This window comes from Mauremys reevesii, linkage group 6 (genome assembly GCF_016161935.1).
Source record: "Mauremys reevesii isolate NIE-2019 linkage group 6, ASM1616193v1, whole genome shotgun sequence".
In the NCBI taxonomy this organism is placed as follows: domain Eukaryota; kingdom Metazoa; phylum Chordata; order Testudines; family Geoemydidae; genus Mauremys; species Mauremys reevesii.
The window spans coordinates 66,627,329-66,771,507 of record NC_052628.1 but is presented as its reverse complement, the minus strand read 5'-3'; the positions used below and the strand labels follow the sequence as shown (position 1 = coordinate 66,771,507).

At 41.5% G+C, this 144,179-nt stretch overlaps 3 long non-coding RNA genes across 3 annotated transcripts; 2 read left to right on the top strand and 1 right to left on the bottom strand.

Moving 5' to 3' along the window:
• The first annotated feature begins 66,775 nt into the window (after positions 1-66,775).
• On the top strand, positions 66,776-68,603 carry LOC120408619. Its single transcript, XR_005600824.1, has 3 exons — positions 66,776-66,982; positions 67,090-67,130; positions 68,541-68,603. It is a non-coding gene; the product is annotated as an uncharacterized LOC120408619 (long non-coding RNA).
• Positions 68,604-77,803: 9,200 nt separating this feature from the next.
• On the bottom strand, positions 77,804-133,252 carry LOC120408621. Its single transcript, XR_005600826.1, has 3 exons — positions 133,204-133,252; positions 129,111-129,213; positions 77,804-79,864 (listed from the first exon to the last, which is right to left on the bottom strand). It is a non-coding gene; the product is annotated as an uncharacterized LOC120408621 (long non-coding RNA).
• On the top strand, positions 91,103-101,369 carry LOC120408620. The gene is made up of 3 exons (XR_005600825.1): positions 91,103-91,189; positions 94,147-94,224; positions 101,308-101,369. It is a non-coding gene; the product is annotated as an uncharacterized LOC120408620 (long non-coding RNA).
• Positions 133,253-144,179: the final 10,927 nt, after the last annotated feature.

The following is a 144,179-nucleotide window of genomic DNA, read 5'->3' as shown; positions in this document are numbered from 1 at the left end:
ATCAAAACCTGAAATTTTTGAAGTTGGAAGCAAGGTGGTGTGTATGTAGCCTGGTGGTTAAGCAGTAGGATGGAAAATAGGTAACCCAGGTTTAAGTCCCTATTCTGCTGGTTGCCTCCCAGCTCAGGGACAGTAGAGTCTTGAATCTGTCTTCCACATCCCAGGCAAGTGCTGTGATTAGCAGGCTGTGGAGTATGGCAGATTCTCTCTCTCACAAAACTACTAAGTCTCTGTCAAACATTTCAGCATTACACCATACTTAATACAATTTTGTCAAAAATGTTCCGACCACTTGTAGTCAGGGTCACTAAGTGTGACTCTGTCCTGTTGTTATTGTGGCCTGTGTTTCCTTTTTATTGGTTCAAAGCTCCTCAGATCACAGGTTAAAGATGAGGTGCAACTTTAGCTGTATTTCTGATTCCTCAAGCTTGTCAGTGAGCATCTTTGCTAGAGATAAATAAATTACATGCTCTGCCTCCCTTTTGTCATTCTTCTATGCACCTGAACTTTAATAGCGTTGCTTCAGATTTGTAAAATATGCCTCTAAAATGCCACCTCTTGGGTCTGCTATTTTGGAGACTCTTGCAGCTGAGTTGCAGAGCATTCTATGGTGTGTCACCAGTGGGAACTGGCTGCAGTATGTCAGATAGAGCCCCATCTTGCTCCCAGTGATGTCAAAGGCAAAATTTCATTGATTTCAATGGAAGACAGGTCAGGCACACATATCAATCTGAATCTACATAAGACTATTTCCTGAGTGAGCAGCAGCATCCTGACAGGAGTGGATCAATTGACTCAAGGATATTATTATTTGCGGGTATCTTTTGTATCTTTAAGTCTCTTTATTATTTTGCAGATATCTTTTGTATCTTTCAGTATCTTTTGGGAGCTAGCAGTAATTTGTTAGCAGAAAGGAAAGGAGGTATAGAAAAGGCAGCAGACAAGAACCATGGCAGATGAGGAGAGGGGACTCAGAGAGAGAAAGAGTGGAGAGTTTCAAAGACATAAATTGACTAGGGACTTGGGAGCAAGGATATGGGGAACAGTTAACTATTTTAGGTAACAAAAGCAATATGAGAAGAAAATAACAAAGGAAACTGAAAGGAGGGCTATGTGGGGCGGAAATCATGCTTTTCTGTTAGAAGTTGTAATTATTTAGATTACAAATACAAATTTAGACCTTCAAATATAGAGAATGCCAAATCTAAGGCTTTCCTGTCAAATGTTTTCCAATGAAAATGCTCTCAAAACCCTATTTTATACAGAATATTTTCCAAGCTAAGAGCCTTTCTTGCATCACCATGCAATACAAGTTGCAGTTCTTTTTCTTTTCTTTTGATACAGCCTGGACAGTGACAATAAAGCTTCCCCTCAATGTTTCTCACTTCAGTTTTGGAAGGATCACTGATAGGGAAGAAAGGGTTACTTACCAATCATTGCTGTTCTTTGAGGTACACTGCCTCTGTATATCCTCTCTTGTGGGATGCCTGTGCATTTATGCTGAGCTTGGAAACACCCAGAGGATCAGTGCCCTCCATTAGAGCCATACAAACATCCTTTTGTGCATCTGAATGTTCAGACCCAAAGGCTACTCAGCACCAACAATCCTTGGTTCTTTACACCATGTACTTGGGGATACACACCTTTTACAGCTTTGGGTGTGAATATGAGGATACCAGGAGGTGCTCTCATAACTCAATGGCGTTGATCTTCTATAGAGCTCATTGTGGGCATCCACATCTCAAAGGTCAGAATATGCAGAGGCAGACCTCCTCGGACAATTCATTTCCCTTGCCAGTTCAGTTCTTGGTCTGTTTTTTGAGATTGACAGGCAGTGCTGACTGTGATCTGGACATATGTCACTGGGAACTAGACTGAGATCACCAACTTCTTTCATGTTGGCAGCCAAACAGTGAGCAGGTGTTAACAACTTTCCATCACTACCAAGCTGGGCCAGATTTAAGCCTTGAGAAAAATGGATCACTGGTGATCCCCTGAGCCATCTTGTCCCTCTGTAAGGGTCACATTTTCAGTAGAACACAGAGGAATTACCACTCATTTCTGATAATGTTAAAGGAGTTGTGTTTTATTGATAGCTTTCAAGGGCAGAGGAGATCATTATGATCACCTAGTCTGACCTCCTGTCTAACACAGGCCACAGAACTTCCCCAAAATAATTCCTAGAACACATCATTTAGAAAAACATCCCATTTTGATTTAAAAATTGATTCCTAGTGCATCAGACTGAAAATTGTACTTCTAAGTAGTTTTAAAGTTTATGTTACAGAAGTCACTGACTTCTTTTCAAGTGCCAGTACTTCCAAAATTCCCATGAGATGGCTGCAAATGTGACAGTTTATCTGACCAAACTAACAGCACAATGGCAAACTCTTTCTTGGTGAAATTCCAGAGATTTCAGTAGAGTTATATCAGAGATGGATGATCTATGTCCTTTTAGAAACAGGAGAAAACCATCAAGTCCAATGTCCTTGTTGTTTTTGTTTATGAGCCTTTTAGTTTACCTTTGCCCACTTTTCTGCTATTTCCACTATTGCCCTGTTCAAATGGGGGAATGTATTGACTAAACAGAGTACCTTGGATGTTAAAATGAACTCTTTCATTTATTTTTAATGGATCACCACAAAATAATGATCCTTAGCAATTCTATAGATCTTTACATCTTCAAATTGCAGAGAACACTTTAATTTTGTTAATCGTCAAAACACCCATGTGAAGTTGGTAGTACTTCCTAACTCCTGTGGGACTTGCACTATTGAAACTTTAAAATGCTCATCATAATCACTTTTGAATGTTTGAAAAGAAAAGAAAAGAAAAGAAAGATTACTTGCTCTTGGCCAGGATTGGATGATAAGATTTAACCCAGAGCAAATTTTGGTTTGGCTAATGATGACTCGGAAACAGGAGTTAAAATAGAAGTGCTGATAGATCATGAACTATAATGGCATGACTGAAACTTCTGTAATTGTATGTGTTTTTCCTGTGCATTGGGACTCTTCTTCTCCTCTTTTCTCACTAACACAAAATGACAGGCCTCCTATGCCTACATATAGTAAGTGCCTTAATGGATTTGGACAGCTGGTCACTGGTTTCTAAGATGCGGTCATTAGGTTTTTCTAGGAAGCAGGTGCTATTTCTGGGTTGAGCTCTGCTCTTCCCTCTCCCCCTTCTAACCTTTTGATCTCTGCTAATGATTAACAATGCTGGGTTTTGTATAGTAGCTGCACTTACTCTTACTGCTGGCCTGATTTAAAAAAAAAAACCAACTTGTTGGTCCTTCATGGTTTTATAAAGAGTTTAGATCTGTATTTTAGACAATATTGATATAGGAATTGAGCAAATGTTTATTCTGCCTCAATTTGCCACCATTCCCAATTACAGGATGCCACAGGATAACACAAATGCCATCTGTTTCTCCTTGTGTTTCAACATCACTCCTCTGCCTCATGCTGGTAGGAAAGGACTGGCCATGCAGACTATGGCCGAAGCAGGAGGGTGTCTAGACTAGCACCATCTCTAGTGAGGTATTGTATTGCTTTTGGAGCTCTGCTTATGAAACTTTGAAATGCCCAAAAAGAGCTGTTGTAGAATGACATAAGCCTAGTGCGGGAGCTGAGTGTGCCACATCTGCAGGTGCCCAGCCCGTCCTCACTTACAGACAGCCCCCCAACCTGATGCAAATAGTCACCAGCAACACACACCACACAACAAAAACACTAACCCAGGAACCTATCCTTGCAACAAAGCCTATTGCCAAACTCTGTCCACATATCTATTCAAGTGACACCATCATAGGACCTAATCACATCAGACATGCCATCAGGGGCTCATTCACCTACACATCTACCAATGTAATATATGCCATCATGTGCCAACAATGCCCCTCTGCCATGTACCTTGGCCAAACTAGACAGTTTCTATGCAAAAGAATAAATGGACACAAATCAGACGTCAAGAATTATAACATTCAAAAACCAGTCGGAGAATACTTCAGCCTCCCTGGACACTCAATTACAGACCTAAAAGTCGAAATTCTTCAACAAAAAAACCTTCAAAAACAGACTCCGATGAGAAACTGCAGAACTGGAATTAATTTGCAAACTGAACACCATTAAATTAGGCTTGAATAAAGATTGGGAGTGGATGGGTCATTACACAAACTAGAAACTATTTCCCCATTCTAATTTCCCCCCCTCTGTTACTCACACCTTCTTGTCAACTGTTTGAAATGGGCCATCCTGATTATCACTACAAAAGTTTTTTTTTCTCCTGCTAATAACAGACCACCTTAATTGATTTGTCTCTTTAGCGTTGGTATGGCAGCCCCATCTTTTCATGTTCTCTGTATCTATCTATCTATCTATCTATCTATCTATCTATCTATCTATCTATCTATCTATCTTCCTACTGTATTTTCCACTCCATGCATCTGATGAAGTGGGTTTTAGCCCACAAAAGCTTATGCCCAAATAAATTTGTTAGTCTGTAAGGTGCCACAAGTACTCCTCATTCTTTTTGCTGATACAGACTAACACCACTACCACTCTGAAACCTTATAGTACTGTATCTCTTCAAGGCATTTGCAGCATCCCTCCCTTCCTAGTGGTCAAGAAAGGAGAAAAGGTATCATTTGACCCAAAGAATTAGGATAATAGTTGTGTACTCCTGAAGGCCTTAAAGTTTTGTGACTAATGATATTGATTATTTTAAAGTCTATTCTGAGCAGTTTCCAGCAGAAGCAGCTAAATCAGGAATTAATTGTGCCTAGGTTCTTCCTGACTCAGTGTTGCTCAGTTCTTCAGATTGACTAATATTAATGTTTTCTGTTGGAAGAACACTTTGTCACCATCACTGCTCGTTAAAGGCAGCAACAAATTAATTCCCACACATTAACCCTCTCTGATATTTACAATGGCTACACTAATTAAATGAAGACAATTTAGCATTAGCTCTTCTGAAATTAAAGTAGAAGTAAAGGGTCTGAGCCCTATTTATAAAGAGCCTATAGAAAATATGTCACTTGTATTGTAACATAGCTATGTGATAAATTATCAAGGTGGTGAATAGAGAATTAGAGGCACCCCCCCTGAGTAATTAGGACAGATTGGAATAATCAGTACATATTTGACATTAGGGGAATAATAGAATTCAAGATAATGACACCTTCTTACTCAACATATCTGCTCCATCTGGGGGTATGTCTACACTACGGGATTATTCTGATTTTACAAAACCGGTTTTGTAAAACAGATTGTATAAAATTGAGTGCATGCGGCTACACTAAGCACATTAATTCGGCGGTGTGCGTCCATGTACCGAGGCTAGCATCGATTTCCGGAGCGTTGCACTGTGGGTAGCTATCCCATAGCTATCCCATAGTTCCCGCAATCTCCCCTGCCCATTGGAATTCTGGGTTGAGATCCCAATGCAAAAACAGTGTCGCGGGTGATTCTGGGTAAATGTTGGCACTCAATCCTTCCTCCGTGAAAGCAACGGCAGACAATCATTTTGCGCCCTTTTTCCCTGGATTGCCCTGGCAGACGCCATAGCATGGCAATCGTGGAGCCCGTTTTGCCTTTTGTCACTGTCACTGTATGTGTACTAGACGCTGCTGACAGACGCAGTACTGCAGTGCTACACAGCAGCATTCATTTGCCTTTGCAAGGTAGCAGAGACGGTTACCATCCCTATTGTACCGTCTGCCATGCCATTGTAAATTGGCGATGAGATGACAGTTATCAGTCATTCTGTACCGTCTGCTGCTATCATGGGTGCTCCTGGCTGGCCTTGCTGAGGTCGGCCTGGGGCGCATAGACAAAAATGGGAATGACTCCCCGGGTCATTCCCTTCTTATGTTTTGTCTAAAAATAGAGTCAGTCCTGCCTAGAATATGGGGCAAGTGTACTAGAGAACCAGAGAGCACAGCTGCTCCATGTCAGAGCCCCAGAGATCCCGCAGAAATGATGAGCTGCATGCCATTCTGTGCCCCTGCAACAACCCCACCTGTTGCTTTCCTCCTCCCCCAACCCTCCTGGGCTACCATGGCAGTGTGATGAAGTAATAAAGAACGCAGGAATAAGAAACATTGACTTTTTAGTGAGATAAAATGAGGGGGAGGAAGCCTCCAGCTGCTATGATAGTCCAGGCAGGACATTAAAGGGTGGTGGGGAGAGGAGCCCAGCCTCCCTCTGCTATGATAGTCCAGGCAGTACAGAATCTTTTCTTTAGACATGAAAGGGGGGGGGCTGATGGAGCTCAGCCCCCAGTTGCTATGATGAGGATGGTTACCAGCCGTTCTGTACCATCTGCTGGGAATGACCAGGAGTCATTCCTATTTTTACCCAGGCGCCCCCGGCCGACCTCACCGAGGCCAGCCAAGAGCACTCACAGGATGATGATGGCTATCAGTCATTTTGTACCGTACCGTCTGCCGGAGGCGAGGGGAGGGGAGGGGAGAGGATGCTGCTGTTTAGCACTGCAGCACCCCGTCTACCAGCAGCATGCAGTAGAAATAGGGTGACATTGAAAAAAGGCGAGAAATGATTTTTTTCCCTTTTCTTTGGGGGGGGGGAGGGTGTAAATTGACGACATACACCCTGAAACACCTGGGAAAATGTTTTTGACCCTCCAGGCATTTGGAGCCCAGCCAAGAATGCAAATGCTTTCCAGTGACTGCGGGGACTGTGGGATAGCTGGAGTCCTCAGTACCCTCTCCCTCCCTCCATGAACGTCCATTTGATTCTCTGGCTTTCTGTTACGCTTCTCATGCAGCACTGTGCTGAGTCCCTGCTGTGGCCTCTGTCTATCATAGCCTGGAGATTTTTTTCAAATGCGTTGTCATTTCGTCTTCTGTAACGGAGCTCTGATAGAACAGATTTGTCTCCCCATACAGTATCTCCCGTACGGTCCATGCTGGAGCTCTTTTTGGATTTGGGACTGCATCACCACCTGTGCTGATCAGAGCTCCACGCTGGGCAAACAGGAAATGAAATTCAAAAGTTCGCGGGACTTTTCCTGTCTACCTGGCCAGTGCAGCTGAGTTCAGATTGCTTTCCAGAGTGGTCACAATGGTGCACTGTGGGATACTGCCCGGAGGCCAATACCGTCGATTTGCGGCCACGCTAACCCTAATCTGACATGGCAATACCGATTTCAGTGCTACTCCTCTCGTCGAGGAGGAGTACAGAAATTGGTTTAAAGAGCCCTTTATATCAATATAAAGGGCCTCATTGTGTGGACGGGTGCAGGGTTAAATCGGTTTAACGCTGCTAAATTCGTTTTAAACGCGTAGTGTAGATCAGGCCTGCATCTTCACGTCATATTTGCTTAATTAATAACACTTTGCTCTTCTGTAGCACCTTTCATCTGAGGACAATAAAGCAAATGACAAACATCAGGTAATTGTACTTAAGTTTCCCAACACCAGTGGTCAAGTAGGTAAGTGTCATAATCAGTTTACAGAATTTGGAGGGTTCTGCCATCAAGCCACTCCACCTCACTCTTTATGATGTTTGTACATCAAAAGGAAATATATATGAGAGCTCACAATAATTATTGAACTAGTTTTATAGAGTTTAGGGCCATAGTGCCATTAAGATCATCTCATCTGACCTCTTCTTTATCACACACTATTACATTTCACCCAGATATCTCTATATAAAGCCCAATAACTCCAGTTAGACTAAAGCAGTGGTTCTCAACCAGGGCTATGTGTAAAAGCAAAGAACAGGAGAGACTGAGGTGCCACCAATGCCAGTGTCTCCTGCAATGGCAGGGAATTGATTAGATGAGATGTGCCCAGATGATCCTGGCAGGCGCCTATTAGGCAATAACCACCAAGGTTCCTGCCAGTATGACATGGAGGAAAATTCCTTCCCACCCCCAAATCCAATGATCAGTGTGACCTGGACCAGCAATCACGCCTCCAAGAAGAGGATTCTCTGTATTACCTCAGCCCTCTAGAATACCCCCATCTTCAGCTGTGGTCAGTCCCTGATGCTTCAGAAGAAGATGAAAAATACCTGCCAGAATACCTCTGGCAAATGTGCATTGGGGGAAAAAATTCCTTCCTGGCACCTGTAGGCAACTAATTGAAGCCCAGAAGCATGAGATTTGATTATAATCATTCTCATAATGCAGAGCTGCATGGGTTCTGATCATGTTGAGGACGTAGAAGGCAGTCCTGTTCTCCCCATGCCCCATGAAGGAAGAGAATGAACAGGAGCCATATATTCACAAACTCCAACGCCAGAAGGGACCACCATGACCATCCAGTCAGAGCCACTGCACACATAGGCCGCAGAATTTCTCCCAGTAGCTGAATTAAAACATATCATTTAGAAAGATATCTAATCTTGTTTTAAAGACTCTGAGGAATAGTGAGTCCACCACTTTGCTAGTAAACTGTTCCAATGCATAATTACTCTCACAGTTCAAGGTTTAATTTGTTTAATTTCAACTTCCAATCATTGTACCTTGCTATGCTTTTGTCAGCAAGATTGAAGAGTCCCCTTCCCCACTGTCATATCTTTTCTATGTGTAAGTATTTATATACAAATGGATCAAGTCACTTCTCAACCTTCTCTTCAATAAGCTCCTTAAGCCTCATATCATAAAGCTTGTATTCCATCCCCTGGATCACTTTTGTGGCCCTCCTTTGAACTCGCTCCAGTATTTCCACATTCTTCTTGAAGTGTGGGCACCAGAACCAGACACAGTGTTCTAGCAGTGGTCTTACCAGTGCTATATACAGATCACTACCCTACTTCTACTTGATACTCCTCTTTTTATACATCCAATGATCTCATTAGCCCGTTTTGCCACAGCATTGCACTCAGAGCTCATACTGAGGTTGTTATCTATGATGATTCATAAGTTCTGCTCCAAGTCACTGCTTTCCAAGACAGAATCTCCTACCCTGTGTGTAGCCTGCGTCCTTGGTTCTTGGGTGTATCATCTTGCATTTGGCTGTATTCAAACACATTTTGTTGGATTGTGACCATTTAACCAGGTGCTCCTGATCCCTCTATAACAGTAACCTGTATTCCTCATTATTTATGAGCCCACCAATCTTTGTGTCATCTGCACACTATACCAGCAAGGATTTTCTCTCATCATTAGTTTGTTAATAAAAATATTAAATAGCATTGGACCAAGAACCAGTCCCTGGGGATGCCACTAAAAATGATCCTGTTCGTTGATATCCCACACTTATAACAAACATTTTAAGATCTGTCAGTAATTCAGTTTTTAATTCATCTAATGCTTGCCCTATTAGCGCATGTCACATGGTGCTTAGTCAAATGCCTTGGAGAAATCCAAGTTTGTGATATTAAAGTGGTTGCTTTTCTCAACCAGATCTGTAATCCTGTCAAACAAACAAACAAACAAACAAAGATAACAGGCTAGTTTGACAAGACCCATCTTCCAAGACTGGCATTAATTATATTTTTAGCCTCTAATTCTTTGTGGATAGAGTCCCAAATTAAGTGTTCCACTATGCTACCTGGGATCAATGTCAGGCCTATTGGTCACAGGATCATCCCTTATACACTTTTAAAATACTGGAACTATACTGGCAGTCATCCAAACGCATTGGAATTTTCCCAATTTTCCAGGATTTGTTAAAAAATTACCATTAGTGGCTCAGAGAGCTCTTCAGCTAATTCCTTTATGACTCTTGGGTGAAATTATCCAGGCCTGTTGATTTGAAATGTTAGGTTAGGTTCCTGTAAAATTTCTGAATATGTAGCCAAGAATAGTTAGTAAGGGGGGTTTCTTATAAGAAATAGTAAAGATCGAGCCTGGGCACTTGTAACATGACCCAGGAATGGGGTGCATGCCAAAGAGTTGGATCACACAATGAATGAAAGGCCACATGATCATGTCCTTTTCTCCCATGAGCGAAGCTGATACAGCCATTCTCATTGCTATTGTATTAGCACTAATGATATTAACAGTGATAGTCGAGTTACTGGAGGCTAGTCCAGCCAATCATTTCCCTTCGCTGCCTAACATTAAGTGAATTAACACAAGTACCATTGCTAATGCTACGGGTGTAATACAAATACCACTATAATGGTGGCCAAGGAGGGGAAACGATTGGCTGAAATATACATTGTTCCCTTCATCTAAGGCACAGCAATTTGTGTAGTGGGGATGGTTGATAGAGATTTTGGGTGCAGAGGGGACACAAAAGTTAGAGCTCATAGCATAACGTCCTCCAAAGTAAGTGATTTAACAACTTTTTCCCCTAAGCAAGGGACATAAAACTAATTGATTTTGCTAAAATAAAACACACACGACCCCAGGACTAGGGAGGGAGAATTCATTCACACAGTTAAAAATAAAGTCAGGCTCGGGGACAGGGAATTAATTCATTTTGTTCAACCCCCACCCCCAGGCTTGTGAACAAAGAATATGAAAAATAAAATCCCTCAAGCTTGTGCTGCTACAATGAAACTGAAGGCGTGGCACATTAAAAAAGATTCTTAATTTGCTCAGGGAAAAGGGTTACCAAAATCCCCCAGGAACAAGGTATTAAAAAAGACATGCTTATTTCCAGCTTTAAAAGGAGGGTAGTTTCCATCATATAAAATCTGTGCAAATTGTCTGCTTAGAAAAAAGTCTACTAGTATCCCACAGCCTTTCTGTATGCTGTACATTGTTCTCCATTCTGTGGGCTCTTGTTACGGAGCAGCCAGTAATAATTCAGTAACATGGCATCTCTCCTTACAGAAGTCCTTCTTGACTAAAGCAAAATAAGAAAACTTGTCCTTCTGTAGCCTAACCAGGGTTTACTGCTGTAGACTAGAAGAGGGGACAGGGTTGAAGCACCAGCTCAGGTTCTTATTACTAACTGTAGTATAGGTGTTGAGGATTGTTATTCATTTGTATTACCATAGCGCCTAGGAGGTCAAATCAAGAACCAAGTCTAGGCTCCATGGGGTGCACGTGCCAGGGCTCAGGGCTTCAGCAGGAGCAGGGCTGAAGCTCCAAGACACTGCTCCCCGCAGGGCTGAACCTGCGAACCCAGGCAGGCACCTCCCATGGGGCTGAAGCCCTGAGGCCCGGCAGGCACTCTCCAGGTCTTGAACTTCTGAAGATTGTCGTATGCAGTTCAGAGAGTCACTAAGTCTGGCTACCCCTGATCTACACTATAAGGGAGGAGAGTAAAAGGAAATAATGAGGCAATATTGGTCAGCATGTTAGCCAATGATCTCACACACCAGCAGTCTAGCTGTGGCCAAGGTTTTTGTAGGCATCGTGGCAGAGAAGAGTTATAAGGAGGATTTTGAAGCAGAATAATTCATTAGTTTTGCAGATGACTGTGTGGAGCTCCTCCCAAGTGTGAAGGACAGGATGGGAGAGCACAAAGGAACTTGTCTGAAATATTAACAAGTGGGCACTGGAAGCTGGCATAATGGGCCAATCAGAGGCGTCAACAATTCGCTAGTGTATAAGAGATGACAGGAAGGGTTGGGATAGGCCTTGAAAGGCCTTGAAAGTGAAGACAAGGTGCTTATGTCTGATACAATAGAGAAGGGGGAGTCAAGACTGCATTTGTCAAGGCCAGAGACAGGGATGTTGCAGTAAATCAAGACATGAGATCATGCCAGCCTGGACGAGAGATTTAGCTGAGTGGATGGAGAGGAAAGGCCACATTTTAGAGATATTATGCAAAAAGAATCAGCAAGATTTAGACATAGAATGGATGTGAGGACCTAGAGAGAGAGGGCTGAGTCAAAGATGACCCCCTCCCCAGGTTATGGGCCTGATTGACAGGCAGGAAGGTAGTGAAGTCCAGTGATCAAGAAAGGAGGTGAGGAAAAGGACTTGGGGGGGAAGATATTTTTGCTAAAACAAGGAAATGTCAGAGAGACAAGCCAAGATTTTAGCTTGGACAGAAGGAGACAGGTCTGCAGGAGTGAGGTATATCTGGAAGTCTTCAGTGCATAGAGATAGTAGTTGAATTTGTGTTTATGGAAGAGATTAGCCAAATGTAAGCTGTAAAGGGAGAAGAGAAGGGACTGAGAATAGCGCCTTGTAGAACTCCCTGTGACATATAGGTGCCAATGGGCAAAGAGTTCACTGTTATTTACAAGCAACTCCTGTCTCAGACCCGATAAACTCACTACACCTATATACCACTTTCATAGTATTTATTCATAAAAGGTAGCATGTGAAGTTTCTACTGAAAGCTTGTAACTGACTGATACTCAATTGTGTATACCGGTAATATTTAAGGAATAAGGTAACTATATTGAAAATGCCCTTATGGTCTTGGACTGAAAGTGAAAGGAAATAATAGGTCTCAATGACGGCCCACTCAAGCAGGAAAGAGTTGTCACCCCTCCCTGGGTAGCCAATTATATAATGTGTTGCTCACTTGTTCACCTTTGCACCAATCCAGAAAAGTCAATGGAAAACCATCAAAGACAAATTATAAACATCAAAACCACTTAGAAGTGAAAAAGAACTTCTGTCTGGGAACAGAGATAAAAGACTGATTCTGGAGCCATTCACTCAGGAGGCACCTTGATACGCATGAAAGACCGGCTCCTAACTCCTTGGAGCTGGCAAGCGCTGCAAAAGACTGAACTGAGAATCTACTTTATTAGATAGGAAAGGCAACTATTAATAAGTGTAGGCCCTAATTCATGTGTTATGGTTTTGATTTGTATGTTACCATTTGTTTCCATCACTTACACTTGTTTCTGTTTGAATCTTTATTCGTTCTTAAATAAATTGCCTTTTGTTGTATTCTAATTGAATTCAAGTGCTGTTGAGACAGGAGCAGTGGGCTAAGGTACATCTGGTAAAATGGGATACATTGTTCCTTTGGGAATGGAGGCTCTGGGTCTTCTGTGGGAATCCAGTGATCAGAGGCTGGATACCTCAAGGGGGTACTTTGACGGGACTCAGAAACTGGGGTGTGCCTATTGTCAACCAGCAGAGCATAGGCAGAGCTGGTATAACTGAGGGGAGAGTGCTTGAGGGGCTGACAAGCTGGTTGTTATGGAACTAACACCCTGCTAGCACAGGCATGACTCCCTCACACTGGAAGCAGGTGGCAAAAAAAGTGACTAGTAGCCCTGGGTGCCCTAAGAAGCATCATGCCCCCACAGAAAGTTGGAGGTAGGATGAGGAGGATCCTGTGAAGGACACACTGAAGGAACAATTAGAGAGGAAGGAGGAGAACCAGGAGAGGACAGAGTCGCAGAAGTCAAGGGAGGACAAGACATCAAGAGGAGGAGTGTGGTTGATGGTGCTGAAGTTGGCTGACAGGTAAGGGAGATGAGAAAGGAGTACTGGTTCTGAGTTTTGGCTAGGAAGAAGTCCTTAGAGACTGTGGTGAGACTGTTTTCAGTGGAGTGCAAGGGATGAAAGCCACACTGGAGAGGGTCTTGGAAGGAATTGGAAGAGAGGAACTTCAGATATCAATTGTAGACATGCTTGTTGTATCACCCTTGACTCCCCCACTTTAGTGCCAGAAATTCCCATTCTGAAACCAGCTTTCAAGAGAACATTGCAAGCTCATTGGCTTCATGACTATTCTTGGCTGCTGTCAGTGCAGATGACGATAACATGACATGTACTATGTGCAAAATCCCTGGGAAGAAGAGAAGAATATGTGAACTGGGGGCATACACAAATATAGAATTAGTCTTCTGCAAAGGCATGAAGACAATGTAGATCACAAACCAGATGGTATTTCTAAGGATGAAAAATGATTTTTCCAAAAATAGAAAAAGGGTCATTAAAAAGAAGATGTCATAATTATGGAGCTTAAAACTTTTCATTGACTGTGGCTGAACCCACCTGTGGCAGAAAGTCTTTCCATGCATGTGTAGGAGAACTTAGTAGAGATGCTTTCTAAAGTAAAATCCCCATTTATTGACCAATTGCTATTTTTACCCAAACACTCATTATGTGGCTAATATTCAAATAACCTCTGGGACTGGCTAAGCAATAGCTTCAGCTTTTCAGGACTTGCTGGTCATTAAAATAATTAATATGCCCAAACTTATGGCCTTTGGGAGAAAGTACTAAAGTGATGACTGATATGGTGGATGGTATTACTGGATATCTGTTGAAGTCAATAAGTCCCGCACTAATAAAATACAACTATTTTAGCTACAGAAAAGCTTGTGGGTGCAATTAGTTGCTGATGCAGTTCCTTATTTGAAAGAAAATTAGGCAACTCTGGCAGGTCTGTATGTTGTTTTAAATCTTCTCCCAAACATAAGATTAAGGAATTAGTAAATGAGCCATCACTGAAAGTAAAGGGAATTCATGGAACTGGACCCTCAGCATGCAGGACTTCGGTCCTTTCCAGCCTGCCCGTGGAACATACCCCTACTTGGCCATTTTCTTTCCTGACATAACCTTTATGCTGAGGGAGAGGAGAGGAGAGCAGAGAATGGGGGCATGAACATACATGTGTGTGTCTATGGACATATATAAAAACAAGGGACTTGATTTTCAAAAATGCCAAGCTCTCAATAGCTCATAAATTTCAGTGGGGACTTTTGGGTGCTCAACTCATTTGAAAATCATGCCACTTATTTAGGTGGCTAAATATGGATTTATGCTCTAACTTTAGACACCTATTGTTAAAACTCTGTCATTCTCATCTACTAGTAAAAGGCAGTCAGCTATATACCTCTGAAGGAGAATGCTGAGGCTATTTTTTCAGAAACAGCACATAGCGGCACTACTATTACCACCAGCTGCACGAGATCAGTGCAACAATTATGCAGATTTCTTCAAGTGCATGAAAAATTTAAATAGATCAAATGAGCTTAATTCTACCCTGACTGGGTTCAATTGCCAGTGAGGTGATTCTGTTCAGGTTTTTATACTATGCCCATTACCATGATATTTGAGCATCTTGGTGGTATCTGAGCCTGAAGGTAGAATTGGATTCCATGCAATTAACTAAATTGGAATCTGACCAAGACACCTCTTACTAGGATAAAATGATGATTGAGCTCTTACAAAGCCGTTTAAAAGTAAGTCCAACCAATGTAAATAGTCTTTCTTTAATCACTTGGTTCTCTTGGCTCTCACTTGTCTTCTTGGAGTGCATTAGGTTAATCTCAGCCAACTTTTATAATGTTGTCTGGCTCTGCCCTGAGCAAATGATGGCATTAGACATAACAATAACATACTGTGGTGAGTCTCCAACAGAGGGAAAACATAGTCTGCGTAACTCTTTTGTAAGTGATAATAATGGGAATTTACAGCACCAGCAAAATCCATGTCAGGACACTCTCAAGGCCTTCTAATGCTTCAGTGCAATACAATGCAACTTGTTTTGTATGCAATGTCCTTAATGCATTGATAAAGAATGATAATAACTTTGGGCCTGATTCTGGTACTATTCAACATGAGTAGTGGGATCTTACTCCAGGAATAGACCCATTGAATATGGCATACTCATTGTGAGGAAATCTATCATAATCAGGACTTTGGGTTGTTTTTTTTCATAATGTAGCCTATACATGATAGTAACATGTATAAACAGTTTCAAGTGTTAAAAGCAAGCACGTTTTAAATGACTTATTGTATTTATTTACATCATTTTACAATGATATACATGCCACGCACAAAGTGCACAATAATGGCATACAAATCATAGGTATACCAATACAGACATCAATTTGACCAGTTCATACTCCTTTTGAGTCTTCCACTTCAGGTTTTATGGAGTTTACAAACTCCTCTAGAGAACTAATCAATTTAAAACAAAATCAGCACAATCCATTCTTTTCAAGGGTCATAGAAGCTCTGCAGGCAAACTGGTACAATTTGTAACCTCTAGAAGTATTTCTACACAGTGAGTGAACAGCAGCCCATGGCAGTCAGTCTCAGAGCCTGGGTTGACAGACTCAGACTCACAAGGTCCATGCAGCAGTGTTGCAAATAGCTACGTAGACACTGCGACTCAGTCTGGAGTTTGAGCTCTGAAGCGTAGAGAGTGGAGATGGACTTGAGATCCCAAGCTCTAGCCCAAGCTGCAACACCTACACAGCTATTTTTACTGCCATAGCATCAGCCCAAATCTGTTAACCCCAGGCTGTGGGACTCACTGTTGTGTAGATGTATCCATGAGTTTCTTTTATCAGGTTCACACATCTTGCGAGTGCCAACAAAAAGCTAGCAGCAGTATGATGGCAGTCAGTCCTTCATTGCAGGGATCACAGGGTTAATCACAGAAAACCTGATCCAGTCCTTATTTGGGCAAGTTCCATGCTCTCAGTAGGAGTTTGTCTGGGTAAAGATTTCAGGATTTGACATACAGCGTTTACAGGTTCTATAGGCAAACTAGTGGAGATAGTAACTTCACGAGTCATTCCTTTCAGGACTAATAAATTTTATTGGAACAGTTGACTGATTTTATAATACCTTCAAGTCCTTCCTTTGAGGTATACAGACTATGCAAATTCTGCAAATAAACTGATGGAAGCTTCTTGCAAGTTACAATCTCTACCTGGTGCCTTACTGAGATTATAACCACTCCTAGAGATTTCATACAAGTTACAACAGGCACTAGGCGAGCCAGCTGCTGCTTAAGGCATAGAACATCTGCTTACTGTTGGTCTCAGATGAAGAGCCACTCCCAAAGCTTCTCCCCAGAGAACAGCAAACATTGTCTATAGAGGAAGAATGACTCCTTCATGCTAAACAAAATGTTGACTCTCCTCAATGGGTATATCGTCATTGCACAGCTAGTGTAGGTAACTAACACCCAGGTCTGAGCACGCAGCTAGTGTAGGTAACTAGCACCAGGTTAGCCTAGCCTGGTCCCCACTGCAAAGCCCCTTCTGCATTATTGTCTCCTCACTGTTTCTTTACTCGCCTATGTGTGTCTGGGGGCATATCTCAGTGTTCTTTGGGCTGAGATGTTCCAGGGTTCTTTCTCAGTCAATTGTGTCAATTCCAAGAGAATCTGTCTGTCTGTCCTTTGGGGGAAATATAGGAAGAGCACCAGAGGACTATTAGCACCCAAGTGACTTTACCAATATCCTCGCTGCAAAGTGGGCAGGTTCCAGCCTGAGTTAAAGCGGACCCCAAGGTGTAACCCACACCCTCAGCCAGGTAAACTAGTTCAGGCTTTAACACACCTCCAAACCCAGGTCAGAGAGTTTTCTGTGTGGCTAGTTGGGAGGATTTGAATTAAAGCCTGAATTTAACATGCAGTGACCAGCCCTACCTCATCCTAGCCCTGACCAAGTGCCATAAAAAGTGAGCGAACTGGGGGACAGTGTGCAGTTGAATCTATTGGGGAGGAGTTAGTTGTGAAAGTGTGTGGCCCATGTTGGAAATGCACACTAGGAACAGTAGGGTGGGTTTCTGTTACATAGGCTGATGGTGTCTGGAGAAAGAAGAAGCAAGTTAATGTTTCTAAAATGTAATTCCATATGTTCTCTCATTCACTTTTTATAAATATAGGCATCTGAAAATGTTGTTTTAGTTTAATTATGTGTAACTTTTACTCCATCTTGAGAAAGTTTTCTTCCCTCACAGAAAACTGTAGTATAAGGGCTTGCCTAGACCAAAAGCTAGTGCATGTCAAGATGGGGTGTGAATCTACCTTGCATTAGCCTGCTGTGCACAAACTGTCCATCTGGAGCCTGCTGACTTGTACTAAAAAAAATCAAAGTGCACTAGTGCATGGCCACAGTTAGTGCATGGCTAGTGTAAGGCAGATTGACACCCCAACTTGCCAGGTACTAATCATTACTCTAGACAACACCTAAGATTCCAAGGCCCAATCCTGCAAAGTGCTGAGTGCCCTCTACTCCTTTGTAGCCAATGAGAAAAGAGGATTCCTCAGCAGCACCTTCCAGGACCAAGCCTGACTAGTTTGTAGAGGTCACTACATTCACACATAAACAGTTTCTTATCAACAGTTTGTATAATAATATACAGTAGGGAATTGAGCCAAAAACTGAGATACGCTCTATAATTAAGCCACTCCACATTTGGAATGAGGAAATGGTGCCAACGACCTAGAAGTGAGTGTTTACTGTACTTCATTCTATGCTGTTCTATTTTTGAGTTTCAAAGCTTACATTTTTGTAGGATAAAATGTCCATTTTTACTTGGAACAACGTACAGTGGGAGCAGCAACAAGCACATACAGTAAAAGATGCATTGCCATGTATGTGCGCAGGGGGCAGAGCTAAGGCTGTGCATGGAACCTTGACGTTGGCAGTTCCTGGCTTTGGTGTGATGAACAGTGCAAAATGTAGATTCTCTAAACATATCTTTCTGATGTGGTTTATTTAATGTGTTGCAACAAAGAAAAAGCCATGAGCAATCCAAGCGTTAAATTAATTGGATGCCCTTTTACAGTGAACTTTGGAAACCTCCCATGGTAAACCCACAGGAAGCGGAAATGGCCTAGGAGACTCTATGGTTATGTCTACACTGCAGCTAGGAGCATGCCTCTCCACTCAGGTTGACATACACCTGCTAGTTCTGCTTGTGCTAGAGTGTTAAAAATAGCCTGGGGGGAGTAGTATGGGCAGCAGCTCGGGCTAGCCACCCGAGTAATACCTATGGGTCTGGTGGGTTAGGGCTGAGGCAGCTACCCCAAGCTGCCTCCCTTGCTACCCGCAGCTACCCTGCTGTTTTTAGCACACTAGCTCGAGCAGAGTTAACATATGTCTGTCTTCCTGTGCTGGGAAGCTGAGGTTCATACTGTGGTGTTCTTAATAAATGCTACTCTAAGGGACTAGCAATGGGGGAGGCAGAGTTCATGGTCTCCAAACACTGTGGAGCCCAGGGAAAACACATGGCATGGATGCTCTAAACTAGTAGAGGTGCAGTTGCCTTTCTATGGTGCTCTTCTAAGGCATCTTCTCCTATCTAGCAGCATAGCTCCCGGAGAAGCAGCATTATCATGGGCCAAGGTAACCCTCCTGTAATGTACTCCCCATCAACAGAGAGGGGATATACCTAGAGCAGGAGTTAATGCTACTTTTAGCTACAATAACTCCAGCTGGTTTTGCTCACAGTACTTCTGCCAGCCTCTGAGAGGAGCATGGCATTTAAACCAGCTGTTCCCCAGTGCTACCCCTTCCATGTCGAATAACCCAGAACCTGGAGAGCTAATTGAGCAGCATTGGCTTCTGGAAGGGCGGGGAGTTCCATAGATTCCTGGGATGGAGAAGCCTGCCAGACTTGCTCCATTCCCTCACTTCTGCTGCTTTTGCAGCGTTCCCACTCCCTGTTACTTTCTCTGCACCTCACAGAAGGAGGAACTACAGGGGCCTTAATCTCTGCCATAACTACATTAGTGTCCTCCTAACATAGCTCTTTGTAAAAGTATGAATTTATGGTTCATTTTACATATTTAATATGACCCCTTCATAAATGTCTAACTCTCATTTGACCTAATTTGAACCATTAGCTTTTACTAAAATGTTGGCTTTGTCTAACAACTTCCTATCTCTTTAATCGTCTCAGGAGAATCTCCACAGTACGTTCAGTAATAATAGGAAAGATCATGCCATATAGTAATGTGATAATGCACAGGGTAATCTCAGAGATGAAAGCATAGAAATGATACGTCTGTACTTACACTCTGTATATCTGCTTTTTTTCCTGCTAAACAGCTGCTCTGACTCAGATGCTAATGTTGTCTTACATAATTGCCTTTGATTTACTGGACTTACAGTATACACAGAAAGTGCTTTTCCTTTGTATGCTTCCTACTTGCAGTTTCTTTGTATGTTTCCCAACTCTGGGTCCCTGAATTTATGCATAGCAAATCTGATTAAAGCAAAAAGTCATATATTGGTGTTGGTGTGGAAATGAACTTTGATTCGTTCTTCCCAGCTGCATTGGGCATCTGCATTTGGGCAGGACTCAATTAATGACTTTCTAATAGCAAAGCAAGTTCCCTGAACTGAATCGTCCACATCATAAAGCAGAATGAAAAGTGCTTTTTTCATATTCTGATTTTGAAATTTAATCTACGTTCGTCCAGCTGGAGTCTCAGATTCCCTGTGGACAAGTGTCCACATTGCAGTTGCAAATAGTTGACTGTCTTGTTGATAATGTCACAGAAGAGGCAAAGGACTGAAGAGGCATTAAGACTGACCTGTCCTCCCATACATGGGAATGGTCACTCCAAGTCAGAGTTGAGGCAGGCTGAAGGGGAAGTTGCTGACAATATTTCTGCCATTGGGTATGAGCACCATATAAAATCCTTCTGAGGTCTTAAATAGAGGACTTTGGTTTGCAAGTCTGTTACTCCAGCAACATTTACTATCACTAAATTCACATTTCTTAAAATAGCATAGTTAGGCCCCAGTTCTGCAGTCTGATCCACTGGGACCCAGACTGGGACCATCAAAGTCCATTTACTTACCTCTCCTGAGTAGTTATCAGATGGTAACAACTTTTGGTCACTACAGACCTGGGCTGAATTTGAACTACTAACCCAATGTGAGAAGTTGTCTATCCCATTAAGACATGCAGTCCCCCTTCCCAATGCATTCTTCATGATATTAAAAAGGCGTGAAACCATTGTCTGCCATTGCTTTCATGGAGGGATGGAGGGAGGGAGAGGGGGGCCTGACGACATTTACCCAGAACCACCCGCTACACTGTTTTTGCCCCATCAGGCATTGGGATCTGAACCCAGAATCCCAACGGGCAGCGGAGACTGCGGGAACTGTGGGATAGCTACTCACAGCGCAACACTCCGGAAGTAGCCTCGGTACTGTGGATGCAGTCTGCCGACTTAATGCACTTAGAGCATTTTTTGTGGGGACACACACAGTCGACTGTATAGAAACGATTTTTTAAAAACCGAAATCTATAAATTTGACCTAATTTCGTAGTGTAGACATACCCTCAGACATAAGTTAGGGGTTTGTTACAGGAGTGGGTGGGTGAGATTCTGTGGCCTGTGTTGAGCAGGAGGTCAGACTAGATGATCATAATGGTCCCTTCTGACCTTAAAGTCTATGAGTCTATATAATTAGATAAGCTGCTGAAATAGGACTAATGAAGGTAGTGAACTGAAAGCACTCTTATTCCAACAGGTATTGCTTCTGATCAGTCTGGCTTTCTGAGCTGGCCTGAGTTGGATAGGACTGTTATTTATTTTGTGAAATCTAGTGGTGAGTTTTCCTATCTTCACCACAACTAGTGAGACTCCTAAAGATAAAGAATTTCTTAAGATCGGAATGAAAAAAGGTTCTCATGTGGGCACGGAAGCACAAGCTGATGTTGTGAACAGCTGCCCTGTGAAAGATAAATGCACTCTGCTACAATCCATCCTGGATTTTTCTGGGGCTGCAATTTAGTCGAGACAGAATGAAAGTAGTATCAATGCTTTAAATAAGAATGTGGATGCATCAGTTACTGTGTGTGTCAGCATGTGATGGAAGGCTGGCAAAAATACACTCCAGATGGAACCTCCTTGCCTTAGCTATATTTCCAATAATAATAAAAGGACTCAGATCTCATTGCCAGCTTCCTTTATGCAGAGTTATAAAATTAGCTCCCAGGGAGAGAATGGTAAGAGACTTTTCTATGGAAGGTAAATTGTGTGGAGTTGATCATAATTTTTTTATTGAAATCTGTTATCCTAGAAGTGAGATATACAAATATATAAGGAAATGACGGATTGAATCTCCCTGCCGGTGAGTCAGAGTTGGCAGCTCTGCAGTGCTTCATAAATTTAGAGCCAAACAAGGCACCCTCCAGTAAAAATTTGTTATAGCAATGCTGGATTCAAGGTCCTGTTGACTTAGCTGACACCCTGTTCTGGCATTAGATGCATAGCAATATAAAACCTTTTCCAGAGAAATTGCTTTCCACTAAATACTGGATCAGGCAGTACCATGTTAGTATTGCAGATAAGAGCACAAATTGGCAATACATTTTACAGACCATTTCCCCCCCTGTATTTAGTTACCTTTTATGATCTGTAAAAAACACTTGCTGGAGTATCTCAACAAAACAATTACCTGTGCATTCCCTGGGCCAGACCTACATGGTACTATGTACGGTAAGCTGCATAAATGGGCATTTGGAAACAGATTCAGTCTCGGTCTCTGAAAGCTACATGCCCTATTGTGGAGCATCACCATTTCAGGGGAGGCATGTACAATAATGGAAGTAGAGCCTGGAGGCAAAGCCAGCAGCTGATACCTTTCAGCACCTCCTCAAGTCTGTTGTTTGCTACAACTCTTGGTCAAACACCAAAAAACAAATGTTCAGCACAATTCCTTGGTAACAAAATAGTAAATGTTAAACTTTCAGAAGGCAATTTTAGTTGTGCAAATTTGCTTGTCTCTCATTGAAAAGGATCTTTGGCCTAGTAATGAAGAAGATTCTAGCTGGCTGTAGTGACTAAGGTCTTAATCCTGCTATTCAATTGCTTAAAGTTCAGCACATGCATAAATGTCTAGAGTCTGAGCCTAGCCAATTATGACAGTGTCAGAAGCTCTCCAATAAAAGGCTCCGCTCCAAATTAGTTTATGTAATAGCTATCCATTTTCAGGTTGTATACTGTTGTATCTGAGTACTTTCAATGTAAAATCCAACAGCAAAGTCCCTGTGGGTCTTCAGAGTCTCTGGAGCTTCTTCCTTTTTGGGGTATCGCCAGAGCCTCTGTGAATCCAGTTGGGAGTGGGCAATGGAGGCATACATTTATAATCTATTTCATTTTTTGTTTCGAGTGATGGTTTAATTGTTTATTTAGATTATTTTCTGAGGTCACCAAGCATGTCAGTAAGCCTGCTGCAAAGATCAGATCCCTGTCCAGTTTTAGTTTGGGTCCATCTCTAGCCTCCACATCCTAGGAAGTACAATACTGTCACTAGCTGTAGGACCACCCTCTCTGGCCCTTCATGTAATTAGTATGGAGCTTAATTTTAGTTCAGAAGTTAATTAAAATACTCTGGAAAGGAAAACAAACTGCACATAGTTTTCTTAGGACAAAGATTGTGCAAGGGAAAACCTTCCATTAGAGAAAGAACAGAACAGAACTATTGATTAATGATCTGGAATACAGCAAGCAAGTAATAAAGAATTTCAAATATGAACAGAGAGTATTGGTAACTCAGTGTGATACTGACTAAGAGGCAGCTTATGAAGAAGACTTTCTGCTCCTGAGAACAGGAGACCTCTTAATCATCTCATATCTGCCATCCTGCTTCCTTTCTACTGCAGCTCTCTCATCCACAATAATAAGGAGAAGCTGGGCAGGTATAGGGATATGTTCAATATAATACAAGACGCTTAAGGCCCTGATTAAGCAAAGCATTCGAGTTGTTGAACGCATGAGTAGTCCCACTCACACGCTTACAGTTAAATGCTTTGCTGAGCTGGAGCTTTGATCCTTTGGATGAAAGTGAATTTGGATTGTTGTAACACACACACACGGTGAAAAGGGAACAGGTTAGTGGAGCTCTAGCTACTCCTGAGAACTCAGTAATGACATTGATCGCTATACTGGTGCGCTCAACTGTGGCTTCAGAAATTTATATGCACATTCTATCACTAAATACAACTGTGTAAATATTGCCAGTTTTATGGTGTGAGCAGCTAAACTGAGAAGGCCAACATAGCAGGCCTACATTACTATAGTGCCTCCAATTTCAAATGAGGCCAAAAGACTGCCAGACTCCTTTTCAAATGAAAGCAGTCCTATGGTGGACTGCACTGAAATTATAACTAGCAACAACTACTTACAGATTAGGTGCTGGTATTCATACGAGCTGCCTGACTGGGGAGTGTTCTCCATTTCTACAGCAGAAGTGAAGTAAGAGTAGCCAAACAAGCACTAGAAACTATTATTTACTAAGTAAAAACATAAACCAGTACATTAAACTCCCAACAGGAAAGAGAAAAGGTAGAGACAAAGGATGGATACATATAGTACAAGGTGGAGTGTGAGAATATGCTGAGAACTAGGGGAAATCATAACAGGAGTTGAGCCCACTTACCACCTCCAAGCTAGAGAAATGCATCAAACATCAGCCAGTTGCAAAATAGCCACTTTAATTCTAACACTGCTGGTCTCTGAAAAATTAAAAGGGCCAGCCCCAGAAAGACATGCTGGGAAACTGGGGAGGGTCATAGGGACCTGGTAGTCTCTAGAGAAGAGGCTGCATCAGTGCTTTGCATGCCACCACTATATTACAAAGAATTCTGGTTTTTGCAATAATCCTTTCATGTGCATGGCCCAAATCCATAACCCTGCCCTACTCTTTTTGCACCACTCACACAGCAGATGAGGAGTGGAAACGTACCATTACTCCCAAGTAAGGATGGGAATACCTCTGTCATGGGAGCATGGTGCGGAACTAGCAGAGCCAGTTCCTATGCCTCCATCCCTGTAACCCCTAATGCAAGAGACAGGGATGGGGAGTAGCCAGAGTGAGATGTGCTCTGGGAAACACCAACTAGCATATTGTCCCTAGGGCCTAAGCAGCTCCTGGGTCCAGGGCTGGAGAGAGAATCTGGGAGCCATTATGTGACAGCCATCCCTCCCTGCCAAGCCCTGTGGAAGCTGGGTGCTGTGGAGAATCTGACCCTGTATTTACTAGACATCCAAGGCTAGATTTCTGATGAACGAGTTAGTGCACAACTAGGACTTCAGGGGAGCAACATTGCTCTTGCAAAAACTTAGAATAATTTTCACTTGAATGGGGAACTGCAGTTGCACTTCTTAAAATAGGTGTAAGGATTTTTGCGCACAAATGTACATGGTTAAGATCCCAATTTAGCATGTGCAAATTTATCAATTAAGTTTAGGAACAAATTATCACCCTATTTTGACAATAGGGTCGCTTGCTTAACATGTTGGTCTCCCTCTCAGATCCTTCCACTTGTCTTTGCTCTCACTTTGGCATTAACTTTTATATGTCAGTGTTATTGGTTAAAAATGTAAATGAACTGTTTGCAAAAGTACCTGTGTGTAAAACAGTATAAAACAGTGCTGTGTTCTTTGTTCAGTCACTGCTGCTGCACACCATCGATCAGTAAGATTTGGTATGTGCCCTTTCTGAAGGTTTACTGTATATCAGAAGATAAATCTTCTGTATGTCAACAAGAAGTGAGGCACGCTACCAGTGGCAGATTAAAGAAGGTTTGAATGGCTAGTTGATCCAGGTGCAGCATTCCAATGGAGACCCAAATTTTACAGCAGAGACACTGAGTTTTTCCATCTTCCTCTGTAGCATGGAACATGGATCACTTGCAAGTTTAAACTAGTGTAAATGGTGAATTCTATGTTAACTTGAAATTTTTAAATCATGATTTGAAGAGTTCAGTAACTCAGCCAGAGGTTAGGGGTCTAATAACAGGAGCAGATGCATGAGGTTCTGTGGCCTGTCACGTGCAGGAGGTCAGACTAGATAAACGTGATGGTCCCTTCTGGCCTTAAAGTCTATGAGTCTATGAACTCCTCCCTTATCCCCAGTAAGCAGGTTTGGGGCACACATATTTGTTTGCTCTCAAGCACATTTAACCTTAATTCATACAAACAACTCTCATTAACAAAGATACAGGCAGTGCAATGGCAAATATGTTCTGGTTTCACAGCCACTATGCCTCTTCTCATGGGCAGAGACAATTTTGCAAGCATGGCTGACTTCCCCAACCCTATTAAATAGATCATGTATAAAGGGGATTGTTTTGACTCTGAGTGGACTTCCACTTATTTCATTTACAGAGGGCAAAGTGACCAGGCTGCATGTGGCTATCCCTCATGCGGGTTAAGGAAGACGAAATCCACTCCCAAGCCTGGGGCTACAGTACTCTGCAGCTGCCATTACTCCAGAGTAAGGGGTGAGTAGTGGCCACTGCTCCTTCATACCTTTTACATAGGGGTCCCTGGCACCTGGATCCAAATCTGGTTCTTCCCCTAGTCACCCCCACTCAGGAATGCCACGGGGATTCCAAGAATCAGGGGTCTTTGTGTGAGCCCTCCTCCCATGGATAAATTCGTAAAAAAGGAAGCAAAGTTTAATTTAATTCCTAGCAGTCTCTATGTCAAGCCAGAGTATATGGTTCTTTTCTCACAATTTCTAACATAAATCTGAACCTGGTTCCTGAAATAGGTGTTAAATCCCATCTAGAACACTGAGATCCTGTAGGTTGAGTCTATGGACGGTTCTGCTGGTGGAGCAAAGACAAGATACAATTTCCTGTACCAGCTATGTTAAGGAGGGCTAGACAAAATGACTCTAACCAAGATATCAAAATCTTCCCCCTCACCAATGACAAAGAGTGAAGATCAAAAAATATTTCTATATTAAAGACAAAACCAATTTCATGTTAGTTGCTGCTCTGTATAACTCTATGGACTATCCCATACTCCTCATATATGTACTTTCATCACCCTTGCTTATTTTTAATATTCATTATAAAAGATTTTAATATCATTTTCACACCTATTTCTTCAGGGGCTGCTTTTGCTGTTTAAAACTAAGGTCTCAGTCCAACAAGTCTCATGAAAGGTGATGAGCACCTTTCAATTCGCACTGAAGACTCATCCTGACTGAGCCCTGAGGAGAATAAGGAAAACTGGGAAGGCTTAAGGTTCCATTTCTAAAAAGCTTTATCTATATAGAGCCAAATTCTGAGGTCTTTATTCAGGGTATGTCTACATTTAAAATGCTACAGTGGCATGGCTGTAGTTGCATTGCTGTATTGCTTCAGTGTAGACGCTACCTATGCTGATGGGAGGTGTTCTCCCATCAGGGTAGGTAATCCACCTCCCTGAGATGCAGTAGCTAGATTGACAGAAGAATTCTTCCACCGACCTAGCGCTATTTACACCAGGAATTAAGTCAGTATAGCTACGGCTTTTAGAGGTGTGGATTTTTCATACCCAAGAGATGTAGCTATCCAGATGTAAGTTTCTAATATATATCAGGCCTTGGTTTCCACTCCATCCATACTCAGACTTCAATGTTTGTTCCATTTAGCATTTTTCATTCTTTTGAAGACAAGGTGCTGAAGAACTAGACTCGCCCTGAAACTGCATGGGCAAACCTGAACAATTATATAGTGCTTGAAATACAGTGTGATAGAGCTGTAGTATAAAGAATACATTGATTTTTCTGTACTTACGCCAGTAAGTAACAAACAACTGTCTACATTATAACTATAGCCCTAATGCCTCTATGTCAGAGTGAAATAAGTGACCAGACCCTGCACTGCAGTATAATTTTGTTAAGGAATAATGTACACCAAACTACATTGTATAAAAAGCTGCCGTTGAACTGAGAGGCATGCTTGCATGGCTGGTTAATATTGCTACTGAAGCAAAAATGGAATTGTAAACCAGATTCAACTCCGTGAGTATGATCTGCCATCACAGGCAGTATGTCAGAAGTGACATTCAGTCCAAGGATTCTGCGGTGAGAGCAAAATTTAAAATCTGTCATCTTCTCAATAGGATTCTGCAGTGGAAGCTGCCTGGTTAAGACAGCGAATGAACATAGCCAACTTAGCCCTGCATACTTTGGGGGTTGTACTGGCAATGGGTACCCCAGCACATAAGAAACTGCAGGTGGCTTGTGCTGCAGTGGGCTGACAGGCAGATTTACTTCTATTTGGGAGTTTTTGCAATTTTATGTATTTTATTCTATATAATTAGGCTGGGAAAAGGTTTTAACAAAAGATACAAACTAAACATGAACATTTTTCATTCAGTTCAAGAGAGTAAAACCCACAGTATTCATGGCAATCCAGGTCACACTATGACAATAGAAAGGTGGCTGATTTTCCACGTCACTAAAAGGCGTCCATGTTCTCATACAATCTGCCTAAGATCAGGCTCACAATACAAACACAACTAACTAGCAGTAGCAGTAACTAGCTAAAACTTTTTCTGCCTTCATTTACACTTGCAGAATACCCACTGTCTTCAACGAAAGTTACCTGTGTGTAACTGGAATCAGAACTTGACCCTAATTTAGGACACTGTGGGAGATTTGCAGCTTTGTTCTTTACATTGAAGTTACCCTTGCGTCAACATGCTGAGTTAGTAATTATTTATATTCTGGTAGCACCTAGAGGCCCCAATTAGTGTTTTACTCCTTCAGCAGGCACATGTGTAACATTTGCTGATTCACAGTTCACACGCTAACACTTCCAATGGAGAACTGCATTTTCAGGTTTAGTCACAGTGGAGGTGTGAAAGTACATACGCAGAAAGTAGGCATTAACGTAATGCATCTTGGTTCCTGAAAATTGGGCGATACATCTGCATGTATACTCACCTGGCCAACTGGGGTAATACTGAAGGCCACTCAGCAGTCTCCCCCTGGTGGCCTACATTAGTAGGTATAAAAACACTTACATATATTTCTTATACAGCGAAAGAAAGAATTGACCAAAACCTTACTCAATTTGTTACTTATCGTTTTACAGAGGGAAAACTGCCACTAGTTTCAATGAGATTTGCACAAGTAAATGCTTCAGGATTTGGTCCTGTGTTGCATTTCCTCTTTTCTTTATTCACAGAACAATTACTGCACAGGTAGCAGCAGCAGAAGTGCAAGGTTTTGTACAATGCCCTGATACTATGCCTCAATCATGGAACCACTTCTCGCCTCGGTGAGAATACAGTGTGATAGTGGATTTGGATGTGAGCACTATCCAATAGGAATAGAATTCATTTTACTAAAGCCACTAAGCAGTCATCAGTTGGTAATGATTTTTGGTCACTACTAACCTGAGCTAATCTTAACCATACAAACATACAACTAACTAGCAGTGATAGCAGTAGCTGAGTAACTAGCTAAAACTTTTTCTGCCTTCTTTTACATTTGCAGAATACCCATAGTCTTCAACAAAAGTTACTACTACTACTAACCTGAGCCAATCTTAACCAGTGATCTAGACGCAAAAGTTCCTATAATCCAGCACCAATCCCTTGAGCCAACTATTCTCCATAAACAATTTTATGCTGAAATTTTATATAGGGCTGTCAGAGGGTGGCTGGCCCTTGTAAGTGAAGTAGGTCTAGTTCCCCTGTATCAGAAAAGGTGCGGCCAATTGGACTAATTAAGGCGATTGGGCTGCAGTTTGGGTGCCTGGGAACTGATGGAGCTGAAGTATGAGGAAGCCTACTTTCTACCCTCCCAAGTTGGTGCATGGCAGAATGACTGCAACTGCAGGAGTTTCTGCTCCAGTTTCTGCAGGCAGTCAGACAACAGAAGCAGCAGGAGGTACAACTGGATCTATGGAAGCTGTTACCATGCTTGAGGAACAGCTGCAGTACTTCCTAGGGAGCCTGCAGAGGGAAAGGATCAGTGGGCACAGGTCTAAAGCAGGAAAGAAGGTTCAAGGACCAGAAGGCATGAGGCCCAGTGGAGGGAATTGGGGCACATAGGAAGCATATGCCCCATGTGAAGTGTGCTTTTAAGACTGGCTTGGTTGCGCTGAGCACAGAAGAAATGGGGGAGACTCTGGGTGAGACCCTGCAAATCACTACATCTCAAGAAGGAGCAAAGACAGGGGAGTTCTCAGGGCTTGTATGCTTTTGTTGTGGGGGGATGGGGCAGATTGAAAGGTATTACTCCTGTAAGAACACAGGCTGTGGGAAACCTGGAAGCCTGAGATTTGCATCCGAGCTGACAATGTGATTACTAGGAGGTTCAGACCCAGAGGGGCAGGAGATGGCCTGAATGTTTCAAGTGTGGGAAAATGGGATACGTCAGGCAGTACTTCCACTTGAAGAGGGAACTAGTGAAAAATGGTGTCTGTTGGAGGGTGTGAGCCCTGCAGAGCAAGGGAAATAATTCCGCAGATGGAGGTCCCAAGGGAAAAAGGGGTAAAAGGAGTGGAAGCTTATGACAGAGGTGAAACACTGCATAATGGGGACTCAGACAGGGTTTGGTCAGGCTAGTCAGTGTGAAGCTGGGATCCAGATAGGACCTCAGAGGAACAGCGTGTGAGAACAGCACAAGTATGGAGGTTGCAGAAAAATTGGATGCTGCAGTTATGGCAGCAACATTTATAGCTCCTAACTCCACAAATACAGTAGTGAGAGGAGAGGATGTAAGAGGCCTCCTTTCCTTGGCAGAAACACACTGGATGGAATGTGCTGCACTGGAAGAAGGCAGGCAGGTAGCAAGCACTGAAAGAAAAGGTAGAGTTGTTAGAAGAAAAGCAAGAGCTGAAGATCCTCCAGGAGCTCAAACTGGAAGACAAAGTGGGATCTGAAACACAGATCCAGGGCATGCAAAAGGAGCTCCAAGGGGGAGATGAGATGCTTTTTGAAATTCTCCAGCTGAAAAGAAGAGCTGGAGCAATGACAGACTGAAAACTAGACTGGTAAAGGTTGAAGAAGGAGATGTGGATGGTGGATGTGGAAGGAGACGTGGATGGTGCCCTGGTAAAGGCATGGATTGGAAAGCTGGCTTTAAGGACTGTGGGGAATTTGGGGAATAAGGATGTGTATGAGTTTATATGGAGTTTTTTGTGTTTTGTTTAGGGGTGAGAGCAGTCCAGATGGGGCCTCATAGGTCAGGAAAAAACCTGCTCATGAAATGTCAGAGGGGGCTTGCTCTATAGGTCCAGCTCTCTGTTGGGCAAACTAAGGGGGCTGCACCTGGTGCTATAAAGGGTCAGAGAGAGAACCAAGGATAAAAAACTGGCTGAGAGCGAGTGAGCTAGGAAGCAGGAGCCAAAATCCCCTGGGAAGGGAGGCAGGGAGAGCCTGAGATGTGAAGGGTGAGCTAAGGAACTGTCTGTTTACTTGTTTAAGTTTGGACAATAAAACTGCCTGGAGGAGACTGGCCATGGCAGGGAGTTCTTAGCAAGCTGGGGAGAAGCCCTGCCTTGTGATACAGTTCTCTGGCTGAATGCTGCACTTCATTTCCTGTTTCTCAGTATGAATATCAGTGAGCTTAAATAAAAAACACCACTGAGATAGTTACAAAACCTGCTGCTATTGAAGTCGACTCCCATTACCCTCAGTGGAATCAGGATCGGGCCTTATGACAGCTAAATAAATATTTACCACATAAGACTATATATGTCACAAAGGGAATTCAGTACAAGGTTTAGCATACTTGTCCCTGTAACAACATTGCCCCTGAGTGAATGAGGTTGTTCTCCTCTGTGTGGCTGTCACTTTAATTATATTTCCAGGAGGATAAAAGCAGTAGTAAGTGTACTACAGACAAAAAAGTAGTACATATACAACATGACAGAAGAACAGCTGACAGGCAACAAGGAGCTGCCCTCTTGACAATTTGATGTTGCTTACATCTGCAAAACCTTACTCACACTCCTAGTCCCACTGAAGACAGCAAACTATTCTCTTGCGTAAAGACTGTTGATATGAGTATGAGTTTGAAGTGCTGTACACTGCACATCACCTTTTTATAGGGAAACTGTGGACTTTAAGGTAGTTCAAAGTTGTCAGGTAAATTCTACAGTTTGAAAAAGTTGGTTAATTTGACAGTTTTAACTGATATCAGAGAAGCAAAGTTAAAAAACTACAATTCTGAAACATTCCAGTTTTCAAGGTTTTAATAAGAAGGAAAATCTTTTCAGTCCTAGAGTATGTCTACACTGCCGGGGCGTGGCTGCAGTTTGTGTAGACAAGCCCAAGCTAGCTTTATCTAGCTAGCTTCAGTACCAAGCCAGTGAAGCTGCAGCAGTCCCTGTTTCAGTGTGGGCCTGTACAACCTCCCAGGAGTCCTGGGTAATTACTTCCTGGGCTCTAGCCCACACAGAAGCCAGTGGTGCTAATTCCAGTACCCGATTAAAGCTAGCTCATGTATGTCTACACAAGCAGCAATCACACCCTATGATTGTGGTGTACCATACCATACTTAATGTAATCAAACTATCAAGATGTTCTTTTCTGGTTCTTGTTGATTATTCCTTTTCAGTATATTTAAAACACTTGATATTTAAATAATGTGGTATTATAACATCTTCTACGTTATACTGGAGAGAACATAGTGGCCCATAGTGATAGATAATTACAGATATTTACAAACACCATTCCTTTCAATTTATAGCAAATAGGGAAGTCATTAATCCATTAAAATTAAAAACATACACTCATCTTTTTCACAGATCCAGCTCAGTATTACGTGTTATTAACATTCTTTAGATAATTTTAATCTGAATGGGGTAATTCATGTTTATTTTCTTAATGAATGAAAAAATATATTGATCATCCTGTCTCAAGAATTGCTGGAGGTGTTGGGTATTAAGCATAGGACCTCATTCATATAAATATTACAAACACTGAGTTATATCCTCTGATAACAAAAACTGCAATATGTGAAAGGACAATACTAACACTTAGAGGAAAGCAGCACTTAGACAAATCCGGGTCTAGAAACCCCAAGGGGAGAACAGAGCTCTGAACACTAAAGAATAACCAGTTGAATCAACTGGTTATATACAATGTTATTGTGTATACAAATATGCCAAGTAAAGTATTTTATGAAAACTTGTAATGTTCTGAACTTAATGGTCACTATATGTATACAAACTGTGGTTATAAATTTATGTATTTATGATACATAAGATACATAAGAATGGCTGTACCGGGTCAGACCAAAGGTCCATCTAGCCCAGTATCTGCCTACCGACAGTGGCCAATGCCAGGTGCCCCTGAGGGAGTGAACCTAACAGGCAATGATCAAGTGATCTCTCTCCTGCCATCCATCTCCATCCTCTGACGAACAGAGGCTAGGGACACCATTCTTACCCATCCTAGCTAATAGCCATTTATGGACTTAGCCACCATGAATTTATCCAGTCCCCTTTTAAACATTGTTATAGTCCTAGCCTTCACAACCTCCTCAGGTAAGGAGTTCCACAAGTTGACTGTGCGCTGCGTAAAGAAGAACTTCCTTTTATTTGTTTTAAACCTGCTGCCTATTAATTTCATTTGGTGACCCCTAGTTCTTGTATTATGGGAATAAGTAAATAACTTTTCCTTATCCACTTTCTCGACATCACTCATGATTTTATATACCTCTATCATATCCCCCCTTAGTCTTCTCTTTTCCAAGCTGAAGAGTCCTAGCCTCTTTAATCTTTCCTCGTATGGGACCCTCTCCAAACCCTTAATCATTTTAGTTGCCCTTTTCTGAACCTTTTCTAGTGCTAGAATATCTTTTTTGAGGTGAGGAGACCACATCTGTACACAGTATTCGAGATGTGGGCGTACCATGGATTTATATAAGGGCAATAATATATTCTCAGTCTTATTTTCTATCCCCTTTTTAATTATTCCTAACATCCTGTTTGCTTTTTTGACCGCTTCTGCACACTGCGTGGACATCTTCAGAGAACTATCCACGATGACTCCAAGATCTTTTTCCTGACTCGTTGTAGCTAAATTAGCCCCCATCATGTTGTATGTATAGTTGGGGTTATTTTTTCCAATGTGCATTACTTTACATTTATCCACATTAAATTTCATTTGCCATTTTGTTGCCCAATCGCTTAGTTTTGTGAGATCTTTTTGAAGTTCTTCACAATCTTCTTTGGTCTTAACTATCTTGAGCAGTTTAGTATCATCTGCAAACTTTGCCACCTCACTGTTTACCCCTTTCTCCAGATCATTTATGAATAAATTGAATAGGATTGGTCCTAGGACTGACCCCTGGGGAACACCACTAGTTACCCCTCTCCATTCTGAGAATTTACCATTAATTCCTACCCTTTGTTCCCTGTCCTTTAACCAGTTCTCAATCCATGAAAGGACCTTCCCTTTTATCCCATGACAGCTTAATTTACGTAAGAGCCTTTGGTGAGGGACCTTGTCAAAGGCTTTCTGGAAATCTAAGTACACTATGTCCACCGGATCCCCCTTGTCCACATGTTTGTTGCCCCCTTCAAAGAACTCTAATAGATTAGTAAGACACGATTTCCCTTTACAGAAACCATGTTGACTATTGCTCAACAGTTTATGTTTTTCTACGTGTCTGACAATTTTATTCTTAATTATTGTTTCAACTAATTTGCCCAGTACCGACGTTAGACTTACCGGTCTGTAATTGCCGGGATCACCCCTAGAGCCCTTTTAAAATATTGGCGTTACATTAGCTAACTTCCAGTCATTGGGTACCGAAGCCGATTTAAAGGACAGGTTACAAACCTTAGTTAATAGTTCCGCAACTTCACATTTGAGTTCTTTCAGAACTCTTGGGTGAATGCCATCTGGTCCCGGTGACTTGTTAATGTTGAGTTTATCAATTAATTCCAAAACCTCCTCTAGTGACACTTCAATCTGTGACAGTTCCTCAGATTTGTCACCTACAAAAGCCAGCTCAGGTTTGGGAATCTCCCTAACATCCTCAGCCGTGAAGACTGAAGCAAAGAATCCATTTAGTTTCTCCACAATGACTTTATCGTCTTTAAGCGCTCCTTTTGTATTTTGATCGTCAAGGGGCCCCACTGGTTGTTTAGCAGGCTTCCTGCTTCTGATGTACTTCAAAAACATTTTGTTATTACCTTTAGAGTTTTTGGCTAGTCATTCTTCAAACTCCTCTTTGGCTTTTCTTATTACACTCTTGCACTTAAGTTGGCAGTGTTTGTGCTCCTTTCTATTTGCCTCATTAGGATTTGACTTCCACCTTTTAAAGGAAGTCTTTTTATCTCTCACTGCTTCTTTTACATGGTTGTTAAGCCACAGTGGCTCTTTTTTAGTTCTTTTACTGTTTTTCTTAATTTGGGGTATACATTGAAGTTGGGCCTCTATTATGGTGTCTTTAAAAAGGGCCCATGCAACTTGCAGGGATTTCACTTTAGTCACTGTACCTTTTAACTTTTGCCTAACTAACCCCCTCATTTTTGTATAGTTCCCCCTTTTGAAATTAAATGCCACAGTGTTGGGCAGTTGAGGTGTTCTTCCCACCACAGGGATGTTGAATGTTATTGTATTATGGTCACTATTTCCAAGCGGTCCTGCTATAGTTACCTCTTGGACCAGCTCCTGCACTCCACTCAGGATTAAATCTAGAGTTGCCTCTCCCCTTGTGGGTTCCTGTACCAGCTGCTCCATGAAGCAGTCATTTAAAGTATCGAGAAATTTTATCTCTGCATTTCATCCTGAAGTGAAATGCTCCCAGTCAATATGGGGATAATTGAAATCCCCCACTATTATTGAAATCCCCCACTATGTATATAGAACAGTATACCAGTACTACAATTTCAGGTACACCTTACAAGCCGGTCGTTTACATGAATCTAATTTCAAGTACTATCCATTGTCCAGCCAAGAAAAGACTATAGTGGACCATTAGAGTTAATGGGAAAACACTGAAACAACTTAAAACTGAAAAGAAAACCACAGTCTTGGAAAACTCAGTGAGGAAGAAATTTCCCACATCATGAATCACCATAGTCTGACAGAGAAAGAAAAAAACATGCAACTCCTTAAAAGAGAAGAGGTTTGAAGTAAAGAACATCTAGAAACTAAGGGCCAGCATGTAGACAAGGTCTCCTGTCTGTTAAACACTGGATCTCCTCTATGACAGAGGGCTCACTGGGAAACTGTTCAGAGGCTACAGGTAACTTATATTAGAAAAGGGAATTTGTCTGCTATATAAGTGTGAAGCCTGAAGTTGTGTCTTTATGTTTATTTTCTGCTTAACTTGTATGTATTTGCTTTTCCTCACTATTTCATCTCTGAATCTGATTTTTCCCCATTAAATAAACATTTTGTTTATTTTACTCCAAGCAAGTCTCTGCTGTGCAAACTGTGTGAAGTGAATGTGCCAAAGTGAACTGATAACTGGGGGCAGGTTTCATGCCTTCGGGGGTGATGAACGAGAGGGGAAAAGTCCAAGTATCTGGTAGTGAAGAACTCAGGGTAGATGGATTTGGGGAGACTCAGGATCGGAAGGGCTGTTGAGGGTCACCCTGCAAGTAGGTTGGTGGAAGCCTAGGTGAGACTTTCATGCTTGTAGGCTGGCTACTGTTGCCAGGGCTCTGAGCCACAGCAGCATAGTATTAAGGCAAAATTACAGGACATGCAGTGACAGAACCCCTTACTAGTCTGAGTGATCCTCTAAATGTCACACTCACCCATATAAAATTCCTTGTACACTACATCAACTACTGGCATGATTGGCAGTCTGGTTTCTTGACACAGAATAATAAACTGTTACACATAACGCTACAGCTTTAGGCACTTGTCTCCTCACAAAACTATTTTGTTCTCCCAAGAGTGTTTAAACAAAGGCAACTAAAAAAATTTACACACAAGATTTTGTGCCAATTATCTGTGGGAACTGCTGGAATTGTGTTGATAGGACACACTGTACATGGATGCTTAGCAACACGCATGCAATATGCTACTGCTCTCATTAGGCCCGTCACTGATTTAATTACATCTTCAAAGTACAGTAATATCAACTGCTTATATATTAGGGTTCAGAAAAATTCAGTCATTTCCAGACACCTATGAGTGGTTGTAATGGCTGAGCCAGAATGATTTGTATCCGTAAACCTTCTTATTCTTTTAAGCCTCTGACATCTATTAGGTGACATTCTACTAAAATTCATCCAAATATACTAGATGTATTAATACTGTATGACAAACCAGTGACAGATTCATGGTTAATGCCTAAGCTAGTCTGATGCATAGGCTGACAAGCACAGTGCTTCTGTGCTGCTACCAGGCAGGAACAATGGTGCAGGAGACATCCTGCCCACAAGAACTTGTGGCCAAGAAAAACTGATACAGTGCAGGAGTAATTATCTGCATCAGCGTTAATCATGGCAAGATTTATTACTCTACAGTAAAATATAGCCATAAAATAGAACCATAAAATGTTTACAGTAAATACATTCTCACTTATTTTTCAAAATAGTGGATCTAGCAAAATATAACGTAGGGTAATATTTTTGAATAAAACAATACTATATCCTCAAATACAATCCTCAAAAACAATACTATATCCTCAAATACAATGGTACAATGAAGTACTTTACAATAAATCCATTGGTATGAAACAATCAGACAGTTAAATGTGAACTATGCTGACTTATAAATGCAAAAGGGCAGATCCTCAGCTGCTGTCCATTGGCATAGCTCCACAGAAGTCAAGTTGGGGGATTTAGCATATCCCATATAGAGAACACATGCTGGTGTATTAAGGAATACATATTTTATTAGCATGAGTTTGGGATGGCTGCATTACTCACAAGTGGCTGTTACAAGTGAGCCATGCAGGCCACACTGAAAGAGTAACTGGATACACAATCATGAGGGTGCATTTTTATGTGGACTTAAGCCTCTACTTTCTGAGAAGTTGGCCCTTTCAGTCTGATCTGTATTCCTACAGGGGCAGTGAGACAAACTGCATCTGCAAAGATTCACTCCTTGGGGAGGGCAGCTGGTGTTTCCATTGGAGGGGTATAATTTCAGTAGGCTCAACGGGAGGCCCTAGGCCATGTGCTAAACAAGTGCATCCACTGTCCACCTTAGCTTTACTTCCCTTCTCAACCAGTCACTCTTGCTTTTTGGAATGTTCTGGTAACCTTTGGGCCCCACAACAGAGCAGCAGTGTGGGCAAGTGACATGGGCTTGGTCTCCCACAGCATCCTCTTGGGGCGTGACAGGGCCCTGTACTCACCTGATTGTCAGTCCCCCTTGCCCAGGTAGCAGGGGCGGCTCTAGGCACCAGCAAAACAAGCTGGTGCCTAGGGCGGCAAAATCTAGGGGGCGGCAAAAGGCTGGGGCCCCAGCTCATCCTGCCGCTGCGAGCCGAGGAGCGGCCCGTCCCCTGCAGCCGGGGGGGGCGGCAGGCTGGGCCGGCGGAGCCCCAGGACGACTGGACCTGCCGCAGGCATGACTGCGGAGGGGGCGTTCGTCCCGCGGCTCGGCTGGACCTCCCGCAGGCATGACTGCGGCAGCTCAAGCGGAGCCGCCGGACCCGCGAACCGTCCGCAGCCGCGGGAGGTCCAGCCGAGCCACGCGGGACCAGCGGTCCCTCTGCAGTCATGCCCGCGGGAGGTCCGCTGCTCCCGCGGCTCCGGGGCGCCTCCCGCGCATGACTGCTTGGGGCGGCCAAAAAGGTAGAGCCGCCCCTGCCAGGTAGTCATCAGTACAGGGCCAGAGGTGGGAGGCTCATCCCTCCGTCTGAGTCCCAAGGGAGTCTACTTCATCCAGATCTAGCAATATTCTCAGCTGAGAAAAGTAAAGACAAACACAAAATAATCATCAGAAGCCATAGACAGGTCCCCCTTCCTTCAAGGGGCCAAGACAGGCTCTGGATGCATCTTGCAGGCATCTAGCTCTTGTGGGCTATTGGAGGTCCTAATGGAGAAAAAGGCAAAGAAAAACAAACCAATCAATAGGAGACAGCATGTCACGGGGTCACTCACCACACTGGTGCCTCTTGCTGACCATTTCGGGAATTAGCTCTGGTCAGCAGGTGTACCTTCCAGTGGTGGTAGCTCTCCCATGCTTGTCTCTGCCTGCAGACCCACCGCAGTTCCAGTTTCACTGCCTCTGCTTCGTGGCACAGCCCTCCGGCCATGTCACTCTCCGAGTTCTCCCCTTTTGGGGGACTCCTCTGCGACAGTCTAGCCGTTCCTCGCAGGGGCTTGGCAGTCCATAGCCTGGCTGCTTCTTCAGCAGCAAGTGGCAGAGGGAAGGGAACCCCAGACCTGCCCACTACTCTGGGTCCCAGCCCAGGGACTCTGTAAACAACAGCTTCCCACTGCCCCTCCTTTCTTTCTCCACCCATCTGTCTCGATTCCCTGGGCCACTTCCCTGCAGCCCCAGCACCTTCAGCTCCTGCCTCTGGCTCCTTCACTCTCTTCCCAGGGCCTCAGGCCTGCACGTTCTGGCATCCTTGTTCACAGTGCTAGTTTCTGTAGCTCTCTAGGAAGCCAGTCCTCTCCCTTGGGCTTCCTGCAGTAGACTGACTTGCTCTGTTCTGCCGCTTCCTTTTATATGGGCCGACTGGGCCCTGATTGGCGGGTCCAGCCACTACCCTAATTGGCTGCAGCCACCACCCTAATTGGCTGTTTCCTTGCAGCCCTCCAGGCTGGGTTTTAAGCCTATCAGGGCTAGTGCGGGGCAGATACCCCATCACACAGCAGCAGGCCTCTTCTTCAAAGGGGCACCAGCAAGCTGTAGTCTAATTCAGTGGTTCCCAAACTTGTTCCGCTGCTTGTGCAGGGAAAGCCCCTGGCGGGCCCGGCCAGTTTGTGTACCTGCCGCGTCCGCAGGCTCAGCTGATCGTGGTGCCCAGTGGCTGCAGTTCGCTGCTCCAGGCCAATGGGAGCTGCTGGAAGCGGCGCAGGCCGAGGGATGTACTGGCCACCGCTTCCAGCAGCTCCCATTGGCCTGGAGCAGCGAACCGCAGACACTGGGACCTGCAATCGGCCAAACATGCGGATGCGGCAGGTACACAAACCGGCCCAGCCCACCAGGGGCTTTTCCTGCACAAGTGGCGGAACAAGTCTGGGAACCGCTGATCTAATTCAATGCTTTCTGGTACTGTGATGCAAGAACTCCTTAATGCCAACTGGCCAGGGGGTTACAGCAATGTCCTGATTCTGGTATGTACATTCTCGTTCACCAAAAAATTTCATGTGAGGTCTTAAATGAAAGATGGGGTCACACTGGTCATTAATACCATTGTGAAATGTAAGTACAGATACTGTGTAAGGAGTTATGTATATATACTGAAAATATATATTTAAGGTCTGTATCAAGACATTAGTCAGTAGCAGAGGTGAAGAACAGGTTTTCCTCCAGACAGGCGGTAGGAAGTGTATATTTCTCTGTAAGGATGAAATTAAGCTTTCTAAGCTAACACAATGGATGCCCATTTTCATATGAAGTCAGATGTTAACACAGAGATGTGAAGTCAATGGGGAAGCAGCACACAGGAAAATCAAGCCATGGATGGTTATTCTGTCTCTGAGGACTAGGGTGACCAGATAGCAACTGAAAAAACGGGACGGGGTGGGGGATAATAGGCGCCTATATATGAAAAGGTCCCCAAAAATGGGACTCTCCCTATAAAAACGGGACATCTGGTTCACCCTACTGAGGACATTCAGTGAACTTTGTCGGCATATGTCGGAGGTAAAGAAGACACCCTCTCATTTTACACCTAGGAAGTAAATGGGCAGTGCGTTTCTATTAATAAAAACAGGATTTCAACTAAGGTTGGTTGAAAAGCGGAAAGAAACTTAGTGAGATAAATTTTTTAGACAGGAGGTTTATCTGTTAGCTAAATTTAGTCTCTAGAAAGCATGTTATGATTTTGTTTTATATGTAATTTTTTGTTTTTAATATCCTTACTTACTATCTCTAGAATCTTTCATAATAAACTTCTTCTAACTATAAATCTTTCTAAGTTCTGTGTTGTTAAGCAAAGTGCTGGTCCTGCATTGTCTTGCAAACTGGTTGTATCTTATTCCTTTGGAGACAGGAGTCCTGGTATTTCTGTGAGTAGCCAGTGACAGGGGTTGGATATCACAGGGGAATGCTTCAAAGGGACTCAGGGACTGGGGTGCACCTGTTCTTAACCTGAAAGGCAAAATAAAGGTTGGCATAGCCCAGAGGAGCGTGCTTGAATGGCTCACAGGCTGGTGGGTATTAGGGAGCTGACACCCAGATAAACACAAGCAAGACTGCTGGAGGCAGGGAGTAGCAAGGTGATTCACAGTTCTGGGTACTCTGAAAACCATCAGAGGTGCATCCGTCATAAACACTAAAGCAGCCATTCAGGATCTGGTCCACCTTCCTTTAAAGAAACTCTGCCAGATTACGGCCATGTGAGCTGGTGGTGAGCCAGGGCTGCTGCAGATTGAACTCCTCTCTTTTCAGGCCCTTATTCCAGGCCTCACATGCCTTGCAGGGCTGCTTGAGCCCACAGCAGCTCCTTAACCCCTTCCTGCCTAGTGTGGGGTTTTGTACACCCCATCACAGCAAGATAGACTGCTGCAATTCCTATCCCCATATTTTCCATTGCTGGTTGGAACTGTATGTAGCCTCCCTAAACTGTATGTAATCCCAATTTATATATAGAAACTTTGTGGTCTCCATTATAAAGTCAACATTTGCCAGTGCATACCGTGCAGTTACCACAGTTATTTCCTATTTTGAGTAAAAGGAAAAGCTGAGGTATCAGAGATAGCATTGTGTGGCATTTGCTCCAAATACTGACTCGTGAATGGAGGTTACTATTCACGCTCTGTGCAATAGACCAATATATAAATATGTTGTGTTCTGCTGACTGACTTTTAATTGGGATACAATTAGGGGCAGCCATTTTAAAACTCACAACCTTGTCTGATTAAAAACTGAGGGCTTGATCTTATAAACACTTCATCCTGGACATAGTGCCTAATCTGCTGTGAGTACTCCCACTTGTGGTAATTAGTATAATGTCCAGTTATGATTGTACTATTGAGCCCAAATCCATGTACTTCTCATGGTTGGTGTGTGCATTATGAAAGGGGATGCATAGTACTTATTTACTGCGTGTTAAGGACATGAATCTCTCTCATGCATGCAGAGGACTGAGTCCCCCTTACTCATCTGCACAGACTATGGCTTCACTGGTCACAGTGCGCAGGAAAGAACAAGCACTTTAGGACTGCAACTTTTGCTCCTGCTCCCCATGAAGAAGGGTAGGGTGTATGTGGGCAGGGGTGGGAAATGGGTTGAGCCTTCACTACACCCTCGCAGTGTGCTGGCCATTAGTCCTGAACCAGAACAGAGCGGGATGTAATTGTGGTATTGGGGACTATGTCTTTAAGGACTAAGCTGCCCAAACAGAGAGGCTGGGCAGGCACTGTGAAACTCTTGTTGTTCTGCACAACTAGCTGGAACCAGACACAGAATAAAACAGATATTTTCCAAACCCCTTAAGTATCAGAGCATCATAGTAATCTGCTGCTGGCCTTATAGTTGGTCCTGCTTGGCATCAGATTGCTGTCACCCTAACACCTCCAAGCAAGAGGAATTGTGTTTCTGAAAGTCACACTTTGTTCCCTGCTCTGCCCCTGGGACAGTACCACTGTGTTGTGCCTCTTACACGAGCCAGGTCATAAAGTTACAAATTAGTAAGAAATTCTTTCATATCTCTTAGATACTGCAGGTCCTGTATGGTAAACAAATTTGTAAAACTGCAAATCAACAAGAAGGCTTTTGATTTAGATACCCTTTGGGGTAAACCAGGAAGAACTTGTAAATGCTCTTTCACGTACATTATCCTCCTGTCCTGGGAGCGTTTCCCTCCCTCCACCCCAGTTTACGCACACCTGTCTGTTAAAACCAGTAATACATAAAAGTAAGTGCAGATACATTTGTTTCTGTCTAGACAAGTACCCTTTTAAGCAGGGCCGGGGCAGCAGTTGCCATGGTGATGAACAAATAAAGTCTTGCAGCTGAAAGCCAAATATTGGGATATTCGTACTTTCTTTGTAATACAGTTTTGCAGTGTTAGAGATGTCAGAGTGAATTTACAATAAGAGAAATGGCAACTTTTCCCCAGTCCAGTGTTGACCATTACCAGTAGAACCAGTAATACAAAACAGTACAGACAGTAAAAGAACAGACTTTAATATTTCATAGTGAAACTGTCTGCATTTTCTGCATTGTAAGATTACAGCCCCAAAACTCTGTTCTAAAAATTGCCATTTAGTGTAAAAAGCGATCAACAGATTTGAAAGAGTGCTGTTTTTACCTTTATGGTATAAAAGAATGACTAACTTTATATTATTCTATGCTGCTTTGACTTCTATCTTTGAACATTGTAGTGCTTTAATTTCACAGTTTATTAGAGCTGGCCAGGAAGCAATTTTCCAATCACGTGAATCTTTGAGGTTTAAAAAAAAATGTGGGAAAAGCTTTAATGGTTGGCTATTGTTGAGGTATACACATTATTATAGACCACTCCTTCCCCTCTGGCTATCCATGTTAACTTTTGTGCCAGAGCAAAAGTAAGTTAGCCCTTGCCTACACTTAAAAGGATTTGCTGGTAGAGCTATCCCAGCAACCCCCCAAGTGGAGATGCAGCTTATACTGGCAAAAGACTTGTTCTTTTGCCAGCATAGCTTAAACCAGTTCCCTGAACAGAATAAGCTATATTGGCAAAAGGGCTTTTTTGCAAGTATAACTGCAACTACAGTAGGGATTTTACTGGCATAGTTAGATTGGTCAGGGGTATGATTTTTCATAACTAATCATCACAGCTATGCCGGTAAAACTTCCTAGTGTGGATCAGGTCTTAGTGGCAGTCAGATATTTACAGATAGGTCTGAACATAAACAGTATCACCTAGATATATTGGGGTAATATTTTAACTCTTTTCACTCAAATTAAATCAAGGTATACTCCCCTTGGTATATTACTATTTAATTTATTAAATAAATGGTTGGAATAAGCTCTTCTGGATTCTAAATATCCTGGTGTATATAATAAATCCACAATATATGGAGTTGTTGTATACGCTAGGACATTGTTATATATTTGCTCCTACTGCGCAAGCTCAAGCATGTATCTTCTCAGCCAGCAAATTAACTCACTTAATACTGGAAAATTTGCAAAGTGCTATTGTCAATATTTCAATTAATTGCCCCAATAACATGGGTACCTAAATTAGCACCAAGAATAATCAGGATAGGGTTTCTGAGCAATGTATTTTCACTACTTACTTCGCTTGCAAGGCCCCATATGTCTCTGAATGATTTCTGGAGATATTTGTAAGTCTAGATAGTCCAAAATATTTTCCTTTCAAAGCAAAATCAATTATACAGACTCAATCTATAACCTATTTTAAGAATTCCCCAGACTTTCATTACTTGCTAGTATCTTATGCATTTCCCCTCTTCCCTGCCTGTTAATAAATTCAAAAGCATTTTGATAAAGTAGTGTTTGAAGTACATCTGGGTTGTTAAAAATGTATTTGACTTGTCTTTTGTACCATTTGTAAACTCATTTAAGTCTTCCTGCTTTCACTTCAGAGTATTCAGATGTTGCATCATTACTGTCTGATCTTTCAATATTGCATTGAGTGTCCTGTTGACAGAGACATTACAGCTTAAATATTGGTTGCTCTTGCCTAACAAGACTGTAGAGGTTTCTGCATAGTCAAGTCTTGGTACAGCTGCTTTCTTTTATGGTTACTATGGAAAACAGCAGTAATTTGCTCATGGTGAAGAAAAAAATCATCTTTCTTTCAAAGATCACTTGTAAGTGAATCTCTCCCTGGTCTAAGCCATATTCATGTAGCTTTTGCACTAATATGAACTTCACATTTTGTGAAACTATATTTTGAAGGCTCCACTGATGTAGAAAGCTTATTTATCTTTCACACATAAACAGAAAATAATCATTCTCTTGAATATTCTGAATCAAAATGGTTACTTACAGGCTTGTTCAAAGCCCACTGAAGTCAATGGGAGTCTTTCCATTGACTTCAAAAGATTTGGATTATGCCCTTGCTGAGAGATCAAATGATTCACTAACTAACTGAACAGCCTCACAGGTTTGCAGAGAGCCTGTATTACTCTGAAAAGAAACACTCACACACATACAGATTAGATGCAAATTTGGGGGGCAGGGCCCATGTGTTCCTGTGCATTTGTACAGTAATACCTAACCCTGTATCCCAGTACAAATAACAGAAGCAGCAACATGATGAAGTCTGAAGACTATGGTGCGGTGTGCAGTTACTGGTGAGAATATGCTTCAGGTTCCACCACGATTTCAACAGCTTCCACCCCACCATCAACCTCAGCCTGGACCAATCTACATGGGAGGTCCACTTCCTAGACACTACGGTGCAAATAATTGATGGTCACATTAACACCACCCTATACCGAAAACCTACCGACCGCTATGCCTACCTTCATGCCTCCAGCTTCCATCCCGGGCACACCACAAGATCCACTGTCTACAGCCAAGCACTGAGGTACAACCGCATCTGCTCTAACCCCACAGACAGAGACCAACATCTACAAAATCTCCAACAAGCATTCTCAAAACTACTGTACCCGCACGAGGAAATAAGGAGACAGATCTACAGAGCCAGACGTGTACCCAGAAGCCTCCTACTGCAAGACAAACCCAAGAAAGAAACCAACAGGACTCCACTGGCCATCACATACAGTCCCCAGCTAAAACCCCTCCAGCGCATCATCAGGGATCTACAACCCATCCTGGAGAATGATCCCACACTTTCAAGGGCCTTGGGTGGCAGGCCAGTCCTCGCCCACAGACAACCTGCCAACCTGAAGCATATTCTCACCAGTAACTGCACACCGCACCATAGTAACTCCAGCTCAGGAACCAACCCATGCAACAAACCTCGATGCCAACTCTGCCCACATATCTACACCAGCAACACCATCACAGGACCTAACCAGATCAGCCACACCATCACCGGTTCATTCACCTGCACGTCCACCAATGTAATATATGCCATCATATGCCAGCAATGCCCCTCTGCTATGTACATCGGCCAAACTGGACAGTCTCTAAGGAAAAGGATAAATGAACACAAATCAGATATTAGGAATGGCAATATACAAAAACCTGTAGGAGAACACTTCAACCTCCCTGGCCACACAATAGCAGATCTTAAGGTGGCCATCCTGCAGCAAAAAAACTTCAGGACCAGACTTCAAAGAGAAACTGCTGAGCTCCAGTTCATCTGCAAATTTGACACCATCAGCTCAGGATTAAACAAAGACTGTGAATGGCTTGCCAATTACAGAACCAGTTTCTCCTCCCTTGGTTTTCACACCCCAACTGCTAGAACAGGGCCTCATCCTCCCTGATTGAACTAACCTCGTTATCTCTAGCTTGCTTCTTGCTTGCATATATAAACCTGCCCCTGGATATTTCCACCACTTGCATCCGAAGAAGTGGGTATTCACCCACGAAAGCTCATGCTGCAAAACATCTGTTAGTCTATAAGGTGCCACAGGATTCTTTGTTGCTTTTACAGATCCAGACTAACACGGCTACCCCTCTGATACAGGATCTTCATAGTCAGGCATCCTGTGATCAACTGCCTAATGTCTCCTATGGGTAGGATTGTATGATTCCATAACACCTTGTTCTTATACAGGTTGGCCAAAGGACTGAGTACTTTATATGTTCTTGCATGAGCAGTCTCACATCTTGAGCAGGCAGCCCACTATTTGCAACTGCTGATTTTCTCCTGTTTTGATCCTTTAGTTTTGATGTGCCACTCTTGTGCAGTGTTAGCAGTCATTTTTTAAAATCTGTCCTCATTAAACCAAATTTCAGTAAACTTTATTTATAGAAAAGCAATCAATGCTGTTATTTTAGCTAGGGTTTCACCTTCCCACGTAGCCTATGGGCTAGAGTCAAGCTCCAGCATGAAAGGCCACAAGCAATAAAATGGGGAAAGAAAGGGAGGGGTGGGGGAGTGCGCGCGCAAAGCCTCCTTTTATGGATAGGTCTAGTAGGCTGCTTCAGGTAGCACTGTTTGGTTTCCACAGAAAGGGAAATGAAACAGCAAATTACCTTAGGAAATCACAAAGTCAGAAGGGATGGACACTCATGAAAGTGTGTTGTAGCTTTATGTCATCTAATAATTCTGGTGGTGGCTACTTTGTATGCCTCCTAACAACTCAGGATAATTCATTTGCAACAAAGTCCCTTACCTGCTTTTACATTTTTGTTTACAGTGTTGTTGTAGCCATGTTGGTCAAAGGATACGAGAGAGACAAGGTGGATGAGGTAATATATTTTATTATTATCTGAAAAAAGGGCTCTGTGGAGCTTGAAACCTGGTCTCTCTCATCAACAGACATTGGTCCAATGAAAGATATTACTTCACCCACCCGTCTCTCTGCTTTTACACTGACATTGTGCAAAAGAAATGCTTGTGATGATATTCAATATATTGTCTTCCACTCTACTCCAGAGAAGATTTGGGATTGCCTCTCCTCCTTTAGTTCACCACTGCCTGCCTCTTGCTTTCACAAGTCCATTCTGCTTTTCGCCACATTTTTGCTTATTGCTATATTGTATGACCCAAAGAGAGAGGTAGAGAGAAAAAGAGAGATCCACTGCAAAAGCAACTTTTTTTATTTTGGAATTAAGCCAGCATACATAATAATGGATGCCTCAGAAATAAGAGTGTCTCTTTCTCTCCCTCTCAATTTTTATAGGATCTACATTTCCTCCACTCTCTTCTATCTTTCAGCCTGACCATTTAATTATCTCTACTCAATAGTGGGCAGCCAGGAGAGGAAGTACAGAAATAATCATTTCTTTTATTAAGGATGTCTTGATAAACATCAAATACTGAAAACAAGGAATAAACAGATAAACAGGGTGAAGAGGAAACAAGAGAATTTCTTATTTTTCTTGGAATGTTTCTAGCTACCTCTTCCCCAACCAGCATTTTGCCTTTCCATAAATTATAGATCTCACAGGCAGGCAAGCTCTGGGTGTCTGTTCACACTGGAACCAAAATGCCAGCATGTTGCCCCACACCCCATTAGGCTGTAGCAGAGTCTCTCTCTGCTGCGCCTTGCTCTCAATTCCACATTCAAACTGCAGGTGAGGCATCCCATTAGAAATTACTCATTTCAGTCACACCAACGGGCTTTGCTCAGTGCCTCACTGATCCATAGATCTGCTGCTCTGGATATGTTCTGCCTTCTCCTCTTCCTCCTCTCTGTCCATTTGGGGATGGCTAGTGCTAGCTGCTCTAGTCAGAAGCAGTCCTTGCATTCTGAGGAGTGCATGGAGTGTGATTATGAGCCTACATAAGAGGAAGGGGGAGGACTCCGAAAAGTACTTGCTTCCTCTTATCTCCAGAATCTAACCTCTATTTAGCCCACAGATCTCAAACTCAAATCACCACGAGGGCCACATGAGGACTAGTACATTGGCCTGAGGACCGCATCACTGACACCTTTTCATACAAAGATACAAAAGCCTCCCGCTCTGCCTCCAGCCCTGCCCCCACTCCACCCCTTCCATGAGGCCCCACTCCTGCCCCACCTCTTCCCACCCCTTCCTCACCCCCATTCCAACCCCTTCCCCAAAGTCCCTGCCCCAACTCTGCCCCCTCCATGCCCCTATTCCAACCCCTTCCCCAAATCCCCGCCCTGGCCCCGCCTCTTCTCCGCCTCCTCCCCTGAGCGTGCTGCATCCCTGCACCTCCCCTCTCCCTCCTGGAAAGTCCTAAGCGCCGCCAAACAGCTGTTTGGTGGCGGGAAATGCTGGGAGGTAGGCGGAGGAGCAGGGATGTGGTGCGCTTGGGGAGGGTGGAGGAAGGGGGGCTGGAGATTGAGGGGAGCTATGGTGGGCCGCAGGAAATAACTCCACGGGCCAAGCATTTAAGACCCTTGATTTAGCCAACATTTACTCTGAATTTTTTGTTAAACTCTGAGCTGTTGCAACAGTATAGATATTTGAACATACTTAAGTTGAGCCAATAAAATAATAAACCTTTAAATACTTCAGAAGCATAAAATTCACACATTCTTCAATTGTCACAATATGATGAAGCTCTGAATTGTAAAATGAATGAAATGCTGTAATACTGCTTGTCAAAATATCCTTTTTGTTTACCAGGTGACAGCAGTGAAAGAATCCCTCCCACCACTGCAATGGTGTTATGACTTTGATATTATTTATATCATCTATCCATACTAAATTTTTTCCAATGCTCTGAGCCCTTCCAGCTTAATAAAATCAAGCCAATAAATAAACTACCCAAGTGGGTAGCCAAAATGAGCCAATTTCAGTGCTATGAATTAAGTTCATGTTATAGCTACCAGCAAACAGACATCTTATCCCTGCCAGGTCAACCAAATGCTTAATTAAGTCGATATGCCTCAGACCATGTTCCGAAGGACACCAAGCCAGGGTGCTGGCCCGCTGTCAGAGGATGTGAGTTCCAATGGTGTGGACCTTCTACTGTGAACAAATTTCCACTGTTACTGGATAGTTCTGTCCTGGAGACTGACAGCAAACACAACTCACCTGACATCAGCTATCATAATAGCACAAGGGTGAGAAGTAATTTCTCAGGTATTCAGATCCCAGATCTGGACACACCCACCCTGCCTAGGTGCTCAGCATGATGGGATTGCTTGCCCAAATGATCACTTGTGGCTGGTGTTGGATCCCCAGTCTCCTTGTTATTGGGGCAGGAGTAATAAAGGGTTGTTATCTTTGTTGTGTGAACCGAGGGCAGCAGAACTGTACCTGGCATACCCTGATGGAGGGGCTCACCCTCAGCTGAATGGCATTCAGTAGGCAGGGGACATGAGTTCCAAACTGCAATGAGTTGAGAGGGTGGGGACAGGTGGTGGTGTGGGTGCTGTTTAAGGGTCATAGACACCATTTGACCACTCCTTTGCATAGTATAATAAAGGAGCTATTTTAAACTCAATTGAGAATCTTATTACACACTGCAGAGCTGAAATCACTGATACCTAGATGTAAGTATTAGACCTACTTTGAGACAGTGTCTCTGTTGCAAGAGGCTGCCCCACTAACAGCTGAAATCACTGAGACCTGAAATCACTGAGAGCTGTGTTAAGTAGGGGGCACTGAAGACACCTTGGTGAGTGGCCAGCCGGGCGGCTGGTGGAGACAGCCAGAGCAGGGCCCCACAGAGAGACATGGCAATTGGCTGTTGGGGCGATGAGCAAGTGCCCAAGCAGTGGAGCATGTAAGGTGCCAGGGTGGGAGGTGAACTCTGCGGATGAACCTCTGAACTCTGGGGCTGCACTGGCCAAGGACAGCAACTGTGAGTAGGGTGCAGAAAAGGGATGGGCATGTTAAAGGGACTCTTGGGTTGCTGGACTTTAGCACCTGAGAGGAAAAGGACACTGCCCAACTTACTTGGGGATGAGTCTTTTGCCCATGGTTTATGCTTATGAACCCTAGTTGTGGTGTTTTCCCAAATGAATACTGAGTTACTTCCCTCCTTTTATTAAAAGTTTTTGCTACACTCAGACTCTGCTTGCGAGAGGGGAGTATTGCCTCTTAGAGGTGCCCAGGGGGTGGTGTGTAATTGTCCCAGGTCATCGGGTGGGGGTTTGAGCTGGTTTTGTGTTGCATTGTTGAAAAGGAACCCCTAGATACTGAATCCAGCCCTTGTTGCTGCTGGCTCCACCTGGCAGAAGGATTGCAGAGGTCACTGAGGATAATAATCAACACCTTGAATTGGGCAAATTAGGTAGTGCAGAGCACTGAGTACTGGAGGGGTCCACGCCATGCAGAAGATGAGCAGCTGCATTATGTACTTAGCTGAAACTTTCAAATATTTTTAAAGGACAATTCTAAAGGTATCTAAAGGTCATCCAGGTGTTGCAGTCCTCCATCCTGAACGTAACAAAAGCCTAGTTAGCTGTAGCAATGTCTCCATGCTGGAGGAAAGGCCTCAGCCTCTCGATCAATCATAAATGCAGTAAGGCACTTTAAGACACCATAGCTAGCTGAGAATTAAAGGAATAGTGACAATTCAAGTAAAATCCTGGGATTATGAACCGCTTTGACAAAAGGGTGACAATTCCTTCGTTATTGAAAGCAGACACAACTCTTGCCATTCCTCCAGATGCTTCCCCGTACACGTTAGAAAGACTTCTATTGACTTCAGTGGGGTATGGATCAGGCCAAATGAAACTCAAGCAGAGATGAAGGTGCATTTACTATCTCCTGCTCTAAAACTGCACTGAATTAACCACATCATTTTGGATCTAATCAATCTGATCAGTGACATACATTGGATGTACACCACTCAATTCTGTGACTGAGAAAAGGCAGCTGAGATTTACAAACTGAAAAGAGGTAAAACAGATGGAAAAATGCAACATGGTTCTGTTTATTAAAAAACATATATTTTTAAATACTGCTGGTTATTTCTTCTTTCCTGACTGAAAAGTCCTTCAAAGGGGCAGAACATTACAAAATTTGTTTCAGAAGAAATATCAATTAAACTTCATCCTGGAACCAAATTAGTAATATTGGCTGTTTCAAGGTACTCAGAAAAAGTAATTAAAATGAGACAACAACCAAAAAAGAAAAAGATTAATACTGAATGGGGTTGAAAGTGACCATTAAAACTATCATTATAATTTTACATAATAACTACCAAGGGACAAGGTTACCCTTATAAAAAGGCGTCCACAGCTTCACATTTAATGTCTGTAATGACTCTCTTAGGGGTATTATATTTTTTCACTACATAACATGTCAAAATGGATACGTTTTTCAAACAAGCTGTCAGTTTCACCAACTGACCTTTTTAACCTTTTGCCACAATCCCTGGGGTGGGGAAGAGAATCTGAATCTCAAAAGCTTGATTACACTGTTACTACTTTCTAATTAATCTCATACAATCCATAGACTATAATTCATTGTATATTCTTAAAACGAGTTGCTAAAATAACCAAATTATCACTTTTATATTGCAATGGATTTGGAGACTAAATATGCTTTTTTAATCTGTGACTTAAAACGCAATATTGTGCTAGTTCATTCCAAAAAAGCTTAAAGAAAAGACATGGGCATTAAACACACAAAATGAGATGTTAATTCTGCCCAAACCACAATCTTCTATCTTTTCCACCATTTTTTAATCATTGGTGTGTGGAACTGTAAAGTGTGAAGTTTGACATTAGTCATTTCCAGGACAACAGACTGTGACGCTGTAAATTCAGGCTTATGACTTCAAGATTAAGCAAAGAAAGTTGGGTGGTGATGGACAATACTCTCATTCAAATACAAATGGCTGCAATAATATCAACAAAAACCAAACAATGATTTGTATGCATTTTCTGTTTGTTAGCCAGGTCTCTGGGTGACGTGCCTTTGTTATGAGGATATAGTGTTCATGAAAAATAATAGCTTGACAAAAGAGGAAAATGACATACTCTATTTACCCAGCACAAAGGACAGGTAGAGTTTGAGGAGCATAGCTGCAAGTTTCTTCTCACAACTCTACCAGTGTGTCTCAGCCCTGTTCTGAAGGAGCCAAGTTGTGAGATGTCTCCATCTCCACCTACTCCACCACCTTTCTGCCAAGACAGCTAATGAGAATGCCAGTTATTGCCAATTATACTTGTAGTGCTTTTGTGATGCAGACATCTATCCACTATGAACTGGCCTGGGGCCACCCAAACTTTCACACACAGGCTACTAAACAGAAGCTACCTTGGCTAGATTAAACAAGTGACTTAGTAGTGAAGTGTTCTGTATCCCATGACCAAACCCTGGCCCAATTATCTCTCTTTACCTTCTACCCCCTCCATCCAATTTCTCTTTTTTTCCCTACTGTTAAAACTCCTTTTTAAATTGTAGCACTTTGGACTAGAACACGAACATTACAGATTAGGCAAACAATATACATTTCTTACTGTTCAAATAAATAGCAGTCTTGCACATTCTTACTGATTGATTTGCAGTTGTAATGGAGCTGTGCTCCATCAGAGGTGCCAGCTACTGTTCTAAATCAGGCAGTCAGTATCTGCAGTTTTCAGAGGAATTAGAGGATGCCCAATTAAATTCACATCAAATACTTTTTAGTGCATAAAATGATTCACCCTACCACTATGGCAGCTCTTCAGAATAGCCTTTGCATCCTACACTGATGGAATATGAGATCTGAACATGCTCCTTCAAATATTGGCCTTGCCTATTCACTTCAGCAGTCACTATCCTCAACTTCATTACTTTACCATATTAAAGATACTGGGCCAAATTCATCCCTGATGAAATTCCATTGATGTCAATGGTTTATTCCCAAGACAAATTTGGGCAATTGTCTTTTCACTGTATATTAATAGCAAGTTCAGTTACCACATGGTTTGTTTGAAGAAAATACAAAACAGTCTAATTAAAGAGTTAGACAGTACAACACATCATACCCTGAGAGACTGATTCCGTCACTCTTCCATCTCAAGTAATCCCAATCATTTCAGTGGGACTTCTTATGGAGTAAGGTACTACGCTTAGGAGTTAGGTGTCGTGGGTGCCCACTAAGCAGTTTGGGGATAGGAGTTATCTATTGAACATGCGTAAGAGTGGCAAAACTAGGCCCTTAATTAGCACTGGTCACATAGCTTAACAAAATTAATTACAGTAAGAAATAAAGGTGACCATATCATTACTTACATGACAAAATGAACAAATAAACAAAGCCAGACCTCAAGAAGAGCTCTGTATAGCTCAAAAGCTTGTCTCTCTCATCAACAAAAGTTGGTCCAATAAAAGATATTACCTCATCCACCTTGTCTCTCTCACATCCAGGGACCAAGACAGCACTGCACACAACAATGGAGAATACTACCTCAGGGAGAAACTATGGCACAAGGACCCACCACATGGACACCACACGACACCCAACATCATCAATTTATCAAGAGTGAATTTAACCAGAGCTCAATTATCTGTACTTCCCACAAGACTGAACTTCTTCCCCACCACAGAACATGATACCATACTAACCTGTGGAGAACTAGAACAATTCTGCCGACTCAGCCTCAAAGAATTCTTTGACAATAGTGATGACACCATCCACAATTACCATATCCTCACCGACAGTCTGAAGAAAAAAGAATCATCTGACCACCCCACAGCAGACAAAACCACACTCTTGCCCATTACATTGATTGCTTCAGGAAAAAAAATCAACTGTGAAATCCTTAACAAACATCACATCCACCACAATCTCTTCCCCACAGAGAGGACAACTGTATAGTCCCTGAAATCACCAGACCTAAAGAAGAGTGCTGTGTAGCTTAAAAGCTTCTCTCTCTAACCAACAGAAGTTGGGCCAATACAAAATATTACCTCACCCACCTAATCTCTCTAGGATGAACAAATAGCTTTTCAATTTGACAGGCAAATTCCAGGATGCCCAATATTTCCAATCTTATCTGCATTTCAGTGGTAGTGAAGAGCACAGCAGATTAAAGACCTCTTTTTTTTCTTTTCTTTTTTTTTTGATGGCCTGATGTCAAAATTTTAAACAGGAAGGAAATTAAAATCAACAAATATTTTAAAAAAGATTGATAAGGGTCATAACAAGCAGCTAACTCAGCATTAACATATAAAATGGACCATGCAAAATTATACAGGTCAAAAAAAGAACCTGAAAATCAATACAGAATTGAACATTGAGTCAGTGGGGAACCTTAAGGACAGGAATAATGTGACAGATTGATTTAAAATAGATTTGTAGATTTTAAATCCAGAAGGGACCATTATGATCATCTAGTCGGACCTGCATGACGCAGACTATAGGACTTAACTGAATTTATTCCTGTTTCAAATCCAAGAGCTGTGGTTGAACTAGAGTATATATTCAGAAACGCATCCAATCTTAATTTCCAGTGATGGAGAATCTACCATGACCCCTGGTAATTTATATCACAGTCCAGAGCTAGCTGTACCATTCACCCCCTCAGGTTATAGGACCTAAACCTTCACCTCTCTCAGGGTAGAATCCTACAGTTCTCCCCCTCCAGACTGAGTGCCCAGACTACAGTACCCCCTGTACCAACCATGATTACTCCGCAGCCCAACTGGATTTGGCTACCATTAGTTCTTAGTCAAAAATAATGCACAGAACTACTTTTAAATAAAATTAATTATGAAGGGGTTTGCTGTGGATCTTTTGTTGGGATTCTGTTTGAACTTTTGGGAGCACCAGGAAATTTTAGCAGATAATGTAAATGTTGTGGTTGATCTTATGGGTTTATCAGGTCCACAGAATGGTTATTGTTTCTGATATGTGTGAATGATAAAAGGAAAAAAAGGGAGGCATTTAAAGACAGTTTGTGGAACCATTACATCTGAATTTCATGACTTAAAAATATTTTTTCCCAGCACTCTAATGAGGTTCCTTTGTATTTCCATCCGTAGCTCTCACAAAGTATTTTGTTTTGGGATGGAAACTTCATTCACCTTTTAACATTCCTGCAGGGACAAATAATGAGGCTGAAGTGTTCATCAAAGGTTAAAACTGTGTCTAGAATATCCCTTTAAAATTCTTAAATTCACTTGCTGAGTGGAGAGAGAACGCCAAGAGGCATAATGATGAACAAGGCTTCTTTCAAGAAATGCCAAGTACAGACCAGCAAAACCTACACTGTATACCCTTAGAATTTAATTTCGAGCATTTTTGAAATTTCCAGCACTTAACTTATTAAAAATAGCAAGAACCTGTACAATCTGCAGAGACAGCACTTTAGGCAGTGATATATATATTTACACAGACCAATGTCCTACATATAGGTTAAATCCTTAAATTACAGTGTTCAACTTCAAAAGTAGTGAATACTTCATGATCCAATTCAACAGGAACTAAGCAGCAATATCCATGAGAAATAAGATTACAAACAACTCAACCAAAGTCATAAAATTGCAAGATTAGTATATATTTTGTTATTATATTATTATTATTACTACTACTATTACTTTTAATGCATATATTGCAGTAGCACCTAGAGTCCCCGAGGAGGATTAGGGGCCTCATTGTGCTGAGCTATCTAAAAACACATACAAAATCACAGACCCTGTTACCAAGATCTTACAATCTAAGGAGTATATGCAATGGCATTTGCAATCAGTTATATTAAATTTAAATGATATAGTTAAAAATAACATTCAAGAAAAATATTTGACATATGCCAGATAGGGTCATTATAGATCAAGGACTAGAATCTAATCTCCATTACACCAGTGTAAAACTGGAGTAACTGAAGGGCCAGATTCTGAACCGTATCTGAGTAATCTATGAAGTGGTTTAGTGAGGAATTTATTTTGCTTAAAAATATATTTTCTCTTTTTTTATAAAGAATTGTGACTGCCAAATTCCAGGCTTTACTAAAGTGACATAAAAAAACTTGAGTGTAGTTGTAGGTGTGTTGGTCCCAGGATATTAGAGAAACAAGGTGAGTGAGATAATATCTTGTATTGGACTAACTTCTGTTCGTGAGAGAGACAAGCTTTCAAGCCATGAATGCTTGTCTCTCTCACCAACAAAGTTGATCCAATAAAAGATATTACCTCACCCATCTTGTCTCTCTAATAAAAAAATGAGTGATTCCTGGGAGTGCAGAGAAGGACTCGTCAAAGAATCAGCATTGTCTGCTATTTAAAAACAGACATTCACCTGCTGATCCTATAGACATCTCAATACATATGCAAAATAGAGTGAATCATTAGATGAATGATATTAGACTTCATCCTGCTCCTTGTGAATTGAACGTGAGTTTTGGCATTGGCTTCAATAGGAACAGAATCAGGGTTCTTCCTTGTCCATAGAATCATAGAAATGTAGGGTTAGAAGTTACCTTGAGAGGTCATCAAGTCCACTGCCCACGACCAAGACCCACGACCAAGTGAACCTAAATCATTCCTGACAGATGTTTGTCCAGCTTGTTCTTAAAAACCTCCAATGATGCAGATTCCAGTACTTTTGTTGGAAGCCTATTTCAGAGTTTAACTTTCTGGGAGTTAGACAGTTTTTCCTAATATCTAACCTAAATCTCCCTTGTTGCAGATTAAGCCATTACTTCTTGTCCTATCTTCAGTGGACATGCAGAATAATTGATCCCCCTTCTCTTTATAACTCCCTTTAACATATCTGAAGACTGTTACCATGTCCCCCCCAGCCTTCTTTTCTCAAGACTAAACATTTCCAGCTTTTTTAACCTTTCCTCTTAGGTCATGTTTTCTAAACCTTTACATTTTTGATACTCTTCTCTGGACTTTCTCCTATTTATCCCCATCTTTCCTAAAGTATGGTGCCCAGAACTGGACACAATATTCCAGTTAAGGCTTCATCAATGCCAAGTAGAGCAGAACAGTTATCTCCTGTGTCTTACAGATGACACTCCTGTTGATTCACTCCAGAATTATATTAGCCTCTTTTGCAACTGCTTCACATCATTGACTCATATGCAATTTGTGATCCACTATTACCTCCAGATCCTTTTCAGCAGTACTGTCAAATAGGCAGTTATTCCCCATTTTGTAGTTGTGCATAAAACTACAGCTCATTTAGGCTCAGAACTGCTCTCACGACACTTGAAACACTAAAAATTGTACAACCATCAAGCTCTTGATGGAAAAGCAGATTGGTGCAACGTAAAAGACAGAGGAGGAGCAGAATCATCGGGCACCTGAAGTGTGATCATCTATTTTCTAAATGAGGAAATCACAACTTTCACTATAGCTAAATGGAAACATTAATTTTGTTTTAGGCCAACCAATTTAGCCAAATATGAATTAACTTTATATCTATACATTGCTTTCACAACAACAGATTTATTTTACACTAAGGCTAAAAACACTTGTCGGGGGAGAGATACTGGAGGTGGGAGGGGTCACTGCCCATAATGATAGCTGCAGCACTAGCTCCAGGCTGTGGAAACCTCACTTTATTGATTTACTAGACGCCTGTATTTTGGCTGATATTTTCCATATGTATATTCCCAAGACATCATGCACATTTCTAACATAAACTGCACATCCATGCACCACTACATGTTTTCAGACTCTGCTTTCCACAAATGGTGACCGAAATGTAGGGGACATTTTAATTGTTTTCTAATGTAATGCAATGCTGTTGTCACAATGTAGTACGTGCAGATCAGAGAAACTGTCAACATGATGGGCAATGGTGAGTTTGAGTGCTTTTGTATTTAATCTGGAATGAAATTTCCTAAACTGAATGTATTTGCTTCCACTGTAGCAAGAAAAATTCAAAATGTAGGCATTTGAAAACAAACTGACAGAACTGATTCAGATCAAACTAGTGTCTCCTAATCTTGCTTGTCCAGAAGTGGTGAACTGGCAACGATTCATCCTCTGTTCTTGCATAGCCAAAGTCCACTCAAGCTGAAATCAGCTTAAGTTCAGCTTTATAGCTAAAACTTGCTTGGGTCTGCCTTGGTTAAGTGCTAACAAAACTAATTCAGCAGGTTTTAACAGACAAAATTGTTAAAAACACACACTTGCATAGGAAAACTGTAGCTTGCAATTGTGATTAAATGAAACCTCATGTATTTAAAAGAAGAACATTAAGTGCATTGAATTGACTTGACTAGAAAGGTCCAGATCTAGAACCATGACTTTGAGCAGTCCTTTAGGAGTGCTAGTGTGAGTAAATGCTACTCAGCATGAATAAATGTTGTAGAATTGGACCCTAATCCATTTGCCTTGATAAAGGATAAAACTACAATAACCTTTAAATTTACCAATACATATGCTAATGCCATGTTCACAAAATGTCGCTGTAAGTAGATTAAGATCCCACTGTTCCCTAAATAGACACACATCATATATTGCCATGGGGTTTCACTTCATTGGTAACTTAATAACAAAAACCCCATAAACCTCATCTTACATTTTCTACCCCCAAGTTTGGCTATTTTTAGGATTTCCCCTGCGAGCTCTCCTTTCTCCCAACCCCAAGTTCCCTCTGCCCCAAAGGGATATTCCCAGTCCTTTTTACCCTGGTTGGTGCTATCAAGATCCACCTGCCAGCACTAAATCTGAGTCAGCACTAAGTATTTGGCATCTTTGTGAAAGATTCTAGCACATGAGTCTAGGATGAGTCAAGAAAGAAGTCCTGAATTCCTATGCAAGTTCCTTGAACCTACCACCCTTGAAAGAAATATTTGGAATCATGATACTGAGGGAAATGTAACTATTGAATTAAATGAAATACCTTGAAGTCTATTGGTGATGTACTCTATATATCCTCAGGTGAGGTGCCTCTGCAACATACCATGTGCTAAAAAGCATTGCTTCTTTCCTTCAGTGACAGATCAATCCAGGTGATTTTGAGTGAGCACACACAAGCTTGTTCTGTTGGACTGAACTGATTCCATTTCCTCAGCACACAGATAATTCCTGGAATGTTCTGGCAAACTAATTGTACAACTAACACACTTATCAATTTTATAGGGCTGCACAAGTTCAAAGCTAAGCCAAGTTCTCAGTATTTAGCTATGCAACTCTTGATAACTATGCAAAAACCAGGCTTATTCAAAACAGAGTTCGTTGGTAAGAAGCATATGTTTTGATCTATGTTTAAATCCCTGATACAAATATTTGTTGTGTGTGGAAGTAACAACAAATGACCAAAGAATGCCAGAAATAAAATGTGTATGCTATCAAATGTATCTTTTAAAACAGATGAGTTATGCAGTTTAAGGCCTGCTCATACTCTGACTGAAGTCAATAGCAGGATAAGTTCTGAGCTTTCTTATCCTCATGAATGGTTCTGGCCCCTTTTCTTGGGAATGCCCCCTGTACTGGGGGCCAGGAGAAAGGAGTGGCATAGAACTGCTTCTCTGACTCTTCAGCACTTGAACATTCCTTTTACACAAAGGGAAACCCCAGGTAGACATTTAAGCTGGCTTTCCTGTTGCTTTGGCCCATCGAGGTGGTTGTCAAGACTGTTTCCAAAATCTCAGAATGTTGTTGGCACCACAGCCATGGGTGTCACTGATGCCTGGCTGCATTTACTGCAAACATAGGCATGCCATCAAATAAACTTATTAAGGCCAAAACCAGGCTCCTCATCTTGCCTTCCAAACTCTCCTCTCTTCACAGTTTTCAGCTCCAATAGCCACCCAGTCACTCAAGCCTGAAACCCAGATACCATTTTCAGTGTTTCCCTCTCTGCAGGCCTGCCACTACTTCTTCCATACCAACCTTTTTGGTTGGTCTACACAGCTAAAATCTTTGTCCTGGCCCTTATCACCTTCTTTTTGAACTACTGAAACCTTTGGCTTTCTTCATACCCACATTGATCCTCTCAGATCTATTCAAACTGCTGCAGCTAAAAAATCATCTTTCTGGTCTGTCACTCTGACCATGGCACTCCACTGTCTGAGTGCCCCTCATCCACTGCATCAAGAACAAGTTTCTGTCCTTATCTTTAAGGCAGGCCCTACATAACTTTGCCTCGCCCTATCTATCTGGGTTACTACGATCTAATCTTACTAAATTGTCACCTGTCCACTCTGCTCCACCAATGGTGTGAGCTTTCCTCACCCATTTGCCTGCTTCTCCCACCTTCATGGTTTCTTCCATATCATCCCTTATGCATAGAACACCTTCCCTGAAGTAGTTCATAAAACCACTCCCTTACCCTATCTTCAAATCCCTCTTCAAGGCTCTTTTGGGTGCAATGCCTATAGTAAAATACCAATGGATAACAGCTAGGCAGATGGCTAATAGGGACTTCTGATATATTTATCTCATTCGTGTGTTATTTATATATACTGAGAGAGAGAGAGGGAGAGAGAGAGAGAGAGAGAGAGAGAGAGAGAGGTTGTTATAATAATAAAATAATAAGGGTAGAAATTAATCTTTCTAGTCTACTGTGTTCTCTTCTGGTCCCAAATATTAAAAAAGGAGATTTCAGAATTAGAAAAGGTTCACAGATGGGTGACAATAATAATTATGAAGGGAGATTGAAAAGATTAAGATTTACTGTACATAGGAGACAAATAAGAGGGGACATGACAAAAATATACAAAATAGTGAATGATAGAGAGGTCAATCAGGAACTTCTGTTCACCATGTCTCATAATAAAAGCACAAGAGGATACTCAATGAAACTGAAAAGTGGCAAATTAAAAATGGATAAAAGGAAATACTTTTTCCACACAATGTATAATTAACCTATGGAACTCATTGCCACAAAATATCATTGCAGCAACGAAATTAACAGGATTCAAAAAGGGATTTTAAATCTATATTGATTACCAGAAACTCTAGTTATAATAATAAATATTTAAAAAACAAACAAGCAAGAGTTTAGGAAACTTATAAATGCTTCAAAGCTTAAGCCAACTTCCAATTACTGGGGCAGTTAGGAATAAAACTTTCCTTGGGACAAGATTGTTGTGCACATTACTCTGAAGCAGCTGGTACTGGCCACTGTCAGTGACAAGATACTGAGACAAATGAGCCGCTGGTCTGATCCATTATGTCAATTCTTATGTTTCCCATCTAGTTTGGGAACTGGCATGGAAGACAATTGTTGGATTCTTGGGCTATAACATTTTCCAAATTCACTTGAATGTGGGGTTAGTTATATTATTTTTCTAATATTTAAAAGAAAAAAATGTGTTTGATGCCAATTTCATTTCCAGTGGCAGAGAGAAATCATATTCAGGAAGGGTGGCAGGAATCAGCTGACAATCTCTGGATCCCCCTCCCAATTATAGATATGTACATACACAACTGTTCACATGAGGTGCACTATTGTTTGTTCTGTATTTATACCACGGTTAATATTTACTACTTATACCCTCTATTACATGTCCAAATTAGGCAAATTTTGAACAGATACTCCTCAGATTTGGGCTGTTACTTCGAGGGTGCTGGCATTTTAGCTACGATGTACTGAGACGTTTAGCATATGACAGTGGAAGGGAAGGAGGCAGAGACACCAATCCTTTGTTTGGTTCAAAAGCATCCTTGCTGACATTCTCACACTGACAAATGACTGGCAGGTTGCAGCAAATGACACCTTAGTAAAGTTGTGTTAAAATCAGTTTTTGATTCGGAATGCCTCATGCTTTTATTACAAAGCTTGTCTCTGATACATAATAAGGTCTTGATACTGGAAACACTATTGAATCCTGGCTCCACTGAAGTCAATGGCAACACTCCCATTGACTTCAATGGAGCCAGAATTTCACCCTTGAGCTTGTACTTTGGCATGTACGCAGTTCTACTGAAGTTAAAGGTTAAGGTTAAAGTTAAGTATGTGAGCATTTGCAGGATCAGCACTTAAGTCTCTCCCTTCCTCTCCAAAAGCAGATTTTCATAGTACTATTATTTTGAATAACAGAATATAGCCATCTTAAAAAAACCTCTTGGAAGTGCTATTTTGAGACTTGGACCATGCTCTTGCAGGGCAAAATTCATCACTGGTATTAGCAGGTGCAATTTCATTGAATTTGGTGGAATTGTCTTTGTTTATGACAGTGAAAAATATGGCTTTAGTTTCTGTGGAGAAGTTAATGGTTCACTCTTTAGCCTACCTTACTTCCTCTCCCAAAATTAACATGGAAACTATCTTGGCTTCTGTGCTAGTACGTCTGAATTTCTCAGTGAACCCCAAAGCACAATTTTTACAGCACAACTTATAACTGTAAGGCCCATTCCTGCACTACTGACATCTGTGTGAGTTTTTACATTGATGTATGTGAACAAGACTGGGCCTTATTTTGCATGCAAAGTGTCTGTCATAGAATCTGTGTCTCATAATACATTCAAAATCTGAATAATATCATTTTAATCTTTGTAACCAAATATAAATAAGAATAGCATCTGTGTTTAGACTACTCAGGATAATGTTACAAGTGCTATCAACCCTCACTCTTTAGCATATACAATAAGCTGATTACCAGCTGGTGAGGGAAAAAAATGACCCTGTTAGACTATTGTACAATTAGATGTATAGGTTTTACATCTTCCTTTTAAGTATCCAGTGTAAGCCTTTATTAGAGACAAGATACTGGAATAGATGGACCATGGGTCATGTCTGGAAATTCCTGTGTTTCTTAGTTTGCTTAGTTTCCTGTGTTTCCTTAGCTTGTGGGCAGTGTATGACTTGATGTGCAGTTTGTTGCATGCTATACTATTATTTGATGGAATTCCAACATTAAATCATTAATATTTTTTGTATTTAACTACAAAAGAATCTTTGTAGTAAAGCTGCCAGATAACTCAGTTCCCTAAGTTATTTATGCATGCTCATTTCATTCAGTAATGTACAGAAATGAAAAAAATCCCATTAATTTGTAGATAAACAATTTTTAAAAACTGGGAGACAAATCTTAAAAATGGTGATTATAGTTTGAGTCATCTCAAAGTCACTTAATTTGTGGATAATCTTTCTATCAAACTTCATTTTAGTTGTGATTTTGTAACACATTGTTTCTGGTAACACAGCTAGTTGATCCTCTTTATTGCCATGAAAATTTGCTAAAAATTTTAAACAAAGCACTGCCTTAACTAGTTAGCTGGAAAAAGAAAAATCCACCTTCCTTTTTAAAGTAATTTCTTATATTATTTCTACTCTCAAGTTTTGCTTATTATATAAGAGGCAGAAAAATCTGGAAAGGGGAGAGTGAATCTGTCTCTGTGCTGTGTGTGTGTCTTTGCAAAAGTGTGGTGTATTTTTGTTGCTGTGCTGTGGCTCTATGGTATGTCTGTGTGTGCAAATACTATAGTAACAGAAGCCATATATAATTCCTTATCTATACACAAAAGTTGTGAAGGTTTAACTAAAGGTGGTTTTTAAACTGATGTAACAAGAGGGTCACACATTTTGTTGCTTCAGTAGGCCGAATATATTGTACACTCTAGGGCAGGGGTGGGCAAACTTTTTGGCCCAAAGGCCACATAGAAATTGTATGGTGGGTCATGAATGCTCACGAAATTGGGGTTGGGGTGCCAGAGAGGGTGAGGGCTCTGGCTGGGGGTGTGGGCTTCGGGGTGGGGCCAGAAATGAGGAGTTCACAGGAGGGGGCTCCAGGCTGGGCAGAGGGGGTGCCGTGCAGGGGTGAGGGCTCCAGCAGGGGGTGCAGGCTCTGGGATGGGGTTGGGGATGAGGGATTTGGGGTGTAGGAGGGTGCGTCGGTCTATGACCAAGGGGTCTGGAGGGCAGGAGAGGGTGTGGCTCAGGGCTGAGGCAGAGAATCGGGACATGGGGAAGGGGGTTGAGGGCTCCGACTTGGGGTGTGGGCTCTGGGGTGGGGCTGAGGATGAGGGGTTTGGGGTGCAGAAGGGTGCTCTGGGCTGGGACCGAGGGGTTTGGAGGGCGGGAGGGGGATCAGAGCTGGGGCAGGGGGTTGGGGTGCAGGGGGTGGCTCAGAGATGCAAGCTCTGGGCAGCAATTACCTCAAGCAGCTCCCAGAAGCAGCGGCATATCCCCTCTCTGGCTCTTATGCTGAGGCATGGTGAGCCGGCTCTGCTACACGCTGCCCTGTTCACAGGTGCCGCCCTTGCAGCTTCCGTTGGACACAGTTCCTGGCCAATGGGAGCTGCGGGGGCAATGCTTGTGGCAGGGGCAGCATGCAGAGCGGAGCCCCCTGGCTGCCCCTATGCATAAGAGCTAGAGGGGGGACATGCCAGTGCTTCCAGAAGGCGCACAGAGTGGCCCCCAACCCTGCTCCTCAGCTGGAGCGCCGGAGTGGGGCAAGCCCTGAATTAAAACGGCTGGTGGTCCGGATGTGGCCCATGGGCCGTAGTTTGCCCATCCCTGCTCTAGGGACTCTGTGTCATACATTTCCCCTCTCCCCACAAGATCCCTGTGTGTTACCTTCCTATACCCCTCTATTTCAGACACTCCATGCAACCCCCTGCTCATGCCAGGGGCTCTGTGTCTCCCATTCAAATGTTAAACACCATGGCAGGGGCTCTGTGTGCCCCCCATTTCCCTCCACCTCATAACAGAGGCTCTATGTGTCCCCATGTTCGCCTCCACTGTTCTCCCTTCTCCCCTCACTTGCCAGAGGCTTAATGTGCCCTCCATTGTGCACATACCATGGCCCCCGCATTATTCCCAACCAGTGATTCAGTCCCTCCCCATTCCCTACTTCCCCCATACCAGGCGCTCTGGGTGCTCCCCTTCCTCCCATGCCAGGGGATCCATGTGAGGCCTCAGACCCCCTCCCTCAAGCCCACCTCCACAAAAAGCTTGTTTCTTTTCTTTCTGCTTAGGAGATAAGCCATTCAGGGCACTAACATTTTTAAAGTATATTTTGGAAGGAAGAGCAGAGCCAAGATGGGCAGGAGGGGTACTATGTGGGGAGGTGTTAATGGCTGTTACCAACTGGTTCTTTGATCTATAATTACAAAGGTGACTGAACCTGCTAGCTCTGCTAACCAGCTCTAAAGGTCTCCCATTTTTTCCCTTCCAGTTTTTACCAAAATCAATAGGGTTTGACCCACTGATGCCCAGAACAGTTCCTGAATTTTTGGAATTGATTGGAAACAGACAGCCAGAGAAATGCCATAAAGCTGAGTGTAAAACATCACTTTGCTTGTCCTATTAAACCAATGCAAACCCCTGTACGAGCACTCTTTCCTTAACGTGTATATTATATAATTTTAACATTATTTTTAATAACATTTTTAAATTTGATTTAGAGTAAGTTGGATTTGAAAAGTGATTTTAAACTGGAGCAACTTTTGTGAATAGACAAGGCCTAAGTTCTAGCCAGAGTGTCCAATAGCTGGTGTCCTGTATCATGTGTAGTCATTTACACAAGAGTGAGTGAAGAATGCTACGTTCTGATTTACTAATCTTTACATCTACTTTGCATACTAGCCTAAATGACTACACCCACTGTACTGCAATAGAGAATCAGACCTGTAGTGTTTCTGTGGTTCACTGTGCTATGTATCTCTCTGTCACTGTGTGGTGCTAAGCTGTCTCTTTTTATCAATATGCTGTGTCTGTTATCCTTGTGTCCTTCTGGTGCGAGTGTGTCTTTGTGTTGTCTTTTGTGTCCCAGTGTTGTATGGCATGCTGCTGTCGTTGTGTCACTGTATGTCATAGTGCTGTGTATTTCTGTCACTTTGTAAAAATATTATTATTTATACTGAAGTAGTGGCTTGGAGCCCTAGAAATGGGCCTGGACCCCATTGTTGGGTGCTGCACAAACACAGAACTGCATGATGCATCACTGTGCTATGTCTCTTTGTGCCACAGTGGTGTCTCAATGGTGCGTCTGTGCTCCTGCTCTGTATTTGTGTGTCAGTTTCTGTATTTCCCGGTTCCATTTACCGTCCTCCCTCTGTGCTGCAGCAGTGTGTGTCACTGCACTGTGTATTATGTTGCTGTGTTACGTGTGTGTGTTTGATATGCCTGAGTGTCTGCGTGTCCTAGTGTTTGGTTAAAGCAGGTTGAAATGGGAGGGGGCGCGCCCATCTTGCCCCTCTGAGCAGGGCCGCGGTGCTGGGGGACAGGAGAGGGAGCTTGCTCGCCCCACTCCTGCTCTCCCACTGCCCTGTCTAGTTCTTTGTCCCTGGGCGGCATCTGTGCCTGGGTGAGGCAGGGTCGCCGGGGAGGGAGGTTGCGCTCTCCTGGTGTTTCTCCCGGGCTGCGAGCGATGCCTGGGGCGCCCTGGGCCGCCGCTTTGGTCGCTGGGCTGCGGGCGCAGCGTGTCCCCGGCCTATGTCTCCTCCGCTCCTCCCCGCGCACCATTTTCTCTCCCCTCTCAGCCAGGCACAGGAGAAGCAGCGCGGCGGCGGCTCCCCCCGCCCTTCTCCTCAGATGCCCTTTGCTACCGCTGCAGGTTTATTATTACAGCGCGGGGCTGCTCGCTCCCTCCCGCCTCCCGCGCCGGGGCTGGCAGGGCGCCGCGGCTGTGCAGCGCCTTGGCCAGCCTCCCCGCCTGGCACCCCACCAGCCCGGCTCCGGATTATTTGTCTGGAAAGCAGCAGCCGCTCTCTGGGGAAGGGGGGGGGGAAGTTGACCGACGGCCGCGCGCGCCAATGGCTGCTCGCTCCTCCCCGGCTCGGCGCTCAGGCCCAGGCAACAGGGCCAGCAGCACCGCCGGAGGAAAGAGGAGCGAGCCGAGCCGAGCCGAGCCAAGCCCCACCCCCCCCTTCCTCCAGCGAGGCGGCTGCCGCTGGGTTGCCAGTGCTCTCCGCAGTCCGTGCGCAGTGATTGGTCGGCTGGGTCTCTGGCTGCTAGACAGCGGGGGGACTTTGAGTTGAGGATTATTGCAGACTAAGCAGTCTGGCTCTGCAGCAGCAAAGCGGAGGGGGGTGGGGAGAGTGTGTGTGTGTGTGTAACGAGGGGAGGAGGGGGAGAGCTGGCAGCCAGCCAGCCACCATCAGAATTAGCTCATTGTTCAATAGAACCAGCACAGGCAACCAAACCCCAGCCTGGGAGAGAGGGAGAGAGACTTTCTCCCAGCCGCCCCCACCCCTTTTCTTTTTTTCCTCCAAGGCTGCTGCACTTTGGAAGAGGTGCAGTCATTCTTTCCCCACACCCCCAACCCTACCCACTCCCCCCGCAACTATAAATTCCCTTCTGGAGCATGCTGCCCTCTTTTTAATCCACATTTGTGTTTCAGATCATGTAGAAAGGACAGAAAGGGAGCAGGGGCTTTTGTCTGTAAGTATATGCAATTCCAATCCACAGCTCGGAGAGATCTGCATCCCCTCCCTCTCTTTTCTTTGTTTCTTTTCATTTCTTTTTGCCCTTGGCTGGACTCTGCTGCAGCAAATTCCCCTCCCCCCGGCTGCACATTTCAAAATAGGCTTTCTTAAAAAAGAGAAACGTGCAGTATACATATTTGCTTAACCCTTTCTGCTTTAAGGCTGGATTTTTGAGTTTGGGGTTTTTATGCACTAATGGGGAAAATATGCAGGGTTTTTCTGAAGCTGTGGTTCCCTCCCATTTTTTTGCAATCATAACCACAAAAATGCATTTTTAAATCGACAGCACTTTGCTTTGCTAGCATGCATGCACGACTCTCGGATGGGATTTTCTCCCCCTTGTAAAATGAATCTCCCCTTTCGCCGCCCTGACAGTGGATTCCTCTCTAGCTGCCGGGGTATATTTTTAGAAAGCAGTCATTCTTCTTGCAGCAACCTTAGGCATTTTTGCATGTGCAGCAGTTACAAAAAACCAGCCACACTTTAGGTGTTTTTATGCAGATTTTGTGATCTACTTTTCAGCAAAGGTTTATATACACGTATCTACATGTGAACTTGCAATCTTATATATGGTGTTTGTGTGTATATGTATGCGTGTAAATGAGTTGTAACTGATTAAATTGTATATATGCATATGCTCTGTATACATTTAATATACTTAGTATAAGAAATTTTATTCCATGCATACTAATGTTGCCACCAGCTATGAGATAGAGGGACTGTGCTGTGTAACATAGTAAATAAATAAATAGTAAATAAAGTAGGGATTGCATTGTAGTACAATAATTAAATGTAGAATTGAGATGAAATGGTATAACGTTAGATATTCATTGTTTTCCTATTTAAGAATTGCAGAAGTGGGTAGGGGTGTATGTGTGTGTATTTGAGAGAGAGAGAAGGGTTACGTAATGCAATGCTATTTCCAAAAATATCCACACTAGACCATAACATTTAATGAAAGTGTGACTTATTTTTGCTATCTTGATTGCAAACGATTATAGGTGGTAGTAAGTCTGGGAACAATGAACAACCTTTACATTCAGTACAGAATGATCTATTTTTGTCCTCTTGTCTAGTGGGTTAACCATTAAGTATGGTGCACTTCAAAGATGTGCAGAGTGCTAAGAATAGCACAGGGCTTTGCAAATCCAGGTAACAGGGATTCCTTTGTCCTATATTTAAGCCTATAGACCACTGAAGCACACAGATGCATGCTATATAAATTCACATGTCCTTAGACTAATTTGCATGCCTTTTGATCTTAGCCACTGAAGCATATATTTAGCCAGTATTATAACAAATGAGCCAAAACCTTTTGAATTTTGTGACAGTTATGGTGATATGACTTTTTTTAAATCATTTGTAGATTATTCTCTTTGTGGTACCGGAGAGAAACTGCAGTCCCAAGACTTAAGAGTCTAAAAATGGTAAGAATTAGTTGTTTTAGCAAAGAATCAGTAGTTTCCCATGCTATCAAATATCAGAATTAACCTCCTTCCCCAACCCTCACCACATTCAGAAATATGACCTTTAAAGACATCCTTTGGGATTCTGGGGATTTGCCATACAATGATTAATGCACTCTAAAGCTTTTGTGAGTGGGATTTTTCATTTTTAGACATTTTCAACAGAAACTTGAAATCAGTCCTCATGCAGTGAGGTTTATTTAATCAGAACAAGAGAAAATGTTTGCTGTCATGTAAAGAAACATAAGTTGCATAGATGGGAACACGCAGACAAAGCAACATGCCACCAAGTCCACCACAAAAAACAACAACAAAAAGAATTGATCATTGCACATAACAGATAAAAGTGTTAGTCTGTATAGCAAATACCTAACATGCAAAACAAATTTGCTTTTTATGAAGTAAATTTTCAACAAGAAAAGCTGAATTGAGGTTTACTGTATGTTGAATGTAATTGTTGAGCAATACTATAACAATTAAATCATTTAAATTTCCCTCTTAGTATTTTTCATTGCATTTTTATTTTTAATCTATTTCTTATGCTATAAAATATTTATCACAGATACATAAATAATCTTAGAGGTCAAACATGGTAACCTCTAAATATAAATATAGAATCTTCTGACATGGGGGCTTCCAATTTAGGAGGTGATGACCCTCAGACAGTAGGACAAATACAGAGGAAAGGTGTCTTCAGTTTTTTATTACTATTATAGGCTCTGATAAGGCAAACTGAGTAAAATTTGGTATTTTTTGTCCCAATAATACTTTTTATTGAAAATGTGCCCATTACTTGAAAAAGTTGGGAATCCATGCACTGATGAAATTGATACACCTTAGCTACTACATAAAAAGGCTTGGCAGAATTCTTTTTTTTTTTAATAATTGGATAATACTAATATTTTTTATCATCAATGTAAATGTTCACAGTTGTGCAAAATCTGTGGGACGGGAGTCAAACAATTATTTAATAATAGTAGACATTGAGATTCAAAAAGCTAATGCTTTGTAATAGTTAAAACACAAGTTGTCATCATCCCATGTCAAAACATACAAAGTAAACAGCCTTAAGTCAAACTCTAAGAAGTTCTCAAGCAGCATTTTTCTTACTTTGCTGGTCTGTGAATTTCAGTTATTATCGATGGAAATATTTTTTGTCAGTTTGTGTGTATAGTAAAATCAGTTTATTGATAAAATGTTTCCAAGGCTATACATAAACCCTATCATCAGGCTCCTTAGAAAGAACAAAATTCTGTGCTAATTTACACAGGTGCCATCTCATTTCTGAGGTGGAATTACATAGGGTGTATATTAGCCCAGAATTTGGCCTGAAATGTGAGGCATCTGAGTACAATATTTGCATAAAGATAATGCTAAATTAATTAGGATAAATTATATTTTATTTGTCTGATTCTTTTGTTGGAAAGTGTCTTGATATGAAATCTATTATGAAGGCCACTTTTCATATTTGTCTACTGAAACTTTATCATTTGTATCTTCAAACAAGTCATGCAAATTCCTATTCTTCCCAGAGTCTACTTTTATGGAAAGATTTAACTCTTTCATACAAATGAATATCTTGGGGTAGGGAATTGAAAGGGGAAATAAACTATGAATAGAAATCATGTTAACAGTCTTTCAATTTGCACCACTTTTGGAGTTTCTGATGGGATGTAGACCATTATTTTTCCCAGTCTGCCAACACCAAGGAGGACAAACTGCCAATGTTTTGTAAAGATTAATACAAATCTTGAGATAGCAGGCAGACTTTTATATGTGATATGAATTTGACACATGTGTAACAATCTGCCCTCCCCCATTTAGGCCAAAAGTGGCCATTGATTTTGCCAGCAAATAGTTCTATAAATCAGACCAGTATGCATGCCAAACCTAACATATAAATTAGAGTTATCCAAATACAGAAAAATAATCAAACATAATTACCCATCTGTTAAGTTTTTCCATTGTTAACTCTGTAGTGCAATCTAACTGAAATTTCAATTGGTTGGTCTTAGAAAGTTTTTTTGGGATAAGCCAAAGTTCCACAACTTCTTTGTGATTCTTCCATCAATATTTCAGCATGAGAGAGACCAGATTCCACATTGGCTTGCACCCTGTGCAAGGTTGCATGAGGTGTAAGTCTTGGCAGAATTTGCCTTCCTAATCCCCCCAGCCTCCCTTTTTGGCACAGTACCACAGACTGTAATGAAATCAGACCACTGACATACTTCTTTCATTACTAACGCGGACATAGTTGCCATTGACATAGTAATAGTATAGTCATTTAGTCCAAATATTTTTTTTTGCAGTTCAAATATGCAGGACTATTCCTTCATTTAAAACGTTAAAAATAATAATAATTTATCTGCATTGAACTGAGTACTGCTTCCATGCAATTATTAAGTACTTTTACCTACCTTTGGTATTGCTGCAGAATCAAGGGCTCAGTCCTGCTTTTCCTGAAGTCAGTGAAAGTTTTGGTGTTAGATTTCAGTGGGAACACTTTTAGGCTCATTTCTTTTAACCTTTTACTCTTTGACCAAAGTGAAGATGTATTATTTATTTGGTTAAACTTACAGTAAATTAAAATTGTGGGTATTGTAGGCTTGTTAAGTAGCAGAAATTCATCCTTTGCATAACTTTATCAAAGTCTTCACTTCTCTAGGAGTTTCTGTATGTACTTTTTCCTATTAAATGTGTTTTACAGAATGTATAATTTCAAACACCTTAGAGACTCAATTTTCAGTATTTACTCTGCTTTATACAGGTGGGTTTTTCTGGATTTACACTTATGATGTGCTAGTACCAGGTTAAGGAATCTTTCCTTGCACTCTGTAATATTAACACGAATAATAAATTAAAACAGGGTTGAAAAGACAGAAAAATGTACATAGTTTTCTTCTGTGGATTTTTGGAGACATTTCATACGCATGGCATAGTTTGAAAGTAATTTTAAGTTTAATGGATCAGTCCTTAGCTTGTGTTACTTTAATTCATTTATTCATTTCATTCATTGTGAAGTAGAAAAGGACCCATTTTTACTTCTTTATGATGTATAAAGGGCAGAAACGGGGTTTTCTTCTTCTCCTCTTCCCCTCCTCCCCCCTTTAACATTAGAATTTCAGCCCATGGCTTACTTTTTTCCTGGACAACATAGATACTGAGATTTCACTGCTAACTGAAAAGGGGAGGGATTTTTATTCAAAATGTTTTTTAAAAACCCTTTTGGTTTTGTCATTTGCTTTTGTTAAAATCTATTTAACTCATATGTCTAACAGTTGGAAGAAAATATCTTTGACAAAGATTCAACACTCTGACCATTCAATTAAGGGTTAGGAAGGCTCCCAGTCCATATGTCTGGGTCCTCCAAGAAGACCTGCAGCAAAACCAGACAAGACAAGACTTGGTGCTTTGAAGGTAAAAGTGAACAGGCGGTGGTGAGACTATGCAAAGAAGTAAGAAACGGCACAATGCCTGCCCTCCTCCCCCCACAGAAGTTCAGTGTAAAGAGAACTTGCAAAATATTGTGCTAAGGGATGGGTTTATAGGAGTAATTCCCAGTGACCTCAACAGGAGTTGTGATTTGTGTGTCAATGACCAAATAGATCCTTTAGAATTCAGATCTGATCTACATGAGGGAAAAATCAATATTAAAATGTTAAATTTCAGGACAGGCCATTATTTTCACCATGGCATATCACTGTATGCCAGCATTCTTTTAAAATCAATACTGCTCCGGCGGCATAGGGATTCAGAACCGTGCAGTATGGGTGCATTGACCGAGAATGTGGGATCAGTTGAAGCTGAGCATTTCCAAGAATGTGTTCTTGGTAGGTTTAGATCAGTTGACACCTCTTACAGCAACATTTGTATCTTCATAGAGACCTTATTACCAACTTCTTTGTTGACTTCAGGATTTGCTGCCATGTATGGAGAAAAAATTTGTCCTGGTATTAAAAAATAATTTAGGTGTATTGTGGCAGGGATGCACCCCAGTGCAAAGGTGTTAGATTCACTGCTGATGAAGCATCTGCTCCTAGCTGATCCATGGGTCTCACAGGCTCAGCACCTTATGCTCTTCACTTGGAAGAAGGACAATATGATGGTGACATATTGGAGAGAAAAACAATGGAGGAAGCAGGATTGGCAATTTCCTGGGAGTGGGAAAAACTAGTTTAGGACAAAGTGCTGGTAAATACTAGTTTAAACCGGGATATTGGGAAACATAAATTATTAGAATATACTAATGAAAATTACAGGAACATTTTGCGACTTGATAATAGTTTTGCAATAATATGGTCTGTTTAATTAAATTAAACCAAAAAAGCATCACCCTGAAGCTGTATACTATTGCCTTGGTGATCTCAAACCAAAATTGAAGCTTCTGAATCAGGGAATTCCCCCTTTAACAATGAAAATGATATGTTTGTTTAGAAAACGAAGGGGAATTCCCAGATTTGGACATTTCAGTTTCTGTTTGAGGTAAACTGCCAAACTAACTGTCCTGTCCAGTACTCAGTCTCTTGATCTGGCAGGCTGGTATGCAACTGAACTCAGTGAGTAGAATGACTCAGGTCAGAATATTTCAATATGAGCAAAGGTGGAAGGCCACTTGGCCCAATTCCTGGGTATTTTGAGAAAGATCATGGAGATGGCAAAGAGTCTTAGATGCAGAAACTACAAAGAAAAAGTGAGTGGGAAGGCAGACCGTATGAGGAAGCATTTTTTGCAAAATGCAGTAGAAAGAACAAAGTGACACCAGAACCACTGACTTTGGCTAAACGTAGGAAAGTATCCAGAATCAGACGGGGAGGATGAAGGTACTGGTATTACCATATTGCCAAGTACATCAAAAGAAATCCAGATCAGGGTTGTCCAAAGATAATGAGGAAGATGTATCACATTTTCCCACCACAAATGGCTATATTTGTAACAAAAACAAATCTAGAATTTAAACAAAAGATAGATTTTTTTTACGGCTGTAATATTCCCTTTTTGATTACTAAGCATCCAACTTTTCAAGCAATGATCAGCAGCATAAGGCCAGGCTACAAAGCACCCAATCGAAAGCAGGTAGCAGATGAAATGCTAGATGCAGTTACACATGGCTTGTGGGTGAAAGCATGCAACAGATTACACAGAAAAGCAATTACATTAATACAAGATGGCTAGTGTAATGTTCACAATTTCCCAGCAATCGCTAACTGTGCAGAGAGGGAAAACTGTAGTTTATGTATCAGTATGTGATGCTATAGGCAGTAAGATGATTGGAAAGTACTGTGCTACACTGGCAAAAGAAAGGGTAAGGCATTAGCAAATGAACTGTAGAGTTGTGTTGTTAAGACCTACCTGGCAGACAATGGAAAAAAAAGATGCAAAGTATGGGAAGTGATTTGGAAGAAGGTGACGGCACTTTGGTTACGTATGGATATGTATCACATTGGCTAACTACTTGAACAGGACCTTATTCCAAAGGATGCTGATTGAACATGTTGTAGATTTACAAAAGTATTTTTGTAATCCCCATCAGCCTGGTTAAAAAGAGTCAAAATCTGTAAAACCTCAAATCCCTGGTGACACATGATGGAATAGTCATATAACATGCCTGGAAACATGCGTTAAAAACTGGCCTCATTATCTCAGGGTTGCCAGTGATCATAAGGCAGAACTTGAAGATAGAATGATCAGTCTAATTAATCATCAAGGGATTTAATGGAAGCAAAGAACATGATCAGTAAGTTGAAACCAGTTGCTGTAGCACTTCACACACTCCAAAGGGACACAAACAGTCAATGTTGCATAAAAAATATATTTGGATCTACTGATAAATGAAAATCTTGCACCACACAAAGCAAAAGTACAAAAGAGATTTCATGAGGCGATTACTCTGCATATTGGCCAACCTTCATCCAAAATATGCAGGAAAGAAATTGTCAGCTGAACAAGAAGAAATTACAAGGCAAAAATTGCTCAGCAAAAATCCAACTAGCATATTTACTTACATTTAAAGTAAAAGAAGCTCCGTATCCAAAATCAATGTTTTCATCCACTATCAAGGAAGAAAATTTCCCCTGTAACATAGCGGAAGAACCTGAAGAATGTTGATATTCCATCTGACTTCATAGAACTGATAGTGCAATTGCATCAGTGTCCAGCAAGCATAGAACAAATTTTTTCAAACTTTGGATATATCCATTCAAAACCGAGGAATAGGCTCAGAATAAAATACTATCAAAGTTGGTATTCTGCTCCAGAATGCTGCATGGCCAAATGGACCTGGACTGGTAGTCTGTAACTCTGTATGCTTCTGATTGCTCAGTGCTTCAAACCTGCAACTTTGCATTATCGTTGTTTTCATATAATTGAATGTTTGAATTTTGTTTATATAATACTGAAAACTGAAATGAGTCATGATGTCATAACTTCCTTGAAAAAATACCTAACCAAAAAGTATACAGGACATTCCGATGTTCAATATTATAATTACATATAGTAGTAGTATGCCCACTGCAGTTTTACTTTATTTGTAAAACCCTAAATTAATCTGTGAATCTTCTGCCTTATGTAACCACAATTTGGATTGTAACTAAAACTAAGTGTAATGTGGTGCACATTAGTTAAACTGTTTTTAAAATAGAAAATGCCTGAAACTGGGACTAACTAGTTTTCCGGATCTGTAAAAACTACCTCTGATAAATACCATGCCATCTATGAGAGGAAGGCAGCTCTCATCAAGAAAGGGAAGCAGCAAACCTGCACTTGAATTCCAGTGGGTCGGGGGGGAAGCATCCCATTTCTGTCTAGAAGCTCAAAAGGAAATTGATAATATCACTATTCAAGTTGGGCAAAGAAATGTATGCAATACTTTAAATTTTATATTAAAAACCTCATTCTGGTTTAACCTATTGAAAATAGGTTGGTTACTCATGAGTCCATGCATATAGTTGGTACAGTTTATGATTGCAAATATTACATGGTACTTATCTAAGTTTAGTTGGGACAACTATTGATAGCCTTACTGTATTCTGTGAAGATCATTGACCGTACTTGGTCTGGCAAAGAGGCATCTGTACATATTTCAGACATATCCTGATGAATATAAAGAGGATGAGGGACTATGATTGGGCATGGAACCCAGGTTATTAGTAGTCACACACAGGCCAAATATAACCTTGGTTTCATGCATGATAAAGCAGGGCCCTAAACATCAGAAAAGCCCTAATAGTTCTCACAACTTGTTGAATACTGAGCCTGGGGCTAGAACTGAGGTCTCCTGCATGGTAGCGTAGACCGGAGCACTAGTCCCTAAGTAGGATCACATTCTGAAGTCAGTGGTGTTGCACAGGTTTAACCAAGTGTAGAATTTGGCCCACAGAGAGAGAAAGAAAGATCAGTTGTGAGATTTTATCATCATGAGGGTGGGTGGAATGTTTGTTTTTTAAAATGTGCTTATATATTATACATAGGGTACTTTATGGTTTAATTTAGTGTACTTGATTACTGACAAATTGAGATTTTTTTCCAATCTCAAACAAATAAGATGAAATAAACAAAAATTTACTCTGCTTAGAACTTTTTCAAGTGAGCTGCTCACAATTGCAGAAAAACAAAATAAACTAAGGGATGGAACAGTTCAGGTGACGAGTGTCCAAGCTGTACAGCGCGGACACTCTGAAGTTGAAGTTTAAATAGTTTTTCCTCTTTGTCCCAGACTGCTCTTTAGTGAACTGTGTTCAAAAAAGCTAAAATATGAAAAATTAGAAATAATAAATTAATGAACACAGTCGTGATACTTCACCATCAGAAAGTAGGGTTCAGAAAAAACTCAGTCAATGGAAAGTTGTTTCCATTGCAGTTCCACTGTCCTACATTGAGTTCTGACAAAGATTGAATTATTTTTTGTATGAGGTAGAGAACTATAAATTATCATCCCCAGAAAGACTGCATAAAAATAATTCACAGACGTAGACAACATTGATTGGGACAAAAACACTGAAATAAAAGGACAACTTAAAATGTAGGTTGTATTGAACAAAGATTTATTCATCACTCTGAAACCTCATTAAGCCTTACCAGGTGGAGAAAAAAGTTGGAAAGGTGCAAAATGTTCTCCTCAAATGTTTAAAATGGAATGATATTAAATAATTTGAGTCTGGCACAAAGGCTGCTAGATTGGCAAATTCACTGTAGTATTACTGAAAGAGTCCCTGTATAGAAGTTCCTTTGATGGCCACTGTTGTTTCCGTTTCTAAACACTACACTTCTAAAAATCTCACAATCTATAACCACATATTTATTTTTTATCTTACAGGAAAATAGATGCATTTGGAGTAATTTTGTTAAAACTAAACTCTTTCCTATATATTCACATTGCACACATTATGGACATTTTTGAAAACAAATAGTGTAATGATGTTTGGGTATTGATATTAAAATGAATAGTAACCTTTACTTCAGGGGTAGGCAACCTATGGCATGGGTGCCGAAGGTGGCACACAAGCTGATTTTCAGTGGCACTCACACTGCCCGGGTCCTGGCCACCGGTCTGGGGGGCTCTGCATTTTAATTTAATTTTACATGAAGCTTCTTAAACTTTTTAAAAACCTTATTTAGTTTACATACAACAATAGTTTAGTTATATATTATAGACATAGAGAGAGACCATCAAAAATGTTAAAATGTATTACTGGCACGCGAAACCTTAAATTAGAGTGAATAAATGAAGACTCGGCACACCACTTCTGAAAGGTTGCCGACCCCTGCTTTACTTAATGTATACATTATATATGTAATGTATACTCCTCTAAAAAGAATGATTGAATTCTTAATATTGTAATGTTCAAAAGCATGTATTGCCCATTTTATGCCATCAGACAGCTGCTCAAAGATTGTTAAGCTTTTCTTTATGTTGACATGAATGTATCTGGTGATAAATTCTCCAGTATACAAGTAGTGGGTGGGTGTAATGCTTGGTTACCAGAAGGAAATCCTACTAAAATTTGGAAGGGCAATAACATTGGCAGATTCTTTTAAACTTAAGTTGTCAGCTAAGGAATTAAATAAAGCTACAACACCATCATCACAAAAAACAGTGCTTGCCAGGCAAACTATTTTCATTGATATATTTTGCTTTCCAGTTGACTAGAGCTCAAATGATATATTACATTATTTACAGCATACATGACAGAACACAGTTTAGTTTACCATACTTTTTTATGTGGGGTAACTGAAAGTGATATACACTGTAATAATGGTATTGGTGGTGCAATGATGTTGCAGGCAAACGTGGCAAGACAAACTTTTGAGTACTTATAACAATGTTGGACAAAGCCATAGATATTACAACCTGTTTCACTGAGATAGGGAATGCTGGTCAGGACAGTTGGAGTTGTTTCTTACCCTTTTATAAAAGTGCCTTTGGATCTTTAACATCTGCCAGAGATAGAGGTGACAGAAGGAGAGTGCCCCATGTGGGATCCAACTTTCAATCCTGAGCTCTGAGGGTAAGTCTACACAGTGAAGAAAAACCCAGAGCTGGCCCATGCCAGCTGACTCAGTCTTGTGGGGTTCATGCTGTGGGGGTGTTTTGTTGCTGTGTAGACTTCTGGGTTCAGGCTGGAGCCCAGGCTCTAGGACCCTGCAAGGTGGGAGGGTCCCAGAGCCCAGGTGCCAACCCGAGAGCCAGTGTCAGCTAGCATGGGCTAGCTGCGGATTTTTCTTTGCTGCTTAGACATATGTTAAGTCACATTCTGCAGAAGCAGTGTACCTTGCCCCTAGTTGACAAGTACTATATTGTGGTAAGCTTCCCATGCATTTTATATGAGGAAAGGGATATAAATTTTAGGGTGTATCTTGGAGGATTCCTCCTTCTGAATACCCAAACCACATTATCATTGCAGTAAGTTGTCAGTACTGGGTATCAGGCTAATTCAAGTGGCCCTGAAACAAGAATACTGCCAACTAAGCTACACAGAGACTAGCTATGCTGAGGACATTTTGGGCCAGTTTTGTAAGGGACCTCAGCTCTGCATCCCATTTTACAGTTGTCATTTATTGAAGGTGCAAATATTAGCATTTAGCCATCTAAAGGTTGTACTTGCAAATCTGGTAGTTAATCCTCTGTATTTGAACCCACAAGTGGTTGTATCTTCAAAATTAGACACTACTTTTAGTAATCAGAACTGTTACATTTGCTTCATAGAATCATAGGACTTTGAGAGGAAAGGACCTTGAGCGGTCTAGTGTAGTCTAGTCTTAGTCCTTCACTCAAGTCAGGACTAAGTATTATAGACCTCACTGTGCCAGATTACTGTCAATCTGCAATGATTTGGCACAGTAGGGTCTATAATACTGTGCTAGAAAATTCCACTGCAGTCCAATAGCATTTGGAGGATTTATCTCTGTAGGAGAACATGTGTTTGCACAATCACTCTCCTTCAGTATTATGGCAGTAGAAGACAATTTAACATTCTGGTTGTAATGCAAATTCAATTAAGCATTTAAAAATATAGTGGAACAGTTGTTTTAGCAGATATGAAAGGAACCCAAATAAATAAAAAGTAGAATTTACTTTTAATTTTCTAAATATACAGATTGTGACCCTGATCTCCTTTGCACTACTCTACACCATCAGTACAAGCCTCCTGCTGTGGAGTATCAACAAAACTACACCCATTCACAGTGATGTGGTATTGATAATGTGACAGGTCTTTCTAATGACTGCTGTTTTGTGCTCAGTAAATGACATGAATGTTAGTTGCACAAAGAAGTATCTTACTTTTAAACTTCATGTTGTCCTGCTAAAGAAAAGGAGGCGGGGGAGACTTCCATTCTTCCCAGTTAACCTTTTCTAAAGTATTCATGAAATAATTATTTACATCTTAATTACTTTCATACAGCAAGCATATGCATGTGTGATTGATAGGTGTGATGGACAATCTACTATACAGTTGTAGTTTTCCTCACTGAAATCATGCTAACAATGTGCTTTTTGGCTGTTCTTTATCTACTGTATAGTAATAATCAAAGCACAGTGTAGGGCTGATGATTTCTGGAATAAAGGAGGGCCAGGGAGGATGAGTGCATTGATAAAGCCTCTGTGCATTATGTGAATTTCTCTTTGGTTTCCATTGCACATCATTATGCTTCTCTGGCTCTGCATTTCATCTGGCATCATGCTACAGCTGTTCTTTATTCCTTCCCATCTGAAGACTCAAACCCCCAACTGTAACAAGATGAAAAAGCCTAAATGAGACAAACAGCCTTTTCCTTTCATTTACCATCTTCCTCACATTCCTCTCTGTGCTCAAAAAAATGAATAGCCAGTTAATTTATTAATTTCTTTTTCTTACCACTTTTTCAGTTTGTCAGTTTCAGAGGAGAGGATGTCATCTGCTCCTCCTCCTCCCAGCCCCGACCCATTGGACTTAATTTTATAGGTTTCAAATATAAACCCTCCCTTATAAATCAATCTTGTTTGACAGTGTCTCCTTCCATCTTAAAGCTTCCGTATTCAATGAGGATTGAAATCAATGGGAATTAGGCACCTAAATGCCTTTGGGGATCTAGGCCAAAGTGCCCCCAACATCTCTTCTGCCCAGGGCCCTGTATGGGGCCAGAGCAGCACGGTTCAAGGAAGGCACGTGGGCAGGCTGAACTGAATATTGTCAGTACATAGCTTCTGCTGATAGGATCTCCTCAACTGGGGAGAATTTAAAAAACTTGAGAAAGTTCTGATTTCTCGTAGTTCTCTATGGGGGCTGCTTCCCTGAGTCCATTTCTGCATCAGCCTATCAAAATGGTGGATTGCCACTTGCTTGTCAGTTATTCTTTCTTAACGTGTTTAAGAAATTTTAATCACAACCTTCAGTAATTTACTCTTCTGTGAAATAAGATGCAGTGATTAGAATATCTTAGGGTTACACTGGAGTTTCCCTTTCCAGGAGATTTAGAAGAAGAGCTGACAATAGACTCACATGCAGCTAAACACTAGAAAGCCATAACCCCCTAAACAACAGTTGCTTTGTGGGATAAACCTCTCTTACACTACATTAGTAATTCTACAGGTGGGATTTTTAAAAGTGCTGAGCATTGTCTCAGCTCTTCTTCCATTGAAGTCAGTGGCAAAACTCCATATTGGTTTCAGGCTTCAGGGGAACACAAACATGCCTTCTGATTTTTTCTTGAATGAGTTAAAAAAAGACTGATTAATGTTCAGATAGCAGTGCTACAAAATAGTGAAGTCTGTTTTAGAAGATATAGCTGGATGTTGATAATGGGCCACTGTTTTTAAGCAGAACTTTCCACTGAAGTCAGTGGAGATTTCAGCTTAAAAATGAATGGCAAGTATATCTCAATGTAATTAGAATTGGGAAAAGTTGTCATAATTGAATGAAAACTGAGAAACCTCAGACACTGCACAGTAGGGAGAATCTCCTTAGGAAATCCTTGATGCTCACTGTTCCTGCCAAGCAGGCAACTATGCCTGTAATACTGTTATCCTGAAAGAATGTGCATTAGAAAACAACCAAACTGTGGAAGAGAAGCTGCCAAACAATTTCAGTGTGCTGAGATGGAGCCGTGATGCCATTGACTCTTCTCTCATTACTGCACACGTTGAACAAAAACTCCCAAACCCCACAAACAAATCTTCAAGAGGATGCAGGTGTGGAAGTTAGCGATGCAAGATGCAGTATTATCTTCTGTGCCGTTCACTGGTTGGTTACATGCGAGATCCCCAGAGGACCAAGCTGTAAAGAACTGTTGCTACCAGTCCATCTTAGAATAAACCTGTGCCACAGAGCCCTTGGAGCCCTACATTTACAGAGTTGCAATGGTGGCATTTTCACAGGTTCCTGTAGAGTGGGAAAGTATGCCACAGAGGTAGACTGTGGAGTAGGTTTATCCTCTGTAGAATGCTGCTCTTTTCATCTGCCTGTTCTGCTCTTCTTTCCTCTGTTCCTCACAGTGGAGAGAAGCATATGGTCCTGTATGCCTACTGTTACTTGTCTGTCTAATAAAAAAAGTTTTATCCTGCATAGCACATCTTTCAGGTAAGGGGTAGGATTTAAGTGCTTCAAGGAAGAGTTAATTGTTAGGATCGTTGCGCTTCTCTATGGAATCAGGATTTCTGGAGCCATGGTAGATTCTTTCAGCACTCCTTTATCCCACATCTCGGGTGGAATACTCTGAAATGACCTGCAACTCATCAAAAGCTGGAGTCTTTTGTATTCAGAGCGGTTGTTGATCTTTATCACAGGAGGAAAAAAAAATCTGGCACAGCAAAGAATTCCAGACTGCTCAGTAGTATGTGAAATCTTGTGTGCCTGCTGGAGATTAGGATTTTTTTCAGCCATGATTTAGGGAAAAATAGAAAGAAAGTAATAACTTTTTATGCTCTTTTTTTTTTGTGAAGAGTCCTGGAAGAAGCCAGATAAGCAGGTTAACAAGAATGTGCATACTGAAGTTGTCCAAAAAATGGTACAATATGTGTGTGAGAGACATCTAGACTGCTGCTTCTCTGAAGGCTAGATCTGGGCAGCATTTGAATGCTGCTCTCAGGCCATAGGAACTGGGAGTGAGGGAACAACTGCTTCACTTTACCACTTCTTTGTGGCTGATTATGTAGCTCTATTCCTGGTCTGTTATAAATGTGTTCCAAATGTTATAGAAGGAAGACAAAACATAGTGTCCTCAATAGTTGTTGCTTATAAATATGAGGGCATTATATAAGGGGAAAGATACATTAGAGTGAAGGGATTGGTGACAGTTTTAGGGCTCTGACACACTGATTAAACCTATTACTTCTGAGGGCATTCTGCGCAAAAAAATTAAAAATTCTGCGCACAGTATTTTAAAATTCTGCAAATTTTATTTGACAAAATAACTACATAATCATGCTAGTTTCAATTATTTTGGTAATTTATTTCAAAATACCTGTCAACAGACAAACACAACCCCTCCCCTCCAGAGCCCAGCCATGCCCCCACACCCCAGGACACACACAAAAAAATTCCCCCAGGAGTAGAGAGTTAAAGAAACCCCCTATGACAACCCAGTTCCTGTTTCTGTGCCCCCACCTTCCCCAGAGCTCAGCTGGGGGGTCAGACACCCACAACCCTTTCCCCCACAGCCCAACCACGGGTCCCACAGCCAATACACCTGAATCCTCTTTCCTCCCTTGGGAGCCCAGCCACAGGCCCTCCCTTCCCCGGATAGCTGTATGCCCTCCCCACCACAGCCCAGGGATCCAGAGGGAGAAACACCCTGATGCTCGGTCCCAGGCTTGCATGGAATTTCCTGCATGCTGCCCTCTCCTTCTCTTGGGGCAGGGGTCCCCAACGCAGTGTCCGTGGGCACCATGGCGCCCACGGGGGCATCAAAATGCATCCTGGCCGCTGCCATGGTCCTTCGTCTGGCGCCTGCCAGACGAAAAGGTTGGGGACCACTGCCTTGGGGTATGCTGGGAACTTCAGCTGCCAGGAACCCTCTAGCTCCCTCCCCCTCCCCTCAGCAGTGTATTCTGTGTGCAAGCTGGGCTCTGCCAGGTACAGCAGCCCCTAGTGGCAACTAGCAGGACTACAGCCCATTTCTGTGGGGGAAAGGAAATTCTGCACTCACGTTAATTTCTGCAAAATTCTGCATTGCAGTGATGCAGAATTCCCCCCAAGAGTAACCTATTCCTTGCTGTAATGGTATGAGGATTCTCAGTTTACATATTTCTTGAGGTGAATGAGGAAAAAGGTTCTTTGCACTATGACCTAAAGCCTTCCGCTGTGAAAAGGGGTAGAAGTAAACAACACTGTACCCCAGTCTGTGCAGTGATGCTCAACTGTGCTCAGCCCTGGCTTTGTTCCAATATTATTGCCTTTTTAAAATTTTTATTGTAAAAAAATTGAGAAGTGTTTTTTAAGTTGAAGTTTTACGTTTAAACTTAGTTTCTGTGTCTTAAGTTAATAATAAGCTCCCCATTACAAATTGAGGCCAACTCCAGGCAAGATGCAATATCAACTTGGCACACTGATTTTACTCTAAAGTTCTTGGGTTGATGGCTTCCTTTTTTACTGATTTACTAATACTTTAGGTATGATGCTTGGTGTCTCACATGATTGTGCTGAAAACAATAAAATCTAGGATTATGAGAAACTAAGTTGCCTAAGAAAATGTTTAGGAGTAATCCACTCATGTGGCTTAGGGCTCAACTCTGATTTTCTTGCTGCTTAAGTCAAGCCTTCACATATGCAATAACCACAGAAACGTGCCAAGAAATGAAAATATTATAATGTGAATCAGAGTTGCTGTGGGAAGCCTACAGTATTTGCTTCATGTTAACAGCTGGACTGTTGTAAGTCTTTTTTCTTACTCTGTGCTGGAACATTTTTTTTTACTTTTATATCTTTGTATATCTGTTCCTGAAATACTAATCTCAGGCTATATGCTGACTACAAGTTCTGTGTGTTTTTATAGTACCCTATTAATCAGCATCTCTGAACACCTATACAATTTCTGCCTTATACAGATGCTGCAACATAGGTGTGTAGGTTTTAGATGACATTGTAATTTTAATTGATCTTGAGTCGTGGATCTCAATCTTTTCCATACAGGGATCTCCTTTCCCATTTAATTGGACTGCAGTCATGACTACTTTCCCATTTAATAATATGGGAAATAAAGGGTGGTCATGACCCCCACGACACCCATTCATGACCCCAGCCTTGAGAATAACATAGGAATTGCCATATCAGGTGTGGGGAAGGAATTTTTCCCTGATCAGAGTGGCAGTGACCTTGGGTTTCTTTGCCTCTCTCTGCATCATGGAGTGTGGGTCACTTGCCAGGATTATCTGGTTTTCACTCAATTCCCTGCCACTGCAGGGGCCTTGGGCATTGTTGCACCTCAGTCCTTCCTATTCTCTGCCTGTGGAACATAATAATTTAGTTTCCTGCAGGTTGTAATAGTTTGGTTGTTGGATTTAGTGTGTGGATGGCTGGGGGGTGTTGGTGGCCTGTGATAAAACAGGACATTAAACTAGGTGATCTGGTGGTCCCTGGCCTTAAACTCTGTGACTCTATGGCAGTGATCCCTGAAAGACTCATTTACTATGCCATTGGTTCTGTTCTTTCAGTTTCTTAAAAGGGCGTGCCTCTTCTTCACTGGGTGCCGTATCAGTCTTATAGTATCCTCTTCAACAAATAATGGACTCTACGTTCTATCAAAGGAAAACTCCCCTCACCATCCAGTAATCCTAATAGTGTGTAAAAACTATCCTCAACCTACTTCCTCCCCAGATGCATGGGTGGCAATACGACTAGGGGGTTAACACATTGAGAATATGTCAAACCAAGTGGGAGAGGAGTTCACAAGTTCAGGGAACTTGTGAGGAAACTCTTTACCAGCAGCTCTCTCCTGATTACAAGAGAAACTCTAGTTTGAGTATCTCAGCTGATCTCAACTGTGGCACGAGGAGAGAGGCACTCTCGCAAGAAGCAAAGTCCTGAATGCTATAGATCTTTACAGGTATAATCAGTACTTTGAATTCCACCCAGTAGCCAGTGCACTTCCTGTAGTAATCATCACCTTCAGTTGGAATGCTCTCAAAATGCAGTCCCATATGGGAGTGCTTTACATTAGTCTGATGGTAACAAAAAGAATAAGTTTAGTAAAGTTAGCATCCAAATGAAATGGCTTCACTTTCCTCACCAAATGCAGATGGAAAAATGCCTTCTGTTCTATAGCTACCACTTTCACGTACAGTAGTAGGTTTGGTGCCAACTACACTTTTGCGTTACAAACCACAGTGACATTCTGGCAGATGCACTAGTTCATTCAGGGATGTTATAGAATACTTGCCAGTTCTTCTGGCTCCTCCCGCAACTTACCAACATTATCCCAGTCTCATCAGGATTAAGCCTTTGTTAGTTAGTCCTCATCGATGCCCCAATGTCTAGTAGACACTAGATAATCGTTTCCACTGCCACATCAGTGACAGCAGAGTGACATTTGCAATTCCTTGTGTGACCAGTAACACATGGACTGCAGTATGTTCCAGTAGTCCTTTTTGGAGCATGACAAAGGGTATATTCAAAAAGCACATACACTTGCTACTGTAATGAAGTTACCCAGTTTTAGGCAAGGAACATATATAGGTGGGGGTATCAATTCTTTTTGCAGTCATAAAAGGGCCACACATGTATTAAATTTGTTGCATAGAATCTTATTGACCAACAAAGCATCAGATTATGTAAAGTCAAATTACATAGATATCCATTAGCACAGGGGTTCTCAAACTGGGGGTCGGGACCCCTTAGGGGGTCACAAGGTATCAGCCTGCATCCACCTTGCTTTGCCTCCTGCGTTTATAATGGTGTTAAATATATTTTAAAATGTTTTTATTTATAAGGGGGGGTCAAAAGGGGTCACCAATACAAAAGTTTGAGAACCACTGTATTAGCAACTCATGTAACAGAGCCCTCAGGCACTCTGCTCCACAGACATTAGCAAAGGATGCCATCAAAGTCACATGAGCTTTATGAAAGTACATTTTCTACACATCACTATACCTATGGATAACTCTGATAACCACACTGTTGTGCCATGCATTTTAATGACAAAAACATGTAAGATAGTCATTTCAACAATGTTGAAATTATCAGATTTATTATAGAATGATTAAAATTCCTTTCTGAAGATTTTTTTTCCCTAGCACGTTGTATTTTGTATTTGGCAATAGGCTTAATTTTCTAAAGAACGCATCATAGAACACCAAATAGCACATTTGGAAAATCGCATTGGCACTTAGTTTGTGTAAAGTGAATGCCAAACTCTGTCCAAATATAGGATTTAGGTGTCCTGTTTGGGTGTCCATTTGTGAATGTCTCCCCATGAAAGAGGAGATCACAGAAGAGTAAGTTGTTTGCAAGGACTCACTTGTGCAATCCTGCATTACAGAGCACTGGTTTTCTGCAGAAGAGGATCTTATTCCTTTGAGGATAAAAGAAACACTTTGAATTCCAGAATGTGCTGGACAGCTAGCTTACATAATGCCATTTAGCAAACATCTACAGTGGTGAGATTTGGGGAGTCTGTGAAAGCTATGTGCATTTCTGATGAACCATGGAGCCCTGTTGTGTAGGGCAGTGGTTCTCAAACTAGAGCCGCTGCTTGTTCAGGGAAAGCCCCTGGCGGGCCGGGCCAGTTTGTTTACCTGCTGCGTCCGCAGGTTCGGCCAATTGTGGCTCCCACTGGCCGCGGTTCGCCGCTCCGGGCCAATGGGGGCTGCAGGAAGGGCGGCCAGCATGTCCCTCAGCCTGCGCCGCTTCTCGCAGCTCCCATTGGCCTGGAGCGGCAAACAGCGGCCAGTGGGAGCTGCGATTGGCCGAACCTGCAGACGCGGCAGGTAAACAAACGGGCCCAGCCTGCCAGGGGCTTTCCCTGAACAAGCAGTGGCCCTAGTTTGAGAACCACTGGTGTAGGGGACACTGGGTGTACTATCACAGGTATGAGTGTAGGGGCTAGGGCAGAGTTAGTGGCTCTGCCACTATGTGGATCCACCAGGCAGTCTCCACTGCAGACGGAGGAACACAGAAGCTATTCCAGCCCTTATGATGGAATAGCAATTACAGATTGGGGACTAAGAAGTATTCTTCCCTCCAGACCAAAGAGATCCGTAGTACATAGCTTAGTGGCACTGAGGAGGTGAATTGGGGCTTAATGTAGAGAGAAATACATACTTGCAATAAGATATATTAGAACACTCCTAATTCTAGCATAGGCATTTTCAAACATTTACATAGTGTAGGCCACATCTTCATAGAATAGGAGTCTCCTGCTTCTCTGTCCATTCTGGATTGCATGAACCATCTCCCCTACCATTTGTAATCAATCATATACCTAAGAGAACAGCACCAGTTGCTTACATGGCAAAGATAATATTAAGAAAGTGTTCAATGTATTTTTCAGTCTTTAATCTCATGCATTTTGTGCTTTTTTGGAGAAAAGTTAATGCCACTGTCCTTGTTCTTCATTTCATCTCTTCCCACTTGTTCTGTTCCTCTCCCTCTACTTCCCAATATGTACTACTTTGCTGCCTGGTCCCCTTCTCCTCCTGCACTTGCTTCCCTTTTTTCTTGGCTGCTTTTTTTTTCTGAACATGCTGCCCAGCCACCTGGTCATCATCTTCCTCAGCTCTCCTGGGTTTACTGCCTAGCTCCATAACTGGACAGTTGTCCCTGCTGTTGACTGGCAGCTCTACTCCTGTTTGTGGCACTGACTCTAGCAGTTCCCATCTTTTCCTCCTCAGTCTCTAGAGGCAGTCACTAATAGGGACATCTATGCGGACTCCTCTGTGGTGAAGAGCTTGGATATTTGCAGGAGCAGGTGGAGAGGAGGATGAACCAGTGATCAGTTACTGGTGGCTCTCTGAAGACAATCAACAAGTGCTCTGCAGACCATAGCACTCTCTTAGGATGAGTTTTGCCCAGTATTTTATTCTGTTTCATCATAAGGTTGTTTAGAAGTCCAAACTGCCCTGTCTGGTTAGAATGAGACCATTGCCGTGAATTTCTTTGACATATATTTGATGGCCATGATTTTTAAGGCTGAATCTCAAAATAAAGATGAGAAGCACTGTTTTAGGGGAAGCTGTTACGTTACATCATTTCAGCATTAGCAAATTACAAAATTTTACTTTTAAAGAAAAGTTGTGTTTTTCTTTCTGAATTGGTAGACACTATCGTTCATTGCTGAATGTATTGGGGCAAACTCTGAATTGGGCTTATCTCCCCTTGGCTTTGCATCTTCAGATGCATAGTTGAGGCTATCCATACATAGCGTGTTCAAGATTTTTGAATGAAGACAGAAGGAACCTGCAGTGTATTGATTATTATAAATGAGCAATTTTATGCCATTTTTCCTCGTGTTGCACTGAAAGGGAAACATTTCAGTGCATAAGCACAGAACACTGAAATGGAAGAAATCAACAACAATTATATATCCCTCTGCCAACCAGAAAAATAAAGTGAAGAGTCAAAAAACTGCTGGGGAGACTGACAAGTATATTGAAGAGCGATCAGTCTGAGCGTTGCCAGCTGTGACATATGGAACAAATATGGGAACTCATCTAGAAGAGAGGATTAAAAACTAGGGAGTTGGACACTAAAGACTGGAATGCTTGATGTTTTGAACACACAATACAAGAAACAAAAGTAGGAAAACAAATCAAGTGGAAAGGCATTTTTGGAAACTGAAGAAGCTAAAGTGGCAACTGGCTAATAAAACTGGAAGAGAAGAATACAGATTCATAGATTCCTGGCAAGAAGGGACCGCTGTGACCATCTAATACGAGCTCCTGTCCAACACACACTGTAGAACTTCCCCCAAAATAATTCCTAGAGCATATATCTTTTTGAAAAACATTCTATCTTTATTTTAAAAATTACCAGCAATGGAAAATCCACCATGACCCTTGGTAAATTGTTCCAGTGATTGATAACCTGACTTCTTCTTCAACGCTTAGCCGAACAGTCGGCCGTAGCAATTGTTCGCCATTTGGTCCATTCCTTTGTGGCCGCAAGGGCTTGACAGGCCAAACATCCAACATCAGAACAGACTTGATGCACCCATGTAATAGGGGGCCTTAATTACCCTCTCTGTTAAAAAAAATTATACCTTATTTCCAGTCTGAATTTGTCTAGCTTCAACTTCTAGTCATTGGATCGTGTTGTACCTTTCTCTGCTAGATCAAATATTTGTTCCCTTGTAGGTACTTATTGACTGTATTCAAGTCAATCCTTAACCTTCTCTGTGTTAAGTTAAATAATTTGAATTCCTTGAGTCTATCCCATAAGGCATGTTTTCTGATCTTTTACTCATTCTTTTGGCTCTTCTCTGAACCTTCTCCTATCAGTATTCTTTTTGAATTGTGGAGACCAGAACTGGACACAAGCAGTAGTCACAGCAGTGCCAAATGCAGTGGTAAAATAATCTCTTTGCTCCTACTCAAGATTCCTTCATTTATGCATCCCAGGATTGTGTTCGCCCTGTTGGCCACAGTGTATACTGGGAGATCATGGTCAGCTGATTATCCACCATTACCCCAAAACAGTTTTTAGAGTCACTGCTTTCCAGGATAGAGTCACCCATACTGCAGGTATAGCCAGTATTCTTAGTTACTAGATGTATACATTTAGCCATATTAAAAAACATTATTTGCTTGTGCCCAGATTACCAAGGAGTCCAGATTGCTCTGTTATCAGTTACCTGTCCTAATCATTATAGGCCACTCCCCCAGTTTATCTGGAAACTCAATGATGATTTTATGATTTCTTCTTCCAGATCATTGATAAAAGTGTTAAATAGCATAGAATCCAAGAACCAATCCCTGAGAGACCTTCTAGAAACACACCCATTTAATGATGATGATTCCCTTTTACAGTTACATTTTGAGACCTATCAGTTAGCTTTTTTATCCATTTAATATGTTCCATGTAGATTTTATATCATTCTATTTTTTTTTAAATGAAGATGTCATGTGGTACCAAGTCAAATGCCTTAGTATAAGACTATTACATCAACACTATTAACTTGTAATCTCATCAAAAATATATCAGGTTAGATCCTATCAAACTATTTTCTATAAACTCATTTTGATTTGCATTAATTATATTATTTCCTTTAAATTTTTACTGCAGTCCCATATTAGCTGGTCTATTGTCTTGCCGGGATCAGTGTCAGACTGACAGACCTATAATGGTCATACCAATTACCCTTTTTAAATATTGGTACAATGTTAGCTTTCTTCCCGTTTTCTGGAACTTTTCCAGTGTTCCAAGATTTACTGAAGTCAACATTAATGGTCCAGCAAGCTCCTCAGCCAGCTCTTTTAAAACTCTTGAATTCAAATTGGACCAGCTGATTTAGACATGTCTGACTTTAATAGCTGCTGTTTAACATCCTCCCTAGATACTAGTGAAATGGAAAGAGTTATGTCATGACATCATCTTTTTCCCTCAAATATGGAACACATTCATTGAACACTTCTGCCTTTTCTGGATTATTATTGATAATTTCTTCCCATTTCCATCTAGTAATGGACCATTACCATTGCTTGGATTCTTTTGGTTCCTAATATACTTAAACTCGTTCTTTTCGTCTTTAACTCCGCTGACCATAGATTTATCCTTTTGTCCCTTTGTTTCCCTTATAAGTGTATTATAGTTCCTAGTTTCTGATTCATATTCATTACTATCAACTTCCCCTTTTTTCCATTTGTTATTTTTTTATTTTATAGCTGTCCTCACTTCCCTTCTAACTAGGTTCACTTTTTAACCAATCTGACCTTTTTTCAAGGGGGGTTGCGGGGGGGTGTCATCTAATAAAGTGTTCTTAAACAATTCCCAATTATCATTCACATTTTTCTTTTTAAAATTTTTCTCCTATGTGATCTGGCTCATAATTGTTTTTTTCAGCTCTGTGAAAATGGCCCTTTTAAAACATGGAAAATTTAAACATGGAAAATTGAGATCACTTATAATGGAATGGAGACCCATGGAGAGTAAGTAGAGCAAGGGCTGCCAACTACAAAGAAGGATGGACTCAGAACAGAGATGTAGGACATGGCCTGATCATGGTTATCGTGCAGTAGACAGAATGAGGCTGTGAGATGTATACAGCATTTTTTACCAAGAGCATTATGACAGTCTGTTATTCCAGACTGATTGTGGTGAAGCCTTTATTGATGTTTCTGTAACAAAGGTATGTTTCAGGGAGTTATATTATACACAACTGTCAAGTCATACAAAAAAAATCTAAAAGAAGATCCCCACCTTTCTTCCATTTGAATAACTGCTTTCAAAATGACAACAGTAACAACAAATCTTAGGGTTCGTCCTTTCCTTTTGCACTGTGACAGGACTGGGGATTAAGAGTTCTTGCTTCAATTTTGACTGCTTAATGATTTACTCATCCCTGATTGTCTCCTTTTATACTCTCCACTGCATACATTTGGGTCTTGGGTTGACACACAAAACCCATGTAAAGAACGAGCTCATGAGGCAGCAGTCACAAATAGTAAGATACCATATACCTCAGCATCACATGGATGCCGTGAGATTGATTCATTGATAGGTGAAACTCACTCCTGTGCAGAAGGCCATCAAAAGCATCCAGTTCCATAGGGGGTGTCTGAATGGGGGTGAATTTCACCTTAACGTTTATAAAGCATTTTAAGATTCTTCAGTGGAAGATGCCATAATAGTGCAGGGCATTATGTGTATTTTGAAATCAGTACAGTTTTGTCAGGTCTTCAAGAACAACACAGTTGTCAAACCAAATAATGCTAGCACTTGATGCTTACACATGGTGCCTTCCATTTGAGGATCTCAAAAGCACCAACACGAACATTAACTGATTACAATACCAGTGTGATGGACATTAATTATCCGCATTTTACAGATGTATCAAGATATTAAGTAATTTGGCATACAGTGAATCAAAGCTTAAACTAGAACCTAAATGTCACTGCTTGGTCTGACGCTTTAATCAGTAAATATTGTACTGCTCTGAAATCAGAGCGTTTTATCAGAGCAGGAACTGCTTTAGGATTTGTGCCTAAACACCTTTACTTCTCCCCCTTCCACTTTGCAAAAAAGTTCAGAATTTTCTATAGGAAAGTTTATTTAAAAAATTCTTTGATAATTTCATTAAGCTGCTAAATCCATCAGTATCTATTTCCATTATTATTATTAAGTAATAATCTTAAATATGTGACCTCACATAATAATAGAAATGTTACTCTGGTTTTAATATACATATGCTGTTGAATGAATGAATAGGGTCAAATTCATACATGACTTACATGGTGATGTAAATTACAGTTTGAGTGGGTTTTTTTAATCAAACAGGTATAAATGAGTGTAGGTGATAAAGTAGTGATCTTTGAAACTATTTGACTGTGTGCAGAGTGAGTGATTTTTATGTTAAAGGAGCAGTAGGAGGCTGTAACAGGAAAAGTAACAGGAGAAAGTAAGATAAAGCAGGCTTGTTCTCCATCCCTTAATTTATGGTATGCTCTCTTGTTAAATCAGACTTCCTTTAGTCTCTAAAATTTCCCTTGCGGACACTGAAGTATACCAAGTCCTTGGTCGGTTAGCCCCAAAAGCAGCAAGTCACAATCAGCAGTGCATTTTCAAAGAATTACTGAAGGTGTGTTTCCACTACATGTTCTCAGTCACCAAGAAATGTAATCTTCTTTAAATAGTCTTTCGGAGCAATTTTTGGCTGTTGCAGGGCCAAAGTCTAGAAGGTGTTGATGCACATGTTTGGAAAAGAGCAGGAGCACAGTATGGGTGTTAGTCATTCCAATTTCTTTTCCTTAAGGATGTCCTAGAGCCACCACTCTGTTGGATCTCCACCAGTGACATTGTGAAAGGGCATAACATGATGTGAAGGCAGAGGGAAATAGGGTTGGTGTATATATATGGCACACATACACATTGGAACCTTTAGGGTCACACAGAGAATCTGATACAATTTAAGAGAAACTGATAACCTTCTGTAGTTTTTACCCAGCAGCGTACAGAATTTCACCCAGAATTATTTTCCTTCTGTGGAAGGTCCCAAAAGCATTACCAAAGAGATCTCAATTCTTTAAAAACCTGTATCTTATTGAATAACTTACTATAGAACCCTAACAATTTCATTCTTGTTAAATTCTATAGAACTTTCCATAAGGTGAGAGCTTGGCTGGAGAAGTCTCTATAAATCATGAGAGGTGTCTTTGATCAGGATGTGACCCTAATTGTTCTTTCTTATATCACAGTAGTGTCTGTGGACCAACTGAGAAGGGGCTAAAGGGGTGTATCAAATGGCCAATCAGTACAGGATAGGGGACCAGAATAAAACTAAAAAGCAGTCTGATGTTATGAGCAATAGCTGCTGAGATTGCATCTTGCTCTTTGCGCCTGCTAGCTTGAGACTTTCTCTAGATCCCAGGGCTGCCTGCTCCTCAGAATTTTTCTTCCCCAAGCCCACATGGCGAGGGGAGGAGAGGTGCACCACATAGCATGTGATGAATGATGCTATAGGCTTTCATTTGCAGGAAATTCATGTACACAGTTGCTTTAGCCAAATGCCAATAAAGCCATATTACTGTTATGGTTATCATATCCTTTGGTGTCTCCATTCTTTTGCTGCTCCCCCTCCCGCAAAGAACACAGTTGGAGTGATTAATGGAACATCATCTTCTACACAAAATGATACATACAATATATTTAAGGTACTCTAGGGACAGATTCTGCTTTACTCCAAATTTACACTCACTTCAGTGGAGTTCCTTGGATTTACAGTGTTGTAACTGAGAACAGAATCTGGCTCTTCTGTCTCCGAGGCAAGACTTCCAGAAGTTCAATTTCAGTGTTGTACTAATGAAACGTGTCACATGAATATCATGTCATGGCATGGTAAACTTCTCTCCTTAATACAACATAAACGTATACATTTATGTTCTGACAGGTGTATCAGCCAAGGTTAACAATTTGGGTCCGCCAGGAACTCTTCCCAACTAGCCAAGGGGATGGAGGATTTCCTAAGGTAAGGCTATTTCCATAATTGTCCTTTACTCATTTTATCTCATATAAAGATGTACAATTTACTAAGCTTGCAAGCTCTATACAAATATGGGACTGTGAAAGTTCATTAGTAAGGCTATATTTATGTCACGGAAGCTATGACTTCCAGAGACCTCCCTGACATTTTCTGCTTCAGCCTATGGGTGTGCGGGACTAGAGCTGGCAGCCAGTGGGGCCCCGGCAGGGTTCCAATGATAGGCGACAGCCATCTCAGCCAGAAGGTTTCCAGCAACAGGTCACAGCCTCCTGTGGGGGATGGGGGTGAGACACACAGAGAACCCTGCAGCTCCCAGCCAACAAGTGGCAGAGGAAACCATGGAGCCGCAGCAGCAAAAGTCACAGACAGATCATGGCTTCCGTGAATTTTTGTTTATTACCCAGGACCTGTGCATGACTTTTACTAAAAATAACCATGACAAAATCTTAGCCTTATTCATTAGATGATTTAAACCAAAGGTTCTCAATCAGGGTGGGATGGGGCATAGTTATAGCATGCAAAAAGCATTCTAATAATTCAGTAGTAGGGAGGAGGGTCCAAATGCCAGGTTGCAACACCACTCACTCAGATTTGGCCCAACTGCCCCTCCATCATGACAAAAGGGCAGACAGGCCAAATTTGAGTGAGTGGTGTTGCAACCTGTCACATGGGGTCACAACATCACTCAAATTTGGCTCTCTCACTATTGGAGGGGGATGGGGCTCCATGGAAAAAAATAACGCTAAGGTGGGGGATGATTCAAAAAAGGTTGCGCAACTGTTAGTTTTATTGTGAGTCATGATATTCAGTGTTTTTCTTAAAGCCCCAACTCTGAGTCAGGTAATTGCATGAGAATCTCAGCTTTCATTTAAAAATAATAAAGTTTTACCCCTCATCGTTGCAGAGAATAGCTTGAAAACCAGAAGGCAAGTAAAAAACCCAAAATTTATTAAAGTCTCATGTTTTTTAAGTTAGTCTCATGAGGTATTTTTAATGCTTGATGTTGGAATAGCAAATTATTAAAAGAAAGATTCAACTATCTGAAGTGGTTATAAACTATAATAAAAGAGGAGAACATTTCTTTCTGCATCTGTCAGGGTTTTGCACTCATGTCTTACCTGCCTTAAATGAAAGTTGCATAGTTTGACTAAAGTTGTGTTTGAGAATCAGTAAGTATGTTAACACAAATGCAGAAAGTGTGGTATATCTGGCAGGATTTAAGTGATTTTACTCTGTTACTGGTGTGGTAAACCCATAATTGGATAAGAAATTTGAGTAGCAAAATGAAACAGTTATTCAAAAACCAAAGAACATATTTGTTTCATTCCCATATCCTTGTTTGCTAATGACTCAAAATCTGGCAGTAAAGTTGGCAAGTAAGCAAAATGGAAAACTGTTTAGATTATGTTTGTTACTATCTAGACTGAGAATTCCTGTGAACAAAACTCTGCTGTCCCATCTGGATAATAGCATAATTTCCATACTTTTTTAAGGAAAGTATAAAATTCATTCCCTTCCACTTACAAGATTTGCAGACTGTCCTTATATGTGAGCTTGCATCTTTTTAAATTAAGATATGAGGCAGTAAGCTGGTACAGGGACAGACGTTACCATTACTGGCACTCAAAATACTGTCAAAAGTTTATCAAGCAAGACAGTAGCAGTGCTAGGTTAAGATGGAGTTGGTATGTGAAGATCTACTTTTTCATAGCTTGGTCACATTTATGTGACTTGAATTTATGCAGCGTTGCCGTAGCCAGGTCAGTGCCAGGATATTAGAGAGACAAGGTGGATGAAATAATATCTGTTTAAGCTTGAAGGCTTGTCTTTCTCACTAACAGAAGTTTGTCCAATTAAAAAGATATTACCTCACCCACCTTGTCTCTCAATTAAATGAATTTAGTAGTTTCATAATCTCTAATAGAAAGCCGTTGCAGATCACACAACTGTTGTACTCATACTGTCTTAGTTGCCAGTCTTTGTTGTGAACATTATTGTCCCGAACCTCTATTCACATTTATACAAGTTGGTCCTGCAGCACAAGGTTGAAGCTATGACTAGGTCAATAAAAGAACAATCCTTTCATTGCCTCTGGACTTGTGAATAACTGGAGTTCTTATTCGGTGCCTGCAATCTGGAAACATAGCCTAAAAAAGTTACCAAAATGGCTTACGGTTTTGAAGATAGCCAGAACTATTACATTTTATTTATTTTCCATCTTAACTCTCTTGTGTCCCTGCTTTTCCACTGGTGTGCATTTGCACTAGCTTTATCTAGATCTTCAAAAGATATTTTTGTATGCTTGGGGGGAACTATCTCCAAGTTTGTTTTGATAATAAAGTCTCAAAACTAAAGTGAATATTGATATGTACAGCCTGGCTTCCTGCACAGTATGAGATTCAATAGACACAAAGTATGTTTGGAGTCTAATTCTTGAATCAGGTTGATAAAGTTAGTCAGAGTCATCTTCAATTTAACAGCTTTATGAACTCCTTACTAATCCCAAACAGCCTGAAATAATGAAAGAATAATAATAAAGTGAACAGATTTTTGAACTCATAATTGCAGATGAAAAGACCCTTTCTTTCTCATGGAAGTAGCAAGTATACAGGGCTATATTAAATAGAGAGGATGTATTTCCAGACCCAGAAGGGTCACATGGGATTTTCTATTTTGTGATTATATGGCAGATTTTCAGGACTGAGATTGTTTTCACAGCTGAAAAGGAACTGCCCAACACAAAGCTTCTGGAAACATGCCCAGATCTTTGGTCTCTGTATGTGTTTGCATGTGTAAGTTTCTAGTTTTTTCCCCATATCTTGTAATGATACATAAGTAACAAATTAGTCAACAAAAAAAAGCAAAAATATTAGTGCAGTTGGGGTTTTTGTTAAGTGGAAGAGAGTGTGTGTTTAGTCACTGGAGCTCAACAAGCCATGCTTAATTTTGAAGTTCTTTCCTGTGATGAGATAACTGGTTCTGTGGATGAGGGGAAAGCAGTGGACATGTTATTCCTTGACTTTAGCAAAGCTTTTGATACGGTCTCCCACAGTATTCTTGCCAGCAAGTTAAAGAAGTATGGGCTGGATGAATGGACTATAAGGTGGATAGAAAGCTGGCTAGATCATTGGGCTCAACGGGTAGTGATCAATGGCTCCATGTCTAGTTAGCAGCCGGTATCAAGCGGAGTGCCCCAAGGGTCGGTCCTGGGACGAGTTTTGTTCAATATCTTCATTAATGATCGGGAGGATGGCATGGACTGCACCCTCAGCAAGTTTGCAGATGACACTAAAGTGGGAGGAATGGTAGATACACTGGAGGGTAGGTATAGGATACAGAGGGACCTAGACCAATTAGAGGATTGGGCCAAAAGAAATCTGATGAGGTTTAACAAGGACCCAAGTGCAGAGTCCTGCACTTAGGACAGAAGAATCCCATGCACTGCTACAGACTAGGGACTGAGTGGCTAGGCAGCAGTCTGCAGAAAAGGACGAGAAGCTGGATATGAGTCAACAGTGTGCCCTTGTTGCCAAGAAGGCTAACGGGATTTTGGGCTGTATAAATAAGGGTGTTGCCAGCAGATTGAGGGATGTGATCATTCCCCTCTATTCGGCATTGGTGAGGCCTCATCTGGAGTACTGTGTCCAGTTTTGAGCCCCACACTACAAGGATGTGGAAAAATTGGAAAGAGTCCAGCGGAGGGCAACAAAAATGATTAGGGGGCCGGAGCACATGACTTATGAGGCGAGGCTGAAGGAACTGGGATTGTTTGGTCTGCAGAAGAGAAGAATGGGGGGGGGGATTTAATAGCTTCTTTCAACTACCTGAACTGGGGTTCAGGTTCCAAAGAGGATGGATCTAGATTGTTCTCAGTGGTACCAGATCACAGAACAAGGAGTAACAGTCTCAAGTTGCAGTGGGGGAGGTTTAGTTTGGATATTAGGAAAAAAAATTTCACTAGGTGGGTGGTGAAGCATTGGAATGGGTTACTTAGGGAGGTGGTGGAATCTCCACCCTTAGAGGTTTTTAAGGTCAGGCTTGACAAAGCCCTGGCTGGGATGATTTAGTTGGGGATTGGTCCTGCTTTGAACAGTGGGGTGGACTAGATGACCTCCTGAGGTCTGATATTCATAGGCAAAACTCCCATTTCTGCTCCAGGAAGGGGACAGGGTAAAATTCTCCTTTCTCTGCCAAGCCCAGGTAGCCAGTCTTGGGTCAGAGATTGTTCCATGAGGTTTTGGGGAAGGGGAGACAGGAGTATTTCCTGTCCCACAGGCTGCAGATTGGTTACATTGCTGCTCCCAGTACATGCCCTAACAGAAGCCTCTGATCAACACATATCCCCCCCTTACACCTAGTTATATCCACTTCACCATCTTCTAGGGTTGCCAACTTTCTAATTGCACCAAACTGAACACCCTTGTCCTGCCTCCTTCCCCGCCCCCACTCATTCCACCCCCACCATCGCTTGCTCTCCCCCACCCTCACTCACTTTCACCAGGCTGGGGCAGCAGAGTTGGGGTGCAGGAGGAGGTGTGGGGTGTGGGCTCCAGGAGGGAATTAGGATGCGGGAGGGGGCTCAAGGCTGGGATACTGGAGAGAGTTTGGGTGTGGGAGGGGGTAAGGGGTATGGGCTCCGGGAGGGTGTTTGGGTATGGGACGGGGTTCTGACCTGGGACAGGTGGTTGGGGTGCAAGAGGGGACGCGGCCTCTGGCTGGGCAGTGCTTACCTCAGGCGGCTCCTGGAAGTGGCCCGCATGTCCAGCTCCTGGCAGAGGGGGCAGGGGGCTCCTCGTTCTGCTCTCTCTGCAGGTGCCACCTCTGCAGCTCCCATTGGCTGTGGCTCCTGACCAATGGGAGCTGCGGAGCTGGTGCTCGGGGCGGGGGCGGTGCACAGAGCCCCCGTGGCCACCCCTGCACCTAGGAGCAGGACAGTTGGCCGCTTCCAGGAGCCGCGTGGAGCCAGGGTAGGAAAGGAGTCTGGCTTAGCCCTGCTGAGCTGCCAACTGGACTTTTAGTGGCCTGGTCAGCTGTCCCTCCGCACCTCCAAGGAGATAAGCACATGACACACAGATGGTGCTGTTGCTGAGCAAGGATTTTCTCAGTAATGGCATTTCCTACAGCCAGGGCTCCTTGTTCTCCCTATAGAACAGAGGACAGTATTTGCCTGAGTAAGAACTTCAAGGACTGTGATTATAGGACTAAATACTGCTCCTGGATGTTTGTGCACAAAGGCCAATGGGAGCTGAATGTACCTGAAAGCAGAACTTAGCCTGTAGCTAGGTCAGTCTGGAAAGAGATAGTAGGAAAATCACAGAATAGATAACTTCAGCACAGCTAGATACATGTCATATGAAAAACCTGATATAAATTATGGCTTTATTGGCTTCGAAGCCAGAAAAAAATAATCTTATTGTCATTTTTTGATAATCAGACTCGTGTGTATATTCAGTTGCTGGAGTTATGTCTTAATTCAGGAGTTTACAATTTTATTGTCAGTTCTTTGAGACTGAACTCAAAGAAGTCAATATATTAGAATGGGACTCGGATTTCTTAAGTAAACTTTTAAGAAAAATAATACAATCTTTTTCTTTTAAACTGATCAGTATGCTTCTCCTAATTGATACAGCTCAATCATGTTTTCATTTTAGTACTCTTTTTAAAAAAAAGGGGAGGAAGGGGGGACAAAGCAAAACACAGGTTTTTAAAGTCATTTCTAACAACCATTAACATTCTGCCCACAAATGTCATGTTACTAATTTTACAGGATTTCCATTTTAAGACCCCATTTGGCAGTTCATCACTATTCAGCAAAATGCTTAATTACATGCTTAACTTTAAGCACATGCTTAAATGCTTTAGTGATTTGGGGACTAATTATTGGGATGTTTAAATATTTGGGATGTGGTTAATGAAAATCAGCCTAGGTAGGTCACTAATACTGCACCATGTTGTTAGCACAGACTCAGTGTCAGTATGGTATATTGCCATTCTCTGCTAAATGTTTTTTTCAGTAAAGTATTACAGGAAAAGCATTCATTAGTAAGCACCAGCTGTCTAAAGAAAACCGATTTTAAAAGGTACATTACACTAACTTTGTGATCTTTTATAAATCAGACAGGTTTTCTGTGCACCAAACTACATGTAGCAAAAAAAGTCGCCTCAATCCGTCTGTAAATGTATGCCCACAAATTTCAAATGCATCATTGTTTGCACACACACAGAGCCTGCATTTAGGGGTGTGTGAGAGAGAGAAAAATCAGGTAGTTAGCCATCTGGCAGCCATATTTAATTATGCAAGTATCTCTTTGTGTGCCAACAGCATGTGCAAGATGTGCACATGCAAATTTAGGCCTAGATTGCCCTCAGCTTTTGCGTCGGTGCATTTGCAGACACATCTTCCCATCTCTTTATACCCACCTGCACAAGGCTGGTTTGCAGTCTCTGCAGTTGGGAAAGCAAAGGGACTTCTCCTTACTAGGCCTCCAGAGCCAAACACTCCCCCAGAGGTGGACAGAGAGGAGAGAGACTCTTCATGCAACCAGCCCACAGAATTAGCTGGCTGTGTCGGCGTCAGGGAGCAGATTGCCCCATTTTGAAGGATAACATAGTGTAGTGTGTGCACTTCCTGGGCATTGTGAGGAGTCGAAGGAAGGATTATGGCTCCTAAAGCACAACCCCTCCCCAAGCTCCTCCTGGGATGGGTTGATTCTGCACTGGCTCCAACCTGTGTGGGCCAAGGACTGAATTCCACCACCTGGCCTTTAGGGGTGTTTTTTGTTAACTTAGTCTTATGAGTCTGCAGGACACACTGGCCCAGCTAAAAATAAAACAAAGACATAAAAATTCCAACTAGAAGCTTCAAGGCTTCTGGAGTTGTTTAAACAATCCTTTTCCTTCTATGGAGCTGATATTTATATTTGAGTAGACTGTGTTTAATATGTAAACCACATTTACAAGGCTATACAAGTCCAAGGATGTGAGGGGGCAATGGGGGCAGGGGAAGAGAAATGCATTTAACAGCTTTCGCAGAAGCACAGCTAACTATTTTTCTTCCCCCCCTTGCAGGGAAATCTTACTATCCCAAAGGAAGTTAATCGCAAGAAGAACAATGAGACTGAAGCTGCATTCCTGACTCCAGCAAATGGCTATGGATATCATTTCACTGAAATCAATTACCTCTACCCTTTTTAATCATAATTCCTCCATTTGTATTACATATGGTATATGGGTGTTGATGAGGTCATGGTGTCATATATCGGGAATTGTTTCTGTGTAAATCATCAAGTATAAGAAGAAACTATGGGACTCTGAGCCTTGCTTTAGAGAATGACAGTGGATAAATGTGTATCATATAAACAGTTTTTAACATTCTGACTCAAGTAAAAACTCTCAGAATTTCATACTGTGAATCCATGTTTACCAACATTACAGGTGGGCCTTCAGGCCTGGTTCTGCCACAACGTCTTCCACTACTCAAACTCCACCGCTGACATGCAACCGGTAAACTGCTGCCTCTCCATTTCCACCATACCTAACTGCTTCTTGCAGAGGCTGAGAGTCCCTCTTTTTTTCCCCCATTTAGATGTAACAAGCCTAGTAGTTTATTTTCATCAATTGTCTGTATATCTCTATATTTTATCCATGTACTCTTTTGATGTATAGAAGTAGTATGAAACTCATGGTTTCCTTGTGGTAAGTGATTGAGATGCTGCCACGGGATTTGAGACACTGATGAATGGTGCTATTTTGGACTTTAAACATGCTCCTTGGCAAGGTAGCTCTGATGGAGTTATTTTTTATTTCCATGTTCTGAGAAGGTGTTGGTACTTTGTTTTCCTGAATGTTGTTCTTTAGATGGGACTGACTTGTTTCCTTGTGTCTTCAGTGTGGCTTTCTTATTCAGTGTTGTAGGGTGAGTAACTACTCAGAGTAAAAGTGAGGGACTGATTCTGGATCAGGGTACACTCACAGACATGCAACTGTAGTGGGAGCAATCACAAAACTGTAATTTAAGTAAGTCTCCTTTCTTTATCCTGCCCACATAACTTAGAAAAAGATGAGCAATAATTTTTCAATAGTCTTTGGAAGTCTCTCATACTTTTGGGGGTGGGGTAGGGAAGGGTTTTTTGAGGGAAAAAAAGGAGGGGGAGGCAAGTTTTTTAAATCCTCATAAAATAGGTGATGTGGTAGGGATGAAATAGTGATTTTTTTTTCCTTAAAACTTCAAAAGGAGACACTCTTATAAAAGGCAAAGAATATATTTAGGTATCATCAAAGTGTAGATTTTACATTTTTGTTCTTGCTCCCAGGGAATTTAGAAAAAAAAACAAAAGAAAACCCCCCAGTACCATCTACTCATGGAATGTTGTTGTGTTAGACACAGTCTGAAAGCCCACCTTAATTTTTTTATATAACTCTGTCTTTTAGCTCTTCCTTTTACAGGGCAGGCCTTGTTCTGAACTGTTTTACCTTTTGACTGTTAAATACCAATGCATGCACTATACTGCTTAGGATCGCCCCCCCCCCATTCCCTTTCTTGTAAGTTTTCTTTTCCAATAGATTAGATGCATCAACTGTGCTGTATATAGAGCAAGAAACAGTACTCAGCAGTTGTGGCATTTATGTATAGTTGCAATTGTGTACTGTTGAAAATGCAGGCTTTTGTAACAGTGTGATCTATAATAATGCACTGCAAGTACCCAATGTATTTTAGCTATTTTAGTAGGATTTGCTCAATAAATATGCAAGCTGTAAGGGTAACCATACTGTCTCTGTGTTTCTTTACCATAAGGGAAGAATTACATTCTTGTTTTTTGTACCAGACTTCTAAGGGACTTTTATGGCAATAAGGCTGCTTATTTCAGACATTTCTAGAGGTGTGACAATTCCATTAGAGCCGTTGTCGCTAAACAGTGATTATTATTACATAGTGTCACAAATGTTGGGCGTGCCCAATATAAGTTTCTCAGCTATGCCACTTATTTAGCTTAGTACGTTGCACGGGCAAATGCGTAAACAGAGGAACACAAAATTCATGTTGATTTAAAAAAAAACTTTAGTAGGTTTGTCATTCATGGTCCTGAACAAACCATTAGGTTAACCTGAAGTAGAATATACTATTCACTTATAGGTCAAATATTCACTATTATTGGAAATGAAACATTCAACCTCGTTTATATTCTACTATAGCATGTATAGAAAGGATGCATCTGCCATGCTTTGGATAATTGCAGCACTGTACTTCTTTATTCATGACAGATTGGATGAGATGGGATTCTGATTTTTTTTTTTAACAAAAACTGGAAACTAAGCATGGGCTTATGTGTACAGCAAGCACAATATGTTCATTTCACATCAATAGACGTCATTACAGTTACTGAACAGAGATGTTGCTGAATTAAACCCAAAACATTCTAAGTTTTGACTGGACTTTCCCTGCCCTGTGCTAATTGGCTATTTGCTCCAACCTTCCCCATCCCTCAAGTCTCTTCACTTCTTCTCCACCTTATCCCCTTTCCCTTCTTCTTATGCCTGCCTAACTCAATGTGACTCCCTCTCCCCAAAAGCATGGAACTAACAAGCCATTTGCTGCCATCACATTGCTCACTCTGCCTGTGTGTTAGACTCCCTTCCCCACTCCGTGTTTGTCTTGTCTGTTTAGATCACAAGCTTTTTGGGACAGGGACTGTCTTTCTTCAGCACAGTGGGGTCCTGACCCATGACGGGTTCCTAGTACAAATGCTGTTTTTTCCTTGGGTTTATAAAAAAATAGCCTTTAAAAGTCACTAGATCCAATTCTTGATTAAAAAAGGTTCTTTCACAGCAGCAGTTTGGGGTGGGGAGGGAGAAATTAAGTTATACACACTAAATAAAGTGTATTAGTTTCAGATGCTTTTATCACTGAACCCAGGAACACATGAATTTTAAAAAAATCAAATGGAGCTACAGGCTGAGGAGCTGTCCCTTGGTAATTTCTAGTCACTGAGCCAAGTTCATCCCTGGTGTGATTCCATGCAGTATAATTTGTTATTCCCTCCTGGTGGAATGATGCCAGAGATTAATTTGACCCAGTGTCTTTGACGGTTTTATAAAACAAACAACCCTGCCCCCCCACCCCTACAATTTTGACCCACATTCATCCAAGAGCTAGCTTGATTTAAGTCAATGGACTGCAATGGGTTTGGGATGAAGTTGGCCTACTCTGTTTTAGAAAGTGACTATATTGGGTGTTTGGTGACTCTTCATCAATGTTAAAAGGATGATGATTGATTTAGTGTGTGGGGGGGCAGCACCTGCAGGAATTACATGACAGTAAGAGCAGCACTGAAGGCTATCATGTCAATAATCTTTATAATTAAAGAATGAAGAATCTGTAGATAATATTTTTCAATAGGCTGCAAGACAATAGAATAGACTCCCCCAAAGACCAATTAGTATTAATGTCAAAGGTCCTCTCTCTCACACACGTCTGTAACAGCTTTTTCTATCTTACTGTACTAGAGACTTGAAGTAACCCTTGGCAATTTTCATACACTTCACTTTTGATAGAGGCTGTCATAAACATACAGCTGAGGGCAGCATAAAATCCCTTTTTACCCTGTAAGGGGTTAATTCCTCTTTTACCTGTAAAGGATTAAAAAGCTCAGGTAACCTAGCTGACACCTGACGAAAAGGACCAATGAGGGGACAAGATACTTTCAAATCTTGGGGGGGGGAAAACAGGCTTTGTCTGTTCTGTGTGTTTGCCGGACACAGCTCAAGGAAGCAAGCAATCCAGCTCCTCTAAAGTTAGTAAGTATTTAGCAAGGAAATGCATTAGTTTATTTTTATTTTGGCTTGTGTTTTCCTTTGTGTAAGAGGAAGGTTTACGCCTGGTTTTGTAACTTTAAGGTTTTGCCTAGAGGAGAGATCCTCTGTGTTCTTGAGTCTTTTGTTATTCTGTAAAGTACTTACCATCCCGATTTTACAGAGGTGATTCTTTTACCTTTTCTTTAATTAAAATTCTTCTTCTATTTTTCATTGTTTTAAAATCCAAGTGTTTGGGTCTGTGTTCACCTGTACCAATTTGTGAGGATATTATTCTCAAGCCTCCCCAGGAAAGGGTGTAGGAGCTTGGGAGGATATTTGTGGGAGGTAGGGCTCCAAGTGGCCCTCCCTAAATGTTTAAATTACTTGGTGGTGGCAGCGTTACTTAATCCAAGGTATAAGAGAGAAATTGTGCCTTGGGGAGTTTCCCCCCCCCCCCAGGTTCTTAAAAGAAGAATTTTAATTAAAAGGTAAAAGAATTACCTTTGTAAAATCGGGATGGTAAGTACTTTACAGAATAACAAAAGACTCAAGAACACAGAGGATCTCCCCTCTAGGCAAAACCTTAAAGTTACAAAACCAGGCATAAACCTTCCTCTTACACAAAGGAAAACACAAGCCAAAATAAAAATAAACTAATGCATTTCCTTGCTAAATACTTACTAACTTTACAGGAGCTGGATTGCTTGCTTCCTTGAGCTGGGTCCACAGAACAGATAGGCAAAGCCTGTTCCCCGCCTGCCTGCAGATTTGAAAATATCTTGTCCCCTCATTGATCCTTTTGGTCAGGTGTCAGCTAGGTTACCTGAGCTTCTTAAGCCTTTACAAGTAAAAGAGGAATTAACCCTTTACAGGGTAAAGAGGGATTTTATGCTACCCTCAGCTGTATGTTTATGGACAGAGGCTTTTTTGTTTTTAAACACACACACACACACACACACACACACTCTTTCAGACAAATTTAATTAGCCTATTGGTCATTGCTGAAAAAAATGTAATTAGCACTGACATTTTAAGGAAAGTATGATTTCAAGACTTTAGATGAGCAAATGATTGAAAAACCATGAAGAGTGCAAGCCATCATTTGTTGACACAATAATATGCAATAAAACAAACAAACTCATCCCTAGGTTCTCAAAACTACTTGAGTAATAGATGTCTGTTCAATAGAAAGGCTAATAAGAATTTCAGGATGGCATTATGGTGAAGTGGATAGATCAGGAAATTTGGTTTCTATTCTGAGACTTGCTAATGATGCACCATCCAGCCTCTGGCAAGTCACTTAACCTTTCTGCCTCTGTGTTCTCATTTGTAAAATGGAAATAATGCTCACTAGGGCTGGTTGAAAAACAAGGTTTCCATTTTGTGAAGTTTTGAGATTTCAACGTTTGTTTTGTTCCATATTGGAATGAAACCTAAATCTTTCATATTAGAATAGCCAATAATCCATGTATTAGGGCACTCACTGGGATATGGCAGACCAAGATTCTCATCCCTGCTCTGCCCCATTTGGGTCTCCCACCTCCTAGGTGAGTGCCCTAGCCACTAAGTTACAGGATCAGTCTTTCTCAATCTCTCTTGTTGGAGCTGTTCCACTTAGCACAAATAGTTACATATTAATTGGGCTAGAGAAAGGCTGAGGTGAGAGACTCAGGTTTAGGTGAGTGCTCTTGCCCCAGGGCTATTGGCTACTATCGGGGGAGCTCTTTCGTTTTGAGCAGAAACCGTCCCAAACATTTCATCAAATTGGATACATTGCCGCAAAATAAATAAATAAATAAAAATCATTTCTGACAGAAAAAAAAAGAGTTGTCCAAATATTCCCATAGAGCTCTCATGCTTACTATTTCTGTTAAAGCATTTGATATCTAGGAGGAGAGAAGTACTACTTGTTACTATTTTTGCATTAAATACTTAAACACAGAACTAAATCAAAACTGCATTTGTTATGAAATTCCAGTTAAGTTATTCACCACAAAAAAGCAAAATGATCATAGTTTGACCCAATTAATAAGATGGTAAATGAACACAACCATTACTCTTCAGATCATAGAGTTTTACTACAGAAGAAATAGGAGCTAGGTTAAAATAGCTTTTATTTTCATAAGATTATTCAGTAGAAAAATCAGCTAACAAGTCCCTATTGTTAGAAAATTAACACAAATGTATTATACAATCTTAATACATAAGATTAGAAAATGTAAATCAAAACTGCTTTTTGTATCAGACTTCAATTAGGTTAGCTGAGTTTATTCAGCAAAAAAGCCTGAAATATTAAACCCCTCCTACTGTAACAAGTAAATGCAAATATTACTTTCTAGATCAGTTTCAAACAAGAGAGCAAATTTAAGTAAAATTAGTTAATTCAAATTCTAGTGAAATCAAATTAAGTAACTAATCCTCTTCTGCATTATTTCCCTAATTGGGCTATTGAAAAAAATTCTACTGTTTCATCATATTCATGGGAAAAAAACCTCTAGGAAGCAGAGCTTGTTGGAAAACCCATTTTTTCCTGCTTAAAAACAAAAAAAGTTGAGAGAAAAATCCATTTTTGAAATTTTTCAAACTAAAAAATGTCAGGGATTGTGCAGGACACTTCAAAAACTAACATTTCCTTTAGTTTCATTTCTAAATGTTTTGAAACATGTTAATTTTGTTTCTACTTAAAATGTTTCATTTGTTGGTTTTGTTTTGTTTTTTTAAATAGAAAGTTTTTTGGCTTTCCATTTTGGTTATTAGATTTTCAGGGATATTTAATCTTTTGCTCCATTTGGGGGAAAGTGATAAAGTGTGTGATCTTGGGAAATAGCTTTAAAAAATGTTTCCCAACTGGAAAAGAAGAGATGAAAGGGGAAAAAAAAAAGAACAAGACTGAAATGGAAAACCAAAATGTTTTCATTTCCAAAAGACAATTTGAAATAAAACTTTTCAGTTTTCCAGTTGGAAAAACTTTAAAGTTGCGTAAAAGAAAATCAACATTTTCCCATGGAATATTGTGATTTTACAAAAATTATTTTCCTACTGTAACGTTTTTTAGCTGAAAAATTTCAACAAACTCTGCAGCTCAAACACCTCATAGTTTATGGGCAATAATGTTGTTAAAAATACAAAACTAATTATACGGTAAAGTAACAGCTATATAGATTGGGATCCAAAACAAGTTCATTCTAGTTTTAGATGTACTAAAGATTTCAGAAATATTTACCAGAGTTAAAATGAGGGACACTGTCACAATCAGCAATTATCTCTAGAACTGGAATGATCTTTGAAAGGGTGGCCACTGTACTATGTCAAGTTGGGGAGATGGAGGCAGAACGAGGGGACTGTGGGAAGAGGGAGGAGAGGATGGAAATTTGGAATGAAGGGAGAGAAGAGAGCGAGAGAGAGAGTCTGGAAACTTGGAGCAGGGGAAAGGAGGCTGAAAAAGAGTAAGAGGTAGTGAGGAAAACAGTGTGTGTTTGAAGAGAGGCAAGATGGAGTAGGAAGAAGAAGAGTATGAAACAGTTATTGGAGGGCTCTAGGGGAATGAGGGACTAAATGGGCAGAAGAGAGAGACTGCAAAAAGGAAGAGAATGTAGGAGGTTTTGAGAGAAGGGAGGGAGATTGAAAGGAGTGAAGGGACTTTGTTGGGAGAGGGAGCACAGAGTGAGGGCTTTGTGGAAAATAGGAGAGAGTGGTGCTTAGGACAGGGAGAAGAGAGTGGGAGAGAGTAAGAAGGTTTGGGGCACAGGTGGAAATCTTTGGGGTTACAGAGGGAGTGAGGAATTAGGTAGCCTGGAGGAGGAATAAAGGAGATATAGAGAAGAACAGTGAGGGAGTTTTGGGGGAAGGGGAGAGTGAGGCGATAGAAGAGAAAGGAAGACAGTGTGGGGAAACAATACAGAGATCAGTGCAGGGCAGAGAAGAAAGCTACTTGTAGAATAAACTGTGAGAGTAATAATCCATAGAATTCAACAGAATTATTTGTTCTCTTAAAACTAGATATGTGCTTAAGGGGCTTCCTGACTCAGGGCTTAAGAGAGGCAAAGTTTGGGGTCACACAAGTTACAATGATGTGTTACACTCCACTTTGTGTGGAACAGTTTCCTTTTCAGAGGGCTGTTCCCATAAACTTCCAGCTACTCACTGCAGGAAAAGGAATGTTGAAACTCTGAGCCAGATGGCAATAGTTAGGTAGTGCCCAGTGATAGGGATATGCATGGCACTGGCCAGCAAGAGCAATGGGACTGTATCACGGTTAGAAGGATGCAGCAATGCACTTTCTTTTCTAGTGGGCTGGCTCCAATGGCTGACACAGGAGGAGAGGAAGACCCTGACTCATCTCTGCCCTAGTAGTTTGTTCCCACTAGGGCTGCTAGCAGGAAACAGTCCTTATGGTCATGAATATGCTATGCCAGCAGTCACATAATGACTTTTTTTATTCTCGGAGTTTAGCCAATGGACATGATAAAGCAGAGCACACACATTGCAGCGAACATAGTTCTCAATCTCTGTCACCTGCTTTAAGTCAGAGTACCCAGCTCTGCATTTGGATATTGCAGTGGCACTTTGCTACCAGGCAACTGTTTTAAGGCATTAAGAGCATACAGAGCAGCTACATTGGCTGCACTGGTTAGTTGAACAATTTTGTAATTGTGTTCATAGTTTCAACCTATTATCTACAGAGTAGGTAGATCAAATATAGAAGTGTCGTGTAGGTTGGGAATCGGTAACATCTCAGTAAAAGCATGTAATTGGCATCTGTTACACATCAAAGGAGCTGAGTGGGGTGTAGCGTGAAAAAACAGGAGTGTCTCTACTCTCCACAAGGGTACATTAACTTAAAACTTACCCCTTCTTTTGGTCCTTCAGCATATAAGTGACAAGTTAAACTGCCTTATCAACTTGTAACTCAAATCACTTTTCATGGCACCTTGACTCTATTTCTTTTCTGTAGACTGTAATTTAGTCTTCTCTCCCCAAAGTCCCAGCAGCCTGAGGGCAACGGTCTCACAGTACATGTTGCTAGGCAAACTTCTCTCAACTTGTGACTCATCTTCTCTTCTCCTACTTCTACTTCTTGATTGGAGAGAAAGAGCTGTCAGCAGATGTTTTATCTTTGAGAGAGGAGCCCAAATACAAGGTACACAAATGCTCCTCCCAGTACAGTTGTGAAATTCCCACTACTTAAATGCAATTCCATTAAGAATTTTGAATTCTCTAGAAGTTCAGCAGTTTAGATTCCAGGTCTTGCTGTTCCTATGACTAAATCACATTTCTACAAGACTATTGCCCGACCAGATCTATAGTTCAAGAAGTTTTAGGATTACGATTCCAGCATTGCCACTGAGTTTATACTAGCTATATTCTGGATTTACTTTCCATCAATTATGTAATTAGCGACACCTGTGTAATTAGTGCTGACACCTGTGCAACTGTTGCTAGAGCTAAGTTTGTTAGCAGGCTGGCAAGGCAGACTTTACCCAGGAGGGTTCATTTCCCTTTGAGTCACTTTGGCTTGTTCACTGTCCCTTTACTACTGTTTGCTTGAAGTTAAGTTTCTACCTATGACTCACTAGCTCCATTGTATAGTCTAGTCTATTGAGAATCTCAGTAGCCATCTACATTTCCTGCACAGACCTAGATCTACCCCCCTCAAGGCACCTGTATCCTTTCAGCATTTTATATTCCATTTGTTTTCTTTTCAAGTCTGACACAAACTCTTTAGTCCCCCAGTTGCGTGTGCATGTCTGCAACATTGCACAGTAAGGTTTCTGTGAGAATAGGGCTTTTTTTCTTAAGGTGGTCAAACAGAGTGACCACTAAAGTTGTAAGTAAACACCAGTAAGTAAGTTACTATGGCAGCAGGAAATGTTTGTCAGTTTCTGGAATGCTTGCCTACCCATAGCAGGAAGTGCTTATGCACAATTGTTACTATTTAAAACTACACTTCGATCAGCAGAGTGGGAAAGAAAAGTTGTAGATGCATACGTACAGACCTGGTTGGGAATTTTTCAGCAAAAAACTTTTCACTGGAAAATGCTAATTTGTTGAAAAACTATTTGCAGAAAAGAGTTGGATTCAACAAAATTACCATTTCAAAACACTTTTGAAAAAGTGTTTTGAAATTTTCAAACCAAGATTTGACATTTTCCAATTTCCTACAGATTCTATTTTAGTTTGACTTTGTTTTGAAATTTCTTATTTTTAACTATAAATTTTATTTTCTCAACAAGACTGAAATCAAGACAAGGTTTGGAAATTATGGAAAACAAAACATTGGATTGACCCATTCAAAAAAATGTTGGTTCCCCACAATTTGAGGTTTCCACTTTTCATCCCAATGCTGAATGGGATGAATTTAAAATACTTGCAGGATGGGAAAACTGTTTCCCCCCCAGCGCTAGACGTGTAGTGATCCACATACTGAAATGCAGTAATCATAGTAATTCAGTAGAATTCTCTTTATTGGGACCCAGAAGGGACGAGTCCTACCAATTACTTTTGATACAACTCACACTGCCAATGAACACGGAGGCGGCTCATATGACACACCAATACGGTGAGCTCCATTAGCTGCCCATTCTTTTTCTTGATTGAATTTAATATCCTAAGTTATCTGGGGCACGGACCATTGTTTGAAATATGTTTGTACAGTGCCTAGCACAAGACAGTACTCTTGGTTGTAGCCTAAGGTGCTACAACAATATAAATGTTGAATAATAGTGATAGTCCTCATTTACAAGACACTGCACAGGGTAGGCTCAAGCTACTTCAAAGGCTGCCTAGCCATCCATTACCTTGCAAACAGTGCACAGAAATGCTTATAGACCAGCACATAATATTCTCAGATGCAGGTACAGAGTATTTTCATGATTTACAGCACCTGAATGGCCCTAAAAGTCCAATTACAGAAAATGTACACAAAAATCAAGACGGTTTATTTGTTCACATACACGTGTAAAACATATCCTATTTGCAAAGGCTGTGGAAAAGTCTTCCAAAGGGTAGTGATAAGGATGTTATCAAGTCACTCATTTAAAACTAGACTGGAAAAAGCATTAGGAAATAGTGTTTGATCTCACACTGGCAGGAGAGATGGACTAGATGACTTGGTGGGTCTATTCCAGTGGTTCTCAAACTGTGGGTCGGGACCCCAAAGTCAGTCGCAACCCTATTTTAATGAGGTCACCAGGGCTGGAGTTAGACTTGCTGAGGCCTGGGGCTGAAGCCAAAAATACAAGCCCCACCACCCAGAGCCTGTTCAATGTGCCTATCCCAAGTGGGTTCTCTGTTCTCACTGACATTACAGAAGTTATAGCTACGAATTTCGGGCAACACCAGTTTTTCTAATTTTCTCCCTTTGCTTGGCCTTGATTCTATGAAAGAGCAATTGGTACTACAATGGCTCTGAGTAGTGAGTTGCCACAAAGGGGGTTATCGTGTGGATATTTGCTGTTAATTGCTCTCACCCTATTTGTTTTGTATTTGACAGGCCTAGACTAGTACACTGATTTTTCAAGTACATGAGAGCATATCAGTTTTGGGCACAAGCAGCAAACCATTTCTTCACCATGGAAAGAATGTTATGTGAAACTGGAAAGAAAGCAAAACTGAGAAGCAGTAGGCCAGAGAGCAGCTAGTCTTTCAACACACTCAGGACTTTGTATTGCTAGTTGCAGAAATAAGACCCTGAGTGCAAGGCAAGGACAATATGTCCACATGAGACCCTTTGCATCACTGAAGCACCATGGAAGGGCTGTTGAGGGAGCCATATTCACATGGGAGTGGGGACCCTAAATGAGGCATTGTACCTCTGCATAGCATGGAGGGTTTAGCCCTCAGACTGCCATATAGGACAAGAAAACCAGAAGGGGAATCCAGGTGATCTAGGAGTATATGGATACAAGGGTCCTAAATCCCACTGAGGGAATTTCAGGGTGGCAGTAGCTGATAGTCAAGCCTAAATAGGGGCGGGGCTACAAATACCTAAGGGATGAAGAGTGAATTCCCTATCCAAGCTTGGTGCTGCAGAGCTATTTTCACCCCATCTGTATAGCACCCATTAATACAAGCTGAAGGAACAGGAACAAATATGAATAAAGCTAGGGCCTAGTCTGTGCACAAGAGTTTAACTCCCCTTATTTTGGTAGGAGTTGGTGTGTGTCCACCCGCCCCCGCTGCTCACTAAACTTTAATCAATTTAATTACTGTACATATTAGTGTTAATGCCAATTCAGGATGCATTTTAAAGTCTATTAATTTAAACTGGTACAATCCCAGAAGTATCCACACAGGGATTCACCTTGCTTTAACAATAGTGATTTTTGTACCAGTTCAACTAAAATCCATTTAATTTGTGTGTAGACAAGACAAATATTTGATGGCCAGGACTAGCTGAGGAAGCGTGTGTTGAAAGATGAAGAATCATTCTGTTTGTGGGAGTATCCCCTCTCCCCCTGGCTAACCTAAATAAAAGTCTATATACCTAATCCTGTGCCCATAGTAGGCACTGAATGGGTGGGTGCTCTCGGGCTGGAGTACCCATAAGTTAAAAACAGTGCCTTCTGCCCACCAGTGCCTCCACTGCCACTTTAACACCCCTTTCTTCAAGGAGAAATGGAGACTGAGCTTGTCACTTGAAAGGTGTGCACTCTGGGGACTGGTAAGGTCTCAGCAGGAGCAGCCTACCAAGGGACTGTGACAGGAGGAAACGTGTTTTGCTATGGACATCAAGGAAAGGGCCCTAAGTTAGGCAAATCATATATTCGAAAATAAGAAATCCTAAGTGCATTTTTCAAAGTGAATTACTGTAGCATCCTCGGGGTCAGGGCCATATTGTGCTATGGGAGGTACAGACGCATAGATAAACAGTGTCTGCCCCAGAGACTTAACAATGCAAGTAAAAACAAAATGCAATAAGTCTAACAATAGCAAAGGAGGGAGAACAAGGTTAGCAATAATGTGACAGGGTTAGACTTGTCACATGTGCATAGTAGTAGTTCTGCTGCCTATTATTTCATTGATGTTTGTTGCCCAGCCCCCTCCATCCCACTATCTAGCATTTGGCTTTGATAGAAAGAGCACATTGAAACTCTAACTTCTTAAGACATGAGACTCCTACTTAGATATAAGCTTCCCCCTGCCACTTTCAGGGTGCCTGCCTCATATGTGGCTGGGAAGCCATCAGGGCTCCCAGGGTCTCCCATTCTCCCAGCTACTGTCCAGAGACAGGAGTGGGCCCTGCATGTACAAGCGAGCAGAAAGCCCACTGATCAGTTATGAAGCACATGCTTGGATATTACTATGGTTATGACTGTGGTCAATTATGGGCTCCATTATCAAACTCCCTGTTCAGTTAGCCACATCCATCCATCTCCCAAGGCCCCAAGAGAGCCAAGTCTGGATCAGCAGACATAATTGAGTTTGAGGCCATAAAGGACCTGTATCCCTAGCGTGCTGGAAAGATTATGTACACTGGAGACATGTGCCCAGGAAGTGCTGGGGGGAGAAGGGGGAGGAACAAGGCAGGGTGGGGGCAGGAAGAGGTGGGGCAGGGCTTAGGGGAAGGGGTGGAGTGGGGGCAGGGCCAGGGGCAAAGTGGGGGTTGAGCACCCCCTTGGAACGCAGGAATTCAGTGCCTTTGGCTGCACCTTCTAATGTATTCTCTGACCCCAATGAGAGACTTTTCATTACATGGCTGAGGATGTAACAAACATACTGCAGTGATATTCAAAACAGCATAGCACCCTCTGACCAGTCACAAGAATTAACTAATAAAGTCATAATAAAAAGGAAGAAAAAAAAACAAGTCTCCATTTCTCCTTGGGATGGAATCCCACAACCCTGCCACTTTAACACCTCCTCCCTCCCAAAGAGGCAGTTAACCCAGTTGCAAACTCTGTTAAGCAGTGGGTCTAATGGTTTGGAATCTGCAAGAGTTTCCTTCCTGGAGCCTGTGGATGGTAACACTATGCAGTAACCCAGAAGCTGCTGCTTCAAAAGAAGTGGGATTTGTTTTCTAAAAGATATACAGGCCTAGGCAAGTGAATTTAAAACAGACCTACATGCATATTGTCTTACCAATGCTTGGCATCCCCTGAGACCTTAGGTAGAGGTAACTTAGCTTTGGTTTTCATCATTCCTTCTGGGCACCAAGCTATAGCCTGCTTGAGGTGTGGAAAGGCCATTTGTTAGACTTATAAATAGCCCCTAATACCTTTACAGGTACCTAGTGAATTTTCAGAAGCGCCTAAGCACCTAATTAAGTGACTTGCCCAAGGTCACACAGGAAGTCTTGGGCAGAGCAAGGACTTGAGGTCACGGCTCCTGAGTCCTAGGCCATTGCCCTAACCACTGGACAAGCCTGTCTCTAACAGTTCTGCATTGCTATAATCTCTCAAAGAAATCCAATATCTCAAAGAACTGTTCAGAAATGGGCAAGCATTCGCATCCCCAGTGTAGACTAGGAGCAATGAGGCACAGGAGTTTAAGGTCAGGGTTTCAGTTAATTATGTGCCCAACAAAAGATACATCGGATCTGATCTTCAAATGCACTAAGTGCTCACAACTCCAGCTGGAAGTTAATGGGAGCTGCAGGTATTTGGCCTGTCAAAGTTGAGAACCAAAAAGAGGCTCTCAATCAGTGTGCGCTCTGGAAGTATTAGTCGTTGACTTGCCTACTGTTAATGGCAAACTACTTCTGACTCCCAGTCCCCTGCTCTACCCACTAGTAGAGACAGTACAGGTTTGTGGTGGTAAAGTCAATACATTTTCAATATTTAGGTTTATTTGGAAACATGAGTAGTAAAGGAAACTATTAGTGGATTTGCCGCCAGCATTTCCATAAGTCCCAGATTGAAGGTTTTCCAGTTTTTTGTTTTGCCAGAAACAAGTAAGTTACCATTTCAGGTCAACTCAAAGGGAAAAGTTTCAGATTAGAGCTGACTGGACAAATTAAGTTAATAATTAGAAGGCAGATGATCTGGCTAAGAAGCAGCTCCTAGTTACTGCCCAGAGCGTTTCCCAAATTCCTGTCTGAATTATTCTTTATAAAAGGTTCCTGTAGTTGAGACAGTATCACAAAAAGGTAAAAGTATCAGAAGGGAGTACACTGGAACAATCAGGAACTTTCCAGAATGAGCCACATCCCATAATGTGGGGGCTTCAATTTGAGTACCTTTTTCAAAAATGTTGGCATGTATAGTAACATCTGTACATTTGGCTTGCTTCAGTAGGCTTTGTTGGGTAGAACAGAGCTCAGGAGGGTGTACACATTTTTAGCACGGGTACTTTTTACCTTTTAGGAAAGATGACTTTTTAAAAAAAAAAAAAAAAACAGAAGTCCTCCAATATGGAAGATAATCTTATGCACAGGGCTCATCTACGCTACAGAAAAAAAACCCTGAACTTAATGTTTGTTAGCTCAAATATGTAAGCTCAGCCATGACCTAACATTATACATTAACTTAGGCCAAGGCAAACAATTGAGAAGCTTTAGCAAATTTATTTGAATACTTTTAATATAAATGATTTAGCCAATTACAAATGCTGTAATCCAGCTTAGATTTTTTACAATTTTGAGTGGTAACTGTGAGCTCCATGTCTTCTTGCTATTTGTAATGGCACAAGATAGATAAGGTGTTTTGGCAAAATAATGAAAAAGGTAGAAAAGTATCATCAGATTTGCCTTATGTTTTGAAGAGTTGCTAAATAGCACTCTGGCTGCAGGCTCCTTTGCTTGCTGTGTTCATTTAAATGCAACTAGGTTGGTGTCACAGGTTTCTCAAACTACACGTACATTCATCTAACCAAATAAATCAAAGTTCTATTACAAAGAATCACTGAGTGACTGTGCTGTTTCTTGCTCCATAACTAAATCTGAGAGAGTAAAAGGAGTTCATTGTGGTTTTGTAAAGGATTTCAGGACAACATCTGCGACAACTGAAATATAAGCAAGAAATGAAATGGAGAGAGACAAAATAGAACAGATGCTTATGGGTATTTGAGATTGAGATTATTCTTATGTTACACTCATGTGGAAGTCTCATTCTGGTGCATATTCTTCTCTCTTTGCATGACAGTGACAATGTTATTGAGAAGTATATGTGCCTTTTGAATGGAAAATAGGCTACAGGTGACTTAAGGGAACATTGTGTTATTTGTCTCTTGCAAGGAAAATACAGAATACTAAGGATTCTTGTGCCAATCCCAATACACCACTGTGTAAGAGGACCATAAACAGCCCACAGGGAGCAGAGGGAGAATTCCCTCAGTGCAGACAAAACATAAGGACTCTGTAAGAAGCGCTACACTGGTCCCTGCATAAACCCTAGCACAGGGAGCATGATGGAACAAGCCTGTAGCCCCTGGCACCATGCAGATTCTTGGCTGCTCTGGATTGCACCAGTCATAAAAAGTTTTTCCTCAGAAGTCCTCCCCTCAACTTTTTGAAGTGTCCCTCACTTCCTATATACTTCAAATCCCCCTTAAAAAAAGTATTTAGGTCAATCTATTTTTCCCCTCCCACACTGAAAAATAAAAATGAATGCCTCTCTTTATAAGTCTATGCCTTCAATGATGACTCTACAACCCAACTGCCTCCAAGTCATACCCTCAGTCACACCTGTTCAGCCTCATTCTCTCTCAGGTGTGGTGCAGGTGTGAACTAGAAGATAGTGTGGTTGAAAACATTTGTGGCCTGCAGGAAGTTTATTATAGGTGATAATGGGCGACTTTGAAAACCCAGGCTGGCTTTGCTATAAAAGTAAACTCATCTCTTCAGTTATAAGCTATGCAAGTTTGATCTGGAATTAGTGAGAAACACAAAACCGCATAGTGCTGTTTTTACAGCACTACTTTACAAAGTAGAACTAAACTAAGCTGATGAGACCAGTTAGCATGCAAGCACAAAAGGAAATTTTTGAAACCCTTATAACTCAGCCACAAACTGGCTTTTTACCAGACCATCGAAGGCCATAATTCAATATTTTGCCATTTATCATCCTTTGTCCTTCAGTAAGTTTTCAGTCCAAATGACAATGTTTATATCAAAGACACTTTGAATTAGTTTCTAGGGTATTATTTTTGAGAGACACTTTATCACATCTGGCTCTACAGCTGGTGTTTAGATGGTTTCTCCTTCGTCCACTAATAGTGTGATTCTATCAAAACCAAGCATATCATATTTGCCTGGCAGAATGTAATCTTTATAAATCCATGCCTATTGCTCATGCTTGTTACTCTAGAAGTTGAGGAATTCCTCCCCCCCTTCTTTAAATTGGTAATATTATTCTGTAGTGATAGATGATAGACTCATGGGGTCAGATAACTCAGATAACCTTTCATAGAAGGAGAATGCACCATCTGACAAGGAAATAAGAAAAGCCTGCAGGTAGTAAAGACGCACAGGGCTTCCCACAGATCTCCATGATCCATGCTTATATTGGGGATCTGTGGGGGTTATTTGGGGACAACCCAATTCCTATGCCTAGAAGGGACAAGGGCAAGGCAGTGACTGAATAACAACTGCTAAGGAAGTGTCAGTGTGATGGTCTCTCCTCCCTGCTCCATTGGATTCTCTTCTACATCCCAGCAGGATTTTCCCCTCTCGGCCACATGGGATCTTCTCTGCATTAGCAACCTGTGTCTTTAATGTAAATACTAAATGTATTAGTGCAGCATGTAGAGATCCCCTGCCCCCAAACTGAGGTTGGAATCCCAGTGTGCTAGGTGCTATACCGATACAGTTCCTGCCCCAAAGAGCAAATCTAACAAGACAAAGGAGGTCAAGAAGGGGGAAAGAGGAAGGACATTTGCCTAATACCACACACCAGGTTAGTGAGTCAAGAGAAGGATTCAAGACTCCTGACTAGAGTGCTCCATCCGCTAGCCCACACTGCCGCCTAGTTCCTTTAGTATCAATAGGGCTACTCACATGCATAAAGTTATTGTTTATGCCTTGGAAAGATTAGGGCCTATGTCAAGAGTAGCAACAGAACCCAGTTCCTTCTTGATTCTCACCCATCTGCTCTGGCCACTTGGCTATAACTCAGTGCTAGCAGACATGAAAATAGTGATGAAACTAGAACCCTTGCTATCTAAAGCTAGAACATTCTTAGCATTCAAATCTTTGCATAGATTTTTTGGGCAGTTAAACACAATTAAGACAGAAAATTTTCACAAATGTAAAAGTGCAGTGTGTGTAGAGACCTGGATGTATTATCACTCATTATCTATGTTAAAATGTCTTCTCTGTGCCTCAGAAGAATGCATCTATTACATCAGTAGACTGACAATTAATAGGACATGACCTGAACTTATTCCTTGTGCAACAAATAAATACTGTAAAACCCAGAATAAACTGACTTCCAAACTATTTCTTGGAAAGTGTTTAAGTGTTTTCCAAAAGGCAACAGTAATGTAGCAAGTTGTCCAGCTTGGCATGTTAACAAGACAGACATGCCAGAAGTCCAGTCTGATTTGCCAGTGTCAAGACTCTAGAGCATAAGTGGCCATGTGCAAAATGCCATTCTGTAAGCCAGGAGTTAAGTATTAGTCATTTTCTCTTATAAGAAAACAATGCAGCAGGCAAGCTAAATGCTTTCCAGCTAAGTACACTGTAAGCTCCCTGGTGAAGCAGTATTTAGTTGCTTTTTAAGCCATAAGTGAACATCTTATTTATGACAGGTTTCAGAGTAGCAGCCATGTTAGTCTGTATCCGCAAAAAGAACAGGAGTACTTGTGGCACCTTAGAGACTAACAAATTTATTTGAGCTTAAGCTTTTGTGGGCTACAGCCCACTTCATCAGATGCATACAGTGGAAAATACAGAATATATATATATATATATACACACACACACACACACGGAACATGAAACAATGAGTGTTACCATACACACTAACGAGAGTGATCAGTTAAGGTGAGCTATTACCAGCAGGAGCAAAAACAACTTTTTGTAGTGGTAATCAGAATGGTCCATTTGCAGCAATTGATAAGAAGTTGTGAGGAACAGTGGAGGGGGGGGTTGCGGAGGCAGAGAGAAATGGGAATAAATATGGGGAATAGTTTTACTTTGTGTAATGACCTATCCACTCCCAGTCTTTATTAAAGCCTAATTTAATGGTGTCCATTTTGCAAATTAATGCCAATTCAGCAGTCTCTCAGAGTCTGTTTTTGAAGTTTTTTGTTGTAATATTGCAGCTTTTAGGTCTATAATCAAGTGACCAGGGAAACTGAAGTGTTCTCCAACTGGTTTTTGAATGTTATAATTCTTGACATCTGATTTGTCTGGATTATTTATGGTGGATGTTTTCTCAATTGCAGTTCAGTTGTATTACTTAGTCCTGCCTTGAGTACAGGGGACTGGACTAGATGACTGCTTGAAGTCCCTTCCAGTCCTACACTTCCATGATTCAAAGGCAGTAAGAGTTCAAGTGACTGGAAACTAGAGGTGAACAGAAGCCATAGGGTTTCAGCTAACTGTGCTGGCATGATTGCTTCACAAGCTTTTGACATTCCCAAGTGAGTTTTCATGTTAGCTTAAGGATCTAATGCATAACCAACACAACTCTATCCTCTGGTGCACAAGACAATTGTTTGCCAGAAACAGTGCTGGTCTGTGGTTTGATAAAGCAATCTGGCCTTTTGAGGCTAGCTAAGTACACCTGATGCTTGTGGTATTTTGACACTTCTGCATATTGTAGCTTCAGCAGGACTGGAATCAGAACAGCATGAAAAATGGTAAAAGCATAGTTGGAGAGATGGGAAAGGTTCAAGTCAGTTCTTATTTTGTGGCATGTTTCCCATATGGTTTGCATTTGAAAGCTGTAATGTACATTAAATTTAGAGTCCCTGGACTGTGTTTTGGGACAGATATCTTCTCTTCCAATTCCTCTTGCCATACCATTTAGATGTAGTGATTATCATTCCCAATGATGCACTTACTGATATAAATCCCTTCCATACTAATTTAATTACAGATTTTTCTTTGTTAATAGAATGTCCTTAAAAGGGAGCCAAGCAAAACAACTTGCAGCAATAACACCCCTCAACAAATTTTTGCTTTAAACTATTTCTATGGTCAGTATGAGATCTTCTTACATTTCCTATTAGCTATAATAATAAGCAAATATGCTTACACCTATACAAAATTCAAATGCCATTTCTGTAAATGGAAATACCGCCATTAAAATGTTAGCCAGTAGCATGTTGTGCCAATATACAGTACTATTTACCATGTAATAAGTATACATTACCACAAAGAACCTGATAGAAGAGGGAGGCGGGGGAGTTCACCACACCCTCTCACCTGCCCAATAGGTTAGATGTCTATATATCACTGTATTCAGAAAAACACTTCCCCCCCGCTTTTTGGGGGGGGGGGCAGGAAGTATAGTCTTTGTGACTCACTGAGATTTGAGCATATTGACCTATTTTTACATTTGACTCAGGACCTTTTTAGAAAGCTATAATGCTGTTCTATAACTGACACTCTACACTTTATAGAGTACTGGCAAAAGAGAGAGGTCCTCTGAACTATAGAAGATTGGGTAATACAGCCAAGTGTTTAGAGTGACCTCCTCCAAAGTGCTCCAAGTTTACATCCACCTCCCCCACCCCTCAAAACAACCACCTGAATGCCAATTGGGATTACGGTCAACACTGCCCCCTCGTCTTGTGTGCCCTAACTTAGGATGGCCAATATGACAGCTGAGGCTGACTGAGTCTCAACCTCACTTGAGCTCATTTAACTTTCATCATGCCCAAATATCTCAAGTTGATACCCCCAAACTGAGACAAGATTAAAACACACTGGGATCTTTCAGGATGACAGTCCATTCACCTGCTGCACAGTCGTCTCCATTACACCTATGGAAATATCAGCCGGTGGTGCTTGTTGTCATCCTTTGTGCTGTGTGCACACAATAAGGGCTTGCAAGCACCAGCAAAGTGATGTAGTCCATTGCATTTCTTGCATCTCCCCCCACACCCCCAAATGTGTCAGGGATTGTCCTGGATGTTATGGCATGTGCTGTGCCATGACTTTCTGGCTCAGGTCTCTTGTATTATTTTGCATTCTTCATTTGTCTATAGTGACTTCCTACCCTCCCTAAGCTCATTCTGGAAAGTCCCTAAGCTTCAGTGTGGATTGAGTGACTTCTGGAAATTCTAATTGCCATGTCAATGGTTAATTCTGGGTCTCCCAGTAGCCTAAGTTTTTTGTTCCAAATTCCAACAATTGGCTCTTATCAGGGACTTGGTTGGCCCTCAATCTTTTGATCACAGACTATGAGATTATGTTCCCGCAGATTGAAAACATCTATTTCATTTTACCTGGAGTGCAGTACTGCTCAGATTTCTGTAATATACTTTGTTAGTCTCCTGTAGGCCAGTTAACTGAAGACAAACATATTGAGTTTATCAGAAATAAAGCTGCCTTCTGACTGCCCCTCAGTGCTTGCCAATAATCAGCATTGCACTATAGTTCTGGTGGAGCTTTTAGCTGCTCCAGTCTTCACTCAGGTTAATTTCTGTTTCCTCCTGGTACCATGTAGTGTCCAGTAATCATTCTAGGCCCAAGGTGCTTTATTCCACAACCATGGGCTTTTGCAGCATCCCTTTCTAAGGCTTCCTGTCTCAGAAGTCATACCCCTTACAGGTACAGATCCTAACACCATAAATATCAATGATAGCTTTGTAATTTATCACCTATCAGAGTGTGACCCTAATCACAATGCATAACGAGTAGTCCCACTGAGACAATAGGACTACTCATGGTGTCAAAGATACTATTCAACATGAAGAGGAGTCAGATAATCTGTCCCTTTTTGGGACAGCTCCTTAGCTGGTGTAAATCAGCATAGTTTCATGGAAGTTCACTGGAGCTATGGTGATTTCTGCTAGAGATCTTTAATAGTGTTAATTTCTTTAGCATGCTGAAAATCTGCTACAGAGGGAAAATGGTTACATTAGACTCTTAATACGTTACTAACAAAGTGCTGTTTAAGTCAATTAGCTAGTAGTTACTACCGATAAGCTTGGGTCAAGTATAGTTTAATGTATTGTGTACCCCCTACTAACATTGAATATCCTGAGTTTTAGGCAAGGAGTATTCTCTAGGTCTAAGGGGGAAAAAAAGTGTTACTTCACTTTGTAGGTCACCACAAATTAGTAACCCACCATTGTTTTAAGTAGTTTAGTTTCATATATGTGCCTCTTGCCCCCCCCCCCCGTAGTGAAGAAATGGTTCTCAAGTATACATGGATTTATCCTTAACATCCTTGTGAGGAAAGTAATATTGTTACCTCCTTTGAACCAAACAGTAAGCCATAGGTTGGGGCCTCGTGGGTTGTTTCCATTAAGAGAAGACAAATCAAGTAGTTCCTCCATTACATCCTATTTGTTTACAAAAAGTGTTTCTCTAAACACAGCAGGAATCAAAGGAGATGGAGCTGTGAGCAAAGAAACTAAGACCCTTTTAGCTGGCACTCAGTCCTGAGAAAAGCCTAGATAACTTTTTAGGTAGTGATGCCAGCACAAGTCTGGTGTGTCTTTATTCCCTTCTCTGTCAGGTCAACACTACAGACCTATATTGGTATAACTGCATTACTCAGGGTGTGAAAAAAAATCTACACTAAGTGATACATGTTTGTACAACTAATCCCCTGTGTAGACAGCAATACGTCAATGGGAGAGCTTTGCCCGTCAACATAGCTACTGCTTCTTGGGGAGGTGGACTAAGTATGCTGACCAGAGAAGCTCTCCCATTGGCATGGTAGCATCTTCACTAAGCCACTACAGCTTATGTTGCTATGTGCTGTGCATGTGCAAGAGAGAGAATAAGTCACCCCTGAGCGACAGTCACACTGACATAAGTGCCGGTGTGAACAGTGCTATGTCGACAGGAGAGCTTTTCTTGCCAACATAGCTACTGCTGCTTGTGGTGGCTGGAGTAGGTAAGCTGACCTGAGAGCTCTCTCCGATCAGCTTACAGTGGCGTACCTGCATGGGTGCAGCTGTGCCACTAAACTCCCTAGTGTAGCCATGCCCCAAGATGTACATAAACCTTCACAAAATAACCAGCAAAAGGCCTCTCCGTGAATATGCCTTTGTTTTGGGTGGGGATGTGCCTGTATTGGGGTGCAGGCTGCTATTGTTTCAACTGCCTTGTTATTTAATAGAACTTAATGGCTTCTTACAACCATAAAATGAGAGGCAGCAGCTACACCCACCCACCTCAGAGAGGCTTAACCCAACAGTGGGGAACTGAGGCAGAGAATACGTGATTTGTCCAATGTCACAAAGACAGTCTGTGGTAGAGCTGGGAATTGCACCTGCATCTCCTCAGTCTGAGTGCTCAGTCTTAAACATTTAGCCCTGCCACACCTCCCCTACCCCACTGTCCCCCTCTTAAAAGTCCCCTTAATTTTCCAGCTCTTAGGGTTGTTGATTCACACCACTGCTCAAAGCATACAATACTACACCAGCTTGAGTTTTGCAGTGACTGACATTCATTTGATTGAGGTTTTAGTTACAGGAATTCAAACTGGTATGAACATAGGGTACAAGTTTTCTTTCCTGTGAGAATGACCTCTAACTTTTGTCCAGTCTAAATTTAGCTTCTAACTCAATTTCTGTGCAAGGGCAGGACCTTTACCTTCTAATACTAAGCATTAGAAGAAATTTAGTACTCTGAGAGTTCACTTTTATGGCATTTACAGGAAATCTCAGAGTTGTGCTGTACATGGCTTTCAGAAACATGTCTGAAATTTGGGTTGCAGCTCGATTTTGACATTTACTCCTGCATAATTTGTCATAAATAGACATTGCTGCTCTAAATACCCCATAATTAAGTCTGAACTGCAATTTTGTTTTTATTATTCTATAATTTACAAACAGCTCATACTGGGTGTGCCCACATATCCTCTAGACCAGAGTCATTAAATTAAATAGCCCAATACATATCTATAAACAAAGGAAGTTAATCATGCTGAACAGCAAGCAAATAAAACGTAAATTAAATACCATGTAGACCAGTGTAAGATAATGCTCATTGGAAAGAAAAATTTTAATTACTCTCACACATGGATGGCTTCTAAATTAACTATAACCAGACAGGAAGTGTCATAGTGTAACCTATGTACCCAAAGTTAAATTTTAGTTCAGGGATCAAAGAGACAACAAGGTGTTAAAATATATGGAGAAAGGAACAGAATAATAATTCCATTATAAAAATGGATATTTGCTCTCCTTGATTACTATGTTCAGTTTGTCACCCCATCTCAAAGGTATGATAGCAGAGATAGAAATGGTTCAGGGAAAGGCAATGAAATAGAATGCTATTCTAAACACTTTCATGTCAATTGTCCCATGTGGACAAGAAAATAGAACAAGGGGAGAAAGTGAGAGGTATACAAAACAATGAATGGTATGGAGATGATCAGTCAGGTGCTCCTGTTTACCCTCTGTTTGAATGCAGAAGCAAGAGGGCATTCAATAAAGTTAAGAAAGCAGTCAATTTAAAGTGAAGATGGAAATACATTAAGCCCAAAGCATAATTAACCTGTGGAGCTCAGCACAACAAGGTATCACCGAAGCAAAGAGCATAGTTGGATTTGAAGAGACTAGCCATTTACATAAATGAGGCTGTAATCTGCTGTTATACTATATAGGATAGGTTTCAGAGGGGTAGCTGTGTTAGTCTGTATCAGTAAAACAAGGAGTCCTTGTGGCACCTTAGAGACTAACAAATTTATTTGGGCATAAGCTTTCGTGGGCTATAACCCACTTCATCAGATGCATGAGTGGAAGATATAGAAAACAGGTATAAATATACAGCACATGAAAAGATGGGAGTTGCCTTACCAAGTGTGTGTGTGGGGGGGCAGTGCTAAAAAGGCCAATTCAGTTAGGGTGGATGTGGCCCATTCATAACAGTTGACAAGAAGGGGTGTGAAGCAAATACTCACCAGCAACTACACAACAGAAACACTAACCCAGGAACCAACCCCCTGCAACAAGCCCTACTGCCAACTCTGTCTGCATATCTGTTCAAGGGACACCATCATAGGACCCAACCACATCAGCCACACCATCAAGGGCTCATTCACCTGCACATCTGCCAATGTGATATATTACAGTGGTGCTTAGGAGCCCTAATCATGGACCATGACTCATTATGCTAAATATGGGTCTCTGATGTACCTGATTCTGCCAGCCATCAAAGTCTTAATAATGGATCATTGGTGTGCTCTGGTATTGCAGTTCTCAGTAGCTGTGCTCAAAGCAATAAAGCATTGCGCCAATGAAAGGGGAGATTACTGTCAATCCTAGGGTGGAGATGAGAGGAAGTGGTAGCTGCTTCATAATGTGTGTGTGGAAACGGATGTAAACTAATTCATAACCTGTGGAGAACCAGAAAGACACGATATCTATGGGTATGTCTACACTGCAGTTAGACACCTGGGACTGCTGGCCCATGCCAGCTGACTCAGGCTTGCGGGGCTTGGGTGAAGGGGCTGTTTAGTTGCGGTGCAGGGATTTGGACTGCAGTTGGGGCTCTGGGACCTTGCAAGGCAGGAGAGTCCCAGAGCCTGAACTGCAGCCCAAGCCTCTACGCTGCAATTAGACATCCCCTTAGCCTGAGCCCTGCAAGCTTGAGTCAGCTAGCATGGGCATCTAATTGCAGCATAGATGTACTCTGAGGAGAAAGAGGGGGACAGAGATACTTTGCTAGGATGGGCCACCAACCTAACAGCTTTGCCACATCCAGTGGGTTAGAGAAGATTTTTAACACAAGCAAGCATGGAATGGTACCCACAGCACATGTAATGAAGATTTTTTTTAAAAAAAAAAAAGTTGGCTTTTGCAATGCCTGTAAACAACTGACTTTATCCCATTTTAGTCAGGCACTGTTTACATGCTTTTTTTTTTAATTTCCTACTGACTGTTAGATAAACTTTGCCTAATTTAAAATAGTGATTATCCTTCAACAGCAGCCAAAGTAAAAACTATGAGACACTCCCTACAGAAGGGAGTCAGCTCAGACTTAGTCTGGAGAGAAGTGGAAGAGTGAAGAGGCACTAGCTCAAGCACTTCTGGAGCAAAGGATAATCCTGAAGACGAAAGGAATGTCTACACAGCAGGTAAGAGGTAGAATTCCCAGCTCAGGTTAACATATGCATGTAGCTCTGCTCAAGCTGGTGCCAAACATAGCAGTGTTGCCATGGTGTTTTGGGTGATGGGACTCCTCTCAGGTGAGAAGCTTGAGCCATGGTTGCTATACTGCTATTTTTAGGCACTAGCTCAAAGAGAGAGTTAGCACATGTACGTCCACCTGAGCTAGGAATTACACCTCCCAGCTGCTGTGTTAGACATACCCCAATACTTTCTACTTTTGACCATTTTTCTTAATATGTTCCACTGTTGCAGTTTCCCTTTTGTAGGCCTGACACAGGCTAGAAATCCCTTTAGCTTGGGTCCAGCACTTCCACCATTTCAGTCTTTGTTCCTCAAGTGTTTCCAGGAGTCTTCTTGTGTGGGGAGTGACCACCCCCAGATGATGTCACTCCCTTTGTTTCAAAACTTGGTTCTCAGGCCGGTTTGTGGAAAAAGACTGACATCCCAAGATGGAGTCCAGAGACATGTGGTCTGGTCACATGCCCTTGCAGTGTTATAGCAGCCATTGCTTATAGGCTGGCCTAAAGGTTAAGCTATTTCACAGTCCGTCAGCTCCATCTGGCTTCTTCATTGTTGTACCTGAAAGGCTGGCTGTAGGCGTTTCCTAGAGTAAAGCCACTTAAATACAGATCCCTAGTCAATATTCATAACTTCAGATACAAAAATGATACATGCATAAAATAGGATAATCATATTCAGCAAATCAACTTTTCCAATGACATCCCACATGACTTATGTTGTACAAATGCATCATATTATGCCATAATCATATGATGATGATGAATATGGGGTGCAGTGTCACTGATAAAACATGGTCCCAATCTACTAAAGTCCTATGGCAGTTCTTTTATTACTATACAGTAGATCCCATTTTGGGGTCTTGAAATGGAGGTCTGTTTGATACTGATGCAAATAAATAAAATTGACTTGTTAATGTTTGAACAATGCCTGGATGTCTCTGCTGTGAAGGCTGGTCTTGTGTTCTTATATATTCTTGGTATTGTGACCTTGCCTAACCCTGGAATTTCTAAACATGAAGGTGTATTGTAACTATTAGCCCCTAAACAGTGTTGGGGGCGGGGGGTGGGACACATATTGGCTTTTTCTGACAGTTTTGCTGGTTGCAGTGTTATGGTAGCAGTGTTGGGCCCAGGATATTAAAGAGAAAGTGCGTGAGCTAATAAGTTTTATTGGAACAACTTCTGTTGGTGAAAGAGAAGCTTTCGAGCTACAGAGGTTTGCTGGTGGCTATTTTGGTACTTTGGATGCAACAAATGTTTGTTCATCATGAGCAGAATCCCTGATATATCCATATGGTCAGCTGCAAGTGGCAGATGACAATTGAATCTGCAGACTTTTCACTATTTTCAAAAATCATTCCTAGTGCCTAGAGTTCTTGCCAAAATATATGTTTCTTTAGAGGCTGCACTCAGTTGCTTGCCACATAACTGCAAGTTCTGTACATAACTGAATTTACATTGTTAGTTTGATGTGAGCAGATTGGAGAGCTATAGTATCCTGTAACAACTCAAAGCTGTTCAGTGTGGTTCTCTCATAATTCTAACTAACAAAGTTCAGAGGATACTGAGTGACAAATACATACAATGAAACACATGGTAGTAACTGTTATCAATTGCATCATTAGAACCAACTCTCACTGGCTAAGCAGTGATTCTGAAGGCAGGCACCATTAGCTAGCAACTTCTTGGAGGTGATAAACCCTTTTGTCATTAATAAATGCACTTCAGTGTGAAGTACCCTGCTTAACACTTTCTATTGCTAGTTTTGTAACGGAGACCCAATTTTGTTTGGGTAATAAAATTCATAGGAACAATTAATTGAACAGGATTTTTTAAATACTCACCTCCATACACATTCAATATGTACTAGACATTACTCACCATCAGTGTCTTCAAATATAGGACACTTCAAGACAAGGTCAGAATCATTCTCTATAGGTTGGAGAAACTATCTCTAAGTCATCATCATGAAGAACTTCTGAGCCTGGATAAGAAAACAAATGTTATGCTGCTTCTAGTCTCATCCCCTTCGGTGTCTCTTGGGGTGGTTGGTGACAATTATTCTCTAAAAGTTTTAACAATCATTCAACAATAAGACAACTATGTATAATATAGCAAGAAGTCAGTCCATTATTTTGCTGGGTCCTGTTGCTCCAGCAGGAAACAGCAAACAGCCTCTGTATGTAGACAATTCAGTCCAGTCCCATTACCAAGAATGCTACTGAAACTCAGACTCAGAAAGCAATATTTTGCTCCACAGCTCCCTCTAGCACACCTTACCATCTGTTACTATTTTCCTCTCTCCTCCTCCCCCTGTCCCCTCCTGCTTTATTTAGAGGTACCCATACTGAACATCCCTCTGAGAAGGAAGAGGAAGATCACTGTAAAATGGACTCATGTCTCAATGAATAATAGAAAGTTGTTCCTTCCAGAAAAGGACCACACAACTAAATAGCTAGTTAAGCTCCTACACAAGGTCAAAACATTACTAATGTTTGTTTCTGACAGCTGTTCTGCATCATCTTAGCCAAGCTAAGTGGGGGGGAAGAAGCAATTTGTCATCTAAAACATAGTGTTGTTAATCCTATAGCTTGACAGCAAGGGGCCAGGAAACAGCTTAGCAATACAAGCTTACAACTACAGACTAGGATTGTCAAATCAAACTGATGATTGGGAGGGCCTCAGATTTTTGGATATCCAACTTGAGACACCTTGAAGGGGCTTGATTTTCAGAGTCTCTCACACTGAGCACCCCAAAAATTGAGGCACCCAAAAATCAACCAGTAACTTTAGAAGTTTGGTCACAGAAACCAAGCAAAGAAACAAAACCAAAAGCAGTTAACTGCCTGTCAGTCATCTGCTTAACACTTTATTTCTTATAAATACACTGTCTGTACTGTGTGTTTAGTTTGGAGGCTTATTAAGTAGGAGATTCTTGGCCATTAAGGGAATGTTGGTCTCTTGTCTCTCTGCCCTTTCATTCCAGGACCTATACCAACATCTACTAGCATTTCATTGGCCTTCCTTCTGTGAACCTGTTTTTAGCCCCTCGATACAGTGTGTCTATCCCCTCAGTAAATATGTTTATCCTTCTGTATATCAGAGTCCACAGGAAAACACTTATAGCTACAAGAAGATCTTTCAGTACTGAGATTGAAAGAGCAGCTATTTAAAAGATATCTGTTAACAAAGAGCAAGAGACATAGGAACACTGAAATCCAGCATGTATTTTAAGCTCCATAGGAATTAGATCAGTGACAATCACAGCTCATGCTCAGAGCAGCTAAATGTGGAACTGCTGGAGGGGATAATGTGTGCACAAATTACACACACACACTCTAAAGAGGGGTCAGAATTCCACTTGTTTTTCCCCCTATTTCTTCTGATTATATCATCACTTTCAGTTCTTGTTTTTAAGGGGAATTAAACTTAAACACTTGAAAGATGTACATAGCACTGACTGTTCGTCTGGAGAGTTCCTTTATTTTTTAAAAAACAGGAAAGGAAAAATATTGACAAGAAGTACTTCCAGATGGCATGGTTAACCATCAGGTATATAAATAAGAAGCACTTTAGATAACAGCTGTGTTAATTAGCATCTCTTGGTACCGTGGTTGCTAAAATGCACCAATTCTTTTAAGAAATTATATCTGTTGACCTCTAAGGAGAGCTGAACTTTAAGATGATGCTTTGCAGGGACTCCTGTAGCCACATGTCTCTCTCACACACACGCACGCTTTGAAAGTCTTTAGTGGAGTTCAGAGTTTCAAAGGTCCATTGGAAGAGTCCAAAGCTAGGCAACTCATCACTACCAGAGATCATACTGGGCCTAAGCCTGACTGTTTGCAAATGGTAAAATAAATGCAGCCTACAGAAATCCTGTTCCCAGTGCTAATCAAGACTAATACAAGCACAAAGTAATCTTCAAACTGCAGGAAAATAAGTGATGTCCCTCTCTCCTTCTCCCCCCACCCCAAACAGGGGAAGTTATAAGAGTTCTCCCAAATGGACTAAACACACACATGCTCCATGCTAAACAAGGTACAAATCCCATTATCAAACATTTATACCCACAATTTACAGATCTGCTTAGAGAATTAAAAACTAGAGTTTCACTTTTTAATTACATCTTCCTGAGGCCACATTTTAATAACTATTTGAAATCTGATTTATTCCAATAGACCAAATTTCACTAGCATTATTATACACCACTAAACTAGCCTATCCAAATTTGATTTCTATTTGAAACAACTACGCAAACTCAGCAATAATCTGGCCACAAAGCTCCAAATGAAGTCAGAAAACTACCAAGTTAGCAGGCTTTGACTGCAGAATAGTCAGTCAATAATTCAGGCTGTGGGTTAATATGATGGGTCTAGTATTCTCAAAGATTGCTAGTAGGTCAGCCAGCCTTTGATCACACCTCAACTTTTCATGGTTATTCTAGTCCTTGGCCAAGGATTTTTTCCTCAAGTGGTCAATTTTTGGTTAATATTGACAGCCAAAATGGTTGCAGATTAGTACATTTCTCAAATCACAACTACTATTACTACTAAAACGAGAAAGGAATGTGGCCAAGAAGCCTCTTAAACATGCAGGAAGACCACAACTTTTATACAGCTACCTCAACTAGCAAAGTTATGGAATATAAAGTACTCTTCAACTAATCAAGTTAAACATTGACAGAAAAAAAAATTCTATTATAGAGTCACTAGCCATAGGCCTTCAGCCAAACTATTCCATGAAATCTGCAGTACAAGTCAAAGAGATACTAAAAACTACCCAGTTTATTTTTTCATATTCAAGTTTTATTGAATTGCTTATGGTAATACCCAGGATACATTTGGCACTTCTAAAAAGACAAAAGGACAGTCCGAGCCCTGAGGAGTTCAAAGATGAAGCAGAGACAGACATTGTCAGAGGCCAATAGAGGGGAGAGGAGGAAGGGATATAGCACATACTTGGGTGGGTGGTTGGTTTCTTTTTTTTTAATTAATGTATCTGCTAATTAGACTTGCCATAAGTAGAAAACCTCTCAAAATGAATACAGAAGACAGCCAAGCAAAGAACAACAAAAGAGCAAACTTCCTTATCGTACTCATGATTTTTAGGGCAGGAAGATAGAAAAACATATCCCATAATCTTAGCATTCAGACAATGATAATTGCACGTGCATGTAGGTTTGCTGACTATGTGGATGAAAGTACATTTGGGAGCTATTCAGACCAGCATCTTTTTCCCCACAAAGAAGTTCCTTCCCGCTAAGTGCGCCAGACTAGACCTTATGCCAGACACTCCTGTTTAGATCAGGATGCAGCCCACAAATGACATGGGGAGGGGAGGTCAATTAGTGCCTAAATAAAATATTAATAGCTTGTTTTTATTATTGGCATAGCAGTAGCACCTAGAAACCCCAACCCCATTGTATAGACATAACAGACAGTTTATAAACTTTCTTGGGCAAGGACTAAGTATTAGAAAAAGAGAGAGAAGATGGGTAGCTTCTGAGCATCTCTCTCACTAACAGAAGTTGATCCAGTAAAAGATATTACCTCACCCATTTTGCCTCTCTAGCATCCTAGGACCAACACAGCTGCAACACTACTACATATTAGAAAAGAGACAAGTCAGTGGTAGAGAGAAAGCTGCATCTTATCTGCCTCTACAATTGGGAGAGATTCACTTTACAGATCCCACAGCACCCAACTTGAAACCTCCTACACCCTAAAAAGCATTTACAAATATGTGCAGGGATGGCAGAAGGAGGACCTGCAAGAAAGTAGAATAATAACTCAGGAGTGATATGAGATCATGGAGTCTAAAAAGGCTGAATAACAAGCTGTCCTTCTCCACAGCTCTGAAAGGACCCACACAGGGTCTCTTTCCATGCAGTTTATTTCCCATTATAGGTAACACTAACAAACAACAAAAGGTTCCTCAACCCACCCCAGGAGACAGCTCCCCCATTCTTTACCTCTCACAAGCACTTCCTATTGCTTACAGCTCTATGACCCCAACTCAACAAATCTCTAGTCTCATCTCATGTAAGTCCAGGTGCCCTCTTTTTAAACCTAATTGGGGTCAGCTGACCAGGCATAGGGCGGACTGCACTGGCCCTGCTCCCTTTTAAAGAGCCAGTGTCAGTTTGTTGCACCAAGCTACTAAACTGCATTTAAAAATCTGTGTTTCACAAGCTCTAATGTACTGCATTACACATAGAACCTTGGGAATAATCCTATACTAGCAGAAGGATAGACTACATCACCTAATAGTCTTTTCTAACTCTAGTTTCAATGGATTATTCAAGTATATTTTTGCATTAATCAAAAATATTGCTCTCATCTTATGCTTTGGCAAGAGAACACCACAAAGTTGTGTTTTGAATTTTCAGAATGTTACTACTGGAAATTAATTGACTGCTTTTGGGAGAGGCTAAAAAATGTGCATTCTGAGTGCCCACTCCTTCCTACCAATACAGGCAAAATAAACTTTCCAAGTGCCCCAGCATTTATTTTATACAGTAATGTCAAATGTGGGCAATGATATCCACCATCATAACAGTTAGAGATGAGTATAAACCAAAGCTCTTTATCTGAATACTCCTGAACTATGGAAAAATTCAGATCTGAACCCTTTCCCCACCCTTCATTCCTCAAAAGACTTGTGTTGTGGCAACCTTCTGTCTGGTGGTCCTTATGGAGCTGAGGAGGTACTAGAAGTGACCCAAGACAGTTGAGGCCTTGTCTGCACTTAGATTTTTAGCCACCAGTGTAGAATTACAGTGATCAAGCTGCACCAGTCCAAATCTTTAGTGTGGGCATGGTGCACTGATGCAGTATGATAGTGTAATTACACAAGTGGCTAAAAACCCCAGTGTCAACAAGCCCTAACTCACCTATGCCTCTTTCTTCCTGGGGCTAAGCATGGTAATGACACAGTATTCCCAGCCCCTGACAAAACTGTCAGAATTTGTGACAAGTGGTAAGTACTGTATATATAATATGTTGGAGGATAGGAATGGAATCCACTAAAACCTTAATAGATTGGAAGAAGGGACTGAAATCAATGTAAATAGATTCAAGAAAGACAAACTGTTTGTATAGGAAGGAATAATCAAATGTGCAAATATTAAATAGGAGATTATTGGCTAGGTAGCAGTAGCTCAGAGGACGACCTGGGAGTTATTGTGGATGATAAACTGCCAGTCATGCAATGTTAGTGAAGAGAGACAGATGCCTTGTTGGATTGTGTTAACACCACATTCCACATTAGTCGGAATGAATCAGAATAGATCAAGGCCTGAATCCATAAAAATTCTGGGCCCTAGGCAGAACCCCGCTTACCTCAACACAGTTTCCAAGCTTCCATCCCTTCTCCCCCCTGTCCAGGCTCTAGCCTCTCATCTATTCCCCAGTCACTACTTCCTCCTCATCTTTAGGCACAAGACTCCAACCACAAATTCCACTTCCTTTGTAGTTTCCTCCTTATCAAACAACTCTTCCTTAAAGGCTTTCTGTTTCTTCAGTGCTGGTGCTATTGCCTCCGCACGTTAAGCACCAGGCAGGCCCACTTGTGAGTGCTGGGCTCTCTACATGCACCACCCACTACCCCTATAAATTGCTCATGTATCACAGGCTGACAAAACAAGGGAGCCAGAGAATCAGCTGTATGGCAATTCCTGACCCTGAACTTTCTGCACCTTAATGAGTGGCAGACCTCAAATTTCTTAACATACAAGTCCTCAAGATTTGTGAAAAATCAATAGTCAGCATCTGAAGTCCATAGGCCAGATTTGAAGAGGCTCTTGCTAGACCATGAAAGGCAGAGCCTCACCCACCCATGTGCAATGGTGTGAGGGCCTCTCACAGTAACAATCTACTTGTGCTCTCAGGGGTGCAGAGATTGCTAGCTCCTCCTCACCCTGAGTAGCAGAATGCTGAGAACGGTGTGAGGGGAGGCAGGGGAGTGGTCTTGTCATCCCCCCAACCCAGGGAGTAAGGGCAAAGTGCTAGGGGAACAATCTGTTCCATGCTAATGATGGAAGCAGAAAGAATACGTGCACCCTGGAAGCCCCAGGAGATATGTGCCTCAGCCAGCCAAAATCTCCCCCCAGTCTTCTGACAGGACTCTGCACCATCTCCTGCACAAAGTTGTGGCATAAATGCCATGATTTAGATCCATGTCGGGTGGGCTTGGATCAGCAGATCCATGGGTCTGTTCTTGATGTGCATCTGAGTCTGATGAATCATTTCAGAGAAAAGAGACAAAAGGTTGGGAAAAGGCAGTAAGACCTATGAAGAATGATTAAGTGAACTGGGCATATTCAGTCTAGAGGACAGAGGACTGAAGTAAGGCAGAATTATATACAAATGGATGATATAAAGGAGACAGGGACTATTTTTATCGGGCAATGAGGAAAAAGAAGCAGCAATGGACTGAACCTCCAGCAAGAATTATTTAATTAGGAAATCCTGACACCTCTAATTAGGGAAGTTGAGGAATTACCATCACTAAAGATATTCAAGGCCTAGATCAAATATCTATATATAATGGATGGATTAGTTCAGTAACAACTAAATCAAACCTGCCACAATGCAGGATGATGAGTAGATAATGCACTCAGGCTCCCTTCCAGATGAAGTGATTCTACAATTATAGAAATCTAGGATAAATGGTTTCATTGTGTTCTGTTACTCCTGGTCCTACCTGTGACATTTGATATGCTTGACCATGATGTTACTGCTGAGTCTGTGTTCAAGACCTTCTGAGAATACACAGGAATGCACTGAGATGCCTGCAGTCCTCTCTCAATGACTGAACCCAGAGGGTCGCAATAGGTCAATCAACTTCCCACCGTGCTTTTACTTATGGAATCCGAGTGATCCATTCTCTCCCCTATTTTATGCAACATCTACATAACATCACTGTAAGAGGTAATTAAATAGCATTGATTCAAATGCCAGCACAACAGAATACTATATATTTCCTTCACATTTGATACAGAAAACACCACCTGCCATCCATCCTAGTGTCTAAGTAAAGTGCAAGGGTGAAGAGTTGCTGACTAAAGTGAACCCTTGAACCCCAAGAAAAGGTAAAGAAGTGATTTCATCATGGTCTGCAAGTAACTATATGGAGAGAAAATTTCTGATAGTAGAAGGCTCTTTAATCTAGCAGATACAGGCATAACAAGATCCAGTGGGTGGAAGCTGAAGCTAGACAGATTCAGACTATAAGTAAGGTGCACATTCTTAAGTGAGGGTAGTTAACCATTTGTAACAAATTCTCAGGGATGTGATGGATTTTCCACCATATGTAGTCTATAAATCTGGTCTGAATGTCTTGCTAAAAGATATATGCTGTAGCTCAACATGAAGTTATGGACTTGATGCAAAAAATTACTGGGGAAAATTCTACAGCCTGCATTATGCATATGTTTGGACTAGAGGATCATAATGGCTTTTCCTAGCCTTAATAATCATCTATGTCTCTTGGCAGACAAGAGCTGACAGCCCACAATTGTGGAACTCCCTTCTGGAGAGATCAGGATAGCCATGAACCTCACTGCTTTAAAATGCCAGACCCATCTTTACAATCTAGCCTTTCCTTAGTTTACATCACACTTTCTTCTCTCCAACCTGGGACAAGAGGGGAGAGAGAATCCACGGCAAAAAAAAACCACCTGTTATTTTACTTGTAAGGCACACTGGTACCACGGTGCTGAACACAGTACAAAAACCCAGGATTGACAGAAATAAGACTCTTTGGCAATTTAGTATCTATCATTCTGACATTTGAAGGACATATTTACATAGAACTTATGTGATAGGCCCTGCTTCTGATTTACCTGTACTGCAACATGTCACTTAAGAATGGTACCTCTGGGACAAGATGCAACAGAACTGTCATCTGCTCAAAAGTTTCTTAATAGCTCTGTCTTTGTGTTATATCATGGATTAGGGAAGAACAACCCAGTGTCATTTGTTTTCTTGTTCCTTTATAGGTGGCTAAAATAAAATCGAGATATTCCAACTAGCTTTGTTGGCATTAAACTTACTGAGTTTTCATAACAAAATTAATTGTACACCACTCCAAATTACTAATTCTTTTTGCTGTTTCTTTTCAAATGGTGGGATTTTGAGCAGGAGGTAAAATAACTCCCATAGAGACCTTCTTTCCTCTGGGGTAATTTGAAAAAGATGCAAATTCCTAGCTGCTCACCCATTAGGCTTGTGAGAAGCATATCTGCTTTATTGTGCATTTCTGTGCCTTGGAATTCAAACTTCTGCAAGGAGAGCACTAAAAAATATCTCCCTATGCTTTAAGCTAACAGTGAGCAAATCATCTGTGGAAAATTCAGAACCTCACCTCCTTCCCTCTACCCCCATCTTGGAATTTGCCAGCTCCTGGAAGGGAACTCTGGACTGAACCTTGAGAGCATCCTATCTTATAGACTAAAACAATAATGGCTACCATAGCTCTTTGACACCATTTCCCAGCATGCTTAGAGTCGGGGTGATGGCAGAATGATCTAGAAACCCCTGATGGGGTTCCACATGGGGTGATATGGACAAGCAATTTTCTGGACCAATGAAGAGGCAGTACTGCTCAACCCCTTAAGTGGGAAAGGAGAGCCTGACTCAGAGCCAAAGATACTAGGTTTAGCTAGAGCTGAGAGAGAAGCAGAACAAGTTAGGGACTCTCTGATTAACTCCCTTCCCCACAGAGGGAGTTTGTACTGCTGCAGGATCTAGTGCATGGGTGAGGTATTCGAGCACTGCAGAGACGAGCGTCCAGAGTGGCAGAGTTCAGACCTGGTGCCAGCTACTCAGAGGCATCCAAGACCTCTGCAGGACTCTGGACCAGGAAGCCAGGAGAGGATCCTGTTCCACCCTTGATGAAGACACTTTAAGAGGGCTCTGTGTTTGTTTAAACAGGCCAACATTCACAGCACTGGTCTCTGGCCTCATCCTTACTGTACCAGCTGCCTAGAGAGGTGCCAGAGAGGGATCTGGGGGGTTGGGAAGAGTTGGGAAATTGGTTGATTTGTTAATGTTTAGTATTTATTATTCATTTATTATGTAACCCTTTCCTTCCCCAGATCCTCTTTTCCTACTCCCAATAAAATCTCCTTTGTTATATTGTTGGTTTTGGGTATGCCATTTCTTTGCTGTGGTTTGTGTTGATGTACTTCATTGTTTCATATGTGCTGGATTTTATACTCCTTGCCAGCAGTGGTAGCATTATTCAGTTTTCCCAGTGCACGGCTCCCCTTGTGTCCCAGTCACAGTGAGAAGTCACCTTGGGTGAGGGCAGCAGACATCACAAAAACAAACACACAAAAAAAACAGGACTCAACCCAGGGGGAGAAGAGAAGCCACTCCAACTAGGAAATATGAGGGAGGAGACTTAAGCCTCACCTCAGGGGAGGGGCTACCCCTCCATTTCTGGAATAGAAATTAACCAATGGACTTGAGATCAACCAGCTTCTTCTTCAGATGTTTTAGATCTTGTTCCTCATCAACTTCTCTTCCCCTACAAAAAATCATGAACTATTCTGGGGAGACTACCAAGCCATCATGTGAGCTTTGTGTTATTCAGCAGGGAACACCCAAAAAGCAGAGAGTGGGTGAAGGCAGAGGTAAAAAGAGAGACAGGAGTAATGGAGATACAGAAAAGTAGAAGAGAAAAGAACTATGCTACAGAACAAACTTCTACCCAACCCAACCTATTGGCTTCAGTGGAGTCGCACTTGCTTACACCAGGAATGTATTTGTCCCACAGACTGGATATTTGAGATGGAGTAGAGTTCCACTTTGGGTCTCTTTACCATTTTGAGTTCTATCCCATTTTTCATAGAAGTCACTTAGTTCCTGAACATGCAAGTTGCTGATCATCTTGTGCAGGATTCTGAAAATCCTTGACTCCTCTTGACTTTAATGGCTGTTGAAGATGCTGATCATCTCTTAGGAAGAACTCAGTACCATGCAGGATTAGACATTTAACTTCTTTTTGAAGCTCTGCATAATCTGTGCCTTTGGTACTAGCTTATTCATCATTCAACTGACCAGGATGAACCTAGAATCCATCTGCCCCATGGTGTATTGTGTACAGTTCCTAAGACATGGTGGTATGGCATGTGGCTACAGTGTTCTTACATTTGGTTAAATTATTACTTTCAAATTAATGGAGGGGGCAGAGGAATCTGCCTCAATTCTTTGCTGAAAGTTCAAAGCAATAAATTCCCTTTTAGTGCACAATGAATGATCCAAATGTGTACAGTGTAATTAACTTTTTTCTGTATATTGTAGACATCTGGCCATCGCTTCTCCTGGCCCTCTATTAGATATTAGTAACCAAGCAAATGTTTTTAATAAAGAAAAAGGTTATAAAATACTATTGAACTTTAGAGTAAGTCCAACAGGAACTAGAGAGATACTAAAAGAATGAGTAGTTGTTGATAAAATGGTCATTGAACTGGTCATTTGCACACTTAGCTGTAATAACCAGTATTGTGAATTCCAAGCATTCAAAATCTTGAGCTAAGCCCCCAAAATCATGGCATTTAAAAAAAATCACTTGGGGTTCCTTCTTCTCTTGGCTTTCTGGTGTTTGAACCTTTAGGTGTTTGTGTTTTCAGGCTTTTCTCCACAATCATGAGGGCTAGAAACATCCTAAAAAAAACACAACAAAAGCTGAGATGTTCACATAATCACATGACTCCAAGAGCTGAACTTCAAGAAACACACAGTACAACATGAGACTTGCTATGAAGTCATGAGAGTTTGCAATATTGAGTAACTGATTCTATTACATATTTCAGGAAAAAAGTCACATTGGACTAAAATGATCACAAATTTGGACTTCCAAAAGTACTTCTATTTGCTATATAGCCGTAGAGACACCTTCCATTCTATTACTTAATATCTCTTCCCATACCTTCCTGAAACTGTTTGCATTCTTACCCTGGCATTATAGATATGTCACATAGTAAATCCAGTAGCTGACTGTAAGTTCTTCTCATGAGAGTTTTTGGGATTAGGATGACTGTGAAATATTGTCATATAAACCTCTCAGGCACTTAAAAAGCCCACCCTTCTTTCTTTTATGTTGCCTAGAGGCCAGCTAATCCTTATGAAGATCTCACTCCACTGTCTGAATATGTAAATGACATATCAATAGTGTTTTTATGGTTTAACTGTGAATGAAAGTACAGAGATAATACTGAATCTGTAAGATGATCCATATCTAGCAAAAGGCAATGTAAATTTATTTGCTCTGTTTAAGTCAGCAATATCTGTTACGAGAAATATAAGGTGTAAAAATGTTGTTGTTCTCTCAAACCAGGCCAGCATTTTCCACATCTTTTTTCAGCCATATGTCCATAGGACATGATTCTGATCCCATACCAATCAGAATAAGGGGTAACTCCACCACAGCCAAGGTTAAAACTAGTGTGAGATCAGAATCAGGCAAACAGGCTCTAAAGTAGTCTGTTGGGACACCCCACTATTATAGAGTTCATGTTTCTCTGAGCCATAGAAACATGACTCATCCTATAGGTACTTTGTAGTCATGGATTTAAGGAGTGTAGGAAAGTCAGGATTGGTACATTCTTGCTATGGCTTGAGACTGTGCATTTATTTTGCAATCCAGTAGAAATGCACACTGCTTCTATGCTTTCTGCATGAATCTGAGGAAAAATAGTTTATATTGTGCAAACAAGTGAAGCTGTTTTTGTTAAAGGCCAAATAGCTGAATGTTTAAAAGTCATCCTGCTTTTTCCATTCACTTCTAGTCCCATGAGATTGTTGCAGATGGCTTCTTGAGACACACCAGCTATTGCTTTAAAGTTACTTGGCCAGGCCTGGTGGCAGTGTTCACTCTTCCAAGTTCACAAAACTTGCAATTTACTTGTATCTTATTCTTACTGCAGTATTTCACCATTAATGTAAGTTGCTGTTTGCCAGTACCCTTGCCAGTGAAGTGATCACAAATCAACCACAGAAACAAGCACAAGAACAGCTAGAACAGGACATCAGGTCTTACAGAAATGTCTAACTCACAGATTGGAACAGACCTTTTGGACAAGTGTGTAGGCTTTAGCACTGTTTCGTGTCTTGCGAACATTTTGCGAAATAGTTGTTGAATTATTTGCTAAGTTTTATCTCAGGGTGGCAAACATACAGACCACAGGCCACTTCCAGCCGAACTGATTCACTTATGAGACCTGCATTACATTCATATTGTGCAAAATCTAAGCTTTCATTACAAGAAAATTAAGTTTCTGGCTACCAAAACTGCAAAGTTGTGAACTGGGTGAAACTAATGCAGTAGTGTTGAGTCAAGGGACAGTCTGAAACAATGATATGGAGGTTTGCACTGCCCTACCCTTATTAATCTCATTGGGGCATCAACTTTACATCCCAATAACATAACATTAACTATTAAATTGCTGATAACTTTAATAAATAGAATGGGGAAAGAGGTGGGAATGAAGCCCACGGGGCTGGGTCATAAGCAAATTGGCAGCTGCTGGAGGGTAGAAAATGCCAAGGGAACAGAGAAAAAGTCCAAAGACAGGGAAGAGGGGGAGAAACATAGGAAGAAAGATGAGTAATTGAAATAAAGAGCAAAAATGAGGGTGGTCTTCGAGGGAACATATCTTTCCCTTAAGTGATACTGAATGTGACAATGAGGTACTAAATAAATATATTTACAAAGTCCACTGGGAGATGTGGGTGAGAATTTCCTTTAATTTTAATAAGAATTGCACACCCAAATCCTTTAGGCACCTAACCCTTTACAGTCTCAGCCTAAAAGTTCAGTTTGTTACCTAAGGGAAATATTCTCTGTGATCTTTGCACAAATGGCTCATTGACACAAGCAATTTTTCTGCCATAGATTAAGGAGAATATGTCATACTAAATGTATACCCTGGCCTACAGACCATAGTTAAATTTTGAATTTGGCACCCTGTTCACAAAGTGAATTTGACATTCTGATTTGTTGACTAAAATCTACAATCCTAGATCTGATAAAGAAGTGAGAGTCAGATTAAGTAATTGTAATTGGCTGCACTTACTGATGGTACTGCATAGTGGGTAGGTACTTTGTTCTCCCCCTTTGCATTAAAATAAATCCATTTTCTTGTGTCCTTCCCTGCTTGGTGGAGTATTTGGAAACTGTAGGGTTGCAAGGAAAGGTACCACTGCATAATCCTGGGGTTGGTGTCTTTTATAGAGTATAGCCAGTGAAGGGGTGCTTGGTCTGTCATTAGGAAGAAAGGATTCTCCAGCAAATAGGTGCCCATGGACCACTTTACAGCCAGGGTCTCCTCAATGATGGAAAAGGATATTTCTCAGTCGGGACAGTTTCCTACTGAGGAAGAGGACTGGGTGTTATTTTCTGTCAAAGTCCTGAGACAGTACAGCCCAGAGGCCTACGTTGGAGGTATCTATACAATGAATTCCCTTGAAAAGTGTGGGTGGAAGAGGACTGGCTCCCAATTCAGTCTCTGAAGGATTTGTCATGAGCCTTGGACCACTGGATTTTCTTTAGGGCATGTCTTTCACTAATTCTGTCAGGTGCGCAGCAATTATGGCGAAGTTTGGCATGAAGCACCTATTGTTAAGGACCAAGCTGTGGATGGTCTTGCCTAATGGTCAGGGTGGGAGGCTGGCCTACTAGTTGGAGCAGAGGTGACCAGACCTAGTGGCTAGAGCCTGAACCAGGAGCTGAGTTACCAAATCGAGGGAACGAGCTGGAGCAGAGACTCAGGGATCAGGAGCAAAGGGTCAAAACCAGAATATCAGCTGGATCAAGGGCAGGAGCAAGGAAGGAACTGAGCACAGGAGCAGGAAGCATGACCAGAAACACAGCTGTATGTGTGGAACATTATTGAGGAGTCAGGGACATAGGGTAGCTACAGGGTTTAAGGATGTGCCTGCTGAAGACTTCAGACAATCAGGAGTTCAGGTTCATTAGCTGAATCAGCTGAGGGCAATGAGCTGGGTTTGGGTTCAGTGGTGGGTCTCTGACACGTATAATTATCAGCTAGGCTCATGAAGTGCTGTCCTTGTTTTTTTTGTGGCCAGGATAGGGCACTGCACTAGGACTTGAACTTTGCCAACCACTGGCTGTAATTTTCCACCCCTTCTCCCCCACCACTGTGTAGCCCAGATAAGTCACTTTTGTCTGGCCAGTCTACATTTGGCTGGAGGGGTTATTAGACCTGCCTCCCTGAGGGCTTGAAGGACTACAGTGATATGCTTTATGTGCTTGTTCCAATCAGGGCTGTAAATGACAATGTCGTCAATGTATGCCACTGTGTGTTGTCCATGAGACCACAGTACCTGCTCCACTAGGCATTGGAAGATGGCCATGGCCCCATGGAAACCACATGGCATGGGAGGAGAACATGGATTTTGCCTCATGACTCAGTTGTCAAAAGGATCTGCCACTAACCCTCTGTCAGGTCATGGTTAGAGATATACTTGGTGGTCCCAAGCTCTCCAGCCACTCTTCAACTCTAGGCATGGGGTATGCATCAAATGTCAATGGTGCATTTACTTTCCATAAGTTAATGCAAAAACAGTTTGACCCATCCAGCTTTGGCATAAGTATAGTGGCACTCCTCCACTCGCTACATGACTCCCCAGCAACCCCTCAGTCCAACATGGCCTGTAGTTCTCAGCAAATCATCTCCCGTGCTTTCTGTGGGAGGGGCCATAGATTTTCCCAGCTCTTTTTCTTTGGCTCAATGGCCACATGATTGTAATGGCCAAGTCATGGGTGGCCAATCCTAGCAGTCAGAGTTAGAGCCCACAGTCACCAGTCAGGAGTAAGCTGGGTCAGAATACAGGAGGACAGAAGCAGGAGATAGATTGTAGGTCAGAACCATGAACCAGATGCCAAGAGTCACATCAGGTCAAGATGTCAGTAATTCAA